Source organism: Cervus elaphus, chromosome 21 (genome assembly GCF_910594005.1).
Source record: "Cervus elaphus chromosome 21, mCerEla1.1, whole genome shotgun sequence".
In the NCBI taxonomy this organism is placed as follows: domain Eukaryota; kingdom Metazoa; phylum Chordata; class Mammalia; order Artiodactyla; family Cervidae; genus Cervus; species Cervus elaphus.
The window spans coordinates 40,595,316-40,721,398 of record NC_057835.1 but is presented as its reverse complement, the minus strand read 5'-3'; the positions used below and the strand labels follow the sequence as shown (position 1 = coordinate 40,721,398).

Below are 126,083 nucleotides of genomic sequence, written 5' to 3'. Positions count from 1 at the left end.
AGATGGCTCAGATACAAAAGCATCAGTTTCCCAAGACACTTAGGATTCCTCATGTAGAGGCTGTGCCTTTGGTGGAAGATTGATAGACAAAAGATTTATGAGTTTTCATTAGAAGATGCTACTATGAGGTCATGTAACAACAACAATAAATCTCATTAACAATGTGAATTAAAAGTCTAGTTGTTAAATACAGAAATTTTTTGTCCATTAAAAAAAATTTTTTACCATCTTTCTAAATTGGAATTTAGAAAGATAGTAAAGATAACCCTGTATGCGAGACAGCAAGAGAGACACAGATGTATTGAACAATCTTTTGGACTCTGTGGGAGAGGGCGAGGGCGGGATGATATGGGAGAATGGCTTTGAAACATGTAAATTATCATATGTGAAACGAATCGCCAGTCCAGTTTCGATGCATGATATAGGATGCTCGGGGCTGGTGCACTGGGATGACCCAGAGGGATGGGATGGGGAGGGATGTGGGAGGGGGGTTCAGGATGGGGAACACATGTACACCCACGGTGGATTCAAGTCAGTGTATGGCAAAAGCAATACAATGTTGTAAAGTAAAATTAATTAATTAATTTAAAAAATTTTTTAATTCATTTTATTTAAGTATTGTTGGTTTACAATGTTGTATGTGTTTCTGCTGCACAGTAAAGTGATTCAGTCATGTGTGTGTGTGTGTGTGTGTATTCTTGTTCATATTTCTTTCCATTATGGTTTATTACAGGATCAAATATAGTTCCCTCTGCTATGCAATAGGATCTTGCTGTCTACCCTTTCTATATACAATAGTTTAACACCTGCTAATTAACACACAATTTTTAGAGCAGAATTACTTGGGTTTGTTTCCTAGTTTTTCAATTTTCCCAATTTATGAAGTAGTGATAATTCTATTTTCCCCATAAGGTTTTTGTGAGAATTAAATAACTAAATACAATGTTAAACACTCAAAACAGGCTAGCATGTTGTAGATACTAAATATTACGTACAATTTCAGTTGCCTTATAAACATTCTCTTTATAACCATGGTCAAAATCATAATTTTATGAAAATCTAGTCATTATTATACATGTCTCAAAATTCAGCACAATAGTAAATCCACAGAATTTCTCTTTTAGTGAATATGTATTAATATGATCATGAAATGAATGCTTGTTATAATTCATCCAGCAGATATTTATTGAGTATCTACTGTGTTCCAAGCATTGTACTGGGCACTGGAAATACATGGCACCCAAGATATAAGTCTGTTGGCAGGGACAACAAAATAAATAGATGACCACAGTGGAGATGAGATCTATCAGTCTTAACAGGAAACACAAGTACTAAGAGAAATGAAAGGTCTAAAAAAGGCCCCTAGAAGGGACAGAAATCTCATGAGGTCCTTCCTCTCCTTTACAACACTTTATTTGTTGGTCTCTGTAATTATTGTTTAAAGATTTTTATAGTATCTCTTTATACCCTTGCATGCATGCTAAGTTGCTTCAGTCATATCCAACTCTTTGGGACCCTATGGACTGTAGTCTGCCAGGCTCCTCTATCCATGGGGATTCTCCAGGCAAGAATACTGGAATGGGTTGCCATTTCCTCCTCCAGGGGGATTCCCGACCCAGGATCCAACTCAAGTCTCTTATATCTCTTGTTGGCAGGCAGGTTCCTTACCACTAGCACCACCTAGGAAGCCCCTTTTTATGTGAAAGTCACTCTGTAGCCTGCCAGGCTCCTCTGTCCATGGAATTCTCCAGGCCAGAATACTGTAGTGGATAGCTGTTCTCTTCTCCAGGGTATCTTCCCAACCCAGGAATTGAACCCAGGTCGCCCACATTGCAGGCAGATTCTTTACCATCTGATCCACAAGGGAAGCCCCTTTACACCCTTAAGTGAATTCAAATGCTACAGCAAAAGTGATCCTTACCAAATTTGTTTATCCATTCACACTTCAGAGCAGAAGAAAAAGCAAAACTGTGACATCAGTCAGAGTGGGGTTTAAACTCCAGCTCCACTCTTACCCTGAGCTCTCCTGCACCTTCACTTCGTCATGTGCAAAATATGAGCATCTATGAGTGCCATGGCATTCGCTGAGAGACTGTGTATAAAGAGTAGCCAAAAGTGGGGTCCAGCTGCTTGCCACTCAAAAGCCAATAAAGAGGCCAGGTTGGTGGGAAGGAAAGTTTTATTTTCGATGCTTGCAACAGTTGGGAGAGTGGGAAACAGGGGCCCACCTGTCCAAAGGCCAACTTCCCCCACTCCTCCCAACCCGGACTATCAAGTGGCAAGAACTTTTAGGGGGTAAGAGCTTTTATAGACAGAAGGGCAGGGGTGGGGAGGGGTGGCTACATGCCAAAACAACACAGTCATTTCTGATAGTCATCTTGAAATTGGTCATGCAGTGGTCTGACCAACATCATCTTGATTGTTTTAAGTACAGTTAATCTTCAGTTTCAGGGTCGGTTTGTTCCCACTTCCTTGCCCAGTTCTCAGAATCGTGGCAGCTTATGTCATGGTTATAGTCTGGTCATCATGTAGTTAACTCCTTCCACCTGGTAGGGGTTTCAGTATGTATAAGACAGCTCCCAGGATATGGCTCAGAATATTATCTATAGCCCTTGAGCAAGAACTAAAGGTCCTTGACTATGCTTAATGGCTAAACTATTATTATTATTTGGTTTCCTTTGACTGTTTTCCTTTGTTTCTACATGTTCTCACTTCTCTGATTAAACTTATTCCTTGGCTCAAGTTATTTCACAGACAAAAGGCAGGCAGAGGACATGGGGGGCAAGGATCATAGGATCCTGCTCCATTTCAAAAGCACTTAGCATGTTGCCTGCAAAACAGCAGGTGATAGAAAGAATTTTTGGAAAAGCCCCTTCATGATGTTAAGAAGACATCATACTTGCTCTTCTCTCTTTAGGCCTCAAAATGTTTTCACTAGTCACTGAGAGAGCTACAATTCAAACATGACTTTTTGACTACTAGGCAAGTACTGCTTTCTACAACACTATGCTAGCTTTACACCAAAGAAAGTTGTAGACTTTCAAGCTTTACACAGCTGGAGTAGACATTAGGGAAAATACAGCCACTTTCTTGAAAAGTAGTCCACACAGATATACAGGTATATACATGTCTATTAGAACACAAACTACCATATCAAACTACTGCTCACATGTCTTTCTTGTGCATTCGACTTTGAGTCTCAGAAGGTCAAAGACCCAGTATTATTCATTTTAGTATCCCCAAGAATCCAAAATAGTGCTTTGTACATAAAAGATGCTCCCAAACTGCTTATTAATTGAGAAAAAGAGTAGCTAACCACCGTCACCAGTAGCAATGGTAAACAATGACAGACAATAATAAAGTGTAGCCTATCGACTGCTCTAAAAATTCTGTGTAAAGGTAATTTCATTCGACAAAATTCAGTACTTACAAATCTGGACTGTGGATCATGGCTCAGTAAACTGACTGTTTTTTATGTTAACTTTTAAGTTTTATACGCATTTATTCCTGGCTACACGGGGTCTTCATTGCTGCACGAGAGCTTTCTCTAGCTGCGACAAGCAGGAGCTCCTCTTCGCCAGTGTGAGGGCTTCTCGTCGCGGTGGCTCTCTTGCTGAGGCACGGGCTCCAGGCGCGGGGGCTGCAGTCGTTGCGGTACACGGGCTCTGGAACGAGGGCTCAGTTGGTGTGGCACACAGGCTTAGGTCCCCTCAGTGTGTGGAGTCTTCCCAGAGCAGGTATCGAACCATATACCCTGCACTGGCTGGCAGATTCTTAACCACTGGAATACCAGGGAAGTCCTACGTTAATATTTATTGAAATTCGTCATTCATTTAAATATTTCTGAGAGACTGAAGTTAAAATGGATTTAATTGGTACTATGAAAAACAGTTCACTTACTCTCTCTGAACCTGAGTCACCTTACCTATAATTATGATGAAAATCTACCAGATATGCTGGATACACAGATCTATTCAGTTTGGGAAAATTCCTTGAGCTAAACAGTTAATGATTTGTGCACTTTCCTTTATGTCTTATACTTCAGTCAACTTTTAAATTATCATATAGAAGTATTATAGCTGAATGATGTATATATATTTATGCAGTTGTCATTACGTAAAGTTCTACTGCTGACCTATTTTGACAGGTATTAGGTAATTCATACATATTTGTAAACATTTTTTAATGTATGTCAACTAAGCCAGAGATCTTGAGACCTTCTGACAAACTGAACTACTCCAGGTTTCTGCTTTTTAAAGTACTTTTATGAACGACCACAAGAGGTCTCTATCTTTTTAAGAATAATCAATCCCTTGCCATTGTTTTTTTTTTGTTTTTTTTTTCTTGACAAATAAGAAAACTGAAATGGCGATATTCTTCAGAGAATATATATGACTAATTAAGCTATCTAATTCAAAATGAAATTTTCCAAAATTAGGGGAAAAAAATCTTTTATACATATGTAAAAAATAGAATATCTCCACTTTCTCCTGACAATAGCTACTAAGCACCCACAATCTATTTTGCCTGCCCTGTCTGACCCCTGCCAGTTTTCTGACCCATGTGAACAGCACAGGATTTGTAACTGATATATTACAACCACAATAAGAAAAAGGGGTAGAGGTCCTTACTTAGACATTATTTTCAAGAATTTTTATCTCAAGTGTGAACAATTCCTGTTAACTGATATTCTCAAGCATCTACAAAACTAATTATCTAATTGAATGAGATAAAATTTGGCTCCTCAAAAATACACTGATTTGATCATATAATTGCAATGGCTCCAACTAGTTTATCAAAGCACTAATCAGCTCCTATACTTATTGTCCTTCTTGAAGTATGGTCCCTTGACAAGCAGATCAGTATCATCTGGAAACTTGTTAGAACTGCCCATTCTACTCTGAAGGTGGAACCCAGAGTGTTTTTAAAGGCCCTCCAGGCTTTTCTGATGCACGTTAAGTCTGAGAACTACCAGTTTAATGTATAACTGATGAGCCATCTTAGTTCTCAGCCCCCAGTTTGCCCCATTGGTAAAATTTGTAGAGCCAAATAGTGCCTGTATGTCAAAGGCTGTCTTATGGTATCTGGAAGAAAAAAATAATTTGGAACCACTCCTACAAAACAGCCTGGTAAAAATCCCAGGAAGCCAAGCCACCAGTTAGAGTTTACACGTGCAAGACGTCAAGACTCCTTTGCTTTCCCCTCCAAAAATGTAGATTACCCCCTGTGGGCTTCTAGACGAAAGCCTCAGTGGACTTAGAATAGACCAGACCATCTTCTGAAGCTCCAAAATGCTTCCTCTGGCTCTCTCTGCATCCCAGAGCAAAGAGTCATAATTAATACCAAGTGCAGCTTACTAATTCAGGAGGATCTCACCATGAGGTTACTGTAAATTTATATTTCATTAGTTTCCTAGTTTCTCAAAGAAATACTACTAATGTTAACAATGCACTAAATTCTTTATTTTTTAGTAGAAAATTTGTTTTGAGCCATAATTCTCATGGAAAGGATTTGACAGATCTGTCCACCCTATCTCACCCATCTCTATTGTGATGAATGGTGTACATTTCAGAATAAATGTACATGAACATGGACCAGTATATAGTTAAAGGGCTTCCCAGATGGTAAAGAACCTGTCTGCCAATACAGGAGACACAAGAGACGATGGTTCGATCCCTGCATCAGGAAGATCCCTTGGAGGAGGGTACAGTAACCCGCTCCAGTATTCTTGCCTAGAGAGTCCCCACGGACAGAGGAGCCTGGTGGGCTACAGTCCATAGGGTCCCAAGGAGTTGGACATGACTGAAGTGACTGAGCATGCACATATACAGTTAAAACAAAGATACATTTGCACTATATGGTTGCTAGTATTTTTTGACATGTTTATTGTGCAAGAGGACCTGTATCAGAGACTTTGTATGTGGACTCTATTGTAACACTTGCAAACTCCCCTAGAGTAGGGGAGATATCCTCCCTGTGTTTTAAATGAGCACAGAGAAGTCAGGAAATTTTTCAAACTCACATAAATAAGAAAGCACCAAAACTGCAACTTAGCTTCCCCACACCGCCATGTTCATTTCTGGACTTCACGTGCTCACTGGAGTACATCGCTAAAAAAGTACTTTGGTGATTACATTAGTATTAGTGAATATCACTCATGAGGGTAAAGAAATCAAAGAGAAAACAAAAAGGAGTCACTTAGCAGCTTTCTTCACTGGTATTTGAACAGTATCACCAACAGTTCTTTCATTAATGTTACAGTAATAGAAAGATCTATTCATAAATGTTTGCAGTGATGAAAGCCTCAAGGATATTTAGATGTGAAAAAAACAAGCATATTCCATAGGGGATACTTACTGCTTATGGCTGAAATTGCGTTTTGATTAGTTATGTTTCCTGAAGTTAATGTTTCTTACTCATTTACAGTGGGCTTAGGTACTGATCATCCTTTCATCCTAACCAATTGCCTTCTTCAAAATGGAAGATGGGCATTCCTGGTGGATCAGATGGTAAAGAATCTGCCTGCAGTGCAGGAGATCTGGGTTTGATCTCTGGGTTGGGAAGATCCTGTGGAGGAGGACATGGCAACTCACTCCAGTATTCTTGCCTGGAGAATCCAATGGACAGAGGAGACTGGCAGGCTACAGTCCAAGGGATCACAAACAGTCAGATATGACTGAGAAATTAAGCACACACACAGTGGAAGATACTTTTCTTCCTATTTCTCAATAAATGATTCAAGTTGTCTTCCAGGACACCTCCTTCTGTCACTTTCTTTGTACGTTTAAAGGACTCTTTCCAGGCATTTATGATCATTTGGCATTTATCCTGGTAATTCAAATCAGAATATTTAATAATACATTGAAATTTCTTTTCCCAGTGTCCTTGCTTTTGTGTTCTTTTAGTCACTAAATAATAAGCAGAGAAGTTAATTTATGCCCCCATTGTCCCTGGCCACATGAGAAAAATGGCATTAAAGCTCAGAGATATGAGCTTTAAAGAAAGAAAAGCTAAAGTTACAAAGATTGCTCTAAGTCGGATTTTGCTTTGTGAATGTATAAATAGGACCAGATAAGGTTCTGGGCAGCCGCAGATCCCAGGCACCAAATTGTCATCTCTGTTCCTTTGGCACCGACTTCAACACATTAGCGTGGTTCTTTTTTCTTAACCACCCAACGTCACCAGGGACGTTGAGAGAACAAACATGACAGCTAGTGCTATAAAAGCTACTTCATTTATCTCTTTAGTCTTAGTAAGATCCTAAAGAAGCATGAGATAATAGTGACAATAAAACACAGCGCTGAAGTTTACAATCAGACACCAAAGTCTAAAGCAACATTTCCTTTCATTTTTTACATACTGTATTTTCTGAATAAAAGCAATATTGTGATCCATGGAGAAAGATTCATTTAAATCCTAAGCACGTAGAGTAACTGAAACAGATGAACGCATGGAACCGAATCTGTGTTTATGAAGTTACATGAGGAGGGACTTCCCTGGTGGTCCAGTGGCTAAGACTGTGCTCCCAATGCTGGGGGCCCAGGTTTGATGGCTCAGTGGTAAAGAATCCGCCTGCCCATGCAGTAAACGCATGAGACTCAGGTTCAGTCCCTGGGTTGGGAAGATCCCCTGGAGGAGGAAATGGCAAGCCACTCCAGTATTCTGGCCTGGAAAAATCCCATGGACAGAGGAGCATGGCGGGCTACAGTCCATGGACTTGAAAAGAGTGAGACATAACTGAGAGACTGAGCATGCACGGAACTAGACCCCACATGCCGCAACTAAGAGTTCGCAGGCCGCAACTGAAGATCCTGCATGCCACAGCTAAGACCTGGAACAGCCAAATAAATAAATTAAAATTAAACATTAAAAAAAAAAAAAGCTACATGAGGGAGACAGGTGACACCGTGAACCTGTTTCCAGTGACTTATTGCATGACATTCGGGACTGGTTGGAGAGACCAAATGAAAAATCCAGAGAGAAGGAGCTGGGCTTTATATAAGAAATGAAATCCTTTTAGAGCAAGAAAGTTTAACAGAAAAAGGAACACTCATCAAATTCAGGTGATGCTTTAGTTTTTAAAACACATGGAAAAAAGTCAGGACCATATATTAGCTTAAACTGTTTTCAGCCTAAAAAAAACTATTGCTGTATGCAAGTTACGAAAATGGAAAAGCCCAATTTGACCAAATCCACGTGGCCAAAGAATGTAAAGATGGCAAAACCACAACCACCCAGAGACATGGTCATATATTATATGAAACTGAAATATACATGAAAAGGGACATGGTAAGATGTAGCACTCAGAGTTGCAAAAATGGTGAGAACCCAGTGCTCAGTCTGCAAAGGGAGACCAGGGAGGGAGGTTTGAAGGCAAGGATATGCTGCTTCCTCCAAGACCTGCTGGGGCAAAGGTGCTGATTCTGTACAATGAAGTGGCTGAAATCCGATGGGCGCGCTTTAAATAACTGATGACCAACGAGAGCCCTCTTATTCACCTTCCTCGTTACGCATGTGCCTTGATGGCCACGGCAGCTGCAGATAACAGCGAGTTCTCAGGCAGACATGCGGGGAAGTTCTGGGCTCAGTTCTCCAGAGCACTGAGCCAGCTGTCCGGAAAGCCGATTTAGAACAAACCCATGACCAGAAGGGTGCTGAGTCCCCCTAGCTCCGCGGTGGGCTCTGTACACCCCCACCACCCACCCCTCTTCTTTGTATGCTAAGTCACAGCTCCAAAATCAAGCCGCTCGGTCAGCATCAACTTCTGTGCATGTTTCCTCCAAAGCCCTCAGCCAGCTCCACAGAGCCAGCAAGCGCTGGGTGCCGCAAATGTGATCCCGTCTGTCGTTTCGGCCTCAGCAGAAGAGCGACATGACCATATTTATTGCTGTTGCTATTCTAGGGGCTGGGTGACGTTCTTCTCCCCTTGTGGCTGAGCCCGTTCATCTTTCACCACTCCCTCCAAGTCTGCGAGGCTAAAACCAGGGATACAAATAGATTCTATCAGGAGGAAAGTTAAAACGAGAAGTTCTGAAGTATTCCTGAACCTATTTGCTTTACGGCATGAAAAGTTATAAATTCTGCGGTTCTGTATTTTAAACGTGTACTACTAGTATCCCATTGTTACCATAAGCTGCTACTGATGGTAACTTTGCTAAAGAAAGAAAACATGAATAAAGGTGGTGGGGAGATGATCTGGCTGATAAACATGGCTTGGAAATTTGGCAAATGTTGAATTTTCCACTGTTGAGTCTTAGGAGTGTCCACATGTTACCAGAACACTTGAAGCTTTCTGCTTGACTCAGACTCTTCCTTACTAAGCCACTCCTCTTTTGTGACGCGAAAGGGACTAATTGACAAGCCACAGAAACTCCTATTAAGGATACAATGGTGCAGGGCACAGGTGACAGGGCTCCTAGAAAGTAACTATATACAGACTTTCTAAATGAAGAACTTAGGTACATAAATAACTAATTACCGCATGTGTTACACGCTGCACCAAATGAGAGGGAGTCTGTCTTTACCACTGACCCCTATTCATTACCGATGGGTCAAATCTTCCACTGTAACTCGTGATCACTCTGTGTTTGGGCTCACCTGGCTGATCCATCGTCTGCCCTTGGCAACAGTTCTATCTCTGGCTTTGCTAAAATGACTCTTTGGATTCATGTGCTCTGCTGCAATTCCACTCTGTCACATACAAGGCAGCAGAACATTCTAGGGGAGGCAGTGGGTTGCAGAGGTAGGTGCATGGGTCCTGGAGCCAGCTGCATGGGTTTGAGCCCTGGCTAGCTGCTGTGGGACCTCGTTAAGCCTCCACTTCCTCTGTAAAATTAGGATGATAGCAGTATTCGCCTTCCAGAGCTGTGGTGAGAATTAAATAGGAGAAAAATACATATGTAAACACAGTTAGAAAAACTAAAAGCCTGAGGACAGGAGCTGTGCTGTCATTTACCTGCAGGGAAATTTAACCTCTCTCTAGTACATTTCCTTTGGCTCAACTGTAGCTGGTCTTCAAACTGTCTGTTCACTCTCAAAATCACAGTATGCAATTGTGCTCCAGATTGGGAGGTTTCTGGCTGTCTCCCTGCGAAATGCCTTTCCAATAGCCAGGGTAGTATCTAAAGTGCACTCTCAGCTGGCAGCTCAGCTAATTTTCACCTGAAATGTCCATAAACTATAGGAGTATTTCAGTAAAAGCCCTCACAAGGCCTGGTTCTTCTTCTTAAGAAAGTGACACGTACATTCCCTGTAGCTCAGATGGTAAAGAATCTGCCTGCAATGCAGGAGACCTGGGTTCCATCACTGGGTCAGGAAGATCCCCTGGAGGAGGAAATGGCAACACACTCCAGTATTCTTTTTTGGAGAACTCCACGGACAGAGGAGCTTGACTGGCTATAGTCCATGGGGTCACAAAGGGTCAGACACAGATCTAAACGATGAACACACACATACACACAGACACACATGTATATCTATGGAGAATTCCATGGACAGAGAAGCCTGGCAGGCTGCCAGTCTATGGGATTGCAGTCAGACAACTGAGAAACTAACACTTTCACTTTCACTTATATACATAAACATATCACAGTTATGGCTTTTTTGCCCTAATATGATTTTGGTCTTTCTTCCCTCTTTCTAGTTGCATATTTCTGGACCATCACACCTCAGCTATGTAAAAATGGAACTGCTTTATTTCTCTAGGACCACTTAACAGTTCTGAAGACTCATTACCACTGATAGTGGAAAATACTCTTAATTTTGTCCCTTTTGGTGTAACTCAGTCCTTCTCATAGAATACAGATCTCTGGAGAAATATCTAGTCACTCTTCTCCCTCCCTCTGGTGGTGGTAGGGAGGGTGGGGAATGGCTCTCATTTTCTGCTGGTGTACAATTCACCTGACCTCAAGAGAAGGGCATCTGGCTTGAAAACAATCCCCTGGTCCTCACTGGTCTCTCACAAGGTGTCTTGTGCAGCTGGATCTTTGAGACCTGACCTCTGGCCTTGCTGCATGTGCTGAAGGGTTCGTAACTGGCCAGTCCTTCGGGCATGGTCAGGCACTGGCAATGTGTGGCCACCCCAGCCCTCCCCCACAATGCTGACTCTGTCTGGCCTCTAACTGATCCTCTGACATTCAACCATATCTTCCATCCAGTCCCTGCCTTTGTGACATCCACCTAAAACCTTAACTCTCACCATACGAAGGAAACCCATGAGCAATCCACTTGCTCGTAATTCTCACCAGCATTGAGTCAGGGGAACTCATCTGTGGCTTCCTCCATATTTCAACCCCCAAGCAGCAGAGCTAGAGAGACCTAGGAGACCTGTTGTAGTTAAGGTTCTCCAGAAACAGACTTTGGGATTCGCCTAGAAAAGGTTTATTGGCAAATGTTCTCTAGAACAACACTTGTAAGAGAGTGCGGGAAGCTGGGTTGAGCAGAAAGAGAAGTGAGGATTGCCAGGGACTTGGAAAGAAACTGATTTTGCTGGCATCTCTGAGCTTGGAGGGACTCTAATAGTTGTTCCAATTGAGACATGAGGTCTAGAACTTTACATGCCCACGGTGGACTAGTCATTGGATATGTGCTGCTCAGTGAGCTCACCTGACCTTGAGCTAAGGGGCCTTCTTCGGCTAAGGGCAGTGAGTGGAGAGGGCTTCCCTAGTGGCTCAGTGGTAGTAAATATGCCTACCGATGCAGGAGATGTGGGTTTGAACCTTGGGTCGGGAAGATCCCCTGGAGAAGGAAATGGCAACCCACTTCAGTACTCTTGCCTTGGAAATCCCAGGGACAGAGGAGCCTGGTGGGCTATAGTTCATGGGGTCACAAAAGAGCAGACACAGTTTAGCAACTAAACAACAATACCAGCCAGATGTGAGGCTTCAGCCGCCAGGATTCACAGCAGCTGAGGAAAAATACCTGGTCCACATCAGTGTCCACTGAAGGCTAACATGCCTCTGTCCTAACATGCCTGTCCAGCGTTTCTTCCAACTCTCTGATGAGGTGCTGCCACCCCTCTCCCCAGACATCCAGGAGAGAAGTAGAATATGCAAACCTTCTGCCTCTGAGTCTCTGTATACCTGGGGATATGTCTTAGAATTTTCACTCCCATTCATCCTCTCCCAGACTTCTCCAAACTGCTCTGATATCATGGCCTGAAAGTGAAAGTGTTAGTCATGTCCAACTCTTTGCAACCCCATGAACTGTAGCCTGCCAAGCTCCTCTGTCCATGGAATTCTCCAGGCAAGAATACTGGAGTGGGTTGCTATTTCCTTCTGCAGGAGATCTTCCCAACCCAGGGATCGAACCTGGGTCTCCTAAACTGCAGGCAGATTCTTTACCGTCTGAGCCACCAGGGGATGATATCATAGCCTACATCCTCTCTAATCCACGTTTCACAGTAAATACCTTGTGTTCAAGTCCCCAGTGGATAACTTTGGGGAACCCCACAAATGACTTCTTTTTCTCAGCAAAGCCTGAATAGTACCCATATTCGGCTTGGCATCTTTTTCTTAAGTTAAAATTTGATTTCAAGCTGAGTTTCAAGTTTAGTTCTTCGTATCGTGCCCACCCCTCTCTCTGAAGCAATGGATATTATTGATAGGTGAAAGATTTTAACACCCTGAAACAGTAAAACTTTGGTTGACATTTCATATATATTAACCTAATCAACTTACAGTGATACACTACCAGATTTTCTACCTTATCAGAAAATGCACATTTCTTTTATTGGCTGCTCTTTGCATTTGGTAAACTACACAAACTGTTGAGAGCTCTCAGCTTTACAGAGCCCCTACTCAAATTTCTTTGGGAGCTACTCTTTTCTTTTTTTTTTTTGTCCATCTAATTTAAATTACAAGTCCAACCAGATATTCTGATAAGAAATTTACTTTTCCTTAGGAGAAAGGAAATACTACCATGGCATTGTTAATAACTGTATACACTTCCACCTTTTGGGAGGCTTCCCAGGTGGCTCAGTGGGTAAAAAATCTGCCTGCAATGCAGGAGACGTGGGTTGGCTCCCTGGGTTGGGAAGATCTCCTGGAGGAGGGCATGGCAACCACTCCAGTACTCTTGCCTGGAGAATCCCATAGACAGAGGAGCCTGGCAGGCTACAGTCTATAGGGTTGCAAAGAGTCAGGCACAACTAAAGCAACTGAGCACCCCACCTTTTTTTTTTAAGGGTTAAAAATTACTTTGAGTAACTGACTTATGTAAAATTAAAACTCTATAACACAGAAAGAAATCACTTTCAGTACAATTGTTTTGGTAATATGAATACATGAAATGATCATAACTTCAAATGCAATTTTTCAACTTTGAATATTTTTACACACTTCTATAAAAATAAACAAACAAACAAAAAAAACCCAGTCTTAACTATCCCCAGATTCCAATGTGACAGTAACACATCAGTGTTTTCTTTGACACGCTGCACCCCTCCCTGTCTTCCACACAAAGGGCTCTAGTGCTACAACAGCGTTGCCAAAGTGGAAGCTGTTGTTTCAAGTTCTAAAAACCAGCTTGGCAAGGAAACCTTTCTTCCACTTGCACACTAGATCCAGAAACCCAGTGATGGACCATGAGAACCAGAATGATGCATCTCAGCCAAGTCTGCCTTCCTAAACATAGGGATATTTTCATTTCGTGAAGCCTAGATTGCTTTTTCTAGTTCCAACAGAAAAACCTGATTTATTTTACACAGATTTTGGTAAAGAGAGGCTCAGAGATTGGGGCTTAGGTCTCCCAGGGCTCTTAATAATTTCTTCCCACACCCCATTGGCCAGGTTTGTGCACCTGACTTGGGAGGCTAATGCTCTAAGCCTTTTTCAGCCAACTGGCCAGGTGGCAGAGACATCTCAGACGCCTCTTTCTAATCTTGTCTGTCCTGAGTACCATAGCGGGAACCATGGGGACTTGTGACCGCACCCAGGTTGGTCTCTCCTTACACTCAAATCTTAATGATCCCTCTTGACCCTACCAAACCTTGGATTCCACTGATCCCTTTTTAGAATGTTGGAAGGAACAATTTATTCTGTCTCCATGGCTCAATGTGAGGATGAATAGTGTCCTTTTTTTCCCCCTCCTCTAGGAAGTCTCTGGGGATAATTGGCTCTCATATTTGAAACTGTTTTCCAACTCCTATGGGAGTTCACTCATGTATCCTAAGGGGTCTGGTAATTTTCTCTAGATTTTTCATCTCTTTGGACAATCACTTGGTTTTGGCGGTTAAGCTTGTGTTTATGCTCAGGCAGACATTGCCATTGACTCTTTCTACTTTAATTGTTTCTGAGTAGAGAGACAGACCTCATATGTAAATGATGTATATCCATCAAGTAATAGCCAAATGGTGTGCCAGTACTCTGTACAAAGAAAGACTTCCTAAGAAATCCTATAGACGAGTCCTCAACAGCATCTGGCAGGATGCCTTTACTGAATCAGGAGAAACTATGACTCCTTGGGCAATGCTATAAAAAAAATTTTTTTTAATGCAAGCAGTAATCTTATTTCATCAAAACATCATCTGTCACATAAAATTCAGGTTGCTAATTTCAAAATTACTTGTTCTTAATTTATGTTGGTTTTATGTTGTAAATAAATTATAAGCACACAGAGGTATACCTTATCTGACGGTTTATATATTTAAGTACATGTATATAATGAATGTATAAATACCTATAAAATTATTGAAACCAGCATGGGTAAGAGGTCTGGATAAATTTTTGCTTGTCTTCAAAAACTATTGATGCATTTCTCAAGTTTGAAAAACACTGTTCTGTAGCAGCAGTGGTGGGGGGGGGTCACATCTTGCTTCAGGAAATCAGTAATGAGGGGCTGGTTTTAATACCCTTTTCATATTTTCTTTCCAATACTACCCTTCTTCCTCATTTCCTTTCTCTGCCCCACCCTGAGCTATGGGGGAAGTGGCTAGACAGTCATCCTTTCTTACTAAGCTCTTAGATCACAAGGCCCTGGTGGCTGCTGCCCTCTCTACCATCTCTTACCATGATCCTCTCCCTTGCTCAATGAGTCCAAACACACTGTCCTGTTTCCAGTTACTTCAGTGCGCCAAGATCTTTCTACCCCAGAGTTGTTTCCTCTTCTCCAGCTGATCTCCAACTTCATTTCCAGGCCATCTCCTCCTCATCCTTCAGAGCTCAGCTAACATGTCACTTTATTGTAAATAATCCTAAAATGAAAAAAAAAAAAATAATCCTAAAATGTACATGGAACCACAGAAGATGTCCAATTGCCAAAGTAATCTTGAGAAAAAAGAACAGAGCTGTAGGCATCATGTTCCCTGACTTCAGACCATACGACAAAGACACAGTAATCAAAACAGCATGGGACCGGCACAAACCCAGACACATAGATCAGTGCAACAGAACAGACAGCCCAGAAATAAACCCACACACCGATGGTCCGTTATTCTATGGCAAAAGAGGCAGGAATATACAACGAAGAAAAGAAAATCTCTTCACCAAATGATGTTGGGAAAACTGGAACAGATACATATAAATGAATGAAATGAGAACATTAATACCACATACAAAAATAAACTCAAAAAGGATTAAAGACTTAAATGTAAGAGGAGACACTATAAAATTCCTTGAGGAAAACACAGGCAGAACATTCTTTGACATAAATCTCAGCAGTAATTCTTTGGACCTGTCTGCTAAAGTAAATAAAAGCAAAAATAAACAAATGGGGCCTAATAAGAGCTAAAAAGCCTAAAAAGCTTCTGCACAGCAAAGAAAATCATTGTTAAAACAAAAAGACAACCTATAGAAGAAAATAATTACAAAGGATATGACCAATACAGGATTATACTCTAAAGTCACTGGGAAAGGAATGGAGACCGCAAGTCCACCAACTGTTTTGGTTTAGAATTATCAGATTTTTGTTAAGTTCTGGGTTTCAAGGTCACCTAATTAATGACTTCTTTTACTGATAATGATTCACTGTCTATTGTATACTTACCCTTAGCAAGCATTCACTTACATAGGACTTTTAAATTTTGCCTTTTAAACAATGTGGAGGATATTGTTTACAATTATCAAAGCACTTTGAGGAAGAATTCATATGAGAAACTAATATTAGGATCACTAGTATCAGGAAACTTTGAATTTGTTTTATCAGTTTATGGAATCTAAGGTAGCCTACATGAGGCTACATGACTCTACAGTAATGTTTTCCTGAAGACTCAGAGTATTCACTAAAATCACAGATTCCAGCTCAAACCCACTGAAGCAGAATTCACCAAGGGAGAGACCTGGGCATGTGTTTACTTAACAAGTGCCCCCTGATGACTGACATCAGGGGAGTTTGGAAAATTGTCCTACAGACATGATTCTTCATCAGAAATACATTAGGATGTAGGGGAAGCTCTCAGAATGTATGTGACTGAGCCTCTTCAAGAGATTTTTGCCAGGGAAGAGTGGAGCCTGGACAAGCAATGAAAATGCTCGCCAAGGAACTCTTACCTGCACTTTAATGAAGTATCTGTACTGAAGGAATATTTAGTATGGATCGGAGGTGGAAATGAGGCATAATTTAGCGTGGGCTGTAACATTCAGGAAGGAAATGGAGGTGCATACTTCTTTACAGAAGTAGCAACACATTTAGCTCAGCAACCATGCCGGGACTGATACAACGGCATACAGTTCAGTTCAGTCATTCAGTTGTGTCCGACTCTTTGTGACCCCATAGACTACAGCACACCAGGTTTCCCTGTACATCACCAACTCCCGGAGCTTATTCAAACTCATGTCCATCGAGGCGGTGATGCCATCCAACCATCTCATCTTCTGTCGTTCCCTTCTTCTCCTGCCTTCAATCTTTCCCAGTATCAAGGCCTTTTCAAATGAGTTAGTTTTTCACATCAGGTGGCCAAAGTATCGGAGCTTCAGCTTCACCATCAGTCCTTCCAATGAATATTCAGAACTGATTTCCTTTAGGATGGACTGGTTGGATCTCCTTGCTGTCCAAGGGACTCTCAAGAGTCTCCTCCAACACCACAGTTCAAAAGCACCAATTCTTTGGTGCTCAGCTTTCTTTATAGTCCAACTCTCACATCCATACATGACTACTGGAAAAACCATAGCTTTGACTAGATGGATGTTTGTTAGCAAAGTAATGTCTCTGCTTTTTAATATGCTTTCTAGGGTAGTCATAGCTTTCCTTCCAAGGAGCAAGAGTCTTTTAATTTCATGGCTGCAGTCACCATCCGCAGTCATTTTGAAGCCCCCCAAAATAAAATCTCTCATGGTTTCCCTTGTTTCCCCATCTATTTGCCATGAAGTGATGGGACTGCCTTAGACATGCCTAAGACATGATCTTAGTTTTCAGTATACAGTTGGAAGTCTCTAAATGTCCACTCTGTCACACTCACACAGAGAAGCTATGAATTATTCCATCAGTTGGTGAGTCAGAAATTGCTCCAGCCATCTGGATCACGCAGTCTTTTACCATATGGGAGACTAAGTTTTAGAGAGTCCTTAAGTTTATTAGGTCCCCATGTAGCTCAGTTGGTAAAGCATCAGCCTGCAATGTGGGAGACCTGGGTTCAATTCCTGGGTCAGGAAGTTCCCCTGGAGAAGGAAATGGCAACCCACTCCAGTATTCTTGCCTGGAGAATCCCATGGGTAGAGGAGCCTGGCAGGCTTTAGCTCATGGGATCCCAAGAGCCAGACATGACTTAGCACTATCTTTCTTCTTTCTAGGTTTATCAGGTCCACTCACTGCTGTAAATAGGTTATCATTTCATATGTCAAAGGAAAGTTATGTTCAATAACATATAAAGGATTGACTTTTAAAATAGTAACATGCAAAAATGTTGAAGATTGACATTTCAATGTAGTTATTAATAGGTAGCATAATTTCAAGGTGCAAGATAAAAACAAATGAAAATGTTCTTTAATGAGCATGGCCATTCCCATCCCCTTAGTTTGTATCTTTAGAGGGTTCTCCCCCAGCCCATCCTCCCCTACAGGTTTTTACATAGATACAAGTGCAGAAGGGAACAGTTCATGCAAAGATGGGTTCAATAAAGGACAGAAATGGTATGGACCTAACAGAAGCAGAAGATATTAAGAAGAGGTGGCCAGAATACACAGAAGGACTGTACAAAAAAGATCTTCATGACCCAGATAATCACGATGGTGTGATCACTCACCTAGAGCCAGACATCCTGGAATGTGAAGTCAGGTGGGCCTTAGGAAGCATCACTATGAACAAAGCTAGTGGAGGTGATGGAATTCCAGTTGAACTATTTCAAATCCTGAAAGATGATGCTGTGAAAGTGCTGCACTCAGTATGCCAGCAAATTTGGGAAACTCAGCAGTGGCCACAGGACTGGAAAAGGTCAGTTTTCATTCCAATCCCAAAGAAAGGCAATCCCAAAGAATGCTCAAACTACCGCACAATTGCACTCATCTCACACGCTAGTAAAGTAATGCTCAAAATTCTCCAAGCCAGGCTTCAGCAATACATGAACCGTGAGCTTCCATATGTTCAAGCTGGTCTTAGAAAAGGCAGAGGAACCAGAGATCAAATTGCCAAAATCTGCTGGATCATTGAAAAAGCAAGAGAATTCCAGAAAAATATCTATTTCTGCTTTATTGACTGCCAAAGCCTTTGACTGTGTGGATCACAATAAACTGTGGAAAATTCTTCAAGAGATGGGAATACCAGATCACCTGACCTGCCTCTTGAGAAACCTGTATGCAAGTCAGGAAGCAACAGTTAGAACTGGACATGGAACAACAGACTGGTTCCAAATAGGAAAAAGAGTACATCAAGGCTGTATATTGTCACCCTGCTTATTTAACTTATATGCAGAGTACATCATGAGAAATGCTGGTCTGGAAGAAGCACAAGCTGGAATCAAGATTGCCAGGAGAAATATCAATAACCTCAGATATGCAGATGACACCACCCTTATGGCAGAAAGTGAAGAGGAACTAAAAAGCCTCTTGATGAAAGTGAAAGAGGAGAGTGAAAAAGTTGGCTTGAAGCTCAACATTCAGAAAACTAAGATCATGGCATCTGGTCCCATCACTTCATGGCAAATAGATGGGGAAACATTGGAAGCAGTGTGAGACTTTATTTTTTGGGGGCTCCAAAATCACTGCAGATGGTGATTGCAGCCATGAAATTAAAAGACGCTTACTGCTTGGAAGGAAAGTTATGACCAATCTAGATAGCATATTAAAAAGCAGAGACATTATTTTGCCAACAAAGGTCCATCTAGTCAAGGCTATGGTTTTTCCAGTGGTAATGTATGGATGTGAGAGTTGGACTGTGAAGAAAGCTGAGTGCTGAAAAATTGATGCTTTTGAACTGTGATTTTGGAGAAGACTCTTGACAGTCCCTTGGACAGCAAGGAGATCCAACCAGTCCATCCTAAAGGAGATCAGTCCTGGTTGTTCACTGAAAGGATTGATGCTGAAGCTGAAACTCCAATACTTTGGCCACCTCATGCAAAGCGTTGACTCATTGGAAAAGACCCTGATGCTGGGAGGGATTGGGGGCAGGAGGAGAAGGGGACGACAGAGGATGAGATGGCTGGATGGCATCACCGACTTGATGGACATGAGTTTGAGTAAACTCCAGGAGTTGGTGATGGACAGGGAGGCCTGGCATGCTGCTATTCATGGGGTCGCAAAGAGTCAGACATGACTGAGCGACTGAACTGAACTGAAGTGCAGAAAAATTCAACAGGTTACATACACTATTCTGTATATTGCTTTTACTCACTTAATAGATCTTGGGGATTTTTCCATATCAGTACACATAGAGCTTCTTCATTCTTTTTTAAGAACCATAAAAATCTGATTTTCAATTCAATTTTATGAAGTTCTAAAGCAGACTTTCTTTTTTATTTTTTGTTTTTAGTGAAGTATAGTTGATTTACATTGTTGCCCCGATCTCTGCTAAACTACAAAATGAGTCAGTTATACAAACCTATACATTATTTTTTCATATTCTTTTCCATTATGGTTTATCTCAGGATATTGAATATATTTCCCTATGCTATACATTAGGACCTTGTTGTTAAGAGTTTGCTCCTACCAATCCCAAACACCCAGCCCATCCTCTCCCCTACACCATCTTTTCCTTGACAGCCACAAGTCTGTTCTCTATCTCTATGAGTCTGTTTCTGTTTGGTAGACGTATTTTAGATTTCGCATATACATGATATCATATGGTATCAGGCTTTCTCTGACTTATTTCACTTAGTATCATAATCTCTGGTTGTATCTACGTTGGTGCAAATGACATTATTTCATTCTTTTTATGACTGAGTAGTATTCCATTGTGTATTTGTACCACATATTCTTTATGAATGCATCTGTTGATGGACATTTAGGTTGTTTAATATTTTGGCTCTTGTGAATAGTACTGCTATGAACATAGGGGTGCATGTACCTTTTCAAATAATACAGCACACTTTCATCTCTCTTTGACCATGGCCCACCTGTAAATGTAAACATGTTTATGTATGTGCTTATTTTTGAAAGATCACTGGGTGTATCAGGTTAGAGCCTCCAACAAGCAGATGTCAGGATGGAATTAGACATACAAGAGATATACTGGGGTGAACATATGTGAGGGATAAGACCAAAGGAATGAGGAGTAGGTGGGCAGAGTCTTTGGGTCACAACACAGGTCTGAAACCTATGAAAGGAAAGAGGGAAGAAAGCATAATTCAGTAGGGGGAACTCAAACTGCTGTGTAGCCTGGCCAGGTGTCAGTGGGGAACATTTCAGCCAGGTCAGTGGGGAGCACAGAAAATATAAGCCTGGCAGAGGAGGCCTGTGTTGAGAAGGAATGGCCCAGCTCAAGCAGTCCCACTGAGATAAGGTATTGGCTGGAGAAAGTCCAAGTAGAGTCCTGGGTTTTCAGTGTCCCTTTCCTGAAGGCCATTGACATGTAGCACAAAACTCTTCACACTCAGTGCCCATTCCCACATGTTCATCCACATGTCTGCTCTACCACCTTCCAGTCCTCTCCCTTCCAGACCTCTGACCAGATGGCCAGGTTGTTGGCCATTGCCCAGAAATCTACATATGTCCCCACCTCAGGCCACTTTTCCCTTCCCATAAAATAGATGACCAGGTTCCGCACTCACGGCTCTGTCCCTTGCAAAGATTTTCCCTCTCTGAATATTTTCAAGACCCCTCCTGAGTGGAGTTATAATGCAGCCTTCATTCATTTTCAGCTTCATTCACATAATAGCCTGTCCATCGATAAACCAAGTGTGGCTTCTCTTCCTCCTTCAACTGGTTGAATGGAACCCCAGTCTTCCCATAGGTGATGGTGGGTAAGGGATTTAGTGAAATCTTAGGGCACGTGGGGCTCTGGGCAACCTGTTCTTGCAGCTTTCTTGTGTCCTTGGTTCTGCTCATCTTGATCCTGGATATACCATGTTCATCTTACAACAGATGGCAACTGGATTTGTTCATCTTCATATTGTTAGGGTATTTTTCTTCAGGTTACCATTACCCTTTATGTGTGCTATGGTTTCGTCCAACTTTGTCTTGGCAGGTTCAACAGGACCCAGCTCACAGTGGGCAATTCTAAAGTAATAGTCACTTTCTATCCCACAGTCAAGCATTCCTTCTCTTTTTTTCTTTTTTTTTTTTTTTTTTTAAATTTTGCTAAAGTCAAGTAACTTCCTCAAAAATCTATAATTCTCTTCTGCAGATTCTATGGCCTTGCATCTGAGCTCCATAGACCTGCACTGTGATCTCTCCACTGGGCCTTGCCACAATCTTCACATTGCATCTTTTCTCACCACCTACACCAAACACTAGCACCAAAGGATCTGCCTGATGATATGGCTCAAGAGGCAGGGCTGCTAGTACCACAGCCCTGGCCTCCTGCAAAATGCTTTCCTGCTCTGAGCCCTCTCGAAACTGGCAGCCTTCATTCCATGTCATTCAGCATGTAGACTGGAGCTGTTTCTAAGTGTGGTACAGCTCCCAGAATCCAGGAGGCCTACAAGGCGCTCTGCATTATTTTTTTCCTCTTTGTCTTTTTCTGGGGGGTGGGCTGGGGTCAGGGGGGAGTTATATATCAGAGTTTATGAGATCCAGCCATTTGCCTTTTACTTTTTTATTATGTGTTTATTTACTTTTGGCTGTGCTGGGTCATTGTTGTTGTGTAAGCTTTCCTCTAGTTGCAGAGATGGGGACTACTCCCCAGCTGCAGTAGACAGCTTTTCACTGTGGCGGCTTCTCTTGTTGCAGAGCTCGGGGTCTAAGTGCTCAGGCTCAGTAGGCAGCACATGGATTCAGCAGTCACAGTTCCCGGGCTCTAGAACACAGGCTCAGTAGTTGTGGCACACGGGCTTAATTGCTCTGCAGCACGTGGGATCTTCCCAGATCAGGGATGGAACCGGTGTCTCCCACCCTGGCAGGCGGATTCTTCACCACTGAGCCACCAGGGAAGCCCTGCCTTTACATTGAAGGGGTTGTCCCGGGCAGAGCATGGACTTGGTGTGAACACCACAGCAGATCTGAACTTGCAGCAGCTGGAGGCTGTCTGCCAAGTTCCCTCTGGGCTGCAGGTTCTCTGGGAGGGAGATCTGAGCTGTGCACCCCCCAAGGCACCCCCCCCCACGGGAGCGTTCCTCCTTCTGAGTAAGCTTTATAAAGTGCTTGCCATGTGAAAGTGATAAGTGAGATGCAAGTGATGACAAACATTCTAGAGTGTGTTTAAAGCAAGAAAGAGGAATTGAAGTTTTATCTGGAATGCAGTCAGTATCTGAAGAATCCACCAGGTCTCTGAGGTGTGCATGCCGAGGTGGTATGTGGGCTGGGACTGCAGCACTTGGCAAGGATGCAGCCTTCCCCAGTGGTGCTCAGTCAGGGGGCCGCCTCTTCTATTATCGGCCATTGTTTCAAATCCCATCTCAGATCTCTTGGAACCATTCATTCCCCAATTATATTATACATCTCTTTCCTGTCTAATAATGGATTTTGTTTTTTTCTCTCCTTTAACGATCAGTCATGTGGCAACTACTTACTCCTTAGTTGTGCTTTCAGCAACATTGTTCACCTCCCTTCTTTTTTCAAATAATTTTTTAAATTGCGGTATAGTTGATGTATAATGCTGTGTTAGATTCTGGTGTACAGCAGTTATTCAGTTATTTGTATATACATTCTCATATTCTTTTTCATTATAGGTTATTTTCAGATATTGAATATAGTTCCCTGTGCTTTATGGTAGGACCCTGTTGTTTATCTATTTTATGTATAGCAGTTTGTACCTGCCAATCCCAGACTCCTAATTTACCCCTCCCCCTTTGGGAGGTTTGTTTTCTATGTCTGTAAGCCTGATTTCTATTTTGTAAATAAGTTCATTAGTATCATATTTTAGATTCCACATGCAAATGATATATTTGCCCTTTTATGTCTGATTTACTTCATTTAGTATGATAATCGCTAGGTCCATCCATGCTGCTGCAAATGGCATTATTTCATTCTTTTTTATGGCTGAGTATTATTCCATTGTATATATGTAACACATATTTATCCATTCATCTGTCGATGGACATTTAGGTTGCTTCCATGTCTTGGCTATTGTAAAAAGTGCTGCTATGAACATTGAGGTACCTGTATCTTTTCAAATTAGGGTTTTGTCCAGATATATACTAGGAGTGGGACTGGTGGATCATATAGTAACGCTATTTTTAGTTTTCTAAAGAAACTCCATTCCTTTCTCCATAGTGACTGCACCAATTTACATTCCCACCAGCAGTGTACAAGAGCTTTTCTCCACACCCTCTCCAGCATTTTTATTGTTTGTGGACTTTTTAATGATGGCCATTCTGACCACTGTAAGGTGATACCTCATTGTGGTTTTGATTTACATTTCTCTAATAATTAGTGATGTGGGCATCTTTTCATGTGCCTAATAGTCATCTGTATGTCTTCCTTGAAGAAATGTCTAATTAGATCATCTGACCATTTTGAATGGGCTGTTTGGGTTTCTGTTATTGAGTTGTATGAACTATTTGTATATTTTGGAAAGTAAGCCCTTGTCAATTGCATCATTTGCAAATATTTTCTCCTAGTCCATAGGTTGTCTTTTCATTTTGTTTATGGTTTCCTTTGTGTGAAAATGCTTTCAAGTTTGATTCGGTCCCAATTGTTTGTTTTTGCTTTTATTTCTATTGCTATGGGAGACTGACCTAAGAAAACATTGCTACAACTTACATCAGAGAATGTTTTGCCTATTTTCTCTTCTAAATGTTTTATGGTATCCTTTTATATTTAAGCCTTTAAGCCATTTTGAGTTTATTTTTGCATACAGTGTGAGGAAGTGTTCCAACTTCACTGATTTACATGTGACTGTCTCGTTTTTCCAACACCACTTGCTGAAGAGACTGTCTTTTCTCCACTATATACTCTTGCTTCCTTTGTCAAAGATTAATTGACCCTAGGTGTCTGGGTTTATTTCTGGGCTCTGTATTCTTTTCCACTGACCCAGATGTCTGTTTCTGTGCCAATTCCATGCTGCTTTGATTACTGTAGCTTTATGGTATTGTCTGAAATCTGGGAGGGTTGTGCCTCCAGCTTCCCTGCTGCCGCGCCCCACCCCTCCAGGACTGCTTTCACAATTCTGGGCCTTTTGTGATTCCATGTAAAATTTACGATTATTTGTTCTGGTTCTGTGAAAAATATCATGGGTAGTTTGATAGGGATCACGTTAAATCTGTAGACTGCTTTGGGTAGTGTGGCCATTTTAACAATATTAATTCTTCCAATCTAAGAGTATGGGAAAACCTTCCATTACTTTAAATCACCTTCAATTTCCTTCTTCACGGGATCTTTCAGACCCAGGGATTGAACCCAGGTCTCCTGCATTGCAGGCAGATTCTTTACCATCTAAGCCACCAGGGAAGCCCACTATGCATTTTAAGTCTCTCTTTAATCTGTTATTACCTTTTTCATTGCTAGACCTTTCCTGAACCCGCTGTGAGCCTCGTCAATGGACACATATGCTGTCTAAGTCCAGTGGACCTCTGCCCACTAGGAAAAACAGGCAGAGACCACAAGGGACAAATCACGGGAAGAACAGAAGAACTGCCCTTGAGACTTAAATAAGGCTCAGCTGATGTTTTTGTATCAGAATTAGACTATTTCTAAATTAGACTCTTAGCCCCTAGGGCAGGATTGCCTAGTTGTATAAAATAAGCCAACAAGTATCCAGTAATTACACAAAATTTGGACACCATGAAGCTAGTGTTTTGGACACAAAAGATAGACTAAGGAGACTAGAAAGGGATCAGAAGAAAAACACACAGGGAATAAGACAGCTGAAGTGGGAGGAGAGAGGGTGGAAGAGGAGATATAAGCTAAGAGATGTGGGTTTTACAGAAGCCAAGGAGGTAAGTGTTCACCAGTATCAAATTTGCAGCTGCCACTCCTAGCAGGAGAAGAATGGAAGAGGTGCCGTTGTAGCTGTCAACGGGGAGGTCCCTAAACGGCTCAGACAGAAAAGAACTCACCTGCAATGCAGGATATATGAGTTCAATCCCTGGGTCGGGAAGATCCCCTGGAGAAGAGAATGGCAACCAACTCCAGTATTCTTGCCTGGAGAATTTTATAGACAGAGGAGCCTGGTGGGTTACGGTCCATGGGGTTGCAGAGTCAGACATGACTTGAGTGACTCACTAATGTCTGGACAAGCTGCCCTAGACTGGTGGGGGTAGAACCCACATCAAGTGGTGTGAGGAGAGGTGGGGAGGAACATAACCTACTCATTCAGGGAGGTGTGAAGTTTTGAGGACAGGAGACTTGAGGTGAAAGCAGGACCAGGAAATAAGGGCTGTCTTAACATGGTAGACATACGAGTACCTCTACTGGATGGAAGGAAAGAAATTAAAGTATATTCAAAAGAGAAGGAATTGGCCCAAAACTTGGAGAGGAAAAAGGACATCTTTGCCTCTGGGATGAAGTGGCAGTGAAAGAAGAAAATGAGAACCAGTGGAAGGTTTAAGAGAGGGAAGGTGTTCCCATGGGTTACCACTTTTTCTCCAGGAGGAAGAAGACAAGTAGGAAACAACTGGAGCTGAGAAGGGCTTGAGGACAGTAACAGGCTTCTAGAAGTTTCCTGGGAAGAGATCTGCCATGTGGTGTGGAGGGGTTGGTCTGAGGTTTGCCACCCATGATTTGCAATAGCAACTGGTATATGTTGTGATTATCCCCAGAAGAGGCTTCCTATCAGCAAGGGAGGAGAAACTGATTCAGGCTTGAGGGCTGGGCAGGCAGATGAACCAGGAGGTCACTATGGAAAGGAAAATGCAGTGGAAAAGATGCAATAGGGTTCCTCAGGCAGGATAGGGAAGGGCCAGGAAGACATGAAGGGCATAAAAGGTATGAAGACTTTGCTAAGAGTCCATGCTTGTTTAGTGAATGGGAAGGACCAGCGAGCGTTGTCAACGAGTGAGATTGTCAAGTTCTAGTCTTCAGCACTGACCTGTGTCTGAATCAGAGGAAGTCCCAGGCTGTGTATGAGGGCTTTAAGATAAAGGCCATGATGCTGAAAAAGGCAATGGATGGTGAGGCCAGGTTGAGGTAGCCTGGGACAGTGGAAGTGACAGGAGGTGGGGGAAGAGCAGATAAGCCACTGGTCCTGGATGAACAAGGAGACTGATCTAGAGATGTATTTTCTGAAATACACAGCACAGAGCAAGTTTCTGGCTTCCTAAAGAGTGGACTAACATGAATAGTACAAGTCTCAAAGGGAGGGGCTACTGAAAAACAGCTTTCAGAAGCAGAGCTCACAGATCACAGTTGGCCCTCCTTATGCTGCATCAAACTCAACATACACAGATTCCACCAATCACAGATCAAAAATATTTGGGAAAAAAAAATTCTAGAAAGTTTCAAAAAGTAAAGCTTGACTCTGCTGCATGCTGGTAGCTATTTATATAGCATTTGCATTATATTGGTGATTATAAGTAAATTTAGATAGGATTTAAAGAATATGGGAGGATATGCATAGGTTATATACAAATACGGTGCCATCTTATATATGGGGCTTGAACACTGTGGATTTTGGTATTGAGAGGGGTGGTTCTGAAACCAATATTCCACACATTCTGAGGACAACTATATTTACTTATTGACTAATTTACTTTTCATTCTTGACCTGTATTAACAACTGCCTACTGAACATCTCTAAGATATATTTCTGGATCATCTGTTCCGCTATGAACCTATCTCCCCAACCTCTATAATTTACTCTTCTTCCACCATTTCTTTAATTCTAGATGGCAGCATCACTATTATCCAGGTAGCTGTTCTAAAAAATTAAAAGGTCATCTTTACCACCCCTTACGGTCTCCACCTAACCTGCCTCCTCCCCCATTTGGAAGCTCTCACCCACATGCCAGTAAAGACTGGTAACAGAGTCAGACAGATTTGATTTAAATTCCAGCTCAACCATTTCTACCTCGAATGATCCTGGGCACAAAATTGTCCTTAAACTTTATTTTCTTCTATCGTCATGTTAGTTGCTCAGTCGTGTCCGACTCTTTGCAATCCCATGGATTGTAGCCTGCCAGGCTCCTCTCTTCATGGGATTCTGCAGGCAAGGATACTGGAGTGGGAAGCCACTCCCTTTTCCAGATTTTCTTCTGTAAAATGGTAATAATACTCGTACTAACCAATGGGTTATTATGAGATTTAAATGAATTAATGCATGTAAAGAATTTAGTACCTAATCTAGCATAATATAATTTCCTTCAAAGTTTTGAAAATCATTAATTTTGTCATTTGCTGCTTCTTCTGACTTCATGTTGTCTACAAAGTTTCTGGCTACATTTCTTAACTTCTGCATTTACTGTGGGAAAATTTCTTAAATTTTCATGAATGCTTTATTATAAACATGCTAGTAATCCTCTATTTTGAGAAGGGCATGGCAACCCACTCCAGTATTCTTGCATGGAGAATCCCATGGACAGAGGAGCCTGGTGGGCTACAGTCCGTTGTGTCTCAGGAGTCAGACACAACTTCCAACAACCGAGCATGCATGCAGTCCTCTGTTTTATTGAAGTATAGTTGATTTACAAATAACAATGCTGTGTTAATTTCTGCAGTACAGCAAAGAGATTCCATTATACATATGTATATATATATATATATATTCTTTTTCATATTCTTTTCCATTATGGTTTATCACAGGATCTTGAGTAGAGGTCCCTGTGCTATGCAGTAGGAACTTGTTTATCCATCCTATATATTACAGTAGTAATACTAACTGTGACTTATAAATCAAGTAATTTTAATTCTATTTGCTCTCTTACACTTTGAATCAATAAACACACTTTAGACAACATACACCTCCAGGTCAGCTTTCTGTCATTTGTAGTTTTATTAAAAATTCTCAATAATTCTAATGGGTAAATAAAAGGAAATCACCAATGAAATTTTAAACACAGCCTCAGCTTTAAAAAAAAGATAAGATTCTAAGTCAAATATCCTCACCATCATGTTGTTAGTAACCTTCACACTCAAATGGCTCACTTTTTGTTATAAACTTTTTTAGAATGGAAACCTACTAGCGCTGGGTTTTGAACATGGAGGAAAACCAAGAGCTAGCGTGGCTATTGGCCCCTGGGCTTTAGTGGCCTCCCCCACCCCACCTGTCAAACCAACATTCACATTCTCTTCTTACTAATCCCTTCTTAAAGCTAAATTCAACTCCCCCTCATCCAGGGCAAAGATTCAGAGTGAGAGGGAAAATGAGGACATTACTAACCCCAGCTGGTAAACTGCAGCATTATTCTACTGCTCCTATGAGCGGTGCCATCACTGTCAGCACCTCTTTCTCTTCCTGGTTCTTGTTCCGTCTTCTCCAGTCACCACCATCGAACGTGAACACTGACATTAATGAACACATCAGTGAAACTGGAGAAACATTCCACCAAGACGACAGCAGGAAAATGGGAGCGTGGCTGGAGTGGTTACTTTGCCAAAAATTGCTCAGTGAGCTACCAAAAAATAGATACTAATTTTCACCCACGAAGAGAGTCAGTGGCAGAGTTGAGTTAGGACTGATTAGTTGAAATTTAATAGCAGACATCGGGTGGTGGAGTCTTTCTTTTAATGAAGGGTCTTTCCAAGAAAGACATCTATTAGGGATAGCAAGAGGAAGAGATTAAGGGATAAATGGTCATATCTTTTGTCATCCTCAAATCTCCATATTCTCCCAGGAAGTATCCATACCACCACCCTTTGTCCATCTACCATAGATGGACTTCACATCTATTATATAAGCCAGAAACTTACTCTGTGCTGTATATTTCAGAAAGTCCATCATCTGCCTGAGAGCTAATTAGGAAGAGTAGGTGGCACAGTGCCAAAGAATCCGCCTACCAATGCCAGACACGCAAGAGACATGGGTTCGATCCCTGGGTGGAGAAGATCCCCTGGAGAAGGAAATGGCAACCCACTCCAGTATTCTTGCCTGGAAAATCCCATGGACAGAAGAGCCTGACGGGCTACAGTCCATGGGGTCGCAAAGAGTCAGACACAACTGAGTGCACACATGCAAACACACACACAGCATTAAATGGTTCTACCATGCTTGCAAACAGAAGTTTAAACCTCAAATATTCATGTATGTAGATCCTAACACACATGAGTGGGTAAAAAATCAAAAAGGGAAAGAAACAAACGTTGTTCTGCAAAGAGAGCCAGTTCAAAAATGAGGGGGAAAAAAGTATGTTGACCTGAGCAATCACAGTTTCTCATATCAAACAGAACCCCAAAATAGATGGAAATGTCTACAGTAGCTCCTGATCCTGGTGTGCCTGTAACAGAAAAATGGAATTATGGTTCAGCTGCGAAATCCTGGGCCCTCGTTTTCCCAGTGGCCTAAATCAATTCCCAGTCCGGGGACAAGATGCTGAGCAAGGTGCGTAATTATTTCAGGCCACTAGGGTAAGCACCATTCCTGGCAACTCTGTAGGCAGCGCCATGGATGAGGGTTTCTAATCCTCTTTGGTGATTTGGTTCTGTGTAAACAGAGATTTTTCTTTCACTATTTCAGCCAGATAAGCAGGAAAGGCCAGCTCCAGTCCTGAGCTAGAGCCAGTCAAGGTCAGTTTCAGTTCCTTTTCTGTGCAGTTTAGATTCCTTTTTCCTTGCTGCCTTCCCTGACACCTGTCCTTATATTTTTATCTGATTATCAGAACCTAGTGAGAGGACCCTTGGCAGCCTCTGGTGCTTACTCTGTCATGCAAAAGCCTCTAAGTCTAAGGGACATAAATACTGTGCAGAGCAGAGTCCTTGAAAGGCCAACCTAAGACCCTGGCTATGCACCACAGAGAGGTGTCTCCCATGGGGATTTTAAGGGTAAGGTTGAAACTAGTGCCTGCTTTTACCCAGAGGCAATGCTGACGTTTCAACTCGCCTATTAACAAATCTCTCATGTTTGGCTGGACACTGCCCCCACAATAAATTCAGTTATTACTTAACAGAAAGAAAGTGAAAGGTAAATCTTGACATTCCCATTTGGATGATGATGAAATAGAGGTTTAAAAGAGTTGTGTACACTGAATTCAACCAAGCAGTGTTGTAGCTGGAAAGTAAACCAGCTGACACCTGTCCCCGGTTTTGTAGGTCACAGACTGTAAGTTTAGAGCAGTGTTTTACTTACCATGTTCCTCCTTGAAAGCTTCTATTCACTTTCTTAAATTGTGGGTGCCAGTGGAGAGGTACCAGGTGTAGATTCCAGACACTCAGACAACATACACAGACTGAGCCGTCTGCCTGTTGAGTACACAGCCTCCGGGCTGAAGAATTTCTAGGGTTGTTAGAGGAACACAGGAGACTTCAGAGGGAGCAGGCTCTGAGGTGGACACGAATACCTAAATCCCTACAAAGACAGATTAAAAACATCCTCTTTATTATTACAAACCAAAAAACCGTACCCATGTATTCTGTGCTTTTTCAAACTGCACTGCCCCCCCCCACCCCCGTATCTTCATTAAAGAAATGCACACACATGTGCTTCAAGACGGGTAGGTGTAAAAGAACATTCTGCACAATTATATCTAGGCTGTCGCAGACTTCTTTCACATGCAACCATCTATCTGGGGGATGTTAATTCACAGTGACAGCTGAGCATGACAAACGCCACGGTACACAAGTTGGAATGCCGGAAAACAGGCAACTACGAAAAGCTCATGCAGACAAACGCGCCTCAGAGTTTTCTCCCTCCACACACACGTGGCCGCACTTCTAGGCGCTCCAGCACGGCGATAAACCCCAAACACACACACACACACACACACACACACCCACCCCAGCCTCCGCCGCCCTCCACGCCCGCGCCTCGGTCTCCAGGCAGGCGGGCACTCGCGCGCGCCCCTGGGCACACTCGCTGCCCACCCGCATCCCGCTACGCGGCACCGGAGCGCCGGGCGGTCCCCCTTCCCTCGCCCGCCCGCCGGGGAAGCGGCGGCTCCCGGGCTGGGGGCAGGGCCGGGGGCGGGGGGGAGCTGGCAAGGGAGGGGAGCGCCGCGGGGCCGGGCCTCGGCGCCCGGGGAGGGGACGAGGGGCGGGCGCGGGGCGGCGCCCGGCTCACGTGGGCGGGCAGGAGCAGCTGAAGGTCCGCTCCGGAGCCCGGGCTGTCCTCTCGCGCGCGGCGCTGGCCCCGGGCGGCGGCGGCGGCGGCGGCGGCGAAGGAGGAGGAGGAGGAGTTGGAGGAGAAAGGCGGCGGTGGCGGCAGCGAAAGAAGAGGGGAGGACGGAGGCGGCGTCGGACTGGAGCCGAGCGGCGGCACGAGCTGCCCGGGGCGCTGTCGTGAGCTCGCCCGCCGGGCCCCCACCCCCGAGCTACACCCTGCCGTGCCCAGCTCTGCCCGCGTCCGTGCCCCCGCGGGGAGCGCGCCGGGGCTGCCCCCCGAATGACGGGCGGAAGGTTCGACTTCGACGATGGCGGCACCTACTGCGGCGGCTGGGAGGAGGGCAAGGCGCACGGGCATGGCATCTGCACGGGGCCCAAGGGCCAGGGCGAGTACTCGGGCTCCTGGTCGCACGGCTTCGAGGTGGTCGGAGGCTACACCTGGCCCAGCGGCAACACCTACCAGGGCTACTGGGCGCAGGGCAAGCGGCACGGGCTGGGGGTGGAGACGAAGGGCAAGTGGATGTACCGGGGGGAGTGGTCACATGGCTTCAAGGGGCGCTACGGGGTCCGGCAGAGCCTGTGCACCCCCGCCCGCTACGAGGGGACCTGGAGTAACGGGCTGCAGGACGGGTACGGCGTGGAGACCTACGGGGACGGAGGTGAGCGGCGTCGCTGGCGGCTCGGCTGCCCCGCGAGCTGGGCGCTGGGGGAGGGCTTTCCCCCTGACTGCGGGGCCGCGGGGAGGACGCGAGGCGCACGTGTCCGGAAACCCGCCAAAACACCTGGGGGAGCCTCCCACCCTCCTCCCGCGGCCACTCTCCCCGGGAGGGGGCGTTAGGACGCGGCGGGTGCGCGGGGGGTTGGATCTGACCCGGTTCTGGGGGCGGGCGGTGTGTCCAGACTCGAGGGAACAAGGCGTGAAGACACCTGGCCGGCGCCAGCGCCGCGCTGCCACGGGGAGGGAGCGCGCCCGGGAGGGCTGGACTGGGAAGAGGACGCTGTCACTTGAGCCCGTCACATTACGTTCCTGATCCCTCCCTCTCCCGGCCGGGTTTGAAATCGCCACTCCCGTGGAGTGAGCGAGCGCCCTGGGCTTGGAGGCTGGCGGTCGCGGCGCACCGCTGCCGGGATTGGTTTCACGTGGAGTCGTATTTCGCCTCTGGTCCTCTAGTGGCCTAAAGATAGAAGCCAGAACCCCAGCACTGGGATGTTGGGGAACTGTTCCTTATCAGAGGTGCATTTGGAAAGTAATCGTAGTTATGGGAGTGGAGAGGCCACCTGATGCAGGGGGGGTTCAAAGAATGCGGGGTTTTCTTTCTGGTTTTCTTCGCTTTCTTAAAGTATCGGTTTTCTATCAAAAGAAGGTAGTCATTGTTGATCTGGAGATATCTGGAAAAATTACCAGAAAAACATTTTAGAAACGAACAGTGAAGTCTGTGTTTTAAAAAATACTATTGAAAGGTGTATTCCTATAATAGCTAAATTAACAGCTACTTCACTAGCAGTAGGCAATCGCTGGTTTGCCCTAAGGTGTGTGATGGAAAACAGTATGCTGGCTGTGAGCAAAATTCACCTAATTTTAATATTTACCAATACTTGCAAAAGAAACTTTGTATATAATAGGGCAGAGTCCCCCCTCAACACTTTTTTCCCCAACCAGGAAAAGTATATATTATTGATACAGGTATCAAAACCTGATGAATTTGCTTGTGTAATAAACCGAGAAGGACGAATGGCTTATGCTTTGGCAAAACACATTTTCTGATAATAATCATAATTAATCGAAAAGGGTTGTAGAAGGCAATGTCACATTTCAGAATTCTGCAGCTCAGAGCTGGAGGATATTAAAGGGGTCCAATTAAAAGTTTGTCCAGCCCAGTGCAACCCCAGTCAGGCAACTGCTTACATAAAAGCTTATACAATTTGTACACTTCACTTACTCAGAACACTTGGGCCATGTTTCAAATGCAAACCGGCAGCATGGTAGGATTGGCTAAAAAGGACATCTTTTCATCCTACAGTATAAATAAAGGATATAGTTCTCATGGATTAAAAGTGGGGTGGGGGGGAATGTCTCTAATATGGGCTGTATATGGGCTGCATGAGTTTCAAGTTCCACAGTAGTTAATTAGGGTCGTTAAATGTTCTCAATGGGCATAGAGCACCTTAGTGGACACCCATATAAATGTGTTAGCTTGTGACTGGATTTTATCAGAGGCCCCAGGTCTACAATATAACTAAATTCCATGCTCAAAAGTGGAATGCAAATCTTATCTTTCAAACGTGTGCATTATTTTACAACCTTTCAAGAAGGTGGTGGATAGTTCTTCAGTATTTGGAAGGCTAAAAATAAATGAGTCTTCTTTTAAAGTTACTACTCATTAAACAAAATCTCTTGGTTTAAAGTATTCATTATACCTAGCAATCAAAAAATATATATAGCACAGTAAAGGTCCTCTGTTTATGTGTTGCAGAAGCTCAAATAAGTGTCTAGGGTGACTATGGATAATTGGCCTCCTGTTTTAAAACTAACTTTTAAAAGAATTTTTTAAAAACCTCAAAATTTAGCACTACCACAGGACAGCGGTTTTCTTTTTCTACCAAAAAACAAACAAACTATAATGTGCGACCAATTAGGAAAGGGGCAGGGGGAACTCCTAAAACTCATTATTGAATTCTTACTGTTACTTTCTTTCATATGTCAATCAGTTAATTAGAAAGTCCTGAATCATAAAATGGGGGTCTAAGTGGAAGTGTATTGCTATAACTTATTTCCTGCAAAGATTTTGGCCACAATAAGACAGATCACTTCCACAAGCTTTACTTCTTGCCTCTGCACCACCACAAGTCCCTCCCTAGCAGCCTCTGTGAGACTTAAGGAAAATCTGATTGCATGTATTTTGTGGTGACGTTAAATTCGGGAGGAAGGAAGTTGTAATTCCATTGACAACTATCACTTGGTTTATTTTACTAGTGATCTGAGTATGAAGTGTTGCTGAAATAGAAACCCCTGAATATTAAGTAAGAATAGTTAGTACAGTGCTCCCAAAATCCAAGTCTAGGTGCCCAGAATATTCGGTAAAAATTCGGATCCTGCTGTGGTTCGTTTTTTCACCTGTCATGAAACTATTAGAATATATCTAGAAAGACACATTGTTGTGTTAATTATATGCATTCCTGTCCATGGACATTTTCATTCATAGCATGTAGATTTAAATTTGGCACATTAAATCTAAATTTGACTGGAATTCTCTCTGAATTGGAAGTCTTCCACTACAAAATTATTTAGTGAAAATGGCTGTATCTAGAAAATCAGTTCCCAGATGAAAAGTCATGGAACATCCATAAAAATATTTTTTAAACTTATGAACTATGCATCCATATGTAAGAAATTGAGAGGAACTAATTAGAACTTTGAGCAGCAGGGAGCAGGTGGAACCCACCTGCTTCATAAAGAAAAAAAGGCCCTTTTTCCCCCACTTAGGTTCACTGACTAAACTAAACCTACTTTAAATTTCAGATGAATCACTAACACTTTGACTGTAAATTAGTTTCTAGCAATTCTATGGAGGAATTCTTCCATGTACTGTTCCTCAACAGGGTAAGATGGGAATACAGCCAATGCCATTGTTCTGCCTTCTCTGCTACTACGGTCAAGTAACAACTTAAACTTTCTAGTTATTGCTGTTGCCTTAAACCACTTAGATTTTCAAGCAATATGTCTTTGGAAATTCTAAATACTAGTCTTATTTTGGAGACAGCAGATTAAGGAAACTAGTTGTTAATTTCCCCTAGGTGTTAAACATTTCCTAAGATAGTGTGGTTGTGTTTTAAAAGTGTAAGGACTTCTTGATATTAAACAGTATGTTTGGAAGTTGTTCTAGCAAAATTGTAGAAAAGTTAGAGGAGAATGATTATAGTGTTCCTTGTTTATTTAAACAAAATATTTTAAAATAAGGTGGTTTGTTTTAGTGCATATAAGTCAGGTTGTATAACTTTTATCTTAGAACTTGCATTTTTATCTCTCTAGGCAAAGGGAAAGTCAGTTGCAATTTTCTAATAATTTCAGTTCCCTTCTGGGTTACAGTGGTGGTTTTGGAGATGGCTAATACTGAGTAGAAAGCTTCTTGATCTGAAATGTTGTATTTGATTATCTTATCCTTTGGGGTTTATCCTTCTGGGAAAGTCATGGCCCACCCTCCTCCTCAGAAGTTCTGAGATGTCAGGTTAAGATGTTAAGACCTACCCAGAGTATGACATTGACAGTACCAGACCCCCTTTGTATTGAGTTGGCCAGAAAGTTCGTTTGGGCTTTTTGTCAGATATATAGGGGAAGAACCCGAATGAACTTTTTGACCAACCCAATATGTTATTGTCACCCTGCTACTATCTATTTATATACCAAAAATATGTCAGAATGAACAGAGAGAGATGGTAGTCTTGCAATTAATCAAAACTTTTGACTTGGGAGGCACTATGGCTTTAACTTTTAAGTTCATGAAATAATCAGTAAGCAGCACTTCTCAGTATTTTAAAAGTAAATGTATGCCATGCAATGGAAATTTTTTCATGGCAATCTGAAATGAAAAGTATACTGCAAAGTAACTCTATATAACCAGAAACTGAAAGAAGTCAAGACAGTTATGATTTACTTTCTATAATATCTGTGAGTTAGAAAGAATACAGAGGTAATTATGTCTTAATATTTCCATGTAACTTCTTTGGAGGGCTAGTTTAATATAAAATTTGCCTTTAATTAAAAGGAAATGGACTCAGTTTAGAAGAGAAAATTCTAAGTTCCTAATCTTAATATCCAGTTCCTCCTAAGATGATTTAGGAAGTTGCTCCAGGTTAATTTTTAAATGTCTTTGCTAATTTACTTAATAGAAAAACTTCTGAAAACAAATGCTTTAAATTAGAGATTATCCTATTCCTAAGAAGGCATAATATTCATTGAAAAAAATGATCTGCTGATGACAAAATTTTAATGTACGCTGTCAAACACACCTTTCCTCTGAGATGAATTCCATAATGTTAAGAGTCGAAGTTTTCCTCGGACCTTATTTTAGTTTTCCCAAAAGTAAATAGTGCATGCTTTTTAGACACCACAGCTGTTTATTATTATTAAGTCATCAAACATCTACATACCATAGGACACACAGCTAGGAGTGTGGAAATTTTGTGTTCGCCTATAAAGTAATGCCTGCCCTCAGAATGTTTCTAGTTTATGATGTGGTTCACAGTACAGTGGCAGAAGCTAAGGAAACCATGAGGAGAATGACCAGAAGAAATTTAGCAAATATGGGACAGATCTTGACCTTTTCACTTGGAAGTACAAAATGTTAAAACAAATTGCCCGTTTTTTCATAATGATTCACTCTATTCAGAATATATATTCTATTTGTCAAATCCCTCTCAGCTTAAAAAGGTTCACCCAAAACTAAATAATAATCCTGAATATTAAATAGTTTTCCCTGCCCTAAAAGAACATGATGAATGTGGTAGAAAGAAAATGTAAGAAAACTTGTTTGACAACTCATGTTCCAAACATTCAGATCACTAATAATTTTAGGTCTTTGAGCTTGTTGGAATGTCAAACTGCCAGACCTTAAGTCTTTCATTTTTCAGTTAAATTAGTAAAAATACAGCTCACAAATAGAGCTCATTTCTTCCTCTGCTATTGCACTGCCTTCCTCAAAGGGAGTTTTGATGTGTTAATTTCAGGGGAGAAAAGTTTTCTAATGATCACTCTCTTGTATTAGAAGTCAGTGCTTTGTAAAATGTTTTCAGTGAAAGGCAAAAAAAAAAAAAAAACACCTATCGGAAAAACCTATGTAGATTTAGATTAGAGATTATCCTATTCCTGAGAAGGCAGAATATTCATTGCAAAAAATAGTGTCAACAAAGTTTTAACGGGCACTGTCAGGCCCACCTTTGCTCTGAGATGAATTCCATAGGGTTAAGAGTGGAAATTTTCCTCTGGCTTCCTCTCAGTTTTACCAAAGGTAAGCAGCACGCTCGTTTGGGGATGCAGCTGTATCCCCAAAGCTGACATACAATTACAGAAACGGCCCAGGAACGGCCCAGACACGACACTTCATGGTGGGGATTCACAAAGGGAATTTCCGAAGCCTGGCTTAGAGTTGACTAGGCAGTGTGCGGGGTTGGGCCTTGAGTCCCCGGGCCTGCGCGCCGGGCTCTCCAAGTGCGCACCCATGCCCGATCGGCCTCCCTCCGGCCCCGGACTCACGCTGTGCTCTCTCGCGCTCTCTCGAAGGTACCTACCAGGGCCAGTGGGCCGGCGGCATGCGGCACGGCTACGGCGTGCGCCAGAGCGTGCCCTACGGCATGGCCACGGTGATCCGCTCGCCGCTGCGCACGTCGCTGGCCTCGCTGCGCAGCGAGCAGAGCAACGGCAGCGTGCTCCACGACGCCGCGGCCGCCGCCGACAGCCCGGCCGGCACCCGCGGCGGCTTCGTGCTCAACTTTCACGCCGACGCCGAGCTCTCAGGCAAGAAGAAGGGCGGCCTCTTCCGCCGGGGCTCCCTCCTGGGAAGCATGAAACTGCGCAAGTCCGAGTCCAAGTCGTCCATCTCCAGCAAGCGCAGCTCGGTCCGCAGCGACGCGGCCATGAGCCGGATCAGCTCCAGCGACGCCAACTCCACCATCAGCTTTGGCGACGTCGACTGTGACTTCTGCCCCGTGGAGGACCACGTGGACGCCACCACCACGGAGACCTACATGGGCGAGTGGAAGAACGACAAGCGCACTGGCTTCGGCATCAGCGAGCGTTCCAACGGCATGAAGTATGAAGGCGAGTGGGCAAACAACAAGAGGCACGGCTACGGCTGCACCGTCTTTCCCGACGGCTCCAAGGAAGAGGGAAAATACAAAAATAATATTCTGGTCCGTGGAATAAGGAAGCAGCTGATACCAATAAGAAATACAAAAACTAGGGAGAAGGTGGACAGAGCGATCGAAGGCGCACAACGGGCAGCCGCCATGGCAAGAACCAAAGTGGAAATAGCAAACTCCAGGTATGTAAAGGCCGGAGGGGTGGTACTGCCCGGGTCTATGAAAATGGTAGGATATCAGATAATCTGTGTGTGTCAGTCCTTTGGCGGCATAGGTTCCAGAACCAGAAGTGGAAAAGGATTCAGCCCGATAGAATGAGGCTGAAATGTACCTGGAACTCTTCTGAAACTCTCCATCCTCAAAAAGTGTTGAAGGCGCATTGCAGTCCCCTTCCTCTTACTTCCTTAATACGAAACGTGATGGTGTTCACTCAGGGCCTATGTACATTTCCCAGAGTCCAGAAAGTTACCTTTTTTAAAAAAGACAAAAAAGTACCCCTGAAATACTTACAGAGAGAACATAGTACATCGTGTGCTGGAAAGAAAATATCCATCCACATGGAAACCTACCTAGTGTAGGTGAACCTTTTTATTCTAACATTAAAGTTGCAGGTGTGTACAACTCCTCCCTAGAAAATTATCCTCATTTATAACATTCGCATTCTGTTTATTGATGTCTTCTAGGTGAAATTGGTTTTGAGCAAGTGATCAAGGTCTAAATAAGGCAGAAATGGAGAGTAATATGACAAAATCCGTCAAGCATTCTTTAAACAACAGAACTCACCTGCATGGGAAAGGCAGAGGGACTGGGGCTCAGCAGAGTCCCCCCATTCTAGGCAAGAAAGATTAGATCACTGGTGTATTAAAAGGAAGCGGGTAGGGAGAGCCTGACATGGACAGATGGGACTGTTAGTGTGCCAAGTTTGAAAGAAAGAGCGGTAGAGAAGGGCTGGAGTGAGTAGGAGAAAGCAGTGAATAATAGATTGAGAAGTGGGGTGTATGTGGGCACAGAAGGTCCATGCGCCTAAAATTTTACCATTAATAGCTGGATTCAAGCATTCAACCAGAAGGATGGAGAAATTGATTGGGAATAGAAAATTTTATTAGGGATGGATGTCATATGTTAGACAAACGTGAAAACGGGCTGGTTATACATGGAACACTTTATTCTTAGGCTTATTTCAGCAAATACTTACTGGCCCCAGTTCTGTGTGATTTCAGATACACGTTTAGCACAGAATATTGAAAATCCTTTTCTTGCTTTAGTAGTATTCTCCCACTGAAGTAAACCTCTTTATGAAACCAAAGACTCGTAGCATGTCTTCAAACTTTAATTCTTAACATTAAATTAATAAGCCCTGCCTTTTCTTTGGTGGAATCACGTGACATTTCTGATGTTCAGACTTTTAATATACAAAAATGGCCATTTCATATTGTTCAACTTAATATTTCCAAACGTCTGAAATTTCTTTTTTTAAAATGCTCCTGTTTTATGGCTACTGTTTACTTTTAAGTGTCTGACACGCTGGAAACTGGAGGCTGTCTTGTGTTTTGCAGTATTTTTAAATATAAAAGTACTCAAGATTTACATCTCTATCCCAAACTGACCCTGTTTTAAAGTTAATATTGCCTGTTAATAGGCACAGACTTTGCAGAAGGGTCTTTTCCTCTCTTCTCTGCTGGGCATCATTTATTTTAGATCATGGTTTTCTGTGATCACCAAGCATTGCATTGACTTGTTTTTCACGTTGCTTGTAGGTAGGGTACTTGGCACATGTAACCTTGCTAGCCTTCGTGGCCCTCAGCTAACTTTTAGAGCTAGAGAGATACTCTTTGTTAGTTCTTAGCCTCTAATTTGAAATGCACTCTTGGCTTCTTCCCTTTTATTGTCACCTAGTGATATACAAGAGGTAATTCAATCTTGGCAGGTGAAAAATGAACCTATGAGGGACATTCTAGCAAATGACTTTCTTATGCTTGCTTTAATTATTGACTTTTATGATTAGTTTAAATTGGAGGAACCTACATAATGAAAGGTTGTGATGCAAAGATCGCTGATTATAACAGTTTCATAAAACTCTTATCCAAGCCGTAGCTAGCCACAGTCTCTCTGTCGAAAGTCTTTGGGGGAGGAGGGTGTTGCATAGTCTGCAAGTATTGTGTTATAATAGTTTAAAATCAATGAACATCTTAGGACCGTGTACTAACTAGCTAGTTAACTACTCCTTAAGATTTCACTTGGCTTTTTAAAAAATGCTCAGTTCATTTTGCTAAGTGACATAAGTCCATCACAGAACAAATATATTGCATAATTCTACTTACAGGAAGGATCTGTAATGGTCCAACACGTAGAAGCAGTGAAATGGTGGTTGCCAGGGGCTGAGGGAGCATTTGCAAGGTGCTCTTCCAAGGTATAAAGTTTCACGTTAAGCAAAAATAAGTCCTAGAGCTTTCTACCACATTGTGCCTGGAGATAATACTGTGAAAAATAAGTGAAACCGTTAGTCACTAAGTTGTGCCCAACTCTTTGTGACCCCATGGACTGTAGCCCACCAGGCTCCTCTGTCCATGGAATTCTCCAGGCAAGAATACTGGAGCAGGTAACCATTCCCTTCTCCAGCAGATTTTCCCAACCCAGGGATTGAATCTGGGTCTCCTGCATTGCAGGGAGATTCTTTACAGTCTAAATATTGGGCACTTAATGTTTAATAGGGTAGATTTCATGTTAAGTATTCTTACTACAATTAAAAAAAAAACAACTACTCTTTCAATGACACAATAGGCAAAAAAAAAAAAAAAAATGTTTACTACCCTGTTAACCTTTTATATTTTACTTTCACTGTTTTAGCCTCTTTCCAGATTCTGCTTTAATGACTTCTACAGATACAGAGACTTGCAACTTGCTCAGTCCTTTCTGGCCCCTCTAGCAGTTGTTATTTACTTAATGTGTTTTTGTCTTTAAAAAATAATCAAAGGTTTAAGAACATAAAGACACTCTTCTCCTCTCCCTGCCCCCTTTTCTGCCCCAATGATAGCAGAATAAGAACTAGAAAGTAAGACTACTGGTAGCAGCCACTGTTGAAATCACTGGTTCACCATTAGCAGCAAAGGGAGATGATGGGTTAATAGTTACTGACCACTTGAGTTTGCCTGACTGGTAGTGTTAATTATTGTATTGCTCTTATTTCTTGTGCTATAGTGATTGTTGCTTGTTTCTGAAATCCCAAGGAAATGGGTCCACCTTTGTACCACCACCTTATTTTAGTTTGTAGCAAAGCCTTTGAGGGAAAACAATCGTACTCGCCAATAATGGCGGCTCAGGAAAATCAGGAGACATGGTACCAGCCAACTTCAGCCCAAAGATTCAGGAAAGCATGGTAAATCTCCGGATCTTTACTTCTTAGAAGAGGCAGTGGTGCATCGTCCTAGGAAACACAAGAAGCTTATTTCTGAAGTCTTATTATGGACCCCTGTTTATTCCTTCTAGATCAGGGAATATGAGGATCACCGAAGAGGTAGTAGATAATAGAAATGATGCAACAGTCTATAGATACTGAGTTTCCTTGCAGGTTAGCATTTAGAGTTAGAGCTTTAAAGGATGCTAATAGTTCGCTGGCTCCTGTAACTTTTCTGTTCTAATTCCAAAAGTACCATGTTTATAAGATTTAACAGAATGTTTTGCTCCCCTCTTGTCTTAGTCTTGAGGGTAAAAATCATCACATGGAATTAAGATAGTGTCTTAACCTTGATTTTAAAGAAACGTTCGGGAGAAAGGGGAGCAGCCCTGTATATCTCAAGCTCCTCATTTGTGGAGACAGAGGCTGAGGCACTGCTTGGGATCACCTCACTCTCCCTGACATATCATTTACTTTTCTCATTTGGTCATTTTTTTACTCCACTAACTCTTGACTTCAATAATTCCCTAAGAGAGACGTTCAAATGACTGTCAAATGAAAAATATTTTAAGGAAGAATTTTAACATGAGGCATCTGGTTGAAAGACAGCAAATAAGTGACCCTTGGAGAGCCACACTTCTGTGGAAACGAACAGATAATTTAGGAAAGGGTATAGACAATGGCAACCTACTCCAGTACCCTTGCCTGGAAAATCCCATGGACGGAGGAGCCTGGTGGGCTGCAGTCCATGGGGTCGCTAAGAGTCAGACACGACTGAGCGACTTCACTTTCACTTTTCACTTTCATGTATTGGAGAAGGAAATGGCAACCCACCCCAGTGTTCTTGCCTGGAGAATCCCAGGGACGGGGGAGCCTGGTGGGCTGCCGTCTCTGGGATCGCACAGAGTCGGACACGACCGAAGCGACTTAGCAGCAGCATAGACAGAAAAACAGCTTTGTAGCATCTGGGACTTAGAGAAAGTTGTCATCATCATTTAGTCCCTTAGTTTTGTCGGCTCTTTTGTGACCCCGTGGACTGTAGCCTGTCAGGCTCCTCTGTCCATGGGATTTCCCCGGGCAGGAATACTGGAGTGAGTTGCCATTTCATTCTCTGGGGGATTTACTGACCCAGGGATCAAACCTGTGTCTCCTGCATTGGCAGGTGGATTCTTTATCCCTGAGTCATCAGGGAAGCCCCTTAGAGTAGTTATCTGCTATAAGGGTGAAAGAGGCTTGGTGAAAAGGCCTAAAGCAATTGAGAACCATAGGTGTTTGTTTATGTAGTCTGATTGTGTCAGATCAGAAGAAAGAAAACTAAGGGAGGATGGAGCTGAGTGGGAGAGTGTCCATAACCCACTGACTCTGTGGCCAGTGTCACTGCAGCTAGTTGGCGGTGGGCTGGGAGGCCCCCAGGATGGCTCTGAAGTGTCACTGATGGGACAGTCCGGTTAGTGGGGTGGGACCATCTGCTCTCAACCTCTCCCCAACCATTAGTGCCACTTCCAGTGGTAATGGCAGCACCTTGACCATGCGCTGTCCCCTGCCCAATCCTGCTGTGCTTGTCACAGGAGTCACCCTGGCAGGGTGTGGAAGCAGCCAGATAGCACACGGACGACCTCAGGATCAAGGGGTCTGGTGAGCTTGCAGTGTCCATATGCAGAACCAGAGATCAGAGTCCCTACTTGGCAGTTTCAAACGTATTAAAATGACGTAATATTTTTGTTTTAATCCTACAGGAAAAATCAATTTCCCCTACTTTTCTTTTAGAAAAAAGATACCTTACAATTTCATGCCACCTCTCTCTTTCCTCATTGCCCAGGATGACTCAGCTATGACAGTTTTCCTTCAGGAAAGTCTTCACTCATCCCTCCCCTGGCCAGCCGCTCGGGGTGCTCCCAACTCTGGTTTAAACCCTCTTCACAGAGGGTCTCCCTACCCCCGCCCCCTCCCACCCCACTGCATCCCCCTCAGACCACACCCCCCCCCACCACCCCTCCCTACAATCAGTCTGCATTGTCATTGTGTTTCAGTATATTTGTGTTGTATTTTTCTCCTAACTGTACTGGAGAGCCAGGCTCTGAGGGCGGCTGGGCTCAGATCTGTAATTCCCAGCAGCCAGTTTAGATCAGGGCACTTTTATAAGAGCTCTAGTAAATATTTGATGAATGAGTGAATTAAATCCTCACTGCTTTGGGTTTGAACGCTGCTAGTGCTTTTAATTCCGTTTTGCCGGACGTTTTGAAATCGCACTTCTCAGGCAGGAAACCTCCTTCTCACAATTCATCATCGTATAATCTGGCAATAAAGGAAGTGCAAAAAATGCAAAGGTGTGTGTTACAGCTGCCCTTTCCCCTAATTAGGTCAACATCATTAAAGTGTCAAAACTAAAGCATAGCCAGGGAATACGAGCTCCTGGTTAAGCTGAACTGTTAACTCCTTTTGGGTATGAACTGGTCAGGAATACCTGTGAGCACTTACCTAAACAGATGAGAAATTTCCAGGAAGTCAGCTTTTACTAACTGCAATAATGTTGGCTCATCCTTCATAGTTGACATCACCAAAACTTGTGATAAGGCAGAACATAGAGCTTATTGTCTCTTAGAAATCTAAGTTTGCTAAATATTCAGCTGTTTCCTTTTGAAAGTTTTTCTTGTCTAGCGATTTTGGGATCGTTTTTCGAATTCATTCAAATAAGTGAATACGAAATCAATGGAACAGTCTCTTACAAGATTACTCGACTGGATTCACACTTCGCTTATTAGTAATTAAAACCCAAAGTCAGCCATGAGTCAGTGCATGTTATGGATCCAGATTAAGTTTATTGCCACCAATTATAGGAAAAAGCTCAGTTTCTGCCAAGCGATTGTGAATGGCAAAGAGTTCGAGATTCTTAAATTCTGTTGGACAAGAGGGTTCTCTTTCTCTTTTGAAAATTGATACTATTACAGTTTATCTTTTGTATTTATGTATTTTCAGTAACGTTAGTAGCCATATCATATCTTTAAAAACAGTTTTAGGTTACCTTTTCCATGATTTTTTTTTTTTCTTCTATGGGGGCTCTGGTTAATTTTCCACTATTAGCGAAAACTGATATTTTCATAGGAAGCTGAATTTCTTATAATGCCTCGTAAGTCATTTTAATGAAAAGTCTGTTAAAAAAGTAATTTGTGGGGAAGTCACCTAAAATATGGAAATTTACAACAGAGGAGGGAATTGGCATTTTCTTTAGTTGTGTCTCTTGTGTTCTTCCATATCTGCCTTTGCTGTCTGTCACCCTTTGTCCACCTGCTTTCACCAGCCCCCTACAAGCAAATTTCAGAGGCTTGATTAAAACATTCAGGCCCTGAGGTGCAGAAAAGTTACTATGAGTGGGGATTGATGCTTGACTTTTTCCATATGGGAGGGTCATTTTAAGGGTTGAATGAGAGAATGGGTGTCATGGGACTTTAACCTGTACATCACTGTGTCTAGTTAACATTTTAGAAAGTGTGTTGCCCTTTCGGGTGCCATTCTCAAAAGGGAAGGTTGATAGGAGACGGAGGAAGGGAAGGCAGGCTTGGGAAGCAGCAATAGGGCTAAGCAAAAGGGAAGGAATTAAGTTTGCCAAGCTTGACCACCTGTGTGCAGACGTTTGTGTGTGTCTGTCTGTCTGTCTGTCTCCACACCCACCCTTTTCCCAGAAGCCTCAGTCAGTTTGGAGTCAGCATGCTGTCAACAGATTAGATTTTTTGAGACCAAAGAGAAGATGAACACAGAAATGGCATGTGTGTTTCTGTTAAGCTAGGCTAGACCGAGGTCCTATCCTGAAGACGAGAGGGCAAGGACTTCATATTGTTTGGGTATATTCATGTAGGTCACCATTACCCTTAATGTGTGTTATGGTTTCGTATTGCACATAAAAGTTTCATTTTTTATTTTAATTTTTTTACTTGGCTGCAGCAGGTCTTAATTGTGGCATGTTAACTCTTAGTTGCGGCATGTGGGAGCTGGTTCCCTGGCCAGGGAGGGAACCCCGGTCCCCTGCCTTGGCAGCTTGAAGTCTTAGCCATCGGCCCACCAGGGAAGTCCCTGGATTGCCAGTTTGAAAAGTTTTAAATACTTGTTTCTCCTTTTTTACCAAAGATTGCCCATTTCCCGCGGGAGCAAGTGAGGTGCCTGCTCTGATTTCCTCACGTTCTTCTCCAGGCTGTTGAAAGACACACTTCTTCCTATCACAAGGCCCAGGACTTCTTAAGGGGCCCAAGCAGTCCCTGAGAATACTGCGGTGTGCCAAGAGACCGCTGAGACCACACAGATGACCTCGGCGTCAGCCCTCTTGTGCCCACGGACAGAGGGCCGAGCCTGGCTGTAATGCTTGTCTAGGGGCCAAACTCAGGGACACAGAGCAGGCCCACGCCCGCTCCTCTCCTTCAGCTCTGACGTTACATAACTTGGTGGCTTAACAGATCATTACACGTGACATGGGAACACACTGTTTCCCACACCTTATAAAGTGTTCTTAGGCCATCTCGTTTCTAAAGATCTCTCTTTAAAAAATTCTTCATCCAGCCCTGCCAGTGCCAGGCCCATTCAGAAACCCTGGGGCATTGAGGTGAGCCTGAGTTTTCATGATGAACAGGTAGGTCCAAGTAATTCCGATTTAATGAAACTCGGTCCTGGGCTGTCATCCTGGGAAGACCGCACAGTTACCCACACTCTAGATCCATTAGAAACATTCCTCCTGAAACCCTGAATGGTGTAGGCACGGCTGTCCCTCCGCTGTGACGAGGGGGAGGGGGAGGAGGAGGGTGCCGCGTGTGGTGTGAGTGGGCCGCGAGGCGGGAGTCAATTCTGCAGAGACCTATTTGCTGAAAACCAGCTGTGAGGACCGGAGGGAAAAAAACAATCCAGGGTGATGAGAAGCTAGGTTTTGGGGACACGTGTTGGCCTGGTTTTAATTGCTGACATCTGAATTTGCTGCAGACAGTCCAGATTTCACAGATTCCATCTCAGTGAACTGTGAAATATGACACTTGACTGATTCAGTCAATATGAAAAATGAAGGCAGCAGGTACTTTTTAGTACAACTTGGTTGTGATGGAAACCACGCTACTATACTGTTTACTGTAAGGCTGAAGGTGTGATTGCATTCGAGTTCCATCCCATGGGCTCTGTGTGAACCCGCCCTTTGCCCTGGAGAAGCTCTGTTTAGGGGGCCAGTGGCAGGGTTCTATGCACATGCTAACCTAGCAGGCAGACGCCTGGGAGCCGCAGCTGCCAGGCGGCCCCAGCACCCCGCTCACAACTTTCCATTATGGATTAAGCTGACTCTGCCAATCTCACTTTACTCAAGACACCAAACTGGACGCTTGCAAGACCAGTGCCTTGCAAATCTTTGAGATGCTTTTCTTATTATAGATGAAATATGAACATTGTGTTTAGGAACAGGATCCAACAAATGCCAAAGGTATTTATGTAAGTCACTCAGCTTTAGTCCAATGGCCTCTTGAGACGACAACCAAATCAGCTTTTAATAATTTTGCCCTTCTGTTTCGGTTGGTGTTTCATATTTATTCGTATAATATGCTCAACTCAGAATAAGCTGCTTTATCAGAAATTTAATTAAGGTGTGAGGAATCAAGGTTGCCTTGAAAGTAGTACAGCTCTTTGAAGTCAAATCTTCTTAGAGTTTCCCTCTGCACCCAAAGAAACTTATTCAAGCCATGTAAAATACAATTAATCCACTTTCTAGTATTTTTTAAACAATCAATTATGCTAGAGATAACACATCATTTGTTATATTTTTTGCTGTTTTTTTAAAAAAAAAAACACTTTAAATGAGGTGAAATTTTTGTTAATTTTGTTCATTTGTGTCCAGCTCTTTTTGGCCCCATGGACTGTATGGGGCCCCCAGGCTTCTCTGCCCATGGAATTTTCCAAGTAAGAATACTGAAGCAGGTTGTCACTTCCTCCTCTAGGGGATCTTCCCAACCCAGGGATCAAACCCACATCTCTTGCAACTCCTGCCTTGGCAGATGGATTCTTTACCACTGGGGCCACTGGGAAGCCTCTTTACAGTATCAGGTCAATCAAATTTTGATCTCAGTTGTTTGGTCTAGATATCTCTGTCAGCTTCACTTTTTTAATATTGGTGAGGAAGCTTTTTGGAATTAGTATTTCAAGATTTCATCTGTTTACTTCCATCTGTTAGGGGAAAGGTTTGAGATTCATGGGGGTGGAGCCTCCTAGTCAAAACATGATGAAAAATCCTATGGGAGCTTGGTTTTAGGATTCAAGAGTGAGGATGGTGGAATGTCAGACGATGGAGCTTCATTCACCCTCCACCAGCCCTGGTCACTTGTTCCCACATCCTCCAACTCATCCCAGTGATTTCAGAGTCAGTTGATCTATGGACTGACAAGTTGCCTTGTAAAAGATTCAAATGCCCTGAAAGAGTGGTACCTCTAACCCCAATCCATTGTCAGTTAACATGTTAGGTAACAGTCTGGCCTAGAGTCCCAGAAAAGATACTTGGTTCTGTGTGTGCGCTATGTTCAGTTGCTCAGTTGCATCCAATTCTTTGTGACCCCATGGACTGTACTCCGCTGTCCATGTGATTTTCCCAGCAAGAATACTGGAGTGGGTTGCCATTCAATCCTCCAGTGGATTTTCCCAACCCAGAGATTGAATCCATGTCCCCTGTGTCTCCTACATTGCAGGGAGATTCTTTACCACTGAGCCACTTGGGAAGCCCAGATACTTGGTTACCAGCCCATTTATAAGGTTTGGTTCTTATCTCAGTGAAATTCTAATTCTGATTGCCCTTTGTAATATTCACCGATTTCTTATTGTGTAAATATAAAATTATGATTAGGGCCTAATTCAGTCACAGTGTCTGGTTGGTATAGATTTTAAAAAGCAGTTACCTATTGGATGATTCGCACCTTGCTATGAGTTTAGGTAGTGTGGGGGGGGGGCGGGTGGAGGGGAGAGAGTCACTCAGTTGTGTTCAGCTCTTCTGTGACCTCATGGACTGTAGCCCGCCAGGCTCCTCTGTCCATGGAGTTCTCCAGGCAAGAATACTGGTGTGGGTTGCCATTCCCTTCTCCAGGGCATCTTCCCAACCCAGGGATCAGACCCGGGTCTCCTGCATTGCAGGCAGATTCTTTACCATCTGAGCCACCAGGAAAGTCCAGGTAGTACATCAGTTCAGTTCAGTTCAGTCGCTCAATCGTGTCCGACTCTTTGCAACCCCATGAACCGCAGCACGCCAGGCCTCCCTGTCCATCACCAACTTCCGGCCATAAACCGCAGCATGCCAGGCCTCCCTGTCCATCACCAACTCCCGGAGTTTACCCAAACCCATGTCCATTGAGGAGGAGCTTAATCATAGGTTGGGGCTGGAGGCAAGATTCTGCAGGTGGTATCCAGCTGGGAACTAAAGGGTGTGGAGACATTTTACAGAAGATGATGGCGGATAGTGCAAAAGGATGGTGGCAGAGTGTATTGGGGGTGCTGTAAAATGTTTGGTAAGGTTGGAAAAGAGGGTACTAGGTGTGGTGTTGAGAGATGAGGTGGAGAGGTAAGCAAGGGCTCTCTGACTTTTAAGGAGAAATTTGGACCTTATCCTGAAGACAGGAGAGAGCTATTGATAGTTTCAGGCAAAAGAATTACATGATCAAATTCTAGAAAGATCACTCTGCTGGGAGGTGGTATAGAGATTGAAAGGTGGAAGGGGCAGGAAATAAGACTGGAGACAGATTAAGTAGTAATCGGCTAACTAGTAATCCTGGTAAGCACCCACGGGCTGAGCTGAGCCGTGGCAGTGAAGATGCGAAGAGGTGAATGTACGGGCAAAAGTCTCCCAGACTGACTCAGGAGCACCTGATGGTTGGTTGATGGTGCAGAGAACAAAAAAGGACGAGTCAGTGACTCAGGTTTCTGGCATGGCCAACCGGATGGATGCCGCTCCAGTTTATGGAGATAAGGGACAGGGGAGGAAAGTTCAAATTTAGAGAGGAGGAAGAACTGGGATTTTTTAACTTCTTGAGTTTTGAGGTGCTGGCGCTGAAGACAAAAGGGGACATGGGCCTGGAACTCAGAAAGGTTTGTACTGTATGTGGAGAACTCAAGACACTAGCCCTGAAGAGCAAAGACATTTATGAGGCCTGCCGTGAAAGAAGAATTCCTTGTACATGATACTAGACACAGCTCTTTTTTTAAGAAGTAGCGGTAAAGCAATACTCACGTTAAGTGCTTGGGAGCCTTTTGCCTTAATGCAATGCAGGTATCAGAATGTCTGTTCCTGAATTTGTGAAATTATGCTTTCTAAGATTTGCGCTCAAGGGACCTACCCAGTGAGCAAGATCTGTTGGCCTGTTTCTGTCTTGGCAACACATGGGAATAAAATATCACTCTCAGAAATTATGCTACAGAAACATCATTTGGCAAACATTTACTTGGTGCCAGCTCTGTCCAGGCGTGGCACTGGGCCCTAGGAATGGAGAGATGAGTAAGAAGCAAAACCTGTTGTGAAGATCGGGGAAACTGGCAGATTCCTGTGCACCAGGACAAGAGCTGGGAGCGAGGCAGGGCTGCAAATTGGAGGGACCCCCCAGAAGCACTCAGCTCAGCCGGAGCCACTTATGGTAGACAGTTTCCTGTGCTGTTTGCACAAGCAACTCTTGTCCGCCTGAGATGCCTTCCATCCCAGGCCCCTTTCCTTTGCCTAGCCCCTGTTCATCTTTTGTGATCACCCTCAAGATCCATAGCAGGCCTGGACTAAGATAGAAAAACTTGATCAAATGTCTCTTCAAATATGTAATCTTACATGACAATAGGAATGCAAGCAGTATATATGCTAGAGTATGTAAGAATTGTATTGTGCTGAAGGGAAGATGACTGTGCATTCTTTAAAAAATATCAGAATGTTTAAATATTTAGTGGGGCTTTCCAGGTGGTGCTAGTGGTAAAGAACCCACCTGCCAATACAGGAGATGCGAGTTTGATCCCTGGGTTGGGAAGATCCCCTGGAGAAGGAAATGGCAACCTACTCTAGTATTCTAAATCACATTTTAATTTAAATTAAAAATTCTTCCTAGTGTCTATAAGGTATGATTTTTGACAGTAGCAGAAATCTCATGAGCAGCATGTGGATTCAGAGACACCGAAGGTAGCTGTTGAGCAGTTAGTGAATTTTTCAGCAGTGTTGCCAGGTATGGAAGCAGTGTAGACACTCCTTAGCAGTTCCCCCATATATATCATGCATCAGTGCAAGCGCCCTTCCCCTTTTGGTGTGAAGATAGCAGTTGGGGTGCTACCTTTTGGCCACATGCAAACAGGTGTGTCTTGAGTAGTTACCTGGCGCCTAGACCTGTGCCGTGACCTTGTCATCCGTCGTCTCCTCTCATCCCCATGGCAGCACTGTGAGCATGTGGGAAACCAAAGCATAGGAAGGTCACAAGGCCAGTAGACGTCCTAGCAAGGGAGGATCCCAGGCAGCATCACCATCAGAACCCGGGGCTTTAGCCTCCATTGGACTTTGTGAATTGGGGTGGGATTTTTTCTTTACCCACATCCTCTCTATAGGCTCTTAAAGGAAGATCTGTCTGGAAGCAGAACTATATAGTCATAAATCACTGCAGATGTTGACTGCAGCCATGAAATTAAAAGTCTCTTGCTTCTTAGAAGAAAAACTATAACCAACCTAGACAGCATATTAAAGAGCAGAGACATTACTTTGCCAACAAAGGTCCATTTAGTCAAAGCTTTGGTTTTTCCAGTAGTCATGTATGGATGTGAGAGTTGGACTATAAAGAAAGCTGAGTACCGAAGAATTGATGCTTTTGAACTGTGGTGTTGGAGAAGACTCTTGAGAATCCCTTGGACAGCAAGAAGATCCAACCAGTCCATCCTAAAGGATATCTGTCCTGAATATTCATTGGAAGGACTGATGCTGAAGGTGAAACTCCAATACTTTGGCCACCTGATGCGAAGAGCTGACTCATTTGAAAAGACCCCGATGCTGGGAAAGGTTGAAGGTGGGAGGAGAAGATGATGACAGAGGATGAGATGGTTGGATGGCATCACCGACTCAATGGACATGAGTTTGAGTAAGCTCCGGGAGTTGGTGATAGACAGGGAGGCCATGGAGTCGCAAAGAGTTGGACACAACTGAGTAATTGAACTGAACTGAACTGCATTTTGGTCTTCCCTGATGGCTCAGTGGTGAAGAACCTTGCCTGCCAGTGCAGGAGATGCAGGTTCAATCCCTGGGTCAGGAAGATCCCCTAGAGTAGAAAATGGCAACGCACTCTAGTATTCTTGCCTGGAGAATCCCATGGACAGAGGAGCCTGGCGGGCTACAGACCAGAGGGTCACAGAGTCAGATACTACTTAGCGACTTAACACACAGACATGTACTGCATTTTGCCACTGTTTCATTTAACAGATATTATTCATTCAGCAGTCACAAATCTTGTGTCGGAGACAAGCGTAAACAGATAATGTCAGTATAACATCATAAATTCTGAGAAAAACCTGGAAACATGGAAGAAGAGGAAGAACACCAAATACACGTGGGGTCTTCAGGGAGTGGGGCTGAGTGTGAGCTGTGGAGATGAGGCAGGAAGCAGGTGCTGGCAAGCTCCTTTTGCCTGGAGCATCTTGGGGAAGACAGAGTGTAGGGAACGTGCCCAGGGTGAGTTCCTCCAGGCAGTGGGACGGAAGGGTAGTGCTCCCCAGAGTGTGCTCCATCCACCACTGGGCAGACGCCAAGGGCTGCTGAAAAACCCCGGGTCCTGCATCTGGTACTGAATTAGCACACCTTTGGGTGAAGCCCAGAGATCTGCCTTTCACAGACTGCCCAGGTTATCCTCAAGCCTGCTCACGTGTGCTACATTGCGATGTCACAGGAACGAGGTCATAAAGGTTTGGGAGCTGAGTTTTCAACTGTTGGCCTTGGGGAGTCTTTGAAGGAATTGGAGCAGGGAGCCGTCTGCATTTGAGATGGATTTAAGTGGGGTGAAAATTGGAGGCGTGGTCTGTGGAGGTGACAAAAACTCAGTCAAGGGTCGGGGTAGTAGCAAAGCAAGGGATAAAATGAGCAGACGTGGAAGAACTGGAAGTGGGGGCTGAGAGGCAGAGGCAGACTTCAGACATGCATCTGATGCCCCTGAATCGCATTAGCAGAAAGGTTCATTCATTCCCAGAGTATGGGTGATTTATTTCAAACATAGAGAACAAGTAATTGTTCCAGGTCTTGTTCTTACCAGTACACTGGGAGTGAGGAAGTGGGAAAGCAGACGAGACGAAAGCGTCATAGAACACCACAGGCTGGGTCTCCACCATTGTGTGAATTCACCTACTTTGCCTGCTTTTTGTTTCATTTTCAATAAAGGGCAGGTTTTTGTTTTTTTTTCCCTTTGGCTGCTCTTGGCCTTGGGTGCTGTGTGGTGCTGTGTGGGGGCTTTCTCTAGTTGTGGAAAGCGGAGGCTTCTCACTGCAGTGCCTTCTCTTGTTGAGGCTCCATGGTTCTAGGGTTCTGGGGCTTTGGTAGTTGTGGCCGCTTAGGATGTGGGATCTTCCCAGGCCAGGGATTGAACCCATGTCTCCTGTATTTTCAGGGAAATTCTTAACCACTGGACCACCAGGGAAGTTCCCTTTGCCTGTTTTTGAGCCTTGATTCCCCATCACTCTGCCAACAGTGCTTCTTATAGAACTCAGTCCGTGAGTAAACCTAGTGAAACAGCAGTGATGTTTTGCTTTTCCAACTCCAGACTTGTCCACAGTCAGAAGATGATGGATTGCAAGGGGAAATGCATAACTGTGTAAATTGTTAGAAACAAAACTAGAGTGAGGAGTGTCTAACGAAAATCGAAGCTGTTGTGAAGCGCCCTTAGCATACCAGTGAACCTCAGTCATGTCAGAGGCATGGTAGATGCTCACACATTCAGCACTGCACTGGCCCTGAAGGGGAAGAGGAAATGTGAGTCTAACCCTTCCCTCCTCCTGCCACACACACACGCTTAGAGTTGATGGGAGGTAACTTGTACTCACAGGAAGTAGTTAAGTAAGAGCACAGAGTGATTCGTTCAGTCAGCTGTTAGCACCCTGCCTCCATTCCATACAGGTTTTTGAAGTAGATTAAAATCTCTAAATGGTTCTTACAGGTATCAAAAGGAAATAAATTGACTGTTCATAAAGCAGTCACAAAGACTTTTTACTTGGCCTCATATCCTAGTAGTAGTTTGTTGCTATTGTTGTTTTTAATGTTACTGTATAAATTTGACAGTGAAAGCACTTTTCAAAATTATGCTATTCTTGAAACTGAAGCATTCGCTCAGTCCTGTCCGACTCTTTGTCACCCCGTGGGCTGTAGCCCACCAGTCTCCTCTGTTCATGGGATTCTCCAGGCAAGAATACTGGAGTGGGTAGCCATTCCCTTCTCCAGGGGATCTCCCCGACCAAGGATCAAACCCAGGGCACCCTCATTGCAGGGAGATTCTTTACTGCCATAGCCACCAGAGAAGCCATTCTTCTTAGTCAGTCAGTTCAGTCGCTCAGTCGTGTCCGACTCTGTGACCCCATGAAGCGCAGTACGCCAGGCCTCCCTGTCCATCACGAACTCCCGGAATTCACTCAAACTCATGCCCATTGAGTCGGTGATGCCATCCAGCCATCTCATCCTCTTGTCGTCCCCTTCTCCTCCTGCCCCCAATCCCTCCCAGCCTCAGGGTCTTTTCCAAAGAGTCAACTCTTCACATGAGGTGGCCAAAGTACAGTACTTTGGCCATTCTTCTTACTCCTCACTAAATTAGAATAACCTTCAACTCATTGTTGGAATGATTAAAATGTGGTTCTAAAGTGAGCAGTCAGTGATGTTTAGTTCTATAATTGAAAACAAGGGGAAGAAGAGCTTGTTTAAAGGTTTTCCCTTTCTTTTGCTTTGTAATCTTCAGTAATGTGTTCACTTTGTGGCGTGGAAGTTCAGTCACTAAACTTTATTGTTTATAAATTTTCTTTAAATTAAAGTTGCTATATTTGTAATTGTACAGGACCGCTGCTGTATTCGGTGCCCAGTAATGAGACTTTAAAGGTATTTCCAGGGAAGTACAAGGCATTAGCCAGCAAAATAAAGAAAACAAGTCTTAGACATCCCCCATAAAGTGTCTATGTAAACATGTATGTATAGGAATGCCAGCCCTAAAGGAAGGCCCAGTAAGGAGAAAAGGGGGAGAGATTAGGCAGCTTGAATAAAGAGGTAGGGATTCTTGGTATAACTGGTGTGTCTGGTGCTAGATGGAACTGGTCTAGAGTGATTTCATAAGGGATTTGAGCCTTGAGCAACATATTGTTGTTGCTGTTTAGTTGTTAAGTCGCGTCTGACTCTCTGCGACCCCATGGACTGTAGCCCACCAGTCTCCTCTGTCCATGGGATTCTCCAGGCAAGAATACTGGAGTGGGTTGCCATTCCTTTCTCCAGGAATCTTCCGGACCCAGGGATCAAACCCACATCTCCTGCACTGCAGGCAGATTCTTCACCACTGAACCACAGAGAAGCCCTGAGCAACATTTTAAAGGGACACAAAGGCATGATTTGTCACAGAGGCAAACAAAGATTTTTGCCAGTTGGAGAAAGAAAAGCATATCTGATGATTCACAGCCTGAAGAGAAAGAACTGCTTAAAGGCAGTGAAGATCACCAGTGCTCATTATGTGTGCAATACTGCCCTGTGGCTTGCTGGAGTAATCTTTCATAGCCTTATTAATCACCTAATGTTCTGTGTTCATGTCCCCTGACGACTTCCATTGTCAATAAAACCTGAAACAAGGCTCTTTCACCCTCATCCTACCGCCAGGAGCAGTGATCCAGAAAGTTAGTAAATTTGGGGAGGGCAGTCATGGTGTTGCTCTGAAATTCCTCAAAAATTAATGCTGCCGATTTGTAGGAAAAAATAAAAACACTAGGAAAGTAGGAGGCTGGAACTGCTGGATAGATCCCTGCTGTCAGATTCAGACTCCAGAGCTTCATCCCCTTTTGAGAAATCTTACAAATGTTTGTACAAAAAAATGCACTCAAGCCCCTTCTGGATCTCGCACCACCCTGTGACGTATTTAATGGCAGTGATTTGCTTTGCAGTGGTGTAGAGATCAGCTGAGTCACGATGGGAGAGAAAGGAGAGCAATTAGGTAAGGGGGGAGCGCTGCCTGTTAAAGGAGCCTAAAAGCACCAATCAGGTGTTACGCAACACACAAGTGGAAAGTGTTTCAGAGTTCTGAGGAAGTCAGTAACATGAGCAAGACAACATGTGAGGAGAGTGATTCTAGCTGCCGTGCCCAGTGTGGATTGCAAGCAGCAGAAGTTGAGACAGGACCATCAGGACGTGAATAAGTCAGTACAGGCATAAAGGACCGGGTCCTTGAAATTTATAGAGGAGAACTCATCATGTATACAAGCGGTTGTGTAGAAGGGAGTTCAGGCTCTGAGGATCTTAGCAGAGTTAGCTGAGAGCACAGAGTTAGCTTAGACCGTGAACGATGATGGAGACACTCTGGGGAGGAGCTTTCAATTTATGGACATTCAAAGAGGAATGAAACAGATGAGATTTCTCTAAGAATGGCACTTTGAAGCCTTGTGCATTTAAGAGCTTCCAAGAAAACGACAGCGTGAGAATCAAAGATTTGCGTTGTCATTTGTAACAAAGTCATTAGGAAAATGGATAGAGAGGGCGGAGGTAGAGAAATTTATTAGGAAGTGTCGGAAATAGTGACCCGTGTTTGGGAAGCAGGGAATTATTTTATACTAAGATAAGATACTGAAAAAGATTTGGTTATGGTTATAGCTACCATCTCTATTTGCATAATTCCACTGTCAGAAATCAAATTAGCAAATCTGTTTCATTTTTTAATTTTTCTTTTTTTTTAACACCAAAAACATTTTGTATTGGGGTATAGCCAGTTAGCAGTGTTGTGGTAGTTTCAGATGAACAGTGAAGGGACTCAGCCGTACATAGACAGGTATCCATTCTCCCCCAAACCCCACTCCCGTCCCAGGATGGCCTGTAGCATTGAGCAGAGTTCCATGTGCCAGACAATAGGTCTTTGTTGCTTATCCATTTTAAATATAGCAGTGTGTACATGACCTTCCCAAGGTCCCTAACTACACCTTCCCCCTGGCAACCATAAGTTCATTTTTCTGTCTGTAAGTCTCTTTCTGTTTTGTAGATACGTTCAGTTGTATCATTTCTTCATAGATTCCACATATAAGGGGTGTCATATGATATTTCTCCTCTGTCTGACTGACTTCACTCACATTTTTATTCTATTAAGAGACTAGTCATCAAAATATCTAGATCATTAGCTATACCCTAGTCATAGCTCTCATTAACTCATTAACTTTTCATGCTGCCTGGTGTCTTTAACTAAGTCCATAGAAGAGAATGAAGTTAATATCCATGATTTTCTTTGCCAGATGCTTAGAAAAAGGCATCTTTCGTTTTTTCCCTATTTGAAACATGACTTTTGTCTACGGATTTATTTATAATCATCAGCTGGGAAAACTACATTTAGTATGAAATACTCAAACAGAAAAATAAATCTGCTTATACCTTTATAAATCCAGTGAAGTAAGCCAAGGATTCAAGAAAAAGTTCTTTTAAATAATGTAGTAGTGGCTAATTATAGGCTTCCCAGGTGGCTCAGCGGTAAAGAATCCACCTGCCAATGTGGGAAACATGGATTCAGTCCCGTCAAATAGATCCCCTGGAGAAGGGAATGGCAGGCCGCTCCAGTGTTCTTGCCTGGGAAATCCCATGAACAGAGGAGCCTGGTAGACTGCAGTGTGTGGGATTGCAAAGAGTTGGACACGACTGTGCATGCAAAGAGCACACACTAGTAACCAATTATTGTACATGTTTCAGGCATTTTTCCTGCTAAAACTTGTATTTATATTTGGAAGTGTTTTTAAAACTATGTTAAAATGTGACCTGCGTTACAAAAAATAAGTATGCAAAATAAAGAAAAGAAGCACATGATTTACATGAAGATACATGTCTTAACAGCGTGAAAACTCTGCAGTGGCTAATTTCAGGCCCCAGCCTTATCGTCCCGGGTTTACCTGTAGAAGGACATTAGTAGGCATGTTCCCTGTGTGCAGTAGGGAGGACAGAGAACAGAGAGTGAGTTAGGAATCCTGAGAAGAGCACTTGTGTTCAGCTCAGGATCCAAACCAAGAGAGTGCTAGAGGTTCGTCTTGTGTTAATAATGTTCCATGATACCATCTAGGGTTTCCCAGGTGTGTCTAGTGGTAAAGAATTTGCCTGCCAATGCAGGTGACAAAAGAGACATGGGTTCAATTCCCTGGATCAGGAAGATCCCCTGGAGGAGGAAATGGCAGCCCACTCCAGTATTCTTGCCTGGGAAATCCCATGGACAGACGAACCTGGCCGGATACAGTCCATGGGGTTGCAGAAGAGTTGGAAATAACTAAGCATGTGCACACACACACAGTGATAACAGCAACATCTTTTTTTTCTCTGGCCCCCACTCTTAACTCACTGTGGATTTGTTTCGTTTGATCACCTCTCTGACTTGTAATAGAAAAAAAATCCACCTCGTCTTCAAGAGCTGATGTGTCCAGGGTCCAGTCCAGGCTTCCTGCATATCCTTGGCAAGTCCCTGCTTGAAGGGCCTTCTCTTCAGCAGAGTCTGACCCACCAGCTGAGAAATCACAGCTCCTGCTGGAAAACAGGCAGGTGTGGAGGTGCCAGGGTCACTGTCAAGCAGTCTGGTTTTTCCATTGAGAAGAAACTGGGTACTGCTTCTGCTGTGTCAACAGATTTTCTTAATGCTCACACAACAGGATGATGTGAAAAGGAAAAATATTCCTAATTAAACTATGATCATTTAAGTGAATCAAAATATAAAATTGTAAAAAAAATATATAAAATTGTTTATATCATAAACTCTTCAGAGATAATTTCTTCTTTCAACATTAAGGGTTACATTGAATCACACTTTATAATTTTTGTCTCTATGCGGACTCTGAATTAGCCAGAGATGTGAAAGTTTAAACTTTTCAAGTCTTAGAAATTAAGGAGGAATATCTTTGTAGGAAAAAAAGTGAAATTTTTAGGCAAATTGAGATGTTTATGGTTTCTGCACTAAATAGCTGTAAAGACCTTTAGGAACTTAAGGTAGTCTGTGCAAAACTAGATTTTCTTATGACATTTTCAGGACTTCTTTCCTCCCAATTTTTCTGTTCCTCCTTTCTCCCATCTGTTGCATCTCTGATTAGTGTGAAATTCTTCTCACTTAAAGTCTAAATAATCTTTAGAAGTCTGAATTAATAAACACTGAACCAATGAGCTGTAAAGCCATACTTTTCTTCATAGTTGAGCACAAATCTAAAGCAAGCTAGAACCATTTTCAGTAAGAACTCTGAGGGTTATACCCAGAATTTTTTTATCCTACATACATGGAAAGAAAGTAATCTTCATAAGCAGGTCCTTTTTAGACTTTAGAGGCCTATTTGATGCTTATTAATATATACAATGGGCTTCCCCTATGACTCAGCCAGTAAAGAATCAGCCTTCATTCAAGAGACACAGGAGACGTGGGTTTGATCCTTGGGTCAGGAATATTTCCCCAGAAGAGGAGATGGCAGCCCACTCCAGTATTCTTGCCTGAGAATCCCATGGACAGAGAAGCCTGTTGGGCAACAGTCCATGGGGTCATACAGAGTCAGACATGACTGAAGCGACTCAGCACAATATATCCTATATAGCTACTAGAAACAATTAAGTTTTTAAATCTTATATGGAACCTGGCACAGGTGTCAAGATGTTGCCACTCTAAATACTTGGTTTTGATTGCTCTGTCATCTTTAGGTTGGTAGTCTTCCTTAGAGATTTAGAATCCTCAGTACAAGGCTAAGACCCAGTCAGGTTTCTGACAGTTCCTCTGTCGTGTGTGTGTGCTCAGTCATGCCCAGCTGTTTGTAACCCCGTGAACTGTAGCCTGCCAGGCTCCTCTGTGCATGGGATTTTGCAGGAGAGAATACTAGAGTGAGTTGCCATTACCTTCTCCACAATACTACATCCATGTATTTTTTAAATCTTTATGCTAAGATTACTGTATAAAAATTGTTCAGTTTAATAGAAGTTCATTTACTAAAAGGTCTTTATGGTTCGTGACACTGCTTTCCTAGGCCTCAGCTAGTAAAACTGATACAGCCAACAGTTGTTGAATACGTCCACGTGAAATTTTGTGAAAAGGCAGCCCTTGCTCTGAGAAACCTCATGTGCCAGGGCAGAAGGCGGAAGAGAAGACCAGCAGGTATTACTCAGTGTGATATAGCAAAGGACAGAATGTGTAAGAGCCCAACAGACGGTCCTTAACAGCCCAGGGAACCAAGGGGCAGATTGGAGAGGCCTTTCCAGGAACAGAAAGGGGATGACGGGCTTTCCGAGCCGAGGAAACCACAGGGCAGAGGTCAGGGTGAAGACTGGAGGATGGAGAGGTCTCTCTTGTTTCTTCGGCTCAGATGTTATTGTCATTTATGTCCACCTGGTCCCGGGCACAGAGAGGCAGTCCAAGCTATTAGCGGGCCTCCCTGGAGGCTCAGATGGTAGAGAGTCCACCTGCAATGAGGGAAACTCAGGTTGGATCCCTGGGTCGGGAAGATCCCCTGGAGGAGGGCATGGCAACCCACTCTAGTATTCTTGCCTGGAGAATCCCATGGAGAGAGGAGCCTGGCAGTCTACACTCTTTAGGGTTGCAGAGAGTTGGACATGACTGAGCAGGTAACGCTTTCACTTTCAAGCTGTTAGTGGTTGAGAACAGACACTGCAACCGCAGTCCAGGTTCGTGTCCTGGTGCTGCCAGTGGCATGTCACGGGCAAGCCACTGGTCCTCTCCAGGCCTCACGCCCCTCCAGCTGCACATGGGGTGTGATGGCTTCTCCCAAGATTGTTTCCAGGGTTAAACAAGGATCATCAGTTTAAATGGAAAGTGGATGATGACGGTTTCATGTTAGTGTCAGTTCTGTTTTCATTTTGACTATCTCTCGAATACATGCTCTCTGTAGAGCAAGGGAGATTTGGTGCCCTAGGAGAGATCAAAATGAGAATAACAGGACCCCATCCTCCCGGAAATTCATCACCAAGGGACAGAGGTGGACACATTGGCAACTATCCATGTGGCCGGAAATGAAATAAGAGCTCCGTGGAGATGGAGGCAGTGTGTGGGACCATCACCCGACAGCAGGGTTTTTCCACGAAAAAGGAGGGATTCTTGGGAAGGAGAGGTAGGTGAAGAGTCTCCATTGGCCGCCCGCTTTGGCTCACTGTGACTCAGTGGTGTGGGAATCAGGGCATCCGTCCAGGCTGCTCTTGGCCCCGTTTCATTCCCTGTGGTCGACTTCATCTCGGCTCCTCTCCCATCCACCTGAATGGCCTTCAGCTGCTTCCGGTGGAACTGAAGCTGGAGAGGTGAGTCAGGTAGGTGTCTGTGGTCGGCCTGAGAGAGGCGCAGAGAGAGCCAGGGCTGGAGCCTTCCTCTCTGGTGGTGACAAGTCAGCTTCTGGTGAGACTCTGGGGCCCATTGCTGGATTCCCCTCCCAGCCACTTGGCTCCACCTCCCAGCCACTTGGCTCCACCTGCTTTGTTGCTGTCGGTTCCAGGGACTCGGCCTTCTCCCGTGGTCGGAGGAGCTTTCTCAAATTTGCAGGTTCCACAACTTCCCCAGTGGTTAAGAGCCCGCCTTCTCACTGTAGGGGGCGTGAGTTTGATCCCTGGTTGAGGAACTAAGATCCCACATGCCTCTTGGTGTGGCAAAAAAAAAAAAAAAAGATTGGCAGATTGCTGTCCCCATGGCTCCCCCAGGATGGACCAAACAGGCCTGCGTTGTGCCTGGGAAACCAGGTGTGCTAGAGCACAGAGGTTAAGTCAACCCCTGCCTGCAGTAGGGACCAGCCTTCGGTAGAGTCCCTGTGTCTCCAGGGACTGCCAGTCCCTTGTGGGGTGATGGGGAATGAGTGTCTGCTGCCCCCTCCCCACCGGTATCTTCCAACAGTTGGGTCCCTTTTGTCCTGTTTCTGACGGCATATCTCAGGCCGGGGCGGTGGTGTGTGCCTGGCTCTGAACCGCAGTTCAGGTTCTGAGAAAATGCCATTGCCTCCTTTGGGTCAGTCTGGGCCTGGGAAGAGAAGGTTCACATGGCAACTCTAATTCAGGTATCATTGCTGGAAGATGAAGCGAGAGGTGAAGGTGAGCTGGCTGCCTTGTGGAGAATTTCAGAAGGGAGGAAAGAGGGAAGCAATTCACGTGAATCTTTTGACGTGACAGCCTAATTTTCACCCAGAGAATTTTTCTGCGTTCTTTCTGTAACATGGCGTAGTAGTACAGCGCCCTGTATAGTAGGAGCAACAGTAAATCTTGGATGTCACTTCTCAGCCGAGTGGTCTCAGGCAAACAACTTTACCTCTCCTAGCCACAGTTTTCTCATCTGTGGACTGGGCGTGATGCTTAATAGTACCTCCTCACAGGGCTGGAGAGAGGACTCCCATGTGTTGGGATGGGGTGTTTGGAAGGATTGCTGGCACCAGCAAGTCTAAGCAGGTGTGTGCTTTTATTCTTAACATGGGGCACAGGGTGAGGTTTTCAGTAACGTTGTTCTCTTGCTGCCTTGTTGGGCGTATCTGAGGATATGATGCCTTTTGAGACACTAGCCAGGCTTCCCCGGTGGCTCATTGTTAAAGAATCCGCCTGCAATGCAGGAGATGCAGGTTTAGTCCCTGGGTCAGGATGATCCCCGGGAGGAGTTCATGGCAGCCCTCTCCAGTATTCTTGCCTGGAGAATCCCATGGACAGAGGAGCCTGGCAGGCTGCAGTCCAGAAGGTCCCAAAGAGTCGGACGCAACTGAAGCAACTTAGCATGCACGAGGCACTATCCAAGGTTTTAATGTGAAGTTCAAGTGATAGACATGCTCAGTTATTGGGTTTAGTGGAAAGGCGTTGCAGTCATAGGTCTCTGAGAAAGAGGTCTGTGGAGATCCTTCTCCCAGAGGGCAAAGGATTTCCTCCTAATTCATCACATACAGACGTGAAGAAAGCCCCCAGCCTGTGGTGGACGTGACCAGGCCTCTGGGTGAGGTGCCTGAAGGCCACCGCCCCAGGGTGTGTGTGGACTGGAGCCACAAAGACAGGTTTTTGTCTTGCAGGTTTTTTTTGAGACCAGCCTGGCTCTCCTTTGTGTTTTGTCTGCTGGGGAAGTTGAAATAGCTTTGAGCAGAACACCTGTGTCTTTGTCCCAGTCTCGCCTTGCTAAACAGGATTTGATTGAACTTCTCTTTCCAACACAGTTGCCCACCTACTCGCCTTGCATCTCTGCATTCCAGCCTCGTATTGCTTTAGGAGAAACCAGCCAGACTTGAAAGTATGAGAAAATAACTTTAAAGTTAGGTAGCAAAATTCTTTTTATACTACTTCTCTGTTTAATCAAAGAAAAACAAGTGTCTGAAAAACAAGCAATGTCTGTTATTAAAACCTCTTTGTTATAGCCTCCGTTGAGTGTGTCTGCTTAGGCTTTAGAGGGACAACTGAAACCAGCCTCTTCTATCCATATAAAGTTGGGTACATTTGCCATTTGGAAAATGACATCAGAAAAATAAAAAATTGGGAGAAGTCAGTACAGACCCATGCGTCATGTGTACTGTGAAAATTCATGGAAGATCCAGCTTCCCCCCCGCACTTTTATCCCAGTGAATACTGTCAGTGCTTCTGTGAGCGTGTACTGCCAGGGGTTCACACGGAAGCCCGGGATAACCCTGCATCTCCAGCGGCTTACACTCCCGTGGTAGAATGTGACAGGTCACCGTGATCCAAGGTGGAGAGTCTGTGCCTGGATCGAAGCGGTAGTTTTTCTGAATCTTTCCAGTTCTGCATAACGTTTAAAAGAGCAAAGTGGATTATCCTTTGGGGAGCATCAGGAAAGGCTTTACGGGCAGAGGGTTGGGATTGGGTCTTGAACCACTAGGACGATTTGGGCAGCAGAAATAAGGGGATGTGTTCTAAGCAGAGCAAAGAGTGTGAGAAAAGGGTGCAGAAGCAGGTGAGGGCAACAGTAGGGCAACGGGGAACATCCTATCATGTACCTGCTTCCTGGAATGCCACTGCAGGTTGGTGATTATTGTGCCCTCTTTTTGGAGCGGGGCGCTGCGCTGGGTCTTGGCTGTGTCATTCGGGCTTCTCTCGTTGTGGAGCATGGGCTCTAGAGTGTGCGGCCTCAGTAGCTGTGGCTTAGCGGTCCCGCAGCATGCGGGATCTTCCCTGACCAGGGACTGAGCCCTTGTCCCCTGCATCGCAGGGTGGGTTCTCAACCCCTGGACCCCCAGGAAAGTCCCTCTTGTGCACCTTTCAATGAAATACCTTTGGAGGTATCACCTTCTTTAAAACCCAAAGCTCTGGTTACCATTATAAATCTGCTACACCATCTTACTGTTCTTGCTAAGCAGATGGATGTTAGCATCTTTCTCTGAAGAGGACCATGCTGTGGGTGGTGGCATGCCTGTGATGGATACAGATGCCTACGGCCGTGACTGCAATTATATGAGGCCCTGGTGATCCTTTTTGTCCTTTGAATCCCAGAAAGAAATGACTATCAGATCTGACTAAACAAATGCACCATCTTCTCAAATAAGATTTCTATAGAAAATCTATTTTCTACTTCCTGAAGTTCGCTTGGTTTAATAGTTCCTGTGGTTTTAGAGTAGATGGATTTCTTTGGGTTGGTTGGTGGGTGTCTTTCATAATTTACACAGCAGCCTCCTTTCCGGTATCTCATCCACTCCCTTTGCCGAGCAACTCTGTGTTTGCCACAGAACAAACTCTTAGGGAGCATTCCCACTCCATGCACAAAAGAAGTGCCTGGTTTGAAAGTCATTTTTTTAAGGCCAAGTCAGCTCTACACAGTTACAATATTTACTAGGCATTACCGGAAATGTAGGAACAAAAGATTATTCGAATAACCTAAGGAGTGTCTCATTTCCTGACTTGTTTATTTAGGGTGGGTTAAGAATAACACCCCCATTCACCTCTGTTGAGAATTGTCCACAAACTTAACTTTCTTTTTGTTTCATCTTCATAAAGCACTTCCTTGAACACGTGTGTGTTCCTTAATTATCTCTTGCCTTCTGCCTCTTGCTTTTTCTTGCCTTCTGCTCACATCTGCCTTCTCCTGTTTCCCATTTCTCCTACTTTTCCACTCAAAGACAGCATCCGCCATCCTCCTAGCTTGGCCTGTTTTTACCATAAAGTCACGTGTGTCCATCCAGTCCAGTTGATGGATGCTGACCCAGAGCCTACTCCATGCCAGCCTTACACATGGCCACAAAATGGGCTTTCAGAGGCAGCCCTTGCCCTTTGGGTGAGACAGACAAGTAAACAGCTGGTTACAGGACACTAGAGTGGGTGCAGCTGAAATTCTGCCGAGGAGGGTGACAGGAGGCTTAGGGGGTGGGGGACAGCAGTGAAACCTGTCCTTGCCAAGGCCCTCGTCTCTCTCCCTCTCCCCTCTGCCCGGCTGCCTTTTCTAGCTCCCTCAGTCTTCCTCTCTCCGCCCTTGACATTAGGTGCAGACCTCTTGTTTCAGTACTTAATAGGCTCTAAGCATGTATGTGTGTGCATGCTCACTCAGTCGTGTCTCCTTTGTGACCCCATGGATGGCCTGCCAGGCTCCTCTGTCCATGGGATTCTGCAGGCAAGAATGCTGGAGTGGGTTGCCATGCCCTCCTCCAGGGGATCTTCCTGACCCAGGGATCACACACGTCTCTCGTGTCTCCTCCTCCGGCAGGCGGATTCCTTACCGCTGGCACCACCTGGAATGCCCATAGGTGTGTACGAGTTTCTCTAAGTCTAGTTCGTTCTTAATAGTTGCACACCTGGCAGTGTGTAGCAGAGCGAACACGTCCAGTAAACTGTGATTTCCCTGGACTTGGTTTTTTCATCTGTAAGGTGAGAATGGTGACTTAGAATTCTTACCAAGGTTTTTCTGGCTTAAAAAAATTCAGTGGTTATCACTTACAACAAGTGTATATTTGTATTGAAAACTATTTAGACATTCTGTCTTTATTTTGTGACTACATAAACATGGCTTAAAAGTAAATTTCTTGGGAGTTCCCTGACAATCCAGGGGTTAGGACTTAGCACTTTCACTGCCATGGGCCTGGGTACCGTCCCTGGTCAGGGAACTAAGATCCTACAAGCTGCACAGCTCAGCCAGAAAAAGAAAACTGTGTTAAAAAGGGAGGGCACATATATATGCCTATGGCTGATTCATGTTGCCGTATGGCAGAAAGCAACACAGTATTGTGAAGCAATTATCCTCCAATTAAAAATTAATAAATTTTTTAAAATTGTCCTAAAAAGAGAAAGTGAATTTCTGTAGTAGGAATAATTTCCAAGGATAAAAAGGAGAGAATATATAGTTTTTATTCAGGGTGGTTTTTTTGTTTTTTTTTTTTAATGGTTTCAAATGCAACAGTTTGTTACTAATGCCAGAACAATGGACTTGGATAAAATGCGTACAGGGAAATTTTGCTTCACTGGATGAAATTTACTCTTCTTCAAAAGTCTCTGCTTTCCATCTTAAAAAAAAAGAGAAACTGAACTAATTGTTAAAATGAGTATGTGTATGAATGCAATTTAGTGACGTTTTCAGAAATCATTTTGATATGATTTCAAGGATTCTAAGATAAGGATTTGGGTTACTTCTATATTTATGGCCTATGGTTTTTTAAAGATTTTAACTCTTAGTTTAGGTCCTCAGGGCTTATCATGATCAGTAGATAGCTTGTTTCTTTAACTGAACTTTTTAAAAATATTTATTTATTTATTTATTTGATGTGTCAAGTCTTCATTGCAGCAATCAAACTGTTGGTTGTGACATGTGGGATCTAGTTCCCTGACCCGGGGTTGAACCCAGGCCCCCAGCATTGGGAGCACGGAGTCTTAGCCACTGGACCACCAGGGAAGTCCCAACTCAGAGCATTTATTATTAGATCACTGCTTCTGCATGCAAGAGCACCAAAATGTAACTGGGCTTTCTTTACCATCAGGGCATGTATCAGTTCTTGGAAACTGTAAATTCAGAATAGTTCTCTGTCATCCCAGAACTCTACCTCTAATTGTCATTACAGGTGGTATTTGAGCCTTCAGAAACCTGCCTTGATTGTGTTTTCCTTTTTATTTTCATTATAAAGCTTTCTTGTGAAGTAGTTTTTGTTTTCTAGGCTTAATTCCGTTTAGCTAATATTTATCAGTATTTGGGCAGGCCCTCGAAGGTTCATTAGGAAGACCCTATATGTATATACAGTATAATTAACCATTCATTTAAGAAAAACTGCCAAGTAAAGTTTTTAAAGCTTTTTATCCCTACTTTGATGAGATTCTGGTACAACAGGGGAAAAAAAAAGGACAAATAAGCAAACCTATCTGGCCAACTACATGAATTTTAGAGATGTACAGACATAAGCAAAGTAACCACAGCTGGGTTAGGGAGACAAAAGTTTCATTTAAGAAACAAACTGCAAACAGTATTTTGAGGAAAAGTGGGAAGTATGTTCAAGACGAGCGTAAAAAGAAACCAGAGTTCACAGTGACCAAGGAAGTTTGGTCGAAGGGATCCACTGACAGTGGGTGTGAAACATTGCCGACCAGACTTGTTAGGTCGGCAGTAGGATGTATTTTAAATAGATCAGGTTCTTGTAGTATGCTTATAATGGGTGATTTAAAATTTTTTAAATTTTCTTTATTTTTTGAATATGTGATACATGCTCACAGTTCAAATGTTTCAAGTTACAAAATGGAACAGACTGAGTGATAAACTCCCTCACACACTTGACTCCCACTAACCACTTCTCCCTGAAGATAACCAGTGTTATTAGTACTTCATAAGCTTTTTCTGATAATTTATACACACAGATATACATTTTATTCCCTTTGACACAGATGGTTACATACCACAAGTCCATAACCGCTTTCCAAAACCTTTTGGGTGCAGATGGGTTGTAGAATTCAAAACTGATTGGATTTTAGAAAAGCAATATGGTCCATAGAGTATAAATGACATAACACCCCCAGGGGATCTGTGCAGCACTAAGCGATAAAAGAAATTAATTCTCCAGGGAAACTGAATATTCACACCAAAGTGGGATAAATAAAAACCGCGAATAGCCTCATGTCAGTCACATTCAGGTGTTACTGTCAGATACATTTCAACACTAACCTTCCAGAATTACAATTTTTAGAGGTTTTTAGGTCTTGGAATTATATAGGATTATATAGGATTTATTTATATATATACATTATATAGGATTTATATAGGAATTATATAGGATTATAACTGGAATCCCCACTATTCCCTACCCTGTGTTTTTTTTTAATTAACAGTATGTATTGGAATTCTCCTTCTCAGTACAGAAAGAGCCTCCTCATCGTCTAAGCAATTAAAACTGTCCATGTGCTAGATTTCTTGCAGAAAGCAGTTTAAACACATATAGTGGTTTATGCACATACACCTGTTTGTATATAGATAAACAAGTGTTGGTGATGAACAGGGAAGCCTGGCATGCTACAGTCCATGGGGTCGCAAAGAGTCGGAGACACCTGAGCTACTGAAACAAGATTCATATTTATTGGCACAGTTAAGAGTACAATAAGTGAAGTGAAAGTTGCTCACTCATGTCCAACTCTTTGCAACCCCATGGACTATAGAGTCCCTGGAATTCTCCAGGCCAGAATACTGGAGTGGGTCGCTGTTCCCTTCTCTAGGGGATCTTCCTAACCCAGGGGTCGAACCCAGGTCTCCCGCATTGTAGAGAGATTCTTTACCAGCTGAGCCATCAGGGAAACCCAAGCACAGTAGGTCCAGATCAGATTATTGACTTCTAAGTATGAGACTCTACACTTAAGCCACTTTTAAAAGAATTATCTAGTTAGAAATAGTAATAATACTAGTTTATGGGGGAAAAGGCAGTTTAGCCAAGTAGAATCATAATATGCCTTGCTACAACAAACAAGCTGTTTAGCCAATAAGAGTGTTCATGTATAATTGGTTCAGTGTTGGGATCGAGGGTGGTGGAAGGCCTTAAGAATTAGAATTTAATTGTCAGTGTTCCTTATGGGAATTCTTTGCCCAGTGAAGAGGTTCAGGTTTCTCGGTGATAACATTACCATTGTTCTGCGTAGAAAGTTGCTGCTGGAGAAGGCAAGGGGCTGTTTAAATAATGGCGACACTTTTTGTAATTGGTGTGTTAGCACCAATGTCCGAGAGGAGGAGCAGTGGGAATAGCATGCGCAGTTGTCACCGGGCGCCGGTGTTCGGGCCCAGAAGTCTGACTAAATAAGGCAATGCCCCAGCAAGCCTTATCAGCGTCTGACTGGGATACGGGCTAGCAGCTGATACTGGTGCCCGGCCGTGCCCTGCAGTTCCTTAGCTTCTTGGCAGATGAGCATCGATCCCAGACATCAGAAGCTCCTACCTGCCGCTCTCAGCATTGTTGCACCTGCGTTTGATTTCCTATAAAGCTTGAGTATGAGATGTTAAGTCCCTGGAGAGGAGGAAAGAGACAGTTCAGGGCACTGTTCCCAAAATGTGTTATGCATGTAAGCATACTTATTTTTAGTGGTGTGTCAGTGGAGAGTTTGTTTAGGAGTTCATTCACCACCCCTGGCTCCCTGCAGCTTTTTCCCCACCACCCCAGCGCCTCCCCACCTGGCCTGAGGCTGAAAGGCTGGCAGGCTCTCCGAGGCTGAGGTTCCAGGGGAGGAGAGGTACCATCACTGCCACCCTTGGAGTCCGTGGGCGCAGGGGGAGGGGAAAGGAGGGACCTTTCAATCACCTGATCTTGGGCTCACCTCTCTTTTCATTTCTTTGGTCTCGGTGTTCTGCAATGTTTATACTCTACCAGTCTGTGTATTTATAAAAAGAAAACAGAGCATTTTTAATAGGAATCAGTCCAAGGGTCCAATTCTAATGCCAGCAAATGCCATTTTCAGTTCCTGTTAGTATTCAAGCCTGCAGACCGGGTCTAATCCAGGCTTGCTTGTACAGAGTTGAGGAGTGACTGTGTACACGTGAGCACATTGGAGGTTCCCCAAACTACTGACAGGGTATTATACCACCAGGAAATAGAACTTCAAGACTACAGTGATGGAGTGGAGGCAAAGCTGTGAGCTGGGGTCAGCACCCTCTGACTGTCTCGTTCTGTGTCACTGCTCCTGCCCCGCCCCTGCCCCTCCGCCCATCCTTCCCTCTCCTCCTCTCTTCTTTGCTGAACCCCTTAGTGTAGAAGGTTGAAGGAATCACACTTCTCAGGTCCTGACTTTCTGAATGCAGGGTCCCCCTTCTCTCCCCTCTTCCCCTTTGTCTGTTTACCCAGGCCCATCCCTTCCCCTCCAGAAATTCTCAGTAATAGATGTTTTCATCACGTTATTGATTCTGTATAATGGCAAAAGTGTCGTCTTCAATTTTTTTTTTTTTTACTTTACATGAATGGCACCAAGTCATTTGTGGTGGTGGTTTAGTCACTTGGTGGTGTCCAACTCTTTGTGACCCATGGACTGTAGTCCACCAGGTCCTCTGTCCATGGCATTTCCCAGGCATGAATACTAGAGTGGGTTGCCATTTCCTTCTCCAGGGTATCTTCCCAACTCAGGGATCAAACCCGGGTCTCCTGCATTGCCGGCAGACTCTTTACCAACTGAGCCACCAGGGAAGCCCAAGTAGGTGGTGGTGGATTTTATTTGTAGTTAGGCATAATAGATTAGTAACATTCCTATATAACTCTTTAAGTTTTGTTTATATTTTTGCCCCTTGAGAATGCTGTGTTAAGATTTATCCACTGACCATATCTCTTCTAAAGTTCTTTGTTTAAAATGTTTCTCTACAGTTTAGAGCACTGCCACAGCATGAGTATTCTTGACATCTCTGTCCTAATAAAGACCCAGATGAAATCAAAACTTTCTGATTGGAATACATTCCGTCATTGGGCAGATAGCCACTGGGTCTTCTGTTTGAGAATAAGATATTCACATGTTTTCCCTGATAATACTTTGGGTCTTTGGCAGGCAAAACTTGGAAGAAGGTGGTAGATGGGTCAGAGGGACTGAACTTATTCACACTCTGTAACTGAAGGTCCTGTCAGGTGGGAAGAACACGTGCTTTGGAGTCAGGGAAAGTCTTGACTCCACCTTGGGCAAGTTATTTAACCTCTCTCAGCCTTGTTTTCTTCATCGGTAAAAATAGGAGGAATTATGGAGACCTCCCAGAGAAACATCAGAAGGATTAAATGAGCTAACATATGAGATGGAATTTGTGTAACGCCTGACGCATCATGAGCCCTCTGTAAGTGGGAACTCCAACATCAGGAAAGTGTCCTCACCTCTACCTGGGTTAGACAGCCACCCAGGTGTGTTTCTGAGGGTTTCTAAGAGCCGGCGTGATTATTTCTGTGTCAACTCTCTCCGTCTTCCAGCCCATCCTGAGATCAAGGATGGCAGTTGCAGTGCACCCCTGGGAGGGCGGAGGCTGGCAGTGGGCAGCACCCGGGGTTATGAGAAAAGGACAGGGTGTAGGAGGGGGAATCCACCTGCATTCAAGGAGATTTATCCCACGACATAAGATCATCAGAAGAGTAATGTGAGGGGATAATGTGGACTGAGTGAAGCCAGGCTTGGGGTTGGTCCCACTGGCCACACGGAATAGACAGGAGGCAATCTGGCGTGGGGAGCCAGGCCTGAGCACTTGGATTCTGGTGATCAAGAGAACACTGAACACCTTTGATAAAGTCTCATGAAAACAGAATGTTCTTATCAAACTTAAGTGAGAAACTTGTCCACAAACACTTGCTTCCAAAGAAGAATGGGCTATTTCAGTGTGTTCGGTCCTTGGGTTGGGTCTGTTCGCTTGAAATAATTGGGTAAACACATGTGTCCACTTAGTATTTTCGGCTCTCTTCACCAGATTGGCTCACTGGCGGATCAGAAGGGGTTTTGCTCCTACTATATTAAGGCAAGCCTTACATGCCCAAGTGACCACTGGTCACATTCTGATCCTGGGAGGACAGTGGTAGCAGAACTGGTTTGTAGATGCCATTTAATTCCCTGTTTTTTGTTTGTAGCTCACAGAATTGTTGAGAATCTTTTTATCTGAATGGTCAGCTTAGTGAAAGTTCATTTTATCAGGGTTATGTGTGACTTAAATACAAAAACCAATATAATAAGTAAACAGTTAGCACAAGTTGGCAGATCCCCCCACACACATTTTCCTTCATGATGTGGAAGAAAGTACAGGCTCTTTCATGAAACTTGCCCAGTTCTGATTCTGCTGTGGTCTGTCTACTTGGACAGACCACCACCTTTCAGAGCATTATTCCATATACATAATAGAATAATAACCCTGGAGGGTTGTAGGGAGAGTCTAGTAATTTTGTTCATAAAGTGTTTCACAGAGTTCCTAGAATATGGAGGTTTAGTAGTTTCAGGGTAGTGTTGTACATTTATTATCATTTGTGTGTGTGCATCAATGCATACATTATAGTATATATTAAAATTTTAATTCTCACATTTCTCTTGGGCACTTAGGATAGTTTGTCAGTCCTGAGCATAGCTCTGGAATATTTCCTGCTTCGTCACCCTCTGCTGTGTGGAACCCACAGTAGCCAGGGCACCAACACCGTTCTTTTCCTTTCCTCCTCGCTTTCCCTGTCCATCTACCTTTCTCTGGGCTGTTGCTACTGTTCCTTCCTTCCTCCCATCTATTTCATCATTAATAAAGTGAATGGGTTTCCCAGGTGGTGGTAGCGGTAAAGAACCCGCCTGCCAATGCAGGAGACATAAGAGATGAGGGTTCGATCCCTGGGTTGGGAAGATCCCCTGGAGGAGGGCATGGCAATCCACTGCAGTATTCTTGCCTGGAGAATCCCATGGACAGAGGAGCCTGGGGACCTTCAGGGGGTCACAAAGAACCAGACACAATTATGAAGCGATAGCATGTATGCATGCAAGGAAGATGAATGCAATAGGAGTATAATTAACTAAAAACAAATCCTTAGGCAACATCTAATAGTCTACTGAAGAATAGCCCAGTTCTTGGCAATCAAATTTCAAGTAGCCACTCCAGCACACAGTGCATTCTGAGTCCCAGGAGAATGGCGTGGCCCCCAGATTTCACCACCTAATGGCCAGTGGAGTGATATTTTTTCCCCAACTACTTAGGAATGTTAGTATTTTGCATCCTGTGTAGCTCGTGTTTCTCATGGCCTCTGCCATGCTGTCCCCACAGGTGCTGGTGCTGGGAAGGCTGGGGTCATATAATGTATACATCTTGGGGTGTGTGTGTGTGTGTGTGTGTGTGTACGTACGTGTACACACGTGTGTGTGTGTCTTGTCACCTTAACTGCTCTAGGCCGAAACTTTCTGATCTGTACAGATCATTTGGTTAAAACTGGATGATCTCTGAGGTCTTTCTTAGTTTCCAGATTTTATGACATATGTTGATCTCATGATTAATAATTCCAGATTAATTAGAAGATTACAGAATGTTTGAAGAGTGTGCCTAGCGTTAGAGATTCACTTACAAAAATAATCACCCGTCAATCCTGGAGGATGATTGGGCTCTTTATGATCATGTGTATAAACCTCTATTGTTAGGCTTTTTGATCTATGTGATTGTAAAAGACATACAACTTCATTTGTCACTGTGCACAGATGATTTGACTGCTGTGTACAGGCCATTACTTAAGGTGCTTTATTTGTTCAAGTTATAGGGAAGTTTTAGTTAGAAGGTATACTCACCTGTCTTACTTAAATCTGATACCTCTAACTTTCTTTACCAAAGAAAATTTAGCAGCAGGTTTAGTAGCAAGATTATTACCACTCTTAAGAAAAATTAAAAAGCAATAAAGAGAGACCTAGATTTTACTTATATATAATAAGGGAATTTCTCTAGAAACAAAAGTATAGCTTCCACAGTTACTGAATATTCAGGTAGAAGGGAACTTTAGAACTCTCTACTTTCCCAGGGGTCTTTAGCTTATAGTTGCAGACCTGGGAGTTCTCGGGTTTTATGGAAGGGCTGTCAGTAGGAGGCAGGGGAAAGCTGAGGAAATGGAGATAGGTCCTTGCAAGCCAGAACATAGGCACGTTTGTCTGATTTCATATGGTTGGGGAAAAGTATGCCAAATTTTGATATAAGAATGAATTAGAATTCTTATTCTAACTCCTCTGTTTTATAGATGAAAAAACAAAGCTCCAGCCCACCATGTCAGGAGCACAGAAGGGACAGATTTTGTGAAATATATTGATATCATGATTAATAATTCCAGGTTTAATTAGAAGATGTTTGGGCTTTATGATCATATTTATAAACCATTAGCCTTGCTCTGAGAGGACTGGTGACTCAGAAGGTAAAGAATCCGCCTGCCAATGCAGGAAACACAGGAGACGTGGGCTCAGTCCCTGAATCGGGAAGGTCTCCTGGAGAAGGAAATGGCAATCCACTCCAGTATTCTTGACTGGAGAATTCCTGGCGGGCTACAGTCCGTGAGGTCAAAAAGAGTCAGACACAACTTAGTGACTAACGCTTTCACTTCAGAGGACTGAACACGTTTGGCTGCTTCTGAGGATGTGAAAACCACTAGAGTCTCTGATGTCATCTTCTCCTCCCCAGTGTACCTCTCACTTATCTCCAGACCTTAAGCCTCATGTCAGGTAGAAACTTTTGTTGACACAGTTTAGAGCAACTCTGGAAACCCAGTCCATGTTGGGAAAGTTGGACTAGGCCGACCTATGGCCCAGAGCACAGACCATGCCAGCTCTTGATTCCTCAAGGAGAAGTAGACCTTTGTGACCCTTGACAAGAAGAGTCATTGGGCTGGCCAGATACTGGATCAGGAATAGGGATGTGTACTCTCCACATTGACCTGCAGGTGTTTCCAGAGTAGAAAGAGTGGCCTTATGGGCTCTGGCAGCTTCTAACTGGTAATAATGCTGTGTGTGTGTGTGTCCTTAAGTTTTCGTACCTCGTTATAGCCCCACAACAAACATGTTGACAACCACTTCCATTTCTCCAGGAATTTTAAGTAAGCTGCCCAGCATTGCACAGGGGGGACCAGGACACAAATACAGGTCTTCTGACCAGAACCCCCGGCCCCCCTGCTTCACCTGGGTAGCCACAATCACTGTCAGCCCTCACGAAGGTCAGAGGTGCAGTAATTTGGCACAGTATACCTAATGCTTTGGTCACAGTTTTCTGTTTACATTTCATGAAAGTGAAAGTGTCATATATATTGCTTCCTGTTTTATAGAAAAGGAGAAAACAGAAACTTGTATTCCTATTTTCTTGTATATCTTTAAAAATAACTGTGGAAAAATCTTTTTAAAAAGCGCTAACACTAGTTAGCTCTGCTGGATTAACATCAGGGTGAGTAAGGAATAAGGGAAGAGGGAGACTTCCCTGGTTTTATTAGTTTTATTATATTTTATTGATCCGTTTGAATATGTTGCTTATGTGGAAACTTAATATCTCTTTAAATTATTCAGTTAACTAAATGCATAGACATTATCTATAATGGTGTTGAGTATTCTATGCCCAGCTTTATCTGCGTCTTCTGTTTTTAGCACTTTACATGTATCATCTGTAGTCCTCATGATAACTCTGCAAGGTTGGTTCTACCACTCTTCTGGGTTTACGTAAGAAGAAACAGAGATGTCCCAGGGGTGTAGGTAACTTGCCCTGGATTCCAGGCTGGCAAGCAGTGAGAGATGGTTCACATCCAGGCAGTCTGATTGGAGAACTCATGCTCGTAACCACCATAGGAAGGGCTTAAGACAAACAGCAAGAAACTCAACGTTGAGGGTGTTCCAGTGTGATGTAAGAGATATTTTTAGTTTGGCACTTTTGAAGTCTGTGAATCCTAAATAATATGTCTACATTTATAGAGCAAGTCCAGGGAGACCATGCAGTTTCCATTATGCTCATTTAATCCAAGGATTACATTTATGCTGTGGTTGTAACAATATGCTATCAATGGAGGTCTCGGGCTTTCAGTGCCAACAGATTGTCACAAATGCTGAGACACCTAAGGACAATGTTGAGGGTAGTAGGTGGGGAGGGAGACAGCAGAGACCAGGATGGATGACAAGGTGGCCTCATGGTGGCCCGGCAGGCTGAGAGCTTCGTATAGCATCAGCGTGGGGCTAAGGTGCCCACTTTGAGGGGTTTAGGGTGTGTCACCTGCTGAAATCCCAGGGAAGACAGCAACACCTCAGGATCTTACCAGGGAGATGTTGTTAGAAAAAAAAAAAAAATCCCCTATCTTGGAGCAAAATCACAGGGAAAGCTAGTGCAGCTAATAATCACTTGTTGCTTGACAGTGTCAGTTCTACATTTACTTAAACCAAGAGTTGTTTATCACTAAGTGAAGTTGCTCAGTCATGTCTGACTCTTTGTGATCCTATGGACTGTAGCCTACCAGGCTCCTCTGTCCTTGGAATTTTCCAGGCAAAATTACTGGAGTGGGTTGCCATTTCCTTCTCCAGGGGATCTCCCCAACCCAGGGATAGAACCCAGGTCTCCCACATTGTAGGCAGACGCTTTACCATCTGAGCTACATGAATCCACTCATGCAAATGAAAAATGTATGTATTAATTTAATCATAATTGGGAGAGAACGTTCGTCTTTTAGTAACTCAGATGACTAGAAAAAATCCGGTGTTCAGAGAGAGAATGAAAAGAAAGACCATCATAGGAAAAGTCTACGGCTCAATTAAGATGGAGTTAGGGGATACAGTTCTTGCCTTCGATGCAAATTGCCTCCCAGCACTAACTCACTAGTAATCCCCAGGGGATTGCAGGAGCTATTACACAGAAAGTTCTTGGAACAGATAATGTAGGTTGAACCTGAAGTATAAAAAAGCACTCAGTAAATGTCAACAGTAATCATCACCCTCATCATACCGATACCTGTTGGCTTAATTTGCTAGGCTAAGCCACTCAGTCGTGTCTGACTCTTTGTGACTCCATGGACTGTAGCCCACCACGCTCCTCTATCCATGGGATTCTCCAGGCAAGAATACTGGAGTGGGTTGCCATGCCCTCTTCCAGGGTATCTTCCCAACCCAGAGATTGAATCCAGGCCTCCTGCATTGCAGGTGAATTCTTTACTATCTGAGCCACCAGGGAAACCTGTAAGTTAGGCTGGCTTAACTTAATATAGTATATATCTCCCAGATGTTTATATTTTCCCAGTGGTCATATTGTGTAGCTTATGAATCATTGAATCAACTAAGAGGAGCCCACACTTTGTATGTTGTCCTATCAAATTGTGTAATGACCCAAGACAGGGGCTGACTTCCAGGCCACAGAGGGCAGAGTCCACAGGTGGCCACCCTGTTCACACCTTCCCAGCCTCAGTGTTTTAGCCCGTCACCCAGGTGGCTGGTGTATACTTGTGGGACGTGTCCTGTTCATTCACCTGCTGCTGCTCCTCCAAACCCAGACGTTGGCCTGTGTGCCCCTGCTTTTTTTTTCAGCTCACAAACCTGTGATTTTGTCTGCTAACGTTCATTCCTTTTGCAGGCTCCTTAAGAAATATGGTAGAATTTCCCTCAACTTGCCTTTTACTCTCTCATTCCTAGAAATAAAGTATCCATATTGTAATCTTCCCAACCCAGAGATCGAACCAGGCCTCCTGCATCAAAGGCATATTCTTTGCTGCTGAGCCGACCAGGGAAGCATGAACAGAGAAGCCTGAAGGGCTGTAGTCCATGGGATCCCAAAAGAATCAGACACAACTGAGCAACTCAACCACCACCACCACTGTAATCTTGGAGTATATGAGATAAATGCGTGTGTTTTAGTTGGTAATAATCCAGAGAAACACAATATAATAAAAGTTATTAAAATAACTAATTAATATTTAGAAAGTTATTAAAAAGAGGTCTTCAGAAGTGCTAATAATCATTTACACTATTTCTTTAATTCCAGACTGGTCTCTCTGGCCTCGATTCTGACCTAAGAAGGTATCTCATCAAGAGCTTTTTTGCTTCCCTCTGTTCTCAGAGCAGGGAGAGCTGGTTATGTGAAGAAAGTCCTAATGACTGTAAGAGCCATCACATTAAAGGCTTTGAGGGTCCTTTAGGGACATTATGCTCCCATTATCTGTTGTGATGTAGCCAAAATTATACTCCCCTTGGCAGCGTTTCCATGGCAGGTCCTTGATCCTGACTCATAAATGCATGATTTATTCTGAGTAGTTGTGTGTAGTTGTGGTGAAGAGCCCCTCACATTTTTTTTTCATTGCTGTATTGCCTTTAAGAATGAGTTTGAACAGTATTTTAGGAAAAGGGAAAAAGTAAGAAGATATTAGGTTATTTTATTACCTGAAAGAATACTAGGGAGCCTGGGGGAATTCCTTTGAGAAAGAAAATGGCATTTTGTCTATTGTAATTGGGAACTAGCTCTCCAGAAGCTTAGAGCGCTCAGGGTAATATGGGATTTATTTTGAGTTGTGTTTCCATGATATTCAGAGCATAATGGTATTCAGTAACACTTGTGTGCCTTCTAGTAAAAACAAGCATCTCTTGTTTTGATCCCTTTTCTTCTTCTCTGTTTTGCAACTGTGTAGATAAATTTGAAAACTTGTAGCCCTGACTGTATATAACCAAACAGTCTACCAGAGGGCCCCTCCTTTGTTAGAGACTTTTAAAAATGGTTTCCTATTAATTCACAAGTCTGTGTGGGTGAATACTTTTTTAACATGACATTTCTAAGACGGTTTTCTTGCTTATTCCAGAAAAGAGAGGCCAAGTCTGTTTATTTATTACCTGCTTGGATAGTCAAGTTTGTTCAGCAAAAAATCAAGTAAAATCTCAGCTGACCACAGGTGAAGTCTAATGGCCCAAGTGGTTAAAGTAAACATCTCAAAAGTAAATAGGCAGAAATTCTTGTTTCTGTACTTGAGCTCCCTAGGCCATCTAGATGAAGAGGCTCTTTTAACTAGTCTAGATTTTAATTCCACTGTCAGCAAAATGAGTATGTTAGTACAGCATTGGTCCATTAAGGTCTCAAGGCAGACGTCCTAGACTTGTAAAATATTCCCTTAAAAGTTAACTGTCTTCAGAGTCTTCATAGTAGATTCTGGCTTTCGGGTAGTTTTGAGCTGTGAAAGTTTACAGAACCTCAAGAGCAGTTCTCTGGAAAGGTTTTACATTTTATTTAATTTTCAGTGATTTTAAGGGGGCTTTTCTGGCTTGTTCTTCTCTGAAGCAAGAGCTTGACTCTAGTAAGGACATATGCCTTCTGTCTAGCGCAGAAGTGCATAGACCATTGACAGGATGGGAATGGGGCCAGTCAGGAGGGACAGGTTAGAACCAAGTGTTACTTAGAATGTCCACTGGGCTTCCCTAAAAGCTCAGAAACCTGAGAAAGCTGGCTTTTTATGGGCACGCGGTTTCTCTTAAGGCTCTTTGAGTAGATCCATTTTGTTTTATAAAAATTCGTATCTGCAGCTTGGCCTTAGAGAAATCATTCTGCAAATATCCCAGGAGCATGCAGGCAGGAGCTGGAGGCCTCTTTCCTTTTTCTTTCATTATTGTTCATGTGTCTCAATTAAAAGTTTTGGGTGACTGCTCCTTGGGTCCTAGCCAACTCCTCCCTTCCCCCAGAAGTTCCCCCCTCACCTGCACCTTTCTGGTGGTAAACACCTTGGACTCTGGGAGCAGGAGTGAAGCCCGGGTGTAGGACACAGACTCATGCAGCTAGTTTGGAGCCAAAGCACAATTGGATTATGTCGAGAAGGGAAAAGGTGCCACGTGAATTTGCCATGTTTCTGCACAGAGCAGGCCAATTTAAATATAGCCTACTACCACAGCTTGTCCAGAATTAAAATAGCCCAGAACAAGTGGCAAATGGCAGGGCACGGGGCTCTCTGCCAGGAGATGGCTAAGGGACGGGAAAATGGGCTTTTGAGATGGATTGTGCAGGCTCAGATAACAACAGCAGACAGGACACCCTAGGATCCTGCTTCAAAACTTCAGTTTCAGGTCAGCGTAAATGTGCAGAGTCCAAAAGAAAGGGCTGATGAAAACACTCAGCAGCCTAGAATGCTGTTCCAAATGTGTTATATTATTATTTCAGAATTAAAATCTGGTCCCTGAATTCCCCTATAGTGACATCTTATTGAAAGTCAAGAACAAAACCATTGCAGCTAGGTTTTCCAGGCACAGATGATTTTAGCCCATGAATTGAATTACATAATAGCTATATAATAAAGCCTTATTTGAGCCTGGTGCTGCACATAATGCAATTATAACTTGAAAATATGATGAACAGCCCTGCCTTTACTGGTTTACCAGAGCAGTGATAGTGGTCAGTACAAGTGTTTTAGAAAATATTTTGGTTCAGTTATTCATTCCTGAATTTTTTTGTTTGTTTGATTGATTTTTAGTCTTTCTTGATTCCACCTGTCATGTTCCCTGAGATTGAACAACACCAAAGACACATTTCATTATAGGAGAGTAAGTATAGTTAGATAGATACTTGCTTTGAGAACAAGCCAAAAAAGATGCTCAGCAGTGGTTAACGTTTGCTGGTGCGGATAGACATTTCATAGCCCATGCAATCAGTATACACATAACTGAAATGTATGTATATTATATATTTGTATATATTTTTGTATTCTTCCCCCCAAATTAACTGTCACGTTAAACCTATCCAGCAGACGTTTAACACTACTTTTTTAGTGATATGAGGAATTCATCATCTGATAGCATCTAAATTTCAGACCTTGAGAACCATGGTTGATAAGCTGGTTTCTGAAATTATGCCAGCACTATGGAAGAGATATTTTAAAAATTAAATAGCAAAAAGTTATTTATCATGTTAAAATGTGTGACTGCAGTGACTTACTGTAGTGTCTCAGAGTTCAGGGGGTAACAGAGACCCTTCTCTCTCAGATGAGCATGTGAACCTTTGTAAAAATTTATTATTATTATTATTATTTTAATTATGAAAATATAACACATTTACATGAGACTTGGAAAATACAGAACAAGGTTATATATAGTTCAACTATATATATTACAGGTTTTTAAGGTAGATAAGTTAAGATTTTTAGTTGGAGTTTCAATATCAAACTCTCAAAAACTAATGGAATGAACATACGGAGAAGTAGAAGTAGAAACCTGTGAACCAATTCAGCATAATTAAGATTTATACAGTTTTCACACAACAGCAGGATACAAATTCTCCTCAAGCTCCCCTAGACTAAAACTAGGAGACACCTAGAACATATCCAGGGACCTAAGACCAGGTACGAAAATTTGATGGTCTAAAGATATTGAAATCATACAGAGTCTGTTCTCTGAGCATGAGAACCTTTTTTATTTTGTCTGACTGTACAGGCTCACCCGTTTGAGCTGCTGCTGTTGTGACGTCTAAGAAAAACATTGCAGAGAAGTTTCCTATTTACAATTAACTGTTGCCAGCAGTGATCACCTGCCAGAGAGAAATTGAAGGGGGAAAAAAAACTTTCATTTCACCACCAGAGTTACAGAAGGGTCAGAGCAGGATGGTGACATGGACAATGTAATAAGTAGGAGAAGAAAAATGAATTTAGAGTTAAGTAGACTTGGGGGTGTTGCCTGGAATGGCAAATAATTTGAAGGCATTTCTGGACATTTGTAGATCATTGAGTACATTGAGGTTTTGTTTGCTGTAGCAGACATTAGGAGCTGATCATGAAATGAGAATTTGGACAGCCTTGAAAGGAGACGGGCCAGGAGCGGTTATTTTAGAGAGCACAAATTCACACGTGATCTGAAACCTGGAGACATGTCAGTAGAAAGACATGGGACAGCAGGACATGAGTGTTGTCAGTAAAAGCTCCCAGGAACAGAGTCACGGAGCAGCAATTCACTCACCAGCTTCAAGCTTCCTTATCTTGCATGGAAAGATGCTAATCCTTACCTCTCCTCCTTACTCTGGAACAGATGACACTTTCCAGACAATTCCAGTTCTTCGTTGGGAGAAACTGAGGGCAGAGGCATCCCCACATCCTTCTAAGGAATGGAGACATCTTCGGGATGGGCTTGCTCTAGACTTGATGACCAGCTCTCATTAGCCTCCTCTTTCCTTGATGTCCTGTACGTTTTCAGAGTAACTGGTCAACCCAAAGGGTTTGCACATGAAGCTATAAAGAGGGTTTTTATTTTTTTTCTGCCCCATCTCATTCATGTCAGAGCAGAGTGAAGAATGGGAAGCCTCTTCCCCCACTGTGTCCATTTCAGTCCATTGGGGTCCAGAATTATAAACATACTTTACAGGTTTCCACCAGAATCCTCCAGAGTCTCTGAAGGCTCCAGGGTTCTCGGCCGTCAGGTAAAAGTGGATTTCTCATGCTTCTACTGCCTAGTACCGGTAAGACAAGGGCCCATCCTTCAGTCATCAAGTCTGTTGTCATTCTAAGTAGATTCTGTGATTCTGCTGAAACTACTGAAAGGGAAAAAAAAAAACTGTCTGCAGTCCTCCTCCCACTGCCTGACACTTAGCACATTCAGGAAATCTGACCTGGAAAGTGTAGCCCATTCTGGGAGGTAAACAGCAACTGTCAGAGCTGAGAAGCAGCGGGGAAGGCCCGGGACCTTCATGCTGACACTGGGCCACTCTCAGCCAGGGGGCGGGCAGACTTTAGGGTTTGGTGGGTAATTCTTCCTATCCCTCCCGAGTTCAGTCTGCTTTCTCCCTTACAAGATGACAGTAGACTTTGAATTCTTAGGCCTCAGAGAAAACCCCTTCCTAAGTGCCAAGTGAAGTGAAAGTTGCTCAGTCACATCTGACTCGGTGAGACCCCATGGACCGTAGCCCACCAGGCTCCTCTGTCCATAGAATTCTCCAGGCAAGAATACTGGAACAGGTAACCCTTCCCTTCTCCAGGAGATCTTCCTAAACCCAGGGATGGAACCTGGATCCCCCACATTGCAGGCAGATTCTTTACCATCTGAGCCACCAGGGAAGCCCCTGTTTGGGAGTCAGAGCCTCATTTTTCTGCCTTGTTCTTAGCATGTGCAGTGTCCCCTCTGTGCTTGGAATTCTTCTTAACATTCTGGAGACTCAGTCTGAATTTCAGACTGGTGAGGGGTGCTTCCGTTGGGATCAGTGCATCTGTCACTAAGGAATGGATCCAGGAAGGCAACCCCACATTCCCCAGTGACTGCAGCGGTTCATCCATCCCACCGGCCTGCATGGCATTGCCTCCCAGGCCCCGCAGTCCATTAATTCCACTATGAGGAAAAGTAAAGGTTAAAAGTTCATCAGAAAGTGTCTAGAGCAGAAACTCAAGGCAACAGCAGACTCTTGGTCAATAATAATCCAAGTATTATAAGTCCCACAAGGATATTTTATTGAGGCAGCTCATTGACAGTCTGTCAAGAATGAAGGAACAGATTCCTATTATTTGAGCCAGAATGTAACATGACCCTTTTCCTTAATTTGTTTGAATTCTGCCTTGCATTTCCACCACTGTCTCTAATGAAGGAGAAGCACACAGTTTTTTTTGTCTCAACATACATGTGTTCATCTTCAAAACCGCCCTTGCCCCACCCCACCCCACCCCAGTCCAAATTATACCAAGTGTTATTTAAAGGTACTGAGCAGAAAAGTAGCCATCCTGGTTCATATATTTGTTCCAGCCACCATTTTTCCCAGTTTCCTGGGGTAAGTAAGCTATTATCCATTGAGTATGGGATGCAAGTTTTCTGTTTGTGGTTTAACACAGCCAGATGCTTAAAAACAGATAAAATCACATTTTTTTTTAAGATTCCCACAAGGAAAAATAAGGAAAAGAAGAAAACTTTTTAAGAATTCAGGAGGAGCTAGATGATCTTCTGATATTTCCTTTTAAACTTGGAGGCGTTAATTACTAATTTGGTGGTTTGGGGAAGGCAACTATGAGTTAGATGAATCTGCAGTATTTTTAACACCACCTAAATGTTCCTGCTGAAGAATAACCTTGATGAAAGCCAATTTTCCCCCCTAGTCTTTAGTAAGATGTTTTCTAAGCTGCATTTCACTTGAAAGTCAGCCAAAACTGGTTTAAAAAATATGTAGGAGAAGAAAGCGCCTCATCTGCATTTTTCAGTACAAGTCAAAAATCTATTAATATTAAAGATAATAGAGAAATAAGGAGGGCAGTAGACTCAAATAAAGAGAAAGCATGACTATAAGAACTGTGGGTATGAAGGAATATTTATAGCAGAAAGGAGAGTTTATAACTTGAAGATGAACTAGATCATGGGCATTTGCCACAACAATATCTGTAGACAGCAGTACAGAAATCTCTCTCCACAGCATAGCTACCCAGCTTTGCCCTAAACCTTTGGAGACCCGGCCTCTGCCCCTTCCTCCCATTGGATCGCTATGTGACTTTGAGTTTGTTGCTTGGTCTCTCTGAGTTTTAAATTCCTACAGAAGGGAGAGTCATCATCTGACCACAGGGGAAGGGCTTCATGGGCTCTCCAAGGCCCTTCCAGTTCTAACTGTGGTTTTTAGTCTGTCTGGCAAAGCAGAACTGTCAAGAGTCATCTCCTCAAAACTAGAAGGTTAACGTAAGTCAAGTAAATCCTTTATGCTCATTACATTAGTGTCCCCAATATCTGTTGCAACAAAAGACTGAAAATTTGAAGTGAAGGCAGTCAAGGATTTTATTTTTCTTTAAAAAAAAAAGTTTTTATTGAAGTATAGTTGGTTTTTAATGTTGTGTTAGTTTCATGTGCAGCACAGTGAATCAGTTACACATACACCCACTCTTTTTGAGATTCTTCTCCCATCTTGGCATTACAGGGAATCATAGAGAGTTCCCCGTGGCTTCCCAGGCAGCTCAGTGGTAAAGAATCCACCTGCCAAGGCAGGAGACCTGGGTTGGGAAGATCCCTAGGGGAGAAAATGGAAACCCTCTCCAATAGACAGAGAAGCCTGACGAGCTACAGTGCATGGGGTCACAGAGTCAGACACGACTTAGTGACTGAGGACACATTTCTTATGTACAGCAAGTTCTTACTGGTTATTGTTCTGTACATAGTAGTGTATATCCATAGTCTTCCAATTTATCCCTCCCTCCACCTTACTAGGGTAACCCTCCACCTGTTGTCTACATCTATAACTCTGTTTCTGTTTTGTAGATAAGTTCATTTGTATCTTTTTTAAAATGGAACTATGGAATGTGTCCTGTCTGCAGATTAGGTGTGAAATCAGTGGAGTTGCTGAGTTACTGTTCCTACAAATGTTCCTATAAGGAGACATTCCTGCTAGGAAAGCTTAAGTGAATTAAACTGGTTTGCTGAGAGAATAACTATACTCCTGTTACTTTGTCATTCCTCGAAAAGCAGTGGTGTCCTAAACCCAACAACTTCCAAACCCACATTTTGAATATGACAGAACTTCAGATGCAGAATGGTTTGCAGAGCCAGTCCCGAGCAAGTTCATATTCAGCATCCCATGCCCAACAGAGGAGCCGATGCCTTTACTGGTTACTATCTTGGCAGGTCTAGACAGATCAAAGTGTAACTGGTTGATTTGGAATCTTTAGAGAGCCATTTTAGATAATTTATAAAATGGGTATCTTACTACTTAAGAGACTGTGTTTCAACTAAGAGTTCTAGTTTGTGTCATTTTAAAGGCATGAATAATGTTTGCTTTTTTTTTTTCATGATTAAGTATTTATGAAATGGGACCATGTTAGCACCAGTACGTGCACACCCAGTGGGCGTCTGCCCCATGAAGCGGAAATTAGGTCTGCCCGTGACCCTTCACTGGGGTCCATTAGTCACTCGGCTGAACTCTGCTAGCTGCCAGCATGTGTTTTGACCACTAGATAGTCTTACATTGCTCTAGTTCTTAGTCATACTTTTAATCTATCACCACAGTGACTATTGGTAAAGGGCAAAAAGCATAACAACCCTGACGTGGAAATACAAACAGCCTTGACCTGACGGTTCTCATCACTACTCACAGGGTCTACTCAGATCCCAAAGGTTTTGAAGTTCTTTTTAGGCACACCCAGATGTTTCTATTACAACACTAAAAAGAAATGTGGTCATGATTATATCTGATTTCATTTTACCGAATATGCATCCATTTTGAAATCGTTTGACCCACCTTTTGTGACTAAAAGCCTGATAACTTGAACTAAAGAGATACACCTTTCAGTACATTCATGCCAAGTTACTTCAGTCATGTACAACTCTCTGCGATCCTAGGAGCCGTAGCCCGTGAGTCTCCTCCGTCCCTGGGGTTGTCCAGGCAAGAAGACTGGGGTGAGTTGCTGTGCCCTCCTCCGGGGGATCTTCCCAATCCAGGGATCCAGCCTGTGTCTCTTAGGTCTACCTGCATTGGCAGACGGGTTCTTTATCACTAGTGTCCCCTGGGAAGCCCACCCCTTTCAGTAGTAAGTGAGATTTAGTCAAAACAAGGCCATTTCTATGAAATTGGTCATAGGAAAGAAGCCTTATTTTAAGCAACTGAAAAGCACCTAAAACTATAATAATAGTGTGCGTTTATATGACTTTACAGTTTTCTGATTGCCTTCACATTGGTCAGTGGTTCCTAACTTAACCCTCCGTATTTCATGTGGTCCAGAATCTCCCACTGGCAGTGCGCCCTTCCCTGCTTCCCAGAGCTCTGAGGTGGGTTCATCTCCATCCTCCTTGCTCAGGTCTCTGCCCTGCATCAAGGGCCCCCTTCTTCCTTCTCTGCTTCTCCTGGAAAAGAGACCCCTGCCAGAGAGACAGATGCAAAATCATGTCAGCCTAAAATCAGATCCTCCCAGTCCTATGTTGCAGTTCCAGTTTTCCTTTCTTAGAACTTTTTTACAATGCTGATTCCAAATCTTCACCTCTTTGAGCACCCAGATTTTCCCTACCAGCCCTGCATTTCAGCCAGAGACTAATAATGGCCATTTATCAACTAAATGCCCTCTCCGCATGAGTCCTCAGTACTTTATAGAACTCAGTTTTGACCCTAACAACTGTACCAGGTAGTATCATCGCCATTATACAGGGAAGGAAAGTGAGGCGAAAGGGACGCAGCTAGGATGTGATCAGCGGGTTTAAACCCAGGTCTGTCCGGTTTCCCAGGTCCACACCGTCTGCCTCTTTCAGGCTTGCTGTGCTGTGTGTGCGCTCAGTCGTGTCCGACTCTTTGCCAGTAGACTCCTCTGTCCATGGAACTTTCTAGGCAGGAATACTGGATCAGGCTGCAAGCTTAGGATCCTTTAAATAATTTTAAAACACTGAATCAACCCATCATTTTTTTTCCTGTTTCTTTTATTTTTCTTCATCTAAGACCCGACTCCAACAGTTCTCACCTTCTCAAAGCGTCTTCATTTTCTCCTGTTCTCTGAGCATCTTTCTTCCCGCCTTCCAACAGGATCTGCTGTCATGGATACAAGTAAAGTGCCTTTTCCCTTAGCCTAGCTAATCCCCCTGGCTACTGTCCAAATTTCCTCCTTCCTTTCTGGGTCAGAAGTCACCAGCATGTGGCTCACACCTGCTTCCTCTCTTCCTTCCTCACTGACCCTCTTTGGACTGGTTTCTGCAGTGGTCTTCTTGTTAAAACTTTTTGACCACACTGCTCAGCATGTGGGATCTTGGTTCCCTGACCAGGGATCAAACCTGCACCACTTGGAGTGGAAGCTCAGAGTCTTAACTGCTGGGGCACCCACGATGTCCCCTGGCCTTCCTATTAGAACTGCCATCTTGGGGGTTCTTAGCAAACCTACCGTCACCTTTCTCCAGCACAGAGCAAGGTTGACGGACGACCCCTTGCTCAGACTCTAAACCATGCTGGCTCATTTCAGCTGCCTCCAAATCAGCCAGCCAGTGCAGCTGCCTCAGACAAATTCAGATGTGGCCCACTTCATTCCTAAGAGGAGCACAGGTCTTACCCAAGAACAGGAAATTTTAAGGGTTCTGTTGGAAGTTCACCTTCTACCTATACGCCACTGCCTCTCACTTCATTTCCTCCAGCAGGTCCTTGGGACATTTTGTCTCCATCCTTGGTTCTTTGCTTTTTGACTTACTCATTTGATGGACTCCTCCACCATCTGTGATCATGTGGCCCACATTGCTGTTGCTCACCTTGACCCTCAACTTTGCATTGCAGCCCTTCATTTCCAACTTGAAATGCTTAGGTCGTGTAAAATCCTGCTTGAATGTATCCCCTTTCAAACTGTCTGTCCTTCCCACCTATACAACATCTCTGTGTAGTAAAGCTGTTCATCTGCATACCAAGTTGGAAACCTTGGGGTTATCTTTTAGGTTTTTCTCCTTCTTACCTATTTTATTTATTTTTTAAAGTATTTATATATTTGTTTAGCTGTCTCAGATCTTAGTTGCAGCATGTGGGATCTGTCACTGCAGCCCACGGACTCTCTAGTTCTGGTGTGTGGGCTTAGTTACTCTGTGGCATGTTGGACATTAGTTCCCTGTGAAAGTGAAAGTGTTAGTCGGAAGTGTGTCCAATTCTTCGTGACCTCACAGACTGTAGCCCTCCAGGCTCCTCTGTCCATAAGATTCTTTTTTTCTCTTTTTTTTTCTTTTTTTTTAAATTTTAATTGGAGGCTAGTTACTTTACAATATTGTAGTGGTTTTGCCATACATTGACTTGAATGTCCATAGGATTCTCCAGGCAAGAATACTGAAGTGGGTTGCCATTTCCTTCTCCAGGGGATCTTCCCAAGCCAGGGATCAAACCCAGGTCTCCCGCATTGCAAGCAGATTCTTTACCATCTGAGCCACCAGCGAAGCCCAGGGAGCAAACCCGAGTCCCCTGCAGTCTGCATTGCAGGGCAGATTCTTAACCACTAGACCACCAGGGAATCCCCTTTACCTATTTATTTATTCCACCAGTATTTGGGGATAGCCGCTGTGTCAGGCTTTATGGTAAGAGCTAGCAAAACAAATATGGAGGCTGCCTGCATATTTCAAAGTTCTGACACTTCTTCCCTTAAAGATCCTTTGGCTCTTCCTTTTCTTAGCACCATTCCCCTCGCTTGACATGGCTTCCCCAGCTCACCCCAGCCAGGCTTAGTGAAGCAATGTCTCGTCTGATGACCCAACCTTCGGTCTTGTCTTCTCTTCTCTGAATACATAGAATGTTCTGGAAATACTTATTCATGGGTGATTTTTTTAGATGTTTTTTCATTGTAAAATACAGATAACATAAAATTTACTGTCTTAACCATTTTTGCATGTACAGTTCAGCTGTGTTAAGTGCATCCACAGTGCTATGCAGCCAATCTCCAGAACTGTTTCATTTTCCAGAACTAAACTTTATACCCATTAAATAACAACTCCCCGTTCTCCGTCCTCCAGCCTCTGGCAACCACCCTTCTACTTTGTGACTCTAGGAGGTTGACTCTTCTAGGTTCCTCCTGGGAATGGACTCAGACAAAGTTTGTCCTCTTGTGACTAGCTTGTTTCATTTAGCACTAAGTTCCATGGAAGGTTCATCCATGATATGGCACGCATCAGAAATTCCTTCCTTTTTAAGGTTGACATTCTGACAGCCCACTCCAGTATTCTTGCCAGGAGTATCCCGTGGACAGAGGAGCCTGGCAGGCTACAGTCCATGAGGTCGCAGAGAGTCAGACACGACTGAGTGACTAACACACACACAGCATCATTCCGTGTGGGGCTTCCCAGGTGGCTCAGTGGTAAAGAATCCACCTACCAGGGCAGGAGACCAGGGTTTGATCCCTGGGTCAGAAAGATCCCCTGGAGTCTGAAGTGGCAACCCACTCAAATAATCTTGGCTGGAAAATTCCATCGACAGAGGGTCGTGGCAGGCTGCAGTCCAGGGGGTCACAAAGAGTTGGACATGACTCAGCCCACACACATTACACTCCACATATGATTAGGCTATGTTTCATATATCCCTTCTTTCATTGATGCACACTTGAGTTGTTTCTACCTTTTGGCTCTTGTGAATAATGCCCCTATGAATATGGGTGTACAGATATCTCTTTGAGACCCCGCTTTCAATTTTGGGGTGGTATATACCAAGAAGTTGAATTGGTGGATCATATGGCAATTATATTTTTCATTGTGGGGGGAACCACCATACTCTTTTCTTCAGCAGTTGCACCGTTTTGCCTCCCCACCAACAGTGCACCAGGTTTATAGGTTCTCTGCTTCCTTGCCAATACTTGCTACCTTGAGTGGTTTTTTTCAATAGTAGCCATCCTAGTGGGTATGAGGTAGTATCTCACTGTGGTTTTGATTTATATCTCCCTTATGATTAGTGTTGTTGAACACCTTTTCATGTGCTCACTGGCCATTCGTGTATCTTTGCAGAAATGTCTGTTCAGGTCCTTTGCCCATTTTTTAATTGTTGTTCTTACTATATAAGTGGTAAGAGTTCTTTATATATTCTGGATACTATCCAAGTATCAGATAAATGATTAGCAAATATTTTCTCCCATAAAATGAAGTTTTAGTCTTATTTAGTGTAATGTGTTTGAACTGTAGACTAACACTCATTAAAAGGACTTTTCTCTAAACATTATTTCAAGAATAAAACATCCCTTAAATTTGTTTTTACACCAGATTTTTCTTAATGTGTAAATTACACAGCCGGGTAAATTTTGGATAAATTTTATAAAACCCAGAATAAAGTAGAAGATAGCCAACTATTTAGCTTATTCCAGCCGAGGATTAGAAATGTGCTTTTGGTCTGGCCTGTCTGGAGAATATAACCTTTAAGCTTATTAAGTTTGATAAAATGTTAGGGAATAGAGCCTGTAATGTACTTAAGAATGAGGACTTATTTTCCAAGCTTGAAAATGTTCTGGATATAGAAAAAAGTCTGTAAAAGAAACTGCATGGTCGGCTATTTTGTCCCCAGGTAAATCACATATGTCCCTAAGCATTCACACACTGTCAGGGACTGGAGTTCAGAAAACTGAGTATAATAAGAGCTTATTGATTCAGTAATCTTTCTTCAATATCCGGCCAGTCTCCAAAAAGGATTTGCAGGGCATTATGGTAGGCTAGTCCGTGGGGTCTCAAAGAGTCAGACACGACTGAGCGACTTCACCTTCACCACCTTATAAGTCACATACATAAGAGCATTCCTGACACCAGGGAATGTTAAGCCATGTCGTTAGAGAAGATAACGATACACATAGATTGACGATAATTTTATTCCAGGTTTCCCAGTAGCTGTAACAAAAAGAGAAACAATAGATAATATGGTTCTCATTGTATTATGCAAGGAAGCACACCAGTATGGCATCAGAGACCAGATTTTTCCTGGCACTAAATTTAAGAGGAAATACATTGCCTAGGTCTTTAAGAACATGACAGTGATACACGTAATGGACAACATTTCACATTATTCATATGAATTTTGGTTCATAGGCTATCTCGGGTATCTTGGTTCATCCTCCTATCTCCACTTGATAAAAGGCCAAGGGCTTGATATGAATTATGCTTCTGTGGAGGCATCTCTAAGGCCACTAATGTAATGTGGTTTAAAACTTATGATCTCATGTACGGGAACCATCTGTGACTAGATTGGCCTCAGCCTGGTCTCTGGCTACCCACGCTTTCAAAGCCCATGTCATCATACCTCTGCAAGACTTTGGGCCCTTGAAATATCAAATGCCACATTTCAATGGCGATAGCACACGCCTTAAGCTACATTTTCTATCTATATAACTTGATAATGCCTTTAGGAAAGGAAGGAATGAACTGCCCTGGCAAAAGAGAGAACTATTTGCTGATGCTGTCCGTTGTTCTAAACCAGGACCTAAGAATACAGTCTTGAAGTTACTATTCCTGGTCCTGCCTTTTACAAAAGAAAAAGGCAACTTTGGAAGAAAATTAACATTCAAGAACTAATGAGTGTAAAGATTGGACTCATCAGAAGAAGTCTTTCCAAACCACATTTACTGAGGCGCTTTTGCTGACTCTGCCCATTGCAGATTAAAACCATCAGTAGCTATGCCAGTGAATAGGTCTGTGTGTGAAAGACTGGAAGTTAGAAGTCGGGAGGGGCAGCTCAGGGCCCCACCTGTGCCTTAGCAGGCGTATATGCTGCATCGCATCGAGTTGGTCTGAGTGGAGAAGCACATTGATACTGAGAAAACAGTTTCTTTCAGATACAGGAACTTAGACATCACGCCTTTGCTTTTTAGCTGAGAGCGGTGGAAACACTGATTTCTTGTTCATGTCAAGAGTATTCCTTGCTTAACACACTGATTTCTTCTTTAGAAGGACTATACTGTATACACAGGATAACTGGATTTTGCAAGGCTAGCTGTCATAAGTGAATAATGTCACAGCCCAAAAGGAAGGCTAACTGGTCATTTGTTGGCATTTTCTTGCACGTGATGCTATAACCCAGGAAAGACTGGTGGTGGTTGTCAGGCAGTTTCAAGGGAACCAAAAGGGAAGTGGAATGGTGGACTGCAGGGACAGACGCAGGGAGATCCATTCTGCCTTTGCAGGAACCTGTGAGATGCGACCCAGCCAGGAGCAGTGACAAGACGTAGACATGGTGGGGTCAGGCGTGTGTTGAAGGTCCTGCCAGCCACCTTTGCTGACCGTGGATGTGGCCCGTGAGAGAAAGGGAGGCAACAGGGATGACTTACAGGGTCTGGGCTTGAGCAGCTGGAGAAATAGAGTTGCCATTAACTAAGATCTGGAGTCTTATGTACAATTACTTTTTTTTTTTAACATTTAAAAAAATTGGGGGCTGTACCGGGTCTTTGTTGAGGTGCACAGGGTCTTCATGGCTGCAGATTTTCTCTAGTTGTGGCGAGCGGTGACTGCTCACTCGCAGTGGCATGCGGGCTTCTCATTGTAGCGGCTCCTCTTGTCACGGAGCTTGGGCTCTAGGGTGTGTGGGCTCGGTAGTTGCGGCACGTGGGCTTAGTTGCCCCACAGCATGTGGATCTTAGTTCCCAGACCAGGGATTGAACCCTGTCTCCCGCACTGGTAGCTGGATTCCTAACCACTGGGCGACCAGAGGAGTCCCTCAATTACTCTGGTTTTTAAATACTGCTAATAATTTTCTGTAAGTATGTGGCAATCAAAGCAGATTACATGTGTAGCTCCTGAACCAATCAGATGACAGCCTCTGCCATCAAATTTTCAGTCAGATCAGGAAACTTCACTTTGAACATCACAAATTTTAAGACACATCAAAATCAGCATTTTTTTTTCAAAGCAGTTTATTGTTGGGAAGAAAATGTAAACAGTAGAAATAGAAAACTATAAATACTGTATACAGTTTTGAAGTGAAGTGAAGTCACTCAGTCGTTTCCGACTCTTTGCGACCCCATGGACTGTAGCCTACCAGAATCCTCCATCCATGGGATTCTCTAGGCAATAATGCTGGAGTGGGTTGCCATTTCCTTCTCCAGGGGATCTTCCTGACCTAGGGATTGAACCCAGGTCTCCTGCATTGCAGGCAGATGCTTTACCCTCTGAGCCACCAGGGAAATCCTTATAAAGTTTTACCTTTAGCCAAATCCTGGTTGATTCTAGATTAAAATCTTTATCTGCTACATCAGTGAATAGGTGTATAAAAGATGGAACGAAGTTGGAACAGTTGTCTAAGGGACCTGCATGTACCTTAGTAGTAGGTGCATGTGCTGGGCGTGTTCCATGTATTGTCTGTGTGCTTTTCTTTTTTTTTTTTTCCTTGTAAAAACATTATAACGTTTAAGAAAAACTGAGAAAACCAGATTGTTTTGTTCTGAGTAAGATGACTTGAAAGTTCATGAAACACGTATTTCAGTCTCTAAAGAAAAAAAAATTCTCATCAAATTCCCCGGTGGCTGAGACGGTAAAGAACCCACCTGCAAGTGCAGGAGACTCAGGTTCAATCCCTGAAGATCCCCTGGAGAAGGACATGGAAACCCACTCCAGTATTGCCTGAAGAATTCCATGAGCCTGGTTGGCTGTAATCCATGGGGTCACTGAGAGTCGGACATGACTGAGCGACTAACACTACTACTGATTGGAAAGCAGCAAGTTGTAATGAAGGTCTGAGTACAGTGATGCCTGACGTTCAGAACTTCCACTGTTACTGTTTGGGCTGTTCACAAGTGACCTTTGCAGAGCTTACGTCTGGGTGAGCTTACCTGCTGTACCAGTATGCCAGTGACCCAGAACTCTCCCTAGCTCTTCACCCCAAAATAGTAACTCTCTACATGTTCAAAATGGTTTATTGGTAAAAGTAGGACCCGAAAACAAAGTCAGCCGCTGATGCCTGAGAGATGGTCTTTCCCCTTACTTTTTGCTGCATTTGATACGAGAAAGTATAGATGATGGTGATGGTATTAGGAGATTCCTGAGGGTCTGAAGATTGATGGGTGTCAGCAGTCTTTGGAGTAAACAAAAGCTTCTTGGGCATGCGTGCGTGCTCCTTCTTTATGTGTATGTGTTGCACATGAACAGCCACCTGGGAGCAGCCGGGCATCCACTTTGAGTAGTTCCACCTGTCTTCTCTCCCAGCACCAACCCCCCACCACCAACCCACGAACGATGGCATTTTGCCGTGTCTTACTGACTAAAGGGATCATGTGTTGCTCGAGAACTGAGCCTGGGATTGGAACACATGAATCACATGAACTTGGGTCAAGCCCAGATTTTTCCCCTGGACAAAATCAAGATGTATCAATGGCCTGACCCCACAGTGCTTTTGGTGACAGCAAACTCAGATGGCTTCCTGTTCTCTTCTACTACTTTTGAAAAATTACTTATTTATTTTTAGCTAAACTGGGTCTTCGTTGCTGTGTGTGGTCTTTCTCTAGTTGCGATGGCGGGTGGAGGGGGGGGTTGCTGTTCTTCATTACAGCGCAGTGTGCAGTGGCTCCTCTTGTTGCAGAGCACGGGCTCCGGGCACACGGGAGTTGTGATGCATGGGCTCATGGCATGTAGGATCGTCCCTGACCAGGGATTGAACCCATGTCCCCTGCATTGGCAGGTGGATTCTTAACCACTGGACCACCACGGAAGTCCCTCTCTTCTATTTCTCGTTATCAGGTCCAGGATTACCAGAAGCTCCTGGGCATACACCTGGTTTCAGGCTTGACTGTGGTTTTGACCATCATGGCAGTCATGCAGAAGCACTGACACGGGGAGGGGCACTCGGTGGAAAAGCTCCCCCCCACCACCACCCTTGTCTGGTCTTACAGGAAAGAACGAGTAGTAAAGGGTTAAGGCTTCGCTGATGCAGTGCTTCCAAAATATATTTACAGAAAGGTTAAGCCGTGTTTGTCTGTTTTCCAGTTTAGCGTACTGTCAGAAGTGGTGGAAATACTTTCACCATTTATTTGACTCCATGGTGGTGGGTTGTGATTGAGTCAGAATAAATATTACTTGAGTTTTGTAAGTTTATCATTGAAAGGCTAGCAGATTTTATTATAGGGCAGGATAACTGTACTCTTGTGGCTTCATTAATTATGGTACCTAGACATAATTAGGCTTGAGCTAACTATAGCAGATAAAATGGAAAATAATTCTGGGGACAAAAAAGAGTTGAGGTTCTGAGAAACTGAAAGAGCATAAGAGAGGGCATCCACTGAGTCTCAGGCCCAACACATGGACCTAAAGCCTCATCAGTGTTGGCTTCCTCATGGGGGTTTTTAGGAATATGTCCTAACCTTCTTGATCTTGTCGCCATTCCCTGTCAACAGGGATCATCTAAAATACCCTCTGTAATTCATAAATAATCATTCTGATGAATTTGATTTATTCAATTTTAATTCATACTCTTTATTTTTTAGAGCAGTTTTAAGTATACAGAAAAAATTGAGCAGGAAGTACAGAGTTTCTATATACCTCCTCTGCCCACATCCACACCCAATTCCCCTTGTTACTAACATCTTACAGTAGTGGGTACATTTGATACAATTGAGGAACCCATGCGGATATGTTAATATTAACTATAAAGTCTGTACTGTATGCTAGGGTTCATTCTTTGTACAGTTCAGTGGGTTATGACAAGAGCATGATGCGTGTATCCCCCCCATTAGAGGATTATCCAGAATAGTTTCAGCCCCCTAAGTATTCTGTGTGATCCACTTGTTCATCCCTCACCTGCTTTCACCTCGAACCCTTGGAAACTGCTGACCTATTTACTGTCTCTGTAGTTCTGTCAATCCGTTCATTTTTAAGTGACTACCCAGCTGTTCCTAAGAAAATATCCTTCATTCTTTTCTTTATGAAATGATCCCTCAATAAATACTATGTGCCAAGCAGTGTTCTGTGCCTTGGGAATATGGTGTTGCTGTTATTTAGTCCTTAAGTCATGGCCAGCTCTTTGCAACCCATGGACTATATAGCACAACAGGCTCTCCTCTGTCCTCCACTGTCTGCTGGAGTCTGTTCAAACTCATGTCCATTGAGTTGGTGATGCTGTCCAACCATCTTCATCCTCTGCCGCCCTCTTCTCCTCTTCCTCAATCTTTCCCAGCATCTGGGTCTTTTCCAATGAATCGGCTCTTCCCATCAGTTGGCCAAAATATTGGCGCTTCAGCCTCAGCAATAGTCTTTCCAGTGAATATTCAGGGTTGACTGGTTTGATCTCCTTACAGTCCACAGGACTCTCAAGAGTCTTCTCCAGCACCACAGTTTAAAGCATCAATTTGACACTCAGCTTTCTTTATGGTCCAACTCTCACATCTGTACACGAGTACTGAAAAACCATAGCTTTGACTATACAGACCTCTGTCCGCAAAGTGATAATCTCTGCCTTATAATACACTGTCTAGGTTTGCCATAGCTTTCCTTCCAAGGAGCAACCATCTTTCACTTCCGTGGCTGCAGTCACAGTCCACAGTGATTTTGGAGCCCAAGAAAGGAAAATCTGTCACTGCTTCCACTTTTTCTCCTTCTGTTTGCCATGAAGTGATGGGACCTGATGTCAGGATCTTGGTCTTTTAATGGTAAGTTTCAGACCAGCTTTTGTGGTCTTCTTTTTCACCCTCATCAGGAGGTTCTTTAGTTCCTCTTCACTTTCTGCCATTAGAGTGGTACCATCTGCATATCTGAGGTTGTTGATATTTCTCCTGGCAGTCTGGATTCCAGCTTGTGATTCATCCAGCTTGGCATTTTGCATGATATGCTCCGCATATAAGTTTAATAAGCAGGGTGACATGACAGTATACAGCCTTGTCATACTCCTTTCCCAATTTTGAACTAGTCCATTGTTCCATGTCTGGTTCTTACTGTTGCTTTTTGACCTGCTTACAAGTTAAGAGATAGATAAGATCGTGAGGTACTCACATCTCTTGAAGAATTTTCTGCAGTTTGTTGTGGTCCACACATTCAAAGCCTTTAGTGTAGTCAATGAAACAGAAATAGATTTTTTCTGAAACTCCTTTGCTTTCTCCATGATCCACTGAAATTTGGCAGTTTGATTTTGTGGTTCCTCTGCCTCTTTGAAAACCAGGTTGTACATTTGGAAATTCTCTGTTCAAACACTGCTGAAGCCTAGCTTGAAGCCATTTCTTCTAAGGAAGTCTTGATCACAGAAGTAGATACAATGGTCATCTGATTTAAATTCACCCATTCCTGTCCATTTTAGTTCACTGATTCCTAAGATGTCAATGTTCAGTCTTTGCCATCTCCTGCTTGACCATGCCCAATTTACCTTGATTCATGGACCTACCATTCCCGGTTCCTATGCGATATTGCTCTTTACAGCATTGGACTTTACTTTCAGCACCAGACTTATCCACATCTGAGTGTCATTTCCATTTTGGCCCAGCCGATTCATTCTTACTGAAGCTATTAGTAATTGCCCTCCACTCTTCCCCTGTAGCATATTGCACACTTTCTAACCTGGAGGCTCAAGGTCTTATCTTCTTGCATTTTCCTACTGTCCATGGCGTTCTCCAGGCAAGAATACTAGAGTGGGTTGTCATTTCCTCCTCCAGTGGACCACCTGTTGTCAGAACTCTTCACTATGACCGTCCATCCTGGGTGACTGCACAGCATGGCCCGTGGCTTCATTGAGTTATGCAAGCCCCTTCCCCACGACAAGGCTGTGATACACGAAGGGGTAGGAATATAGTAGAGGACCAAAATTAAGAAAAAAAAATCCCTAAAATAAAAATCTCCATGACACTTAACATTATAGTACAGCAAGCCTCCAAGCTCAGCTAGGTCCTAAGTAGGAGTGAAATGGGCCCCTGCCTGAGAGCAGGGAGTTAGAGAAGGGAATTGGAGAATGGGGCCTCCAGCGTTTAGCCCCAGGTCCTCAGGTCAGACCCTGTCCTCCCCGGCTAGGACACAATGCCATTTCCCAACATTTCCTCTCCTGCTCTCTCTGAAATGAGTGCAGTCACCTCTTTTAGACTCCTCTTAAGCTTTTACTACTAGTTATTATAGCCCTGCCTAGCACTAATAAAAGAAAATAGGAAGTTTATAAAATTATAAGAAGTAGATGCCCAGGGTCGTCATCTAAATACCAATTGGACAAGATCTCCTTTGGAAGTGGCTGACCCAATCTCAGCCTCCAAGCCCCTCTTCTTGGGCAGGCAGATGTCAGTCTCCGTGAGTCTTGCTACAGGGAGGCCCACTAGGGCTGGGAGGAACCCCTGCTTCCTTCCTCCCAGCCCTAGTCCTCTAGAAAGAGCAGAGGTTTCAGTGGGTAAGGAATCAGGCCAGGGAGAAGGTGATAGACTGAAAGCAGTAGACGCCTTTCCTCCTCTGCAGCGCCACTTCTCTCCTTTTTTGTTTCACACAAGAAATGTGCCTAAAAAGCAACTAAATGGGCTTCTTGGAACCCTCCTGGGCACATTGTCCCGGCAGGCCCAGAGGGGAGCCCACAGTGTAGATCTGCTCCCAACTACACATTCAGCAAATCACACTGATAGCATGACCTGGCTGTGCTGGGAGCATGTCTTCAATACACCACAGAAATCAGTCAGTGCTGGCACTTCCTTGGTGGTCCAGTGGTTAAGACTCCTCACTTCCAGTGCAGGGGGCTGGAGTTTAATCTCCGGTGGAGGAGCTAAGATCCCACATGGTGTGTAGCATGGCCAAAAAAAAAAAAAAAAATTTTTTTTTTTTAATTTTTAAAACAAGCAGTCAGTCGATGCTACAGATCAGAGTTTTACTATTTTGCCCCCCAGAGAGCTTCTTTACTAGCACATCACTGGGCAGATCTTTTTTACTCAAATCCTTATATTGACTCTACCAGAGAAATGAAATCCGTGGGCTGTATACTAATTCGCATGATCCAGTCCTGTTCTCCATGGTTGGGGGACAGAAAAGGAGAACCCCACCCCCGGCCAAAGTCAATAGGGGATTTGAACCTGTACGTTTTGAACAGCAAGCTTTGCCTTAAGCTGCGCATAACTTCCATACACATTCGTCAGCCTTGCAAGAAAGATCAAGGCAACCCACAGGTGTTCATCCTCCTTTTTTATCATTGACGTCTCACAGTGGAATGAGTGCGGAACTTCCTGTGGCAGGTGTGGGGCCGGGGTCACCGTGAGCATTGCTTCCCCGCCCCGCCTGCTCCGTAGACCATTGGCGGGTCCTGTGTGATGACCAGGGCGCCGCCCTTGCTGACCCACCCTCTGTGCTCCCGTAGGACCGCCCACGCGAGAGCCAAAGCGGACGCCGCAGACCAGGCCGCGCTGGCCGCCCGCCAGGAGTGTGACATCGCGAGAGCTGTGGCCCGAGAGCTGTCGCCTGACTTCTACCAGCCAGGTGGGACCTGCGATGCTGTTGGTCGGGGGTGGGGAGCTGGGGGCGGGTAGGAGCAGGTAGGACCTGCTGCGATAGGAGGGGGTGGGGAGCTAGGAACGTGGCCTCTGGTTTCCTTTCGCCTGCTTTTCTTTATAGTCTGAAGATCTGTGCCCCCTGAATTTCAGCAGGATTGCAGAAAAATTGGGAAGTTAGAGTAACACATGTCTGAAGTCTTGAGTGTTGGTGCTGGAGTTCTGGCTTGTTCTTCCCCAGAGCGTCTCCCTCGCCTTCTCCCCTCCCACCCAGAGCAGCAAACTTGCAACTGCTAGCATAAACAAGATGAGAATCTAAAAGAAGGATCTAAGAAATTGTGTTAGTGTCTTCGGGTCCATCACAGGTGCTAAAACAAATACCTCAAAATCAGGCATCTGTAACAATCACATTAGCAAAGAAACCAGTAAGTACTATTTTTTTTAATACACCTCAAAGGATGTAAAGAAATGCACCACTTAAAGATAGTTGCCTCTGCACAGACTAAGAGGAGAATGTATGTCATGATAGAAGAAATGAAAGGGACAACCACACACACACAAAATCACCCCAGATCATCTGCCTCTCAAACATTATACCATAGCAGTAAAGAGATAATTTACAGTAGGTTTAAATATTTAATCACTCCTTAGAGCTTTCCTAGTAAACTGTTTCCATCCCTTTCTTTAATATAGGATGTTATAGGGATATGTTTAATATGTGTTCTAGGAAAAGGTGGCGATTGCCATTTTGTTGTTTCTCCATTGTTTTAGAAACAACTTCCTGTTGATTCAAGGGATCAACAGGTTTCCAGGCAAAGAGACTAAAAGAAATGTTCTTAATTTCTAAGTATCAAAATTTGTTTTCTTGGTGAAGAGTTTTTCCACATTGTTTCTGTTAATCAAGCTGGATAACTAGCACCCTGCACAACACGTGGGTCCAATACCTGTTTGGTTCCAGTGAGGGTGATAAAATACTGGAACCCACAGGGCATCCGTGTGACTACATGAACAAGGTAAGTCACAGTGTACAGAAGAGCAAAGCTTCCATGTGAAAGCTAGAAAGTTGGCTAGAAAGTTGCATGAGTGAATGAGAAAGAAAGGACAGGATTTTTTTTTTCTGTAAAGGGTGAAGACAGTAAAAGGCAAAAGACAGTTAAAGACAGTCTTGTTAACAAGACTCAGTTTTTATGAGAGCGCTTTGGGACAGGCCTGGGTTCAGTTACAGAGTGATTGAGTTACTATAGAGAAACTAGTTCTGTACTTGGTTCAAAGGAGAAACCAGTGGCGATGGATGTTTTCTTTCAGGTGCATCCTTTGTGTTGTGTTTTATTTTCATTTGTGTCCCATCCGTGGGTCGACTGAAATCATTTCATGCATACTTGTTTTATTAGGAAAGGGAAATTTTCCATTTTGGGGGGTAGGAATAAAGGCTTCTCTGGAAAGTCCCACATCCCTGGACCTAAGCACGTTGGGAACTTCTTGTTGTAGGGTGTGAGAGCTGAAGAGGGGGTTCAGCCACCCAGGGGGGGCCCTCTTGTCCCTTTGCAGCAGTGATGCTCTTGGGAGCAGCTGGGCAGTCAGGAGACAAAGCAGCTTCAAGCAGCAGCCCTGGCCTTGAGCTGCTGTGGAAGCAAACAAACTCGCTATTGTCTGCAGATGGTGATTTCTCGGTTCCCTTGTTCACTCCTCACTGGGGATAGGGTCCCTGAGATTGCCAGTAGGTGTTAACAGAAGGTAAGTGATAGGGGAGGTCATCTCAATTTTTCAGACTAAAAGGTTTTTAAAAGCCTTTTGTGACGTGAAAGCATTGGAGGAGGGGGGAAAATATTGTGAGAAAATGCCATTCCACCCTTTCGTAGCTAAAACAGCGTCACACAAGCCAGTTGTCCCTCAGTAATGAATACATCAGAGTAGCACGAGATGACAAGGGGTCTATTTGAGACAGGAGCTAAGGGGGGACGGCAGCAATCCCCTTTGACCCACAGCCAGCACTACCTTCGGCAACTGTATAAAAAGCCTTTTCTTTACTGAGTATTATTGATCTTCTCAAGGGAGCATAACTCATGCTTTCCACTGTGCATTCTTCACAGGGTGATCAAATCGGATAGACATTTCTGAAAGGGCTTTCAAGTACTTTTTCTGAGTCAGACTGCACATTTCATTTACATATCCCAGATACAAATGTTTCCTTTGTTGGGAATGGATGTGTTGTGCATAGAAGTCGTTAACCCTTGGAAAAAAGGATGTCTGTCATAGCTAATATTTTGAACTTTCATGGTAAGTTACCTCTTTTCAGGAGCTGGCAGTATTTTCAGAAGTTTCCCATCTTAATTCAATTTTATACTTTTTAGCTTAAATCTTTACTATTCTACTGTTCAATTAAAAACTACAGAAAAGGGACTTCACTGGTGGTCCAGTGGTTAAGACTCTGTGCTCCCAATGCAGGGGGCCTGGGTTCGATCCTGGTCAAGGAACTAGATCCCACATCCCGGCAACTAAGACCTGGTGCAGGCAAATAAATAAATATTTTAAAATGTGGTCATGCGGGATAGCTTTATCATTCAAAGGGCTTGGTTATAACAATAAAAAGCATTCAAGTGGATGCATGTGAACGTGTGTGTAGATAATTGCATTCACACACAGAAATCTAAATTGCCATGAGTAAGAGTGACACGGTGAGTCATAACCCCAGAACTTAGAAATAAGATTGCCCTCTGAGAGTTAAATGGACATGAACTTGGGCGAACTCCGGGAGGTGGTTGAGGGACGGGGAGGCCTGGCGTGCTGCTGTCCATGGGGTCGCAGAGTCGGACATGACTTAGCAACTGAGCAGCAACAACTGAGGGTTAAAATGAGCCCTTGAGAGAGCACAGGAATGTATAAAGTGATCATTCGTGGTAGGTAGTATGTCTGTGGTTCAGCAGGATTTCCTTGTAACCTGATTTAGTGTATTAGAACTTACCAAGAGTTGGTCACCCAAAGTAGTATTAAAAAAAAAAAAGTCACAGAGGCAAAAATAGGCTGTGTCCATTCGAACGCTATCCAGAGGAGAGCGATGCTGTGGCCAGAACCTTGGAGTATTGTTGCACTGGCAGGGACGTTTTGTTATGGGGAAGGACGCAGGGAGAGGTAGCCAGCCGCGTATGGCTCTATTGGCAAGATCATCCAAGTGAGGAAATGGATGCAACAGGCGTGCTCAGCCTGATGCCATTGGATTCTTGATTCATCTCATGCCTCTGTCTTGATTCCACCGTCACCAGTAACCTTCTAATTTTGGTCAAGCTTCTCGTGGAGGTCTGCCAGTGGGGAGAGCATGCCCTGGTGGCATCAGTGCTGGTCCCAGCCTTTGTGACATTTACCTCGCTCATTGTGAACTGATGAATCGGTCTTCTGGTGTCACACATCAGTCTTGTGAGCTTCGGCGATGGGAGTCGGCCCTGAGGGATGGCGCGGCTTCAAAGGGCTGATGAAACTGGCTTTCTGAGCCAGGAAAGCCGAGACAGGACTTGGGATGGTCACAGAGGAGGTGGTGGGGAGCTGGACATGGCGAAGGGTAATTGGGAAACTCTGTGTATGGCTCTTTTCCCCCACTGTTTCAGTTTCCTTTCCATCAAGATGCCTTATTTTGTTTTTTATTTTAAGTGATGTTTATCAGTTGTGGGAGTGACTGGTCATGGGTGGAAAAATCGAATGTGACTATATTATGTAGACTATACTTACGTAGAGTATATTATATATACATAGTATAGGTGACTATATTATGTAGAGCCCTCTTGGGAGGTGACCCAAGCAACAGCCTCACAAGCTTTGTCTTCCTGGGTTTAAGCATGCGTATTGGTCTACTTGGGCTGCTACAACAAAATACAATGGACATGGTGGCTTACGTAACAGACATTTATTTTTCTTAGTTCTGGAAGCTGGAATTCCAGGATCTGGATGCTAACATGATTGGGTTCAGGTGATTCTTCCCAGCTGGCAGACAGCCTTTCCCCAGTCCATGAACCTGGAGGACAAGAACTCTGGTGTCTCTTCCAGATTTTATAAGAACATTAAGTCCATGAGACTCATGAGAATCTCCCCTTATGAGCTAAACTATCTCCCCAAGGCGCCACCACCAAGTAACATCACATTGGGGGTTAGGGCCTCAACATCTGAATTTGTGAGGGCAAGGAAACACAAGCGCTCATGGTATAAGAGCATGTATGTTACACACACATGCATAGAATATGTTGATTGCTTCAAGTGAAGTCTTTTGGTATAGGTTATTTTGAGACAGTGTCAGCTAAGCTCACACTTCTGGTATGAATTAGACATCCTAAGAATTGTCTATGCCTTGGAGTAGGAAATGGCAACAATTCCATATTCTTTTGCCTGTGGAATCCCACTGACAGAGGAGCCTGGCAGGCTACAGTCCATGGGGTCACAAAGAGCCAGACACACTAACACACATTATTAATATGTACTTTTTGTTAAGAAAAAAGAAGTTTCCTGGGATAGATAACTTCTAAACTCACTTTACAGACCCAAAATTTGGAATAATGTTTTTTCATAGAGAAAGGGAAATGGAATAATCTACTAGTTGATGAAAAATTAGCAATGCATGGGACTTCTGGTTATTGCCACCTGTGTATCCCACTGTATCCCATTCGACACATACGGGCACTGAAAGCCCGCCATGTGCACAACCCTGGGCTGAGTGTCCTACGACTTGCAGACCAGAGTGCTGTGGTTGTGTTCTCAGAAGTTGCAGTACAGTAATGGATGGGACCCTAAAGTCCTATGGGAAAGTGGCATTCTTTCCACATAGAATAGTGATCTGCCATCAGTTGTATGATTTTTTAAAAACCTTTTAATCTGGTCTTCTTTTAGTGATTGACAGTCCTCCTCAAAAATATCTAATTTCCATGTAATGACTTCTGATGTTGCTACAAAGCATGTGCACTGCCCCGGGGGGTCTTCGTGGTGCCCCCCACCATTTCACCAAGGCTCACCTGTGAAGAACTAGCTGAACGCCCTGCTGTTTCCCACGTGCTGTATCTGTTCAGAGCCTTCATGCCAACTGTAGCTCACAGCCTCTCGGTGTGGGGGCCTGACGTGTGCTCAGCGTTGGTGTTTTGTGTTGTGTGGCACGTCAGTTAGCAGGTGACCTGTCTCTGACTTCTTCCCAGAAACACCCTTAAGGACTCAGAAATACCGTCTATAAGAACAGACCAAAGTGCTGACTGCAAGAACTCTTAACACTTGTCATCATTTCCTCCCTGGCGATGTTCTGACCCGTCTTTTTAATGAACCGCTGCATCTAATCAGCTTTATGGTGCTGGCATCACAGCGCGGACACACATTACTACACAGAGCAAGTAGCAGGCACACCATGTGCCTTCCAAGAAAATTGTCCAGGAAAAACTTCTACCCTCCACGTTATGTTAAATATTTTGTTTTAAAAGCACTTCATCTTACTCTGGAAAATCTACGTCTATATCCTCATTTAGCTGGCCAGTCCCCAGTTGACTATGCCATATTGGAACCATTTCCAGCTGGATGCAGGTGAGGAAGGCTGGAGTTAGGTCTGGCTCTCGTCAGCATACTTCTGGCCATACTGTTCAAATTTTGTGTGTGTGTGTGTGGAATCAGAAGTCTTTATTTCAGGGTCTCTCACCCTGGTGTCTTTTTTTCTCATTTATTTTTATTTTCATTTTATATTGGAGTATAGTTGGTTAACGGTGTATTAGTTTCAAGTGCACACGTAAGTGATTCAGTTATACATGTGTCTCTTCTTTTTCAAATTCTTTTCCCATGTAGGTTATTACAGAACATTGAGCAGAGTTCCCTGTGCGCTACAGTAGTTCCTTGTTGGTTATCTGCTTTAAATATAGCAGTGTGTACATGTCCATCCCAAACTTGCCATGCTTCTAAATGCCAGCTCTGGCTACATTAGAGTTACCTGGAGCATTTATTAAACCTCAAGATTTCTAGGCTTCAATTAGGACTTACTAAATTCTCTGGGAATCACACCTCACGTGCCTCTGCTAGGCAGCACATGAGGAACACTGCTTTGAAGTACGTTTATTCTCTCATCCAGCCAATTTTTAATGGGTAGTAAAGCTGGGAGATTTTTGTTTGTTTTTAATCTGAAAGGTGGTGCTAGGAAATTCTTTGAGCTCAACAGATTCTGAGTATCGTCAGAAGCCCTGTAGATAAAACCGAATGAATACGCCTGAAAACCATGTCTGAGAAGATGGGCACAAGTAAAAAATGCCTTTCTGAAGACATTTAAGATAAGAAGCAACGCATGAGAGGTCTACAGATCTAAAGGAGTTGGCTAGATTGGTATTTAAGAGTTAATAAGCTGATTCATATCAATGTATGACAAAACCCACTGAAATGTTGTGAAGTAATTAGCCTCCAACTAATAAAAAAAATAAATAATTTTTAAAAATAAAATTAAAAAAAAAAAGTTAATAAGCATAGTAAATACGTTCAGTGGAATATAAGCAATATAAATACGTATTCAGTGGAATACGTTCAGAATATAGCTTTGTAAGCCCATTGATACAGAATCCTCCAAGAGCCAGATCAGTCTCAGCCTGGCCTATTTAATGGCATAAATTAAGAGGTAGGGGGAGATCTATTTACTTTTTACAAAGAACATTTGAAACTAGGCTTTGTATTCAGGTATTATAGGTCTTTGTTCTTTTTCCAGATAACTAAAGCATATCACTTTTTTTTACAAAGATTCTTTTCCTGGGACCCACTATCACTGAATTGACTGAGTTTCCTCCAAAATAAACCACCTCTTGCCGCTGTTAGCATTTAAGCAGTCTCATCCTTTGCTGGCAGCTGTCACGTTGCTGGGACCTGTCAAAGCAGTTCCCATTTCAGCTTCTCTGCTTTCCACAGTAGACACAGGTGAGACCAGTGGTTACCCAGATAAACCCTAAACTCTTTTAAGTGTTGCCGTTCCAGTCTCACATTTTCAAATTGAAGCATGCGGGCTTTGTGACAGCTTTATTTCCTGTGGTTCTGTGACTCTCTTCTCCCAACTTTAAGAATGTATAACTAGCCATGTCTGCCAGAGTCTATTTTGTTCCTGTTCTTTTTGGTGTGTGTATTTAAGTCAGACATTAGCTTTTCATATGCCTTAAGATAGAAAGATCTGCAAAAATAACTTTTGCACTTACCCCTTAGATTGAAGACATTGAAAGTACTTTATAATTTGTGTTTCAGAGTTAGGTGACTTTAAGGGGAAAATCCATTGGCTTTAAGTGTCTTGACCACTAATTACCTTTGCACGGAACACTTACTATTATGCCTAGATGGGTATTTCAGTCATGCTCTAAAATTGAATGAAAGTGAAGCACAAGTGAAACCAAAGTCTGATGAAATGTGGCATTGAAGGGTGAGAGAAAATATGCCATCAGTGTACTGCGGAGGGGGTGTTGTGTAAAATTAAGTCTGCAGTAGATGAGGGACTTCTCCATCAAAAACCAGGGTTAATTCTCTTCGTGGGTTTTTGAAAGTCAGGACAAGCCTGTTGAAAAACATCTGCTTCCAGGGCTGCTGCTAACTCGTCTTTCTCTTGGTGGTAATGGTCTAGTCAGAGCCCCAAGGAAGGAGCTGGAAAGAAAAACAGCACCTTTTGAATAATTGCAGTTGCCTCTTTTTCTTCGGGCTTCCCTGATAGCTCCGCTGGTAAAGAGTCTGCCTGCAGTGCAGGAGACCCTGGTTCGATTCCTGGGCCGGGAAGATTCGCCTGGAGAAGGGATGGGCTAGCCAAGCAGGATACCTTTCTCTGTGCCAAGAATTCATCCTGCCATAGTTAGTGGATTTAAAAGAAAATTGCCAAGTTTTGTAAAGAGAGTACTTAACCTTAAGTTTAGAAAGGTAAATCTTGACTGTCGGCATGTGATCTTGACCTGTTTGGGAAGTTGGAACGCTGAGTGGTGGCTTTATCTTCTGCAGGATGGACTATGAGATAGAACTCTTATGCTTTTGTCCCTTAGTGCAACCTATAAATGTGGGCCCTCAGGAATTCTCGTTTCTGGGCTTAATATGTTATATTACATGTTGCGTGATATTTTATCTTAAGGATCCACAGGAGCTGTGTGACTTTGGGTTTTTCAGCCACTGCAGCTGTTTCTATATCAGTAAAATCAGGATAATGCCCGCTTGCTAGGATGTTGGTGAGGCTTAACACTTTGGAAAACACCTTGTATAATAAATGGCCATCTCACAATAAATAATTATTCAGATCGTCACAGGAAGAGCAGTGACTAGTCGGTAGTAGGTTTTTTATTTTTTTTCATTTATTTTTATACAATTTTTAAAGGTTATTTTCCATTTACAGTTATTCCAAGATATTAGCTGTGTTCTCCTTGGTGTACAGTACATCCTTGAGCCTGTCTTAACCACCTATAGTTTGTATCTCCCACTCCCCCACCCCTGCACTGCCTGTCCCTTCCTCTCCACTGGTAACCACAAGATTGTTCTCTATACCTGTGAGTCTGCTAGTTTCCCACATTCATGATGCTAAGTGAAATTAGTCAGAGAAAGACAAATGCTATCCCTTATATGTCAAATTTTTTTATTCCACATATAAGGGATAACATATGGTATTTGTCTTTCTCTGACTTATTTCACTTAGCATCATGCCCTCCGAGTCCATCCATGTGGCCATAAATGGCAAAATTTCATTCTTTTGTCAGTTTTGTGTGTCTAAACCTCTCCTTTATCCATTCATCTGTTGATGGAAGTAGTATGCATTTTTAACAATCAAGGATAATTGTCTTTCAGCCCCACCTGGGGTGAGGGCTGGGCATGGAGGCAGGAAGGGACGTTAATAGAGGCAGTGCTCTGGAGTTGACAAGAGCTGGTCAGTCCCTGTAAGCAAGTTGGTGGGTGAGTTCTCCCTTGGATACCCCAGAGGTGATACAGTCAGCTACCTCCCATTTGCAGAGAAGAAGGCCAGTTGGACTGGGTGACCTTGATTTGATTTCCTTTGATGAGAAATGGTGGCTGGGTGAAGCGGTGGCCAAAGGCTCTACAGGGGAGGCTACTGGGGGAGCGGAGAGTACCTGGACAGAAGGGCATTGCCTTGGAGCACATCTGAGGTCTGCAGAGACTCCCTTCTCTGGATGCTGGCCTCCTGAAGTGCTCACAGCTGGTGGGACAGTCTTGTGGTGCAAGTTCTCCTTACTCTCCCCCAAAACCTGCCCATAAAATAACAATGCACCAGGGTCCCTTTTTAAAAACAGGATTCTTTTTTATAAAAATAACATGTGATTGTTAAACAATTCTAAAGTACTCAGGAAAAAAGTCTTGAGACTGCAGAGCCAAAGACAACTGGCTTGTCTTGACTCTGATGCCTGCAGAAACAAGGCCGATGCAAAGCCAGACTCTGAAGGGCCTCTGAGTAAGTTATCCTGTAAAGTGTAACCTACACTTCGGTGTTTGTTTCTAACTGGGTGGTTTAAATGCTCCTTTGATGAAGGGTCATTATGGTTATTTGCATGTTCTCCTCCAGTGTAGATGCTTTATTAAACACTCTTTTAATATATTTAAGTGTTCTAATATATTAAATATTAAGCATACGAGTCAGTTTATTTTTGTATGTGAGCATATACTTTGTATTTTAGTTATACCGTGTAATTTGAATGTGCAGATTAATTATGGTGCTGTCAGCAGTGCTCCATCCATATGAATTCTGCCTCCCTATTCTGCCAGCCGGAGGGAACAGTACAATTACATGGGAAATCAGGACTGTTTCACTTTTATGGCTATCAAAATAGTGTAAATTAATGGTACATATGTGCGTGTGTGTGCTAAGTAGTGTCCAAATCTGTGCAACCCTGTGGACCGTAGCCTGCCAGGCTCCTCTGTCCATAGGATTCTCCAGGCAAGTACATATCACTTTAATCTTTCTCCCAGGGCATGAAACATCCTTGTGTGTAGTCAAAGCCTTATAAAGACATTTTAAAGAAAAAGAGGAAAGGCTAAGTTGATTTAGCAAATATATATATGTTTGCAGCCATGAGAGGAATAAGCCTTTATGCCTTATTTTCATTTTATCACCTCCCGTTCTGTTGTCCACTTTCTCCCCAGGCCCAGATTATATCAAACAGAGATTTCAGGAAGGTGTAGATGCTAAAGAAAATCCCGAAGACAAGGTCCCGGAAAAGCCCCCCACACCAAAGGAATCGCCTCACTTCTACCGCAAAGGCACCACCCCCCCAGAGTCTCCTGAGCCAAGTCCCAGAGAAGGCCGCTCTCCCTCCCCAAAGCCCGCAAGGAAGCAGAACCCCAGTTCAGGGGCGAGACTCAACCAGGACAAACGCAGCGCGGCTGAGGAGAAGGTGACGGCCGCTGTCAACAAGCCCTTGACCTCCAAGGCGCCCCCGAAGGAGGTGGGGGCGGTCGTGCCCTCCTCCAAGTACTCTGGCCGCCACCACATCCCCAACCCCAGTAACGGGGAGCTGCATACTCAGTACCACGGCTACTACGTGAAACTGAACGCCCCCCAGCACCCTCCGGAGGACGCGGAGGAGGAGGGGCCGAGCCAGTCTTCCTCGGCACTGGTGCACAAGCCGTCACCCAACAAGTGGAGTCCCCCTAAATCTGTGACAAAACCAGTTGCCAAAGAAAGCAAAGCTGAGCCAAAAGCTAAGAAGTCTGAACTTGCTATACCAAAGAACCCAGCGAGCAGCGATGCGCGCCCTGCTTTGGAAAAAGAAGCCAATTCAGTAAGTTGTACGAGACGTGGCTCCCTGTCCCTCTGCTCCTCTGGGCTCTTCTGGGGGCATCAGGGGAGACGGGCGCCTTGATGACAAGGAGCCCAGGGCTCTGAATGGTAGCGTTTATTAGCACCAGTGGCCTAGCCACCAGGGGCTCTCCGCGCAGCATTTCCTCCATGTTCACGCGGCCTCCCTCAGGCTTCCTACAGGTGGGCTCACGTGACCACCTTGTCCCAGCTCCACTTTCACAAGCCTTTACCAGCATGTGGTGGTAAGCTTCATGGGAGCTGTCTTATCAGCTCCAGCTGTGGTAACAAAAAACTATATACCTTGAACTGTGTGGTTTAAAAATCAAACGCTTATTTGTCACAGTTCTGGAGGCTGAATGGTCCCAAGATCAAGGCACCAGCAGATCTGAGGTCTGGTGAGAACCCACTGCCTGGTCCATGGACCATGGGCCACCTCTCCCTGAGTCTTCGCAGGGCTAAGAAAGGGGAAACGAATACCGTCAAAGGGCTCCAACCTCATGACCCGATCTCCTCCCCAAGGTCCATCCTCCAGGGCCTGGGGCTTCATTGTGTGAATTTTGGGGCAGGGGACACAAACGGGCAGCCTGTAACAGCAGCTGACTGCTGGGGCTGGGAAGGAATCATGCACCTTGGCCCAGAGGCTGGCCGTTGTGCTCTAACCAGGAGGAGAGTTCCACTGCCGTTTGCTAAGTTCTTAATTTACCTTTAGATTCCACCCCAACGACAGTCAGCATCTTTCAACAAAACGTCTTTTCTGGCTATTGTGAATTATTCTCATAAATGTTTAGTTTGGATTTTATTTAATAGCCAGGCTTTTAAGAACTATTTCTCTCCTGTATAAGAAGTGAAAATTTTCAATTGGTTAAGAAAGTTACTTTGGTTTTCTAATTCCTCAGAGAGTAAATCTTCCTAAAATTTCAGTTTTCTCATAGATGCTAGTTTTATTATGAGTCTTGACCATTTACTGTTTCTATTATTCAACCAGAAAGCTCTCATTGATAGATATCAAAATCCTTATTCAGTAAGGTTTAAAATTCTATTAAATTGTTGACCTGGTCATATGGCTTTGGAAAAGATTGTAATTTAGGGAAGAAGCCACAGTTGACCCTGTATTGACTAGTAATTTCTGAGACATATTTGCGTAAAGGTGTAGATTAATATTTTGGCCAATGAGAATATAACCATCAGTTTACTTTTGTCTGTTCAGTCTACTCATAGGGTTAACATTGAAATTCATTTTCAACTGACTTTTATGTTTGAAATTTCTTAGGTTTATTTTGCTGATATCTATTAACATGGGTTCCCACCTTATTTAAATTCTCACCTTTTTAATTATCTAAATTAATCAAATTAACATGATTAACTTTCCAAGAGTCAAGCTTTTATATAGATACGTGGTTTCCAAAACAGTAGTTTTGAGACTCACTGTTCAGTAAGCATTTTTTTAACATTGATATATCAGTATTCTGATACTAAATATGTGTTAATGTTATCACTACTGAGTTTGTTAAATGTGATAACTTCTCTTTTGGCTTTCAGCATTTATCCATAGGGTTAGTCAAGCTTCCCATATAAATTGGCATTAGTTTGCTTAATTTACAAGAGGAAAATTCAGACAATACAAGGCTATATCGTTCATACCTTTTGGGTACCCATTAGTGGGGTTCAGTTGATTTTAAGAACTCCCTAAGGGAAAGTTTATGCCCCAGTGTCCCTCACATTATGTGAGTTACCTAGTTCTTACCTGTAATAAACTGTTAACTGATTTGTATGTTTGGTGAATTAGCGCCTTCTTGTTTAGAAACAGCATCTGTTTCGTGGATGTGCAGAACATTCAGCTTCTGGGAGTTAGCCAGGCGTCGTGCAGCTCTGCAGGCTGGTCTCTAGGGTTCCCTTGGACACCCCAGGATAGGAGGCGGCCAGCAGCTCTGTACCTCTGTTAGGAGCTGGAAGTCAGGGCTGAATTGGCACCTGGTGGCTCAGACGGTAAAGCGTCTGCCTACAATGTGGGAGACCGGGATTCGATCCCTGTGGGTCAGGAGCATCCTCTGGAGAAAGAAATGACAACCCCCTCCAGTACTTTTGCCTGGAAAGTCCCATGGATGGAGAAGCCTGGTACGCTACAGTCCATGGGGTCGCAAAGAGTCGGACATGACTGAGCAACTTCACTCTCTCACTCAGTAAAGAGTTTAACAATTAACCTTCCCTTCCTTGATAACAGAAAGCTGCCTTTCACACCCCTGGTAACTGTTTTCTTCACAGGGAGTTAGGAACGTGACAGAATCATCCTAAAGGTAGTCAGTGAATGACCTTTAAAACAAAAGAGCACTACATACAATTTTGAAATTAAGACAGTGTGTAAGTTAGAAATTTACAAATAACAACTTGGAAACTCGCAGAAACACTCACACTAAAGCAGACCTTAGAGGGGAAACCAGACTGAGTTCCTCTTTGTGAGACAGTGTTAGAGGTCCACTTTGAGTCAGAATCACCAAACAATTTGCAGAATTGTAGTCAGCCAGCTTCCTGAGAGTGTAGGCTACTAGCTAAGGGTGTGGCCTCTTATGCCAGACACCACAGGTTCAAATCCCAGCTGTGTTACTTACCAGCTCTTTGACTTTTACGCAAGTTTCTTAACCTGTTCTGTGACTTAGTTTCTTCATCTGTACCTGTATCAAGGGTTGTGAAGATTAATATCAGTGGTTGTAAGTTGATCCTTGTAAAGGTCTTAGTGCCTCGCATAGGGTAGATATTCAGAAAGCGCTGTTATTAAGTTCACCTCAACACTAGTTGGAGCATAAACAGTTCATAAATATTTTCCAGTAGGTTTTGATCCATCCTCAGGATCACCCTGGGTATTGATTCCTAGAAATAGAATCTTCGGGGACACAGGCTAACACGTGGGAGAAGGGGAGCCACAGCAGGGATTACTTTACAACCTTCTTCCAGTCTGTGACTCCTGTGGGCAGTGGTTGCACGAGGACTCATGTCCCAGGAAAGTACATTCTATGTGATGCCAAGATTTTTGTAGGATTTTTGCAATATGGCAACTTGGGTAGAAGGCAATAAGGAGATACCTTGAGAACCTTATGATCAAAGAGACTTGTGAGGGGTCTTCTAGTTAGGAGACTCAACTCCTGAAAACAGCCCACACTTTTCTCTTAGCAGTTACACTGATCAGCTTCCAAGTTTGAGATTTACCAACGTTTCTTCTGAATTGTTATAAAACCTAAGGCAGCCATGTTAGATCAGGTTTGAACCACACACACACAGTAAACACATATAATTAACTTTTGCTTTTTTCATGTTTTTGGAGAAGCTTGAAGTTTATCAAATTGTACTAACTCTTCAGAAAATTCTTCATAATTTTAAATGAGTGATAGTCTCTTGAAGAAAAAAATTCTTGAGTTAGAACTTCTTTCCATAGTTTGACTTCCTGTACATTAGTTTCTAACTGCCTGAAAGTTTCTTCTAATCAAGACTTGTACTCTGCCCTGCTTCTTGTATTACACCTGTCTCAGTCAGTCTTCAAAAGCAAGGCTGACTTTTTTTCTTTTTGCTATTTTAAGCTACAACTGGCCACTGCAGTCATATTTATGAGGCTTCACCTTAAAGCTTTCCACTCTGTACCCAGCCCAGGTGTCTGATGAGCACAGAGGTCATGTCTTGATATCCACCTGTTAAACATAGTGTCCCAGAATTTAATTTTTTTACCTGGCTGTTTGAGCCTTTTATTGCCCGTTTACTCTTATCTAAACTGAGTCATCTTTAAAAATAGCTTTATAAGTGGAGCTATACTGGTAGGATAAATATATATGTATATTAGAATATATATGGGAGAAATACTTATTCAATAGAAATTATGTCTGAATAAATATACACAAACCCAAAATACTGACGAATTCAAAAAGTTAGATAAATTCATGGAACCTTTTAAAGACTCAGAGTGGGAGTGAAAGGTCCAGGCACACCATTACTGAAGGTACTTTCTCTATCATTCTGCTTTCTCAGGGTCCCTTGTAAGTCACTGAACTTTGCATCATATTGGTTTGACGTTACTTTCCCTTGTCTTCTTTCATTATCACTCACTATCTTGAGGAATTATGAAATGAAATCCACTAATCCAAAAGAGTTGAAAGGATCCCAGAATTCTTAACAGATTCCTAAGAAAATCTAAACACATTCAGTGAGCAAAGTCTATTCAGTATGTATATTAATAGCATTTCCATAATCTCTGGCCTGAGTAATAATGTTGAAAGATCATCAATTATTTTCTGAGTTCTAAGAGTTTCCCTACATTATTTATATGTTGTAAGCTAACCATAATTGAGGAGTTACATAGGTTAGTACTCTGCTATTAATTTAGAACACAACTATTCTAAAAGACCCATTGGTCATTATCAAGAACTGATGTTTTTCTGATACTATAGGATATAGATGAAAATTCCAGTTTAAAGAAGTTGATGGTAAATTATTTTTAAACTAAGGCCTGTGACTTTAATAGAGATGAAGAACATGTAGTTCTGAAGTGAACAGACCAAAGTTATTTAATCTCAGTTCTAATTTATTCAAACTGTCTGAGTAACCTTGGGCAAGACACTTACCTTTTTGGAGGTGTGTAAAATGGAACTAATAATCACTGTGAAGAATTATTTTCCTCCCGTTTGCTTGGAGTGTAGGAACTAGGCTTTTTCTTCTAAGAATCCCTCTATAACACCCATTTTTATTCCTCTTCTCTGTCACCCTGATTTTATGAATCACCCTGTTCTTCATTTAATACAGTGTTCAGCCACCACATCCATAGTATTGGAAAAGTGGAAGGTGGGTTCTCATTAAATACTGGTTGTCTGGATGAACTGGACAGCCCTTATGTGTGAGTACATAGTGGTGAACAAGGAGGACCCCTGTGGGACTCAGTCTGGGGGAAAAGATGGCAGTTAACAAGAAAGGACAGTAAGGTGTGAAGTGTTAGGACACAGAAAGAGGAGACACTCTGACCTCTACCAGGGAGGATGTGGCCTCATCCAGAAAAGAGGCCTCCTTGAAGGACATGGGACTCAAGCCCTGGACCCCGTGAGATGAGCACTAACCATTGGCAGTTCCAGCCTCCCTTACTCACTCACCACCCTCCACAAATCACATCATTACAGCATCTGAAGACTGACACAGTTTCACTGTAGGATAATCAACTATAGTACAACTGGTTCCTCGTCCGTAAAATGAGAATGAAACTACCTACCCCACCTCCCTTATAAGGCAAGTTTTAGAGTACTTTTAATGCCACTTAAGAATTAGACACTATTTTAATAGTTAATACCAAGAATGCCTCTTTATAGTAAAGATAGCCAAGCACAACCAGATCTAAACAGATGGGTCATACAATGGTTTTGTTTTGTATTTTAAAAAAAGTAAATTTGTGGCACTTTAGACTGTGTGGTATTTATTATAGTGGTACTTACCAAAATAGGATTCTGTGATTTGTTAAAATATAACTTGATTTCTGAAATACTGTGGCTCTGAGCAGAGAAATTAAAAAAAGATCTTGCACAGTAATTTAACAAAAGGGTTCAATTTCCCACTTGTAGTTTTTACCTTAAGGAAGGGATGGTATCCAAAAAGAAGACCAGAGAAAACAAGAGTCAAAGAACCTCCTCCTGAGTTTTTCCTGAACTTTGCCAGAGCAGCCTCACCATCCTTCAGATTTCACTCTCCTGTTTCCAGCTGCCTTGATGAGGAAATGATTTCTTCCTAGAAATCATTACACCCTACCTAACAAAAATGCATCTTTAATTCCCATCAGTTTTAAACCCATTATGGTGAGCTGTCTCACCCAGACTGTTGCCCAGTGTTTTAAGGTGAAGTCAATTATTTTTTAAGTCATTTTTTAGGTTTAATCAATACTAGATTCATTTTTCTGTGAAAGTTCAGAGATGACTCCATCTAAATACAACATAGCTATTTTTAGTTTATATCTTTTAGAACTGTTGTCATTATTCATGCTTTATTTACTGCAACTGTGTTGTTGTTGTTCACACACTAAGTCATGTCCAATTTTTTGCAACCCCTTTGGATGGCAGCATGCCAGGCTTCCTTGTCCTTCACTGTCTGCTGGAGTTTGCTCAGACTCAGGTCCATTGAGTTAGTGATGCTATCTAACCATCTCATCCTCTCCCAACCTCCTCTCCTCCTGTCCTCAATCTTTCCCAACGTGAGGGCCTTTTCTAATGAGTCACCTCTTCACATCAGGTGGCCAAAGTATTGGAACTTCAACATCAGTCCTTCCAATGAATACTCAAAGCTGATTTCCTTTAGGATTGACTGGTTTGATCTCCTTGCTGTCCAAGGGACTCTCTCAAGAGTTTTCTCCAGCACCACAGTTTGAAAGCATCAATTCTTAGGCACTCAGCCTTCTTTATGGTCCAACTCACACCTGTACATGACTACTAGAAAAACCATAACTTTGACTATGTGAACCTGCAGCTGTGTTGTGTCTTTTTAAGTATTTTTGGTAATTGGTTTTGTGAGCTAGTTTAACTGTTGCTATTAACGTGGGAAAGTAACACTTAGAATTTTCTATTTTGTTCTGTTTCATTTCCAGGGCCCTAATTCAATCATGATCATCCTCGTCATGCTGTTGAATATCGGGTTGGCCATTCTTTTTGTTCACTTTCTAACTTGATTGGAATTAGTAAAGGTAAGAATAGCCTTAATTTCTATATAAAATCGCAATCTATCACATTCTTTTCCCCTATTCAGATTTACTTTTTTTTTTTTTTTTAACAACCGTGCATTGTCCTTCAATTTAATTTTGGCTGCGCCTGAATGTGATTCAACATAGTTACTTAATGATATCACTGTTTTGACCCTTCGGTGAAGTCATGACAACTAGTGGTGTGAGCCCACGGTCCTCTGCAGTGGTGTCATCAGCCCTTTAAATGGCACACTCCAGGCAGACTCAGACACAGGGAAGGAGGCTTGGAATTAGGATGGGCTCACAAGAGAGAGAGAGAGAAAGATGGAAAATTCAGCCGGAGGACCTGTCCGGTCCCCCCTGGGAAGGCGTTGTGGCTATGGGGTCCTCTGGGAGCTGAAGCAGTCAACCATGTTGGAGAGCAAAACTTAATAATCATTCTTTCTTAACATCTGCTGAAGCAGCCCCATCCGGCGAAGTTCTTGGCAGTGGCTACTCCATCTGTCCTAGCAGAGTGTGACTAAACTGGAGATATATGGAGCTGCTTTTTTTTTTTTTTTTCTTTTTTTTGACGGAAGTCAACAGCTGCCTTACTATTTTACCATCTGACGTTGCTAGTAGGGAGCTGGGGAAACAAACGACCGCCCTAGGAATGGGTTGGAGGATTGTGTTGCTGCGGCCATGGTTCCAACATTCACTCCGGTCTCAGTAGAGGAAGTAGGCAGCAGCATCACTCACCAGTCTTATGCCACGACCTGCTGCTTTCTCATCTCCTGGAACGTCCCGGGAGAGAAGGTTCTGTCGGCTTGTGCACGGTTCTGTTCATTTCTGCTGTTTACTTAAATCTGATGTGTGGTCACCTACAGCGTGCGGTCCTGGCCGGAGGAGGCACACGTGTCGCATCTCGAGGAAAAGAAAACAACAGAACTCTAGAGAAAATGTGTTTATTTAATAGCAATACATCATTCTTCGTGTCATGTTTAGTCTTCCTAGACCTGTAAAAGGCTATTTAAAATTTAGCAATTTGAAGGCATTATACCTAAGAAATCACTTAAACATTTTTAACACTACTGAGATGAATTTATTTATGCACTTCAGAGGTGCTAAATTTTAAAAGCTGAAAGACAACAGAATTCTAAGAAGTATAGTCAAAATGTTGCATGGGTTGCAGTAATCAGTGTTCAAAGGATTCAGTTTCATTGCTGACGTACTTTAACAACCAAATAAAATCTTGTCAGTGGCTATGTTAATTCCCATGAAAGTTAAGCAAGATGCTATTAATAACTGCTCTTCTCTTTTTTTTTTCCACAACTTACAAATTTTCATTGAATACATTCAGGTAGAGCATAAAGCTTTGTTCAATCAGTGCTTCTCAATTTTATGCCTTTCGTGTTTTTCAAAGTCCTTTTGTAATTTTATTTCACACTTTAAAGGCGTAGACAATTTTTAAGTATCTGTCTTTTGCAGTCCTTTGTTGTTCTGACATAAACGGATTTTTTTGCTGTTTTATAATTTATTCTTTATTACTCAGAAGCATGCTTATTTAGAGAAACTATGTGGGCTTTATATAATTATTTAAAAAGAAAATCAGGGGAGGAAAGTTATCCATTCAATCTTGGTAAAATATTAAGGAGAGGGAGCTATTCCTAAGTATTTTCATGATCTGCATGGTTTAATCAGATTTTTCTTACCTTATTTGCTCCCGTTTCGATGCAGAAGAGAGAAGTCACATGTTAGCACAGATGTGGACTTGAATGTCACCTGCAGGGTAGTAACCCAGTGGTGTTTTTTGCAGAAGTACAATATGTTGAAACTCCTGGGTGTGACCAATATGGAATAAAGAAGAAAGCAGAAAGAGAGCAAATGAAAATTACAACTTGTATATTTATTTTTTACATTTTGCTTTGACTTTTAAATCTAGGAAGTACATTTTTACCCAAGAAACGTTTCAGTTCCCGTGTCGGTGTCCACACTCTCACTGCTCCTTCCTAACCCCACAGCTCTTGATGCTGGGAAAGCTGATTTTTTTTTAAAAAAAATGAAATAAAATATTTAATCTTAAGTGTTTATTTCAAATGTGTAATGCTTTGGAAATAATGGGTAACAGATAATAAAGGATATGTTTATAAAGTGAGCATGTTGGTTCCATTTATAAATATATGTATGATTTATAAGCTTTTTTAAAACAAAGCTCAAATTGTTGGTATTTTTCTAAAATGTGCACAGCTGTATTTTACATGAAAGGCTCTTTCTAATGGGTTGTTATACTGTACTCTACATTTTGGACAGCACATGAAGTCTGCCAATGTACTTAATAAAACATGACTTTGTTTATTTAAAGTTTCTTGCTGTGAAAAAGAACTCCCTACCTGCGAGTTCCGTTATTTATAATCCTTGAAACCAAAATGTATAATGTACAGTTTTCACAACTGTATCTGCTCTAATAAAAAAAAAAGTTGGTTATTAATAAAGTTGCAGGTGTGTTTCCTTTAAGAGTAAATTACTGTCTTGAGTTATGTGGAATTTTTTGATGGTGATGGTGTTGAAAGATCTGATGAAAAATTAATAATAGAAATGGGCGGGGGGCAGCACAGTGCTCAAAGAATCCACCTGGCAGAAGGACACAGTGCTGCACCATTATTTTTTTCTATGTTTCTTTCACCTTGGGCCTTTCAGGTAATTTTGCAAAATAAGCTTCTTGGCTCTGCTCGTTGCCTTCATTGTATATGCACTCAGTCATGTCCAACTCTTTGCAACCCTATGGACTGTAGCCCGCCAGGCTCCTCTGTCCATGGGATTTCCCAGGCAGGAATACTGGGACGGGTTGCTATTATTTCCTTATCCAGGGGATCTTCCCGACTCAGGGATCAACCCGTGTCTCCTGCATCTCCTGCACTGGCAGGCGGACTCTATCAGCTGAGCCACCAGCCAGAGTCATTAACTGTATTAGTGCCTTATCCCAGGTTTTAAGTCCATTCCTGTTTTCAAGGAAAACGTCAAGTTGAAGTAAATCTCCTGCACGGGCACTTTGCAGTTAGTTTTTTGACCATTGTGGGCCAGAGAAATTGGTATGTTACTGTAGCCCCTGCTGCTTAGGTACTGCTGCTGCTAAATCACTTCAGTCGTGTCCGACTCTGTGCGACCCCATAGACGGCAGCCCACCAGACTCCCCTGTCCCTGGGATTCTCCAGGCAAGAACACTGGAGTGGGTTGCCATTTCCTTCTCCAATGCATGAAAGTGAAAAGTGAAAGTGAAGTCGCTCAGTCACGTCCAACTCTTAGCAACCCCATGGACTGCAGCCCACCAGGCTCCTCCATCCACGGGACTCTCCAGGCAAGAGTACTGGAGTGGGGTGACATTGCCTTCTCCGGCTTAGGTACAAGCAGCTTAAATAAACTTATACTTGAACAAACTTGCTGCAAGTTTGCAGCCTTTGAAGCCATACTGGCTGCTGGCCTCACTGGCTTGATGCGTCAGCAAGCAGCCTATGAGGAATAATAAAAAGGGCTTCTCTAGAAGAACAGCTTCCCAGGAAGCTGCCACAGTGCCTTTAAATCCCAAATTGGTCACTCCTATTGTGAGCTAAGGTATCAAAGACCCCCACAAACATAATGCAGAGTTATTGGCTCTAGGTATTAACAGATTTATCAACTCAGATGATTCCTCTCCTAGCAAATCCCCCAGGAACAGAACACAGAACAGACTATTTTGGAGCAGGCAGGAGAAGCACAGGGTGCTAGGACAATTACCGACTCCAGATTCATGTCCAAACCACAGATTTTGGTGGCTGAAGCCAAAAGCTAGGGTGAAGACTGTGTGGTTGGGAAATCTGGAAAATATTCGATGTGCCCTTTTCACACAATAACTATTTCAAGAGTCATGGTGAGCAGCTCCCTGGGCTTCTGGTTACACGCACAGCCCCCACCCACCCACTCCAGACTTTGGAAGAATATGTAGACTCGTGTCTGCAATACCACAGGCACTATGGACGTGGCATATCCGCCAAGAGAGTGTAACAATTCAGCAGGCTGTGTTTGATTATCCCAGGTTTATGAATTATCTGTGTCCAACATTTCCTTCTTTCCCCAAGTACTGGAGAAGTACTTAGGAGTCTCTCATAGGAGTCTGAAATATCGGAGTAGGGACTGATATTCTCTCAATAGGGGTCTGATATATGGGAGTAAGAGAAAATATCAAAATGTATAGAATGCAGTGAATACTGATTAACACAGTAGTATGGATGAAATTTTGCCTGTGGTTGTGATTGATTGTGGATTCTTCGCTAATCTGTGCCCCCCTGTAAAATGGGCAGAACCATAGCGCCAACCTCACAGGGCAGATCTAAGGAGGAAATGAACTTATTTACTTTAAGTGCTTAGGATAGTATCTGGCACAGAGAAACTGCTTTGGCCATGTTAGCTTTTACTAATTGGAGGAGCTGGGAAAAAAATTTAATTCGTGTGTCTCAAATTTTAAAAATACAGTAAGATCCCACTAAAGGCTCTTTATAAAGGTGAATTATGCCATAGGTCATAGGTGGTTCTTCAGTGGTAATCACTGAGTCTCTCTCTCTGTGAATATAAAAGGCCACACTTAACGGACCTCCTTCTCTACACTGAAATGTGATTTTTAGTAGAGAATGTGACATTTGCTTTACAAAGAACTTCTTTATCTCAGAGTCTTTTAAGGTCCCTATGAAAGATTTCCTGCAGGTTGACTTGCCTAAGGTTATGTAGCCGAAAAGTTGTAAATATCTGTAAGAGAGTCCCAGCTGTGACTCTACATATTATGCTTTTTCATTTCAGTATATTGACTAGCGTTATTCCACACTGTCGTACTTATCAGCTATGAAAAGGCAGACAACATGATGAAATTCAGGGTAACAGTGTGGGTTCCGTGAGCCCATTTCCATAAGTTCCTGAGTGCTACTCAGTAGATGTAACTATGGAAGCCTATCAGAAGTTCTGAATAATGTACTTAAAATCCTAAATGTTAGATGTATTTAAAAGTTGCATAACTTTTAGAAATGTATTTATATATTTATTTTGAACCTTAAAATACTAAGTATTATTTATTTATACCATGTTCTTGAATTGGGAGAATCGGTATTGTGAAAAGACTCCACTACCCAAAGCAATCTACAGAGTCAATGCAATTCCTATCAAATTACCAGTGGCATCCTTCATAAGAATTAGAACAAAAAATTTTACCATTTGTATGGAAACACAGAAGACCCCAAATAGCCAAAAGGATCTTGAGAAAGAAAAACTGAACTGGAGGAAATCAGGCACCCTGACTTCAAACTATACTACAAAGCTACAGTAATCAAGACAGTGTAACTGTCACAAAAACAGAAATATAGATCAGTGGTACAGGATCAGAAGCCCAGAGATAAGCCCACGTACCTATAACAAAGGAGGCAAGAATATACCATGGAGAAAAGACAGCCTCTTCAATAAGTGGTGCTGGGGAGACTGGAGAGCTACATGTAAAAGGATGAAATTAGAACACTACCTAACACCATACACAAAAATAAACTCAAAATGGATCAAAGACCTAAATGTAAGACTGGACACTATAAAACTCTTAGAGGAAAACAGGAAAAACACTCTGACATAAACCACAGCAAGATCTTTTTCAACTCACCCCCTAGAGTGATGAAAATAAAAACATAAATGGGACCTAATTAAAAGTTTTTCCACAATAAACCATAAACAAGATGAAAAGACAACCCTCAGAATGGGAGAAAACATTTGCAAACAAAGCAATGGACAAAGGCTTAATCTCCAAAATATATAAACAGCTCATGCAGGTCAATATCAAAAAAACAACCCACTCAAAAAAATAGGTGGAAGACATAAATATCTCTCCAAAGAAGACATACAGATGGTGAAGAAGCACATGAAAACATGCTCAATATCCCTAATTATTAGAAAAATGGAAATTATTAGAAAAATGCAAGTCTTACCAGTCAGAATGCCGATCATCAAAAAATCTACAAACAAATGCTGGAGAGGGTGTGGAGAAAAGGGAACCCTCATGCACTGTTGGTGGGAATGTAAATTGATATAGTCACTATGGAAAACAGCATGGGGGTTCCTTAAAAAAACTAAAAATAGAACTACAACATAACCCAGCAATCCCATATATACCCTGAGAAAACCATCATTCAGAAGGACACATACACCTCAATGTTCATTTGTAGCACTACTTACAAGAGCGAGGATATGGAAACAACCTGAATGTCCAACAAGAGATGAATGGATAAAGAAGATGTGTGTGTGTGTGTGTGTGTGTGTGTGTGTGTGTGTGTGTGTGTGTGTGTGTGTGTGTGTGTGTGTGTGTGTGTGTGTGTGTAATGGAATATTACGCAACCATAAAAAGGAATGGAGTAAGGTTATTTGTAGAGCTGTGGATAGACCTAGAGTCTGTCATACAAAATTAAGTAAGTCAGAAAGAAAAACATAATTAACGCATATGTGTGGACTCTAGAAAATGGTGCACCTATTTCCAGGGCAGGAGTAGAGACGCATATGTAGAGAATGGATGTGTGGACACAGATGGGGTGGGGGGGATGGGACAGATTGGGAGATTGGGATTGACGGCTGCTGCTGCTGGGGCCGTGTGTAAAGTGTGGCTAGCACAGGGAGCTCAGCTCAGGGCTGTGTGATGATCCAGAGGGCTGGGGTCGGGGGTTGGGAGCGAGGTCTTAAGAGAGAGGGGATTTATGTATATATATAGCTGATTCAGAGCAGAAATTAATACAACATTGTAAAGCAACTATACTCCCAATTTAAAAAAAAAAGTTCTGGAAAGAGTACTTAAAATCCTAAATGTTAAATGTATGTAAAATTTCATAACTTTTAGTAAGGTATTTACATGTTTATTTTTGAATCCTAAAAAATACTAAATATTAGTAATAAATGTTTAGCTTTTAAATGCAAACTTGCTTGGTATTTTGGAGTAAGAGGCACATTATACATGAAGCTGCTGTGGGTGTATGTTTGAACCTGATCTCTAGGATTAACCCAGAAATCGCAAATAGAAGCCTTAAGAGATTTAGATATAAATCATCATGTTCTTTTGACCCTTGATCTCAGTATCCCATAAAATTGCCTTGGTATTGTCTTGAATCCCAAGTCTGATTTAGGTCAACTGTTAGTAGAATTAACACAAAAATGAGGGCCTGAGATTTGGTCAGCCAGTGATTGATAAAGCTGTTCACTTACTGTGGTGAAGACTATTAGCCCCACCTTTGAGAAGAATTTGAGAGAAGACGTGGAGGCAGAGATAAATTCAGTGGAAGATGACTACAGTGATGATGTGTTGGGTTGGCCAAAAATATCCTTCAGGTTTTTTCCATTACGTATCTTACAGAAAAAAACCCAAGTCAACTTTTTGGCCAACCCAATATAAGTCTTTTCTTACCCCAAGCAAATTCGTTCATGAAATATCAAGAACAATGCTGAATATTCAATGGAATTCATGATGTTATTTGGTTACAGAAAAGCAATGAAGGGCTTTAGTTCAGTCCTGCCACTTAGAGCACGTATTTGAAAGGAAAGAATCTGGTAAGTAAGTGTCATGACCCTAGTGCTGGAAAAGTAGAAGCAAAGGCGAGAAGAAGCCCAAAGTCCAGTTTCCTCATGTTCTGCTGTTCAGTCGTTAAGTCGTGTCTGACTCTGCAACCCCATGGACTGCAGCACCCCATGCTTCCCTGTCTTTCAACATCTACTGGAGCTTGCTCAAACTCATGTCCACTGAGTCGGTGATACCATCCAGCCATCTCATCCTCTGTCTCATGTTCTAAGCACATCTTAACAATCTCTTCTGACCGCTAGAACAAATGCCTAGAGATCAGGTAGCTGCTTATAAGGTGATAAAAGCCAAGAAGATGTTCAAACATAGCATCTTTGTGGAGGTAACAGATGATCAGCCCCATTACCTGAGAACTAGATGTGGCACTTGAAAAGCAGTTTTATCAGATAATTGGGCCAAATAAAAGTTAGGATAGGTTAACTAAGATCCCACATGCTGCCCAGTGAGGCCTTAAAAAATTAATAATTTGGGACTTCCCTAGTGGTCCAGTGGTCAAGAATCCACCTTCCACTTCAGGGAACGCAGGTTTGATCCCTGGTCAGGGAACTGGGATCCTACAGGCCTCAAGGCAACTAACCCACAACTATAGAGCCCACATGCTCCGGAACCCACACACCACAACTACAGAGAAGCCTACCACAATGAAGATCCTGCGTGGTGCAACTAAGACCCGACACAGCCAAAATTAAATAATTTTTTAAAAGTTAGGAGAGGTTAGACACCTACAAATCCACACATTATTCAAAAGGAAAAACACAGATCACTTGCGTCTATCATCACTCATAGATCCACTGACACCAAACAAGAATTTGGAAAATAAATCTCAACACAGGAAAGCACCAAAGAATGAAATATATTTGCACTTCAAATAAAAGATTTGGTGGTGCTTGGTTTTAGTTGCTCAGTTGTGTCCAACTCTTTGTGGCACTATGGACTATAGTTCACAGGTTCCTCTGTTCATAGGATTCCCCAGGCAAGAATACTGGATTACGTTGCCATTCCCTTCTCCAAGGGAATCTTCCTGACCCAGGTGTTAAATACATCCAACTGGTTTTGTCAGGATACAAGTAATGTGAGGAATTAATCATTTTTTTTATTTCTCAGTGTGCACTATGAACATTCCCCAACATTTCCTTACTTTTACAATTTGACTTTCTTCCATTGAAAGTGAAAGTGTTAGTCATTCAGTCATGTCCAACTCTGTGATCCCATGGACCACATTCCACCAGGCTCTTCTGTCCATGGGATTCTCCAGGCAAGAATACTACTGGAGTGGGTAGCCATTCCCTTCTCCAGGGCATCTTCCTGACCCAGAGATCAAACCCAGGTCTCCTGTATGGCAGGCAGATTCTTTACCATCT

At 43.2% G+C, this 126,083-nt stretch overlaps 1 protein-coding gene and 1 long non-coding RNA gene across 6 annotated transcripts; one reads left to right on the top strand and one right to left on the bottom strand.

Moving 5' to 3' along the window:
* Positions 1-29,463: 29,463 nt before the first annotated feature.
* LOC122679632 lies at positions 29,464-31,560 on the bottom strand. The gene is made up of 3 exons (XR_006336465.1): positions 31,413-31,560; positions 30,679-30,897; positions 29,464-29,830 (listed from the first exon to the last, which is right to left on the bottom strand). It is a non-coding gene; the product is annotated as an uncharacterized LOC122679632 (long non-coding RNA).
* Positions 31,561-31,638: 78 nt separating this feature from the next.
* JPH1 (junctophilin 1) lies at positions 31,639-119,589 on the top strand. 5 transcript variants are annotated; one of them, XM_043880490.1, is made up of 6 exons: positions 31,642-32,308; positions 37,927-38,686; positions 99,546-99,664; positions 109,774-110,411; positions 117,030-117,125; positions 117,587-119,589. In XM_043880490.1, the coding sequence occupies exons 1-5, from the start codon at positions 31,930-31,932 to the stop codon at positions 117,108-117,110; spliced, it is 1,977 nt and encodes a 658-aa protein (XP_043736425.1). In that variant the 5' UTR covers positions 31,642-31,929; the 3' UTR covers positions 117,111-117,125; positions 117,587-119,589. The 5 variants fall into 5 exon arrangements, with proteins under 5 accessions (XP_043736428.1, XP_043736425.1, XP_043736426.1 ...); XM_043880491.1 differs by having other exon boundaries at positions 117,584-119,589; XM_043880492.1 differs by having other exon boundaries at positions 117,270-119,589.
* Positions 119,590-126,083: the final 6,494 nt, after the last annotated feature.

What these genes read in the sequence shown, in the direction of transcription:
- JPH1 (XM_043880490.1), top strand. Translation starts at nt 31,930, where the DNA reads ATGACGGGCGGAAGGTTCGACTTCGACGATGGCGGCACCTACTGCGGC. An exon ending in GTGGAAATAGCAAACTCCAG is followed by an intron (nt 38,687 to 99,545) that starts GTATGTAAAGGC and finishes GTGCTCCCGTAG; the next exon opens with GACCGCCCACGCGAGAGCCA. An exon ending in GCCTGACTTCTACCAGCCAG is followed by an intron (nt 99,665 to 109,773) that starts GTGGGACCTGCG and finishes CTTTCTCCCCAG; the next exon opens with GCCCAGATTATATCAAACAG.